The following is a 144,179-nucleotide window of genomic DNA, read 5'->3' as shown; positions in this document are numbered from 1 at the left end:
ATTTTCGTAAAAGTTATAGTGGATCTAAGAGGGGTGGAGGATGTAAAATAGCTTGTGAACACTTCTCCTCCTATATGGCTTATCTGATAGATTTTAAACTTTGTACAATGCTTCATTGTCATTTGTAGATGTGCATATTGTCGGGACAGGAGGATCCAATTATTTTCGTAAAAGTTAGAGTGGATCTAAGAGGGATGGAGGATGTAAAATAGCATGTGAACACTTCTCCTTTATGGCTTATCAGATAGACTTGAAATTTTGTACAATACTTCATTGTCATTTGCAGATGTGCATATTGTAGGGACAGGAGGATCCAATTGTTTTCCTTAAAGTTATAGTGGATCTGAGGGGTGGAGTTTGTAGAATAGTTTGTGAACACTTCTCCTATGTGGCTTATCGGAGTTCATTATGTTCATTATTAGGGAGGAGGTTTCATTTAGTGCACTTCCAATTTGGGGAGCTGGAGAGACATTTGTTTTTCATAAAAACAATCTCTAGTTTTTAGCTCACCTGAGCTGAAGCTCAAGTGAGCTTTTCTGATCAAAATTTGTCTGTTGTCGTTGGCGGCGTAAACTTTTCACATTTTCATCTTCTTCTCAAGAACCATTGGGCCAATGATAATCAAAGTTGACCAAAAGCATTCTTGGGTAAAGGGCTTTCAAGTTTGTTCAAATGAATGGCCATACTCCCTTCAAAGGGGAGATAATCACAAAAATGCAAAAATAAGGTGGGGTCATTTAAAAATCTTCTTCTCAAGAACCACTGGGCCAGAGGAGTTGAAATTTTCATGAAAGCTTCCTGACATAGTGCAGATTTAAGTTTGTTCAAATCATGGCCCCCGGGGGTAGGTTGGGGCCACAATAGGGGATCAGAGTTTTACATATATAAATATATAGGGAAAATCTTTAAAAATCTTCTTCTCAAGAACCAATTAGCCAGAAGAACTGAAATTTATATGAAAGCTTTCTGACATAGTGCGGATTCAAGTTTGTTCAAATCATGGCCCCCGGGGGATCAAAGTTTTACATAGAAACATATAGGGAAAATCTTTAAAAATCATCTTCTCAAGAGCCAATGAGCCAGAAGAGCTGACATTTACATGATAGCTTCCTGATATAGTGCAGATTCAAGTTTGTAAAAATCATGGCCTCCAGGGGTAGGTTGGGGCCACAATACTGACTAAGGTTTTACATGCAAATATATATGGAAAATCTTCAGATATGGGCCAAGGTAACTCAGGTGAGCAATGTGGCCCTTGGGCCTCTTGTTAATACAACTTGTCATTAGGTAAAATGCTGTGTGACATATTTCATACCAACTGAGGCTGTTCTTTATACACTAATTTTAACTACAGATTACCCCATTTTTCTAATTGAAAAATAGGGCTCACTATGGATGTGAACAGTCGTCAGGGGATTCGTACTCCTCCAAGGCACATGATCCCACCTCTGGTATGTCCAGGGGTCCATGTTTGCCCTACTCTTAATTTTGTATTCTTTATAGGAGTTATGAGATTGACCACTGTTCCTTACGTTCACTTTTTCATATCGCTGAAAATTAACAAGTTTTCAAGGATGGCATAATGATGTATAATTATCGAACTTATCTAATGTAATTTGCAGATGGTAAAGATCATTAGGAGACAGAGTTTGAAATTCTTGAATCAACAACTTCAAAATAACAACCTCTATAACATGTATAATGTGTTATTGTAACATCTTCATGAGGTAATTGATCAGTGTTCCTTTCCTGCAGGGAGTCAGGTTTTGTCAATGTTTCAGCACTGCAGGGAGTTAGGTTTTGTCAGTGTTTCAGCACTGCAGGGAGTCAGGTTTTGTCAGTGTTTCAGCACTGCAGGGAGTCAGGTTTTGTCAGTGTTTCAGCACTGCAGGGAGTTAGGTTTTGTCAGTGTTTCAGCACTGCAGGGAGTTAGGTTTTGTCAGTGTTTCAGCACTGCAGGGAGTCAGGTTTTGTCAGTGTTTCAGCACTGCAGGGAGTCAGGTTTTGTCAGTGTTTCAGCTCTGCAGGGAGTCAGGTTTTGTCAGTGTTTCAGCACTGCAGGGAGTTAGGTTTTGTCAGTGTTTCAGCACTGCAGGGAGTTAGGTTTTGTCAGTGTTTCAGCACTGCAGGGAGTTAGGTTTTATCAGTGTTTCAGCTCTGCAGGGAGTCAGGTTTTGTCAGTGTTTCAGCACTGCAGGGAGTCAGGTTTTGTCAGTGTTTCAGCACTGCAGGGAGTTAGGTTTTGTCAGTGTTTGAGCTCTGCAGGGAGTCTGGTTTTTCAGTGTTTTGTCAATGTTTCTTCACTGCAGGGAGTCAGGTTTTGTCAGTGTTCCTTCACTGCAGTAAGTTGGGTTTTGTCAACTTGTTTCTTCACTGCAATGAGTCAGATACTATTGAAGTTGGTATCTGATAGGAATGAGAAACAAGAAGCATTAGGGTCACAATGCTCACATGAACCACCATGCTTGTTTTTGATGATAAAAGTAATAAAAAAACATCTTGGAAGTTGTGCCTTAGGAGCCTTTAACAAACTTGATTCACATGAGATGAAGATGATTGTGCATTGTTGGTTAGGGCCATTAGTCAGATAGTAAAGCCTTGCCTTCCATTTAGGCTGAAGTTAATTTTGCAACAATCCGTTTATGACCATGCTTGCATGTTGCCCTGATTTGATGAAAATTTAAATCTTTTTATTCTGAGAATTCATTGGCAATCATTTTAAAGATTTTTCAGCCAAGACCTTTGACTCCGGTAATAAATAATCTTGGACAATGCCAAGTTTTTATAAGACTGCTGTAGCAGAAATAATTTTAAAGAAAATCTCCATCCTTCCTATGGTGGATGGTGGAAATGAAAAGGCTCATTGGCTTGATAAAAAGGTTGGTGGAAAATTACTTGGTATTCCAAAGTTAATATTGAAACCTTACAGGAATAGAAGTAATGATGAGCGATATCCACAGAGGTGCATGTCAACAAACCCAGCAGACATACATCTGACCCTATCACAACTACTGTACAGCAGAAATCTCACAACATTACCCAATGATGAATTCTGAAGATGGCAACATCTGTGTACTAAACCACAAGAGAGCAAACAAATAGATCAATGATCAACAGCCCAAAATTCTGCATTTTATTTAATGAAGATGCAGAACATTGGACTTCTCAAAAATAATTCCACAGAGTAACTGGAAATGCTATAAGGTCAATGATGTTGTGCAAGTTCATGGCAGTTCAACAAAGAAGATCAACTGAAGATTTAGCTGTTGTACAGAAAATGAAAGTAAAGATGGCCACATGAGATCTGTGATTGTTAGGCATAAATTGACTAATTGCTCGGATACATGTATCTACTGGAGTTAAGTTGGCTCACAACACCTTGAAAGAGTTTATCAAATCAGCATGAAATAATTTAATCATGAAAAATATGATGATATGTAATAAGTACATAAATGTCAAAAGGCAAATATCATGCTATTTTGAAGAGAGAAAAAAACCCATGATTTTCAAACATTTCAATAAATAACACAACAGACACTGGCGGTTTGAACTCGGGATCTTAAAGTCAGTAACCCGACGCCTTATCCACTGCGCTACGCAGATATATATATATATATATAAGCAAATAGATCGATACAAGTAATTTCACAAAACATTTGAATCACCAATCTTGTGACGTAGTGTCATAAAATGTTTAAGCCTAATTGAGCTAGCTATACCTTACATGAGAATGACATGACTCTTCATTGAAGTGAAAGCTTTCATCATTAAAGAAATATACAAAATAGAAGGATATGTATGTATTTATATATACTGAATATTTATAGATGTTCATTTGCTGTATTTTGCAGTCTGGTATGTTTTCCTTGCCTATGACATCACAATTATGGTGATGTCATAGTCACAATGACTTCATCATGATGTCACAATGACATTGATGCCTTCATGACGTCACAATCATTGTTATGATTAAGAGGATGTCTCAGTGAAAAACATGCAAAATGGTCCAGTAGCAAAATTCTCTGTTTGGATTCAAACTTTGCCAGTAATATCTAGTATTGAGTGACATATTAGATGAGCAGATGTATTTTTATTCACTTCAACTAACATTCACAACAAGTAAGTAAACAGGCATTTAGTCTGGTCCCCTTCATACTGTTGCATTTGTTGTGCACTCTCTACTCAATGTAAAGAGTAGGAGAATAGAATTATGGGAAGGAGACCAAACTAACAATCATTCAAATGCAAATTTGAGCTCTTGACCAAGTTCATATGTAATTTAGGAAAGACATGTCATTATCACAGAAACTTGCATCTGATTTTTTTGGTTTTTGGTTTCATACACTACCTTATCTAGATAACACTTCATATGATACATAAAAAATTAAAATGAAGTAGATATATAGATGTAAATATGAACACATGATTGAATATCATATTACAATAAATGTCTATGTGCATGTCTACATGCATCTCCATACTTCTGAAAAATTATGCAACCATAATTAAAAAATTTGTACTTGGTAGTAAAATTTTCTCAAGATGCTCTATTTCATAGTTTGTAAATCTAATTGTGCACATAACCTAGTTATCTAGTATATTGGCATCTGTTTGTTTAGATCTGCCTCCTCAGATCAGTATGCCAACACAGGCAGATGGAGTGTATTGTGTAACAATGTATCCTGATTGCTGATGCAATTGTGCAGACTTGCTGCGCAGATTATAATTTGGCTCTCTGTACAACAATAGTTTAGAATTCTGTCAAGACTTGATTAGTTACTAAACATCAGGGATGAAAACAGGCTGTTGTGATATTTTACTATATTTGCATTTTGTCACATATGTAAATAATTATCAACTCAAAATCTGCAGATCTAATCTGAATTGCATTTTAATTGATAAAGCAGTGGATCAGCATATAATAAATTGAAAAATAGGACTTTAATCTGCAAAATTTTGTCTATAAGATCTATTTATAGGCTTCCCCAGCAAGCAACGATTTATCAGTCAAAGATCACTATTTCATGACCTGTAAACATTTAGAGGATTTATCTACATGTATATGATATTTATTACTAAAATTTATTGAGCCCATAAGAAAGTCTTGGATTGTAATCTATGCCTGTGCAATCTAATTTGATTTTTTTTTTTAAATTTAGCACGGTTGGATTATTGAAGATGTTTTAGTTTTTGTGCTGTAAAGTATTTTTAAAATTTAGTTTTAATCTTGTTATTTCTTTGGATATATTTGACCCATCATAGTAAAAGAAGATGCTTCAGAACACATATATTGGGATATTTTACTTTTGAAGGGAATGTGTGTTAAAAAAGACATTCTTGAAGTTGAAAACTTTCAAAGAAAAAAATGGACATTTGATTTGACAGATCGATGAATGCATTGATTTTGTACCCCTCCTATTTTCTGATTTTGTTTCATATATTGCCTCTAGGTACCCAATATCTTTGGTTTGCTACATAATAAAAATTTTCTCTGATGTATTGAATCAAATTACAGAAAATTTATATTGTTTTAAACATGTTTCTGCAGTCAGCTGACAGATGTAAACATTGCCACGTGCATTAGCATAATATTAGGGACCTCGACCAATCAAAAGCTATCCGTAGTGGATTTCGTTCAATCAGACTACTTCAATTCATTCTCTGCCGATCAGAATACTCATTTCCGCATAAACATAAACATTTACGCATTACCAAAACACAAAGGAAGAAGGCTAGAAGCAGACATATTTAACTTTTATTGTCTTGACCTAAGGATGCCGTTTTTAAGTCGGGATTGGCGATCACCAGGGGACCAGTGGGTAAGGACGAACGAGGGATGGGAAAGACTTAAGCTGTGGCGAATCAAAATATTCGAGCGAATGAATGAAAATATATTGGCAAGGTAAATTTTTCAGCTATCTAGCAGTTGTCAGTTCAAATATTAATTAAAACTTTCATTCTTAGAATTTGGTAAGTGAAAATATATATATATTTGAGGAATTCTGTGTTTATTTTTCTTATTGTATGATTTCACGTCAGTTCATAAAGATATATAGATGCAGTCATGTAACATTGTGCAGTGTAATTTAATATTAAGCAGCTTCACAGTGAACTCGTATTACCGTATTATGACTTATTTTAGATTGTTGAGGCTAGCTGTCAGCGAATATGATGACACATGGCATAAACATCAACCACATATTCACTACATCAAAGGAATTTCAAAGGAGGTAATTAAATGATTTTAAAATATATGCATGTATAAAAGCATTTTAATTGCTGAGATCACTCGCCTTGCTTTGAATGGAAGATAGTGTAGTCAACTCAATCATTAGTGATGTAGTGATGTAAGTAACCAATCAACATATTTCAATTTGACTGAGGATTGTTTATGTAGAATTTTTTTTTTCACTGCTCATGTCGTGTGTGACTGGTTGACAGGGGATGCTTGTAAACTCCTCCTAGGCACCTAATCCCACCTCTGGTATATCCAGGGGTCCGTGTTTGCCCAACTCTCTATTTTGTATTGCTTATAGGAGTTATGAGATTGATCACTGTTCGTTATCGTCACCTTTCATTCACAGCAACATTGAACATTGATCAAGTAGGACAAAATATAAACCATAACAACCCCATACCTGTTCTTAGTAAATGGTCCATCAATGGGGGAAAACTTAATTTTCTACTAACTACAATAAATTCTGAAATTAGCATTTTCCTTGAAGGCTTTAAAAACAAAACATTTAAATGATTGAATAGACATAAGGTTCAGTATGTATTACAGAGAAAGGTGATGACAAGTCTGAGTGAGGCATTTATACATCTGGACATCGCAGGAGCTGCCAGGGACATCAGACGATTCAGTTACGTTAAAAAGGTTTGGAATTAAAAAATTGTTTAGTACAGTGTTTCCCGCTTTAGGCAATGTTTTATCATAAGCTACATGAATCATTGATTTGATCTGTGTTGTAAACTCTTCTCTTTCACTACAGCTAATGTTCCTGCTGCTAACTCGTAACTTTCGATACCTGAGTGGAACTTCACAGAAAAATATCATCAGTATTCTTGAGGAAATGACAAATCAAGGTAACTTCAGGAGCTTGATATTTGATAACAGTACAGGTGCTAAGAAGTATTTAATTGAAAATCAGATACTGAGATAATAAAGACAAAGTCATATTTATATACAATTGATATGGAGATATTAACATTAGAAAGTTGATAAATCTCTCATATCAAAATTTGAACCAATCACCTTTTTTTGCGTAAGTGCTTGGTAAAAAAAAATATTTAGAATGTCAATTCGAAAAAAAAAAATAACATGCTGTTCCTATTAGACGCAAGATATTGCATAACTGTTATTTTAACCTTATTATTGTTCTATTTGTTTGCTTAGTTACTGTTTCCTTCATGATATCACTTCAATGATTATAGTGAAATGGGCAGCAGTAAATCACCATTACGGTAACGATGATATCAGCATTTCAAATTTTGTTATAGCTTTGAAAACAGAGACTAATGTTCCTGCAATGAAGGAATTGTTGAACTGTGCTGTGAACACCCTAACAGACGGACAATACTCCCACATTGGCAGTGAGAGTCTGTGGAACAAACACAGTGTGGCAGCGTCCAGGATGATTGCCAAGCTAGACAAATACAGAGTCAAACAGGCAAGTCCCCTGGCAGTCAATGTCTAGGAGTTATCTCTCTTGTATCAAATCTCTCCACTGTTTCACGTTTGTATCTGCCAAAATTACAAATATTTGCACATGTAAGATGTCAGTGATAATGTTGGAACATTTTGTAACGTCTTACCACTACTTAATATATACAAATGAAGATATAAAAAACAGGATGTGTTTGGGTAGTTTACTTCGACTGATCATTACAGAGAAAGACGGATGGGAAGCCCATGTTTGATGAATTACCAGAGGACTGCTTGAGGTGCATCTTCAGAAAACTCTCAGATCACAATGACATCATACACACAGGTCAGGCATGTCAGACCAATCACAGGGTCTCTTCACAAATGTTGCTATGGAAACAGCTCTGTTTCTTCCACTTCACTGATCGCCAGCTTTTGGTCTTCTTGCCACGGGAACTTGGTCTCGACGAAGATAAGATTGACTGGAAGTACATCTACAGACGGTGCTACAAGTATGTGAACAGGAAAAATGGTTAATACTATGAACCTCAACAAATGAACCTCAACAAATGCCCCCTTCCCCTTATTTTTTTGCTAAGAGTAGCACATACTGTCTGCAGGGAAGTTTTCACCCATTTTATTTTCATTCATTCTAAATGGGCAAATTTAAATTTAATTTAAAATATATTTTTTCACAAAGTGTATGGGATCGGGCAGCAGGCATATCCTATTTTAGCCCTCTCCCTACATCAAGGTCTAGTGTGAAATGGAAATACAAGGCACACACATATATACAAATAAATAACATATACAGCAGAGAACACTCACATGAACGTGCACATATATATAAATAAATAAAAATACAAATAGATAGACTGAGAAAAGTTTCGATATATGCACACATATAGAATGAGTAATGAAATTTAAAGTGGGGAATTTAAAATGAAGTCATCATTTAAAATTTAAAAAAAGAAAGACAGATTTTGACAAATTTCATAGGGTGTTGTGGCTAAAATGAGAGAGAGAGAGAGAGAGAGAGAGAGAGAGAGAGAGAGAGAGGCACTTGTTGCTTAATCTGTTTGTTGACAGACAAAAACAAAAGCTTAAATTTTACTTGATATTCCTCAAACTTCCTATGCAGGTTAATTGTGATTTGTACTTGATCCCTGTTGATTTTCCAACCAATTAACACTGGGCTTTCCACTATGCAGACACCAATTGTTGTCTGTCTGATAACCAGAGAGTCCATTACCTGATAGCCATCATTCTTCATAGGCTGTTATCATGACAAAGTAAATGATCCCTATTGTTACCACACAATGGCATTTGCTACAAATGGGTTAAAGGGGCTAGCTAGCTTACATACTTTACAAACATTTATTGCTGCTTATAATTAGACAGTAAAAATAGTGAAGAGATTATGTTTTTAAAAGATAAAGATCAGTGGACATGCATGCCAAATCAGGCAATTCCTTTGAGATCAATGTCATGTGTTAGGTCCCAAAAATTGAACCTGCTACTTACTGCATGATTGCAAATTTTTGCAAGTGTTTTCAATTTGTCTGTTTCATTCTAGACATTTTGGGATGAGGGATATATTTGTGTGTTTGCTTCTAAATTTTTTCTGTTTGTTTCTAGGCGTTTCGGAATGAAGGATATATTTGCCGATCACTTGGCTATATGTTGTCACTGCGACACACTTTTCTGGCAGGTATGTCTGGGAAATTCTGCAGTCATTGCTCTCCTGAAATTCCAAAAATCAAAAACATTTTAATAGCAGAATCTTTCAATGTAAAATGAATGAATTAAAAAGAATTACATATTTAAACACAATTTGAAAAATATTTATGCCCAAATAATTCAAAAGATGAATATACATGTATTCTTATTAGTTCAATTTGTCTTATTTCAGTCCATTGGGCATCCTTGCTTCAGTGATTCTGAGGTTAAGTCAAGACCACTCTTGCCAGAAGCCTTCTTAGATCTGTTTTTGTTGTGAAATTATTTTTTTTACATTTTCTTTCCCAATGTATTTTGGAAAATTCTGATAATTGCCATGATAAATCAGAAGCACTTCAAAACAGATCTGATCTTTTGTCACTGCCGGAGTAAGATCTGCTTCAGTTAGATCAAAGTCGGGAAAGTACTGCCTTCTAATGAGAAAACAGTACAGAAGTACATCGCTATTGATAATGACTACCATGATGCAGTCATCACATTTGATATAATTTAAAATCGGATTATGATGTCATCAACGCAATTTATATCTGAAAACAAAAATACCATTTTCCTTCATTGTTTCTGCTGGTTGATGCCAGATTTTGATTTATGAATTAATGAATTCTCACATGACACACACAAGAAGGAAAACTACACAATGTGCAATGTAAATGGCTGTTTAGCTTGTATTCAAAGCTAGGTAAATCATATTGAGTTTTTATTATATATGTATGATGAGTATTGTAAATCTGTAAATATTATGTATATATGATGTATCCTAAGAATGATTTGTGTGTTAATTTATTGTTAATTTATTGTTAATGATATTTCAATGCATTTTAAGGTTATTGGTTATTGTTATTTGAAGCTTTTTACTGAGTGCTTTCATTTATTTGTTGTGTCGCCTGCGTTACGCAGTGGCAACATATAGGGATCACTATCCATCGTCTTGCGTCGTCCTGCATCGTCGTCTGGCGTCGTCACAAAAAATTTCTGTCACAGTTTTCTCAAGAACCACATGGGGCAACTCCCTGATATTTGGCACAGAGCATCAGTGTGGCCAACTGTATTGTGTAAGACATTTTCGAATCTGTTGCTTATCAACTTCCTGTTTAGTGACAAAAACCATTTCAATAATTTACTTTTTCAACATTATACGTGATATATTACATATAGAATGAACTAACAGGCGACACATGTCTTCCGGGGAAGACTTAATACTGCGTTTCCATTTCAAAGACTTGTTTCAGTGTATATCCAATGTTGCTTGTGTTTATTGATCCATGAAGCAATCCTCATGACACATTGTTTCTCATAGACTATAGTCTACAGGGTCATATCTCCTAGTATAAGAGGACAAACATGTTTCCACATTTCAGATGATGTAAAAGTGCATTAGTCTTTAATCAGGATCATTAGGAAAAAATATACATGTAAGCAGTAATAGTATAAGTAGCAAAGGTAGGAACTAACACCTGGTTATTTAATTCATTTTTTTTTTACCCAAAGTTTAAAAATCAGGACTTTTTTAATAGCTACTTTATGAAGTATGAAAACTTAAATTACTGCTTGATTGAAGATTTTACCTATTACCAGAAGAACTTTTTAAAGGCATAAATAAGAACATAGACCTGAGATCATGCAAAAATCTAGGAAAATGTACAGTCATGCTTATTTCATTAATTGTTGTGTTTTTGTGTGCTGTGAATTGCATAATCATGTAGAGAAGTATTTGTTGATAATTATCTAAGTGTTGTTGATATTTAATCAATGTATCAAAACTGGTTTTGTTGCTTACACTTTTCAATTCTGAAGTAGCTTTACATGACATTTTTAGATGCGATAAGGCCAGACTTTCACTTTATTACAACAGGTTGTTTATGTAATGGGTGGTTGTAATGTTGCATAGACTTGATCTGAATTTGGTGTCAAAAGTCAAGAGACTCTGCTTGATCAATTTCATTCATTTTGAGCATATTCTGTTGGAGAAATGAAGTTAATTTTTATCGAACAATAGGTCTTTCTTTCAATTTTAAGTTGAGGAAAATATATATTTAAAAAATTCACTTTAAATGTTTATATTGTTACAACAGGTCGTATTGTTGCAAATGAAATCTACAGCCCTCAAGCCTAGTCAACATTCAATGTGGTGGGTCTCTTATTTGCATAGCATTTGTGTAAATGAAAAAGCAATTTCATTGAAAGTAATGCAGAAAGAAAAAAAAATAGAATACATCAGTGACCAGATTGAGAAATTTCGATGCACAATCCACCCATTTAGTCATGATAATGCAAGATTAAGATACACCTGTCACTGACACTTAAACATGCAATGAGGCACAAAAGAGACGAGAGCTAGACATATAATATTCACTGTAATTGAAATTCTGGTTTATGTCATGGCCCAAGAAAATTTCATTGTGAAGTTTAGGAAGGTTGAGATATATTTTCTTTTGCTCTGACCTATTTTGGTCTCCAATATAGAGACTAAGTTTTTTTAGCAGAAAAATCTGTTGATTTAATAACTCGTAAATCTTTCTCCGCCTTTGATCTTTTGGATTCATTAGAAATTTGCAATGAATACTAATGGTGCATGATTATACCAATGAATGCTTTGAAAATGTGTAAAGAAATACACAAAAAGAAACCTGGCTTAGAAATCAATTTCTTTAATTGCTTGGTGGAAAATATGTGGAAATCTCAAGGTTAAATCCATAGGGAACAATGATTCAGGCTTCATGCGGATTAATTCAATAAAGCCAGACCTCAGCAGAGAAATGGGAAATATTTATCAGTGTTTATGATGAAATGGTTGTGATGAAAAAAAAGTGGATGTTATATGTTTTACTTTTGAAAATTAAATTGGTTAAACTGACTTCATTCTAATTGCATGGCATGAGAGCTGAAATAAGTTGAACATCACTGATAAGGACAATAGTTTTTATTGACCTGGGAAGGTGATGCATTTGACGAATGTCCATATTAGATAATCAGGAACACTCTTGTGAAGTATGGAGTGCTAAATTAACTCAAATAATTGAAGATATCATTAATTCGTTTGATGCACACAACAATTCAATTAAAGATCTCTTCAAATAATTAAAATCTTCAGTTCTTAATTATTGTGTGCATTAATTAAATTGGTGATGGCTTTGATTATTTTGCTGAATTGATGTGTGCTGTATCTGAATTGTTGCTCGCTTCAAATGAATTGGCGATGTCAACAATTTAATGGATGCTACAATTCAGTTGAAGAGAACAATAATTAAATTAATGCGCACATCAAAGCAATTAATGCATGCAAATAATTGAATTATTGCTCTCTTGAATTGAATTGTAATGCACGTCAATTCAATTAATGTGCATAATAATTGAATTAAATTATTGCTCTCTTCAATTGAATTAATGATATGGATGCACGCAATAATTCTTTTAGAAAAAGCAACTATCTAATTTGAGACATCTTCAATTGAACATATCCACAATTAAAAGATTTATAATTACAGAATCGTCATACAACTTGGTAAGACCGGGCTATTGAAAATTGTAAGCAGTATTCATGAGATGCATCAAAAAAAAAAAAAAAAAAAAAAGAAGTTCAAAACAGATGCAGCTGTGTCACTCGCCAGTTCCACGCCAAACATGCAGTTAATTTTGATGTCAGAAAATATGTACATGTATTGGAAAAAATCCAAACTGTTGAATTATTTTGTACTCTGTCCAAAATGGCATATCTGTCATAAAATCCTTGCTTTTTAAATTGATGATTATTTTTGGGTAAATGTTTCATTTTTCATGTCTCAGTAATGACAAAATGTATATTCATATCCACAACTATTTGACAGACATCACCAATATCCAATATTCATGTAGCAGTATTCCACTATCACCTGCATATTGGTTATATATCTCTCAACTGATTCGATACACAAAAGCTTGTTTTGCGTATGATCAGTTTTAAATCGATCGATTAGTTGTATCTTGTTGAACGTCCCTCTCGAAAATTTTTCACTCATGTGAACACTGGTGAAGGGCTTCAAATTTAGGCCTGTGCTCGGCGCTTACGGCCATTAAACAGTGAGGGTTCTTTAGCGTGTCACACCTACTGTGACACGAGACATCCGTTTTTAAGGTCATCTCCGAGGACCCGTCACATTCACACCTGATGCTGAGTGTTTGGCGATGGAACTCACTACCTGTCTTAACGACTCAGGTCTGTCGCGACCGGGATTCGAACCCGACCTTCCGCATGCGGGGCGAACGCTCTACCTCTAGACCACCGCGATGTTGACGGGTTATATCTTGGCTTGACACACTGATTTTGACTACGGATTACTCTGTTTAAGACATAGGGCTCACGGTGGTTGTGTCCGGTCGACAGGGGATGCTTACTCCTCCTAGGCACATGATCCCACCTCTGATGTGTCCAGGGGTCCGTGTTTGCTCAAGTCTTTATTTTGTATTCTTTGTGGGATTTATGAGATTGAACACTGTTCGTTATCTTTGCCTTTCACTTGAGTTATTCTGACAATGACACAGCTTGTTTTTGCATTTTTCCATCTGCAGATGAACTTGTAGACAACCGACTTTAACACAGCTTGTTTTTGCCCATCTATTGAACTTATAGACAACATGAAAGTATATGTATACATATAAACAATTTATAGTAAAATGATGAACAAGTTAATTAGTTTTCAGTCAATTCAATGCTTTGAAAAATATGACGTCGACGTCGTCTGGCAAGATATATCATGTCGCTACATCTGGGCTGAAGAATTGATAAGATTCAACAATTTAATTACTATGTATCATGGAATATTTGTCTATTCTAAAAACACCGATCACATAGTTTTGTAATTCATTGATGCGCGGGAGAACCACGGATTTATTTCATATCACATTGGTTTTAAGAATACTAGTACATCAGGGCACAGAATCTGATGCCCGGAACAAATGCTTATTCGTTATGCTGCAACAAAGACCAAACTGTATTCCAAACCAGTCATTGAATATATATTTTGAAAGCACTTTATGATATAATTATACTTAATCTTATAAGTTTCCTCCGAAAAATAAATGTATTTAGAATAAAAAGCAAATCGTCTCCATTTGAGTTGTTCGGCCATTAGTGAGTGAATTAAACGTCACTTTGGTTAATCCTCAACATCAATTTTGCCACCACATGAAGGGGTGCTCCCGCCGCGGAGGTCCCTAGAGGTAAGCCTGTGTAGGTCACTCACCTATCCTTTTGAATTTGTTTGATATTAAGCGAATTGCCCAAGCGAATTTACAGACATGAAAATAATCAAAGTTATGATAAATAAAAGTTGTTTATCTGTCTGTTTACCATGTGATATTCAGGTCATCGTGTTTATCCAAAGAGATAACTAGGTACATATATAATTGTCAAGTTTTACTGTCGTTTCCATCAGTTTTCATACTTTCTGAGACACAAAGTTGTAAGCGATTCACTTCCAAACTCAGACACATGTTTTTGTTTCAAGTAAATCCTCATAAAAATCAATTAGGAAGATGACCGATCTATGACGAAATGAAAATTTGAATTATCAAAATCGCTCGACTTTTTGTTCATTTCCGCATGTATAATTGTGTTATATTACACATATACTGCATTTGAAGTATTGTGTCATAAAACATTAGATATATACTATTGCTTGTTGTATGAAAAACGTATTCAAATGATCGAGTTAATCTTTTCTATTTAGATTTCACTTAAATATTAAAGACACACACCTTGGGGTAGGGGTGAGGGGTGGGGTGAAAATTTGTCTCTAGAGCTGAACCACAACATTTTTGCTGCTTTGCGCAAATAAAGATGAATCTTGCAGCATGAAATTGTTTATGTAATAATTTTCACTCGTAAACACGTTCGCATTTTCACTTGTGATAATTTCATTTCAGGACAATTACTTAGTATACTAGTATTTGAGGAAAGGAGACGGTAAGTTGTCAGAACTTGTTTCCAATCCATTTGATGTATATCGATAAAATATGTTCAAAACATAAGACAGTTCGTTACACATATATACATTTGTACCCCATTCGTCACATTCCACAGCCCAAATTGTATCAGTTTTGCTTCGGGTCGACAGCCCATTCTTCCATTTGTAAAATTCATGTTTAAGGACAGCCTGTTAGCAACTTGTATTTGTATATTATAACAGTGAACTGCATATTGTAATACTTTGTGTTTTAGGACAGTCCTTTGCCTAATTTCAGGATTGTCCTATGCCTAATGTATTAAATATATGATTTAGTGAAAGTTCTATGCCTATTATTTGTATTATAGGACAGTCCAATGCCTATTGTAATATTTGTATTTTAGGACAGCCCTATGCCTCTTGAGATATTTGTATTCTAGGACAACCCTATGCCTATTGTAATATTTATATTTTAGGACAGTCCTATGTCTATTGTAATATTTGTATTTTAGGACAGTCTTATGTCTATTGTAATATTTGTATTAAACGACAGTCCAATGTCTATTTTAATATTTGTATTTTAGGACAGTCTTATGCCTATTGTAATATTTATGTTTTAGGACAGCTCTATGCCTATTGTAAGATTTGTACTTTAAGACAGCCCTATGTCTAGTGTAATATTTATATTATAGGACAGCCCTATGACTATTGTAATATTGGTATTCTAGGACACCCCTATGCCTATTGCAATATTTATATTATAGGACAGTCCTATGCTTATTGTAATATTGGTATTCTAGGACAGCCCTATGTCTATTGTAATATTTGTATTTTAGGACAGCCCTATGCCTATTGTAATATTGGTATTTTAGGACAGTCTAATGCCTATTGTAATATTTGTGTTTTAGGACAACCCTATGACTATTGTAATATTTGTATTTTAGGACAGCCCTATGTCTAGTGTAATATTTATATTATAGGACAGCCCTATGACTATTGTAATATTGGTATTCTAGGACAACCCTATGCCTATTGCAATATTTATATTATAGGACAGCCCTATGCCTATTGTAATATTGGTATTCTAGGACAGCCCTATGTCTATTGTAATATGTGTATTTTAGGACAGTCCTATGCCTATTGTAATATTTGTATTTTAGGACAGCCTTATGTCTATCGTAAGATTTGTGTTTTAGGACAGTCCTATGTCTATTGTAATAATTGTATTTCAGGACAGCCCTATGCCTATTGTAATATTTGTATTTCAGGACAGCCCTATGCCTATTGTAAGATTTGTATTTTAGGACAGCCCTATGCCTATTATAATATTGTATTTTAGGACCGCCCTATGCCTATTGTAATATTTGTATTTTAAGACAGCTCTATGCCTATTGTAAGGTTGTATATTAAGACAGCCTTATGCCTATTGTAAGATTGTACTTTAGGACAGTCCTACGCCTATTGTAAGATTGTACTATAGGACAGTCCAATGCCTATTGTAATATTTGTATTTTAGGACATCCTAAGCCTAATGTAATGTATGTATTCTAGGACAGTCCTATGCCTATTGTAATATTTATATTTTAGGACAGTCTTATGCCTATTGTAATATTTGTATTTTAGGACAGTCCTATGCTTATTGTAAGATTTGTATTCTAAGACAGCCCTATGCCTATTGTAAGATTGTACTTTAAGACAGCCCTATGCCTATTATAAGATTGTATTTTAGGACAGTCCTATGCCTATTGTAATATTTGTATTTTAAGACAGCCCTATGCCTATTGTAAGGTTGTATATTAGGACAGCCTTATGCCTATTGTAATATTTGTATTTTAAGACAGCCCTATGCCTATTGTAAGGTTGTATATTAGGACAGCCTTATGCCTATTGTAAGATTGTACTTTAGGACAGTCCTATACCTATTGTATTATTTGTATTTTAAGACATTTTGTTGCAGCAACATCACAAGTACACACACATGTAGTGTTGTTTTTTGCCTTCTCAGATATTATTGATATTCAACCAAAAAAGTGCAAAAAGGCTATGTCAATAGGAAAATTAAATAAAATCATGACTTCACACCTCTTTTTAAAAACCAAGGAATATACAGCTGCTGCTATTTATGATGAAATCATTTAAGATAATGTGTTTTGTCAACATCGAAATATAATCAATGCCCAAATCTACTAGAACATTAATATTATTTTTGAAAGTCTTGCATGGAAACCAAGGCACTTTTCTTGTATCCAAGCAGATACTGCACTGTTAATAAACAGGTAAGAGTTTATAATCGCACAACCTTTATAACCGTTCGTGATGGCTCAGTGGTTTGTGCGTTCTCTTCGTGACCGGGAGGTCGGGGGTTCAAACCTTGTTTGTGTCTGGGCCGCGTCAAACCTTAGGCGTGAAAATCGGCAGTGACTCCTCCTTCGTCAAACATTGGGCGGTTAGAAGTGAGAGTCGCAGGTCTTTCGGATAATACTTTTAAAACCAAGTCCTCCTGTCACGGCGGACGTTACGACGATAAAGCACCCCCACTACTGTCTACTACAGTGTTGAGCACCATGCATAGACCTAAATTTGTGGCATTTCATCAACATTGTGTGACGCAAATTTTATTGCAAAAAAATACATTTTATAAACACGGTGCGTTATTTTGTAACATGTGTAAAACATCTTCCTACACAAAAATATGTTTATCGTTGTCCTCCTCCCCTAAAAGAAATTCCTGTAACAGTTTTCCTTGTCTCATCCTGTTTCTGTGTACTCCGCTGGATTACATGTATACAATCTCGTTAATTCAATTACCGGTACTGCGCAATAATTAGAACACCGTATACTCATAATTAATGTTTAGTTCCATATACTCCGACACATCAATATGAAATGAGTCAATATCATTGTTGAAAAAAATGTGTCAGTTGTCATACATTTTACATTAGTATGAAACAAACAGTCGATGACCACTCCGCCATGCATCACTCCGTGTGGGTGACCCTCACTCACCCTTCCCTGCACTGATGACAGCAAACAAATTACGGCCCCCAAACCAGTCAGTATTTAAAAGAAATAACAAGGTTCATTAAGATATAGAACTCATAAACATTAGCCATGACAAAAATGAAGGTAGGCCATCTTTACACAGAATTATTGTTTTAAATTGTAATGCATGTAGCAGGAAATTTCCATCCGAAAAAGTAGAACAGTGTAAAACCAAAAAATTCAACGAAGATTGCTTGTATTTGAATTCGCAGGTTTTTTTTCCCGTAAGTATGCATTTTTAACGAGAATGCTATTCCAACGCTGCATCGAAAATCATGAATTTCGTCAGACTGCGCTAGCGATGATAATGGTATAATCAGAAGCCGCGTCTTTATTATCATAGCATGATGTAATTATAAACAATGTAAACGTCATCGATATGAATATCGATGCAGAACTCATCAGAATGGTATCTTCTCTAAAACCAGAAAATGAACAGCATTAAAATTACGTATATATGATAATATTTAAAACATTTCAGTCTTGAAATTTTCGTTGTTTCGTGGTATTGTTCTTTTTTATGATAAGGAAGAAAAATTATAAGAGAAGATCAAAGATCGTGAAATGAATTATTCTGCTTGTCTTCTTTTACGCCTGTGTCGTGAGAGGGGACATATTTGATTAACCTCTGATCCTTTCTAAATAGTCACTGCCCAGAGGGTCTCATCATTGGATGCTTCAGTGGAAGACAAATTATCCACTCCACTTAGCAATTTGGAACGCTGTGAATTTTCTGTGAGCCCTGCCTAGTCATTTTGTTACGTTTTATAATTACTATGAGTTCATTACGCGCGAGAATCTTTTCATGATATTACATAACAAACAAAGGCTTTAAATGTGGATCATCAAATCGCAATGTGGACAATATTGGCCCAGCAGTCACACAACGTTGAAAATATATTCATTCGATCATGGTTGAAACGTTGAACAACAATTCACCGCTGATCCAAGGTTGATGTTTTAAACTAACGGTTAAACATCTTTTTCAACATTGAGCTTATCGTGATTTCTCCACGTTGAAAATCAGGACGAGTTTTCAACGTTGACACATCTTATAACTATCGAAAGTGTGATACAAGCTCTTGATATTTTATATAATTTTTGTTTTAGTTTTTTTCCCCAGAATAATGGAAATGGTATTTTGTTTGCAAATAAGAGATTTCGAACTCCAAATTTAGCTGTGATTTCGATATACATATCTAATAAAACACACCAAGAAGACTCGAGGAAAACGTTCTATTTTTCTAAATAGAAATTTGTCTGAAAATTCAACAACAACAACAAAAAAAAAATTCACATTTACTGTAATTTTTAAAAAAAGATTTATTAGACAAACACATTTTAAAAAGTTAATGACATGAAATGACAATATTTTAGAAATATTGCAATTCATTAATTTCAGCGTTGAACAAAACACCTTATTTTTATTCACATGAGATGCTTTAACTAACCATGAAATACAGTTTTGGTGTAGCGAATCAACAACATTAAAGTGTGATACAGTTTAAACGTTTGGTGTAATTATTGATATTTTAACTTTCATTTAACCTTCATTCCACGGTGAATCAAGAGTCGAATTTTGCGTCTTTCCTGTTTTAATCAATATGACATGTTCATAAGGACAATTATTCAAATTATTCTATATTTTATTGTAAAGTTAAATTTATATACTTGTATTTTTTATTACTAAAAGCACATTTTTAAAAAAATTTGTTTAGGTTGTATATGTTCAATTCTACGCTGCGCATTTCCCGTTCAGTGACCTTGACCTTTCTATTAAACATGAAAATGATACAATTTCATGCCTTGTTGCAGGGTAGCGTTCACCAAGTTTGTTTTAATTTGGATTAGATTTTGTACGCAAGGTTATGGAATTCCAATTTTTACTCTAGTGTGACGTAATGTGTCCTTTGATTTATATATTGAAAATAAATTGTAAGAACCAAAGTATTTGTGTGCAGTAGGATAAACACATATATTTCGAACACATACTATAGTTTCAAGCTTGCCCACAAAGAATTTCGGGATCTTCATTTCCATCTATTGGTCTTTCATTTATAATCTTGACAAATAGAGAGAAATGGGGTTGAAATCTTGTGCACATTGCAAATTACGCAAACGGATGAAAATCTAAAATATTTGTTGTAAAAATAAGTCATAACAAGAAGGTCAATGTCTCTCCAAGGCTTCCGTATGAATCTATATTCATTAGATAGATTGTATTAGTTAACTAGCTTGATTTCAATCCACTGCCAACATGTAAGAATCATATACAATACATGGAAATGCTTGTCTTGTTTCATTAGCATAGACTAAAACAGACTAACGCAGCTGTATCTTTTAAATAAAACAGAGACCCATGAGCCAAATCGCTCACCTGAGTCATCTAGGCTCTGCCGTTGTTTACATGTAGCTATTGTGATGTTTAAAAGATTTTTAAAATCAATCTTTATTCCTATAAAAATTTTTGACTAATAACCTAGCCCCAAAGGATCAGAACATAACTGAAAATGAATTCACATAACATAGAGATGCCTCAACACCAATATGACTAACATGATCTTGATGCTCTGGATAAGACCAAGGTCACAAGGTCATAGATCATGGTATGATATGACAGACCTTACCATGAAAAAATATATATACAAAATATGAAAGCTTTATATCAAATAGGTCATGAAATATTGAATGTCAGATTTTTATCAAAAGTAGGTCAAACTTTTAGGCCAGGATCACAAGGTCAAACACTAAAGTATAATAAGGTCTGGCCATAAAGAATATATATACAAAATATGAAAGCTCTACCTTAATTAGTCATTGAGATATTGAATAGGTCAGGATTTCGAAAAAGTAGGTCAAGGTTGTAAGATAAAAGACAATTGTATCAGAAAGTCCTGTCATAAAGAATACATGGACATAATATGAAAGTATTACCTTGAATATTTCCGAAGATATTCAACAGGTTGAGTTTTCTTAAAAGTAGGTCAAATTCCAAGGTCAAAGACCAGAATATGAAATGAAAGGTCATGCCAGAAGAAATCTATATACAACATATGAAATATCTACCTTAAACAGTTCAAGAGATAGTGAATAAGTTTGAGATTTAAAAAGTACGTCCAACTCCAAGGTAAAAAAGTCAATCTTTACGGAATAATGAGATCTTGCCATAGAGAATATATATACATACATGTAATATGACAACACAACCTAGTTCATGAGATATTGAATACGTAAGTTTTTTTTTTTTAAAGTATGTCTTACTCCAAGGTCAAACACCATTGTATCAAAAGGCCATAAAGAATCATATACAAAATATGAAATCCCTACCTCAAATAGTTCCGGATATACTTAATAGGTTATGTTTTCTTAAAAGTAGGTCAAACTCTGAGTTCAAGGTCATAAGGTCAAAGGTAATGATGTTAGATACAACGTCTTGCCATAAGAAATACACAAACAGGATATGAAAGATCTTCCTTAAATAGTTCAGCACATATTGGTGAGATTTTTCATCAAAAGTAAGTCAAACTTCCAGGTCAAGGTCACAAAATTACCCAACATTGCATCACATCAAAGGTCTTTCTGTAAAGAATGTATACATAAAATATGAAATCCTTAGCTTGCATAGTTCAAGAGATATCTTTAAAGATATTTCCCTATGTATTAGCATGTAAAATTTTGATACCCTATTGTTGCCACACACTACCCTCAGGGACCATGATTTGGACAAACTTGGATCCATTTTATATCAGGAAGCTTTCATGTAAATTTCCACTTTTCTGGACCAATAGTTCTGAGAAGATTTTCTCCATATATTCGCATGTAAAACTTTGGATCCCCTATTGTGGCCCTACCCTACTCTACACCCGGGGCCATGATTTTAACAAACTTGAATATGCACTATCAGGAAGCTTTACCGTAAACTTTTCTGACCTTATAGTTCTTGAGAAGAAAACTTTTAAAGATTTTCCCTATACATGTACATTCGCATGTAAAACTTTGATCCCACATCAAGATGTTTAAAAGCTTAAATTTGCACCATATCAGGAAGCTTTCATGTAAATTTCAACTTTTCTGCACCAGAGGTTCTTGAGACGAATATTTTTAAATGACCCGCCCTATTTTTGTGTTTTCGTGATTATCTCCCGTTTGAAAGGGATACGACCCTTCTTTTGAGCAAACTTTAATCCTCTTCACCCAAGGATGCTTTGTGGCAAGTTATTTCTGTACTAATGAAAATGATTGTTGCAAATTCAGATGCTGTGCATGCTTAACTAAAAATATTCCCTCAAAGTAATCATAGATCATAGTATTGAATGTGCATTTTTTGAAAAGTATGTGACTCTCTCTCTCTCTCTCTCTCTCTCTCTCTCTAATGAGGCAAATACTGGATTTAGGTAGCTCAGGAAATGTATCTAGAATGTATGAATTATTGCGTCCATCATGCATCTGAAGTAAAGATGAATTATGCTTTGAAACCGGTAGTTTGTTACATATACTAAACCAACCAATAAGTTTCAATACATTGTATATTCATTTACGTTAACATTGATCTAGATCTTTCAGATGCCATTTGACCATATCTTTAAAAAAAAACCCACCGGTATTTTATTAAGACCTTAATGAATAACCCATGAAACTGTAGAAAACGAGTGAGATACATTCACGTGTCTTGGTTGAAATAAACAGAGTGTATCGTTTCAGTTTAGATCACCAAGTATGGTGTTGAAACAAAAGTTGAAATGCTCCAATTCCTAGCTTACTGAAGTGAGCTAATCCCCTGGATAGTTGAAGTGCACCAATCTCCCCCATGGAAGATGAATTACGCTAAATTCCTGGTGAAGTACGTTGACCCCTTGTCGAGTTGAATCGCACCAATCCCTTGTCTACTTCCAGTGCTTCAGTCTCCTACACAGTCAAAGTGCGCCGTTCTCCTGGCTGGGAGAAGTGTGTCAATGCCCAGTCAAATTAAATTGGGTCAATCTTTAGTTAGGCCAATGGAAATACGCCAAACTTCAATCTAATTGAATAACGTCAATTGTCTGCCCAACTGCAGTGCGGTTCTTGTGGTTTGTGGAAGTGAGCCAAACTCCAGTTTAGGTCAATTCTGCCTATTCCCTGTATAGTCGAATAGCACCAATCTCCTGTTTAGTTCAAGTGCATCAGTTCCCTGTTTAGTTCAAGCGCACCAGTTCCTTTGCTAATTGAAGTGAACAAATCTCTAAAATAGCGGAGGTACACCAATCCCCTGTCTAGTCAAAGTGCACCAACCACTATGGCTGAATCAGTCTGCTGACTACTAGTACCCGTTCACACAGTTCAACCATTTTCCTGCTTTCTTCATTTCAGCCCGCTTTTGTCGTTATATATCATACTTGTAACAATTATATTTCATATGTATTTATATCATCTTACAGACCTTACTGCATCTGTTAGTTTGTATGTACTTGATACTGGTGGAAGGAAGCGGCGGAAGCTCACCATTTACGAACGCTAACAAGGAGTGCCGAACGATGCTTCCCTCTAAGCTACGGTCACCCCCGAGGGAAGACAAAAACCTTTTTAGAGTCGGTGTCAGTGACACAATATATCACGAAGCAATGCATCATATTCTAGGTAATTTTGGAAATGGTCCTTCAGTGTTTTTGTTAATTGGGAAATGGGACAGTGGTTCCAATTCATAGATCTCTCTCATTCTCTCTGTACGGAGCTAACAAATAATGTTTGTTTTGCAGTAAGTGTGGAGAACATTACAGACCGACCGGTCATTGGTGTGCTGCTGCAGCCCCGACTGGTAGGATGTGAAGGCCCGGATGTAAATCACAATGTGGGGGAGTTCGAAATGATTCCAACAAATAACTACTTCGAATTTTTAAACTGCAGAGGAACTCCGAAGGTAACCTTTAACACGAAATATCAATAATTATCTCTTCTTTTTTTTTTTTTAACCATTATCATTACGAAAGTAAAGAATTTATGTAATTCGATGGTAAATAATTTCCTCTGTTTTCTAGGGGACAGTTGTGACCAAACGTTGGACTGGCAAGCCATACAAAGGAAAAATAGAAGTCAATTTTATCATAGCTAAAACAAAAAGAAAAATAAAATTTAGGTATGTATCACACTAATGGAAACACGCACGCACATACACACAAATATATCCACGTTGAATATATTACATAAGTATGTAGGTAGAAAGATGCAGAAATATGTCATAAATTTCACGGATCTTTTTGATACATGGTGATGCTCTTGATGTGATCCACCAGTCTCATCAAGTTGTTGTTCTTTACCAGATTACGTTAGATACAGTATGGACATTTGAAAAGAGTCTAGTTAAAATGGCCGTTAAAGCACCTTTGTAGTTTGTATCTGGAACAGATGTAAATTACACAAAAAGTTTCAAAACACTTTTCGATCTGCTTTAAGCTTACAGTTCTTCAAAGTTGCTTTTACTTTTAACAGTCTTGATTTATTCCTGAACGACTAATTTAACGTCAGTAAAAAATGTGTTTCTTCCTCTTAAGATTCTCAGGATTGGAAGTTTTTTTTTTATTCTATTGTGGTCTTAAAGTACGATAATAACCATAAACCAATCAAATTAAAAGGTGTGTTGTTGTGGAAATTGTGTTAATTGAGTATTTTGCCGTGGTCACCCTCCATTTAACAGGCATGGGAACATGACAATCTACCCTGAAAATCTGATCGTACATATGCAATAAAATTCATTTCACAGAATATATTTAGAAAATCCTAAAATTCAGGAATGTGGTATCAGGAACCTTGCAGCAATTTCAATTGCAGGTTTACATTGATTCAATGCATTGCTTACAGACTGGTTGGTATTAGTTCCAGTGATTAAACAATATCTAGAAATACGCATCACAGTTGATATTGTCACCCATTTAATTTTGATCCATGATCTATTTATGTTATAGAATAGAACAGACAGAGAAAATATTTTAAGGTGTAAAAGCTTGTCATTTATTTTAAAAATGTAGTCATAAAAATAAACAACAAAAAGTTGGCTGGGAGACATAACAGCATCAAGGGAAGTTTGTTGACAAATGAACTGTTTCTTAACACAACTGCAGTCTTCCAGCCACGACACAAATGCGATATATTTAGCATGGCTAGTAAATGCATTTTTTTGTATAGTCTGCAAATCGTATAAACTAGATTCTTGAAATTTTATGAATAACATTTAAAATGCTTATATATCCCCCAATTTATGATACTAGTATTTTAGGGAATTCAAGGATTTAATGAATTTATGTTATATTTATTTTACAGGGCTACTATAATAAGCAGTAGTGGTCGTATCTATGTTAACAATGACAGCGAGGAAATTCGGTACTTGTCATTGAACGCTAACGACCGTGATGATTCAAAGGAATGTCCGAAGATGGAAGCACAGCCCCTGATCTCTAATAACGAAGCTGCATCTGATCACAGCAACAAGCTCGCTATCTCTTTAGTCCTTGTCGTGTCTCATTTATTTCGATACATTCTAAAATGATTAGGATGTCGTTCTCGCATGGCATACGTGGTTCTCAAGGAAGACATTTCTTTCAGGAGAATTTCCAAACCTATCCTATACTAGATGCCTAAAAGCTCACACATTATTTACTGCGCATGATCAGCTCACCGACATCAGTGTGGTCATGGAGGATGAACAAGGCCCAATTCGCAATAGTTAATGATTACCCGTATTCTATATTATTGAAGTGTAAACGCTGAAAACGTCCCCACCACCTACTTACTGTGGTCGTCAACAATAGTAGAGTTGTGAAATGATAACTTATATGTCATACAGTCGTATTTCACATTGTACATGTACATATTTAATATTTCTTTTTAAAAAGTAATCATGTTGTCATTTATCATAGATTTACAAAGTTAAATGCATTTTTCTCAAATTAAACGAGTTAAACGATTTCTTGGTATTAGTTTTGAATGATGGTGAATAATGACGCTTTTTGTGCTTTGATACCCCTAACCAGTCATAAAAAGGATGTAATTATGTTAAAGTATGTAAAAAATGTTTCCAACGTATCTTTAAACTTTACTTTCTTCTTTTATTTCATAAAATGTGAACTGTGTACACTTATTGGAATACGATGCTTGTAAAAGTTGATAGAATCACGAAAATCCTCATGGATACTGTCCGTGGAATTCAATGCATGAAAAAATCAAATTGTGCTATGAAAGGCGAAGATAACGAACAGTGATCAATCTCATAACTCCTATAAACAATACAAAATAGGGAGTTGGGCAAACAATGACCCCTAGACACACCAGAGGTGGGATCAGGTGCCTAGGAGGAGTAAACATCCCCTGTCGACTGGTCACACACACCATGAACCCTTTATCTTTAACAGGTAAACAGAGTTATCCGTAGTCAAAATCACTATGCCAAGAACGTGATAATAATAGGCATGAAACACGTCAGACAGCATTTGACCCAATGATAGGTTGTATTAGCAAACTAGATCGTTATAACGGCCATAGAATTTGGGAAATGCTGACTTTAAACGAGATTGTTGAAACTCCTGCACCATCAACTTGTTTGTCAGTGGGCTGCCTCGATTTAAAAACTCATCATACGCAGATCAAGCTCTTGCGTATCGAATTATTTGACATATATACACACCATATGCAGGTGATAATGGAATATTGCCACATAGATATGGAATCATCCCGTTTGTCATAAATTTGAGTTGTTAGTTTGCCGTTAATATCTACTTTGAATAAGATATCTAAATATGAAGCAGAAGTGGACGACTCTGTGGTGTCTTTTATTTTGAGTTCACAGGGATATATTGAATTGACATATGAATGAAAATTGATATTGTTAATAGATAAAACGTTGATATATCTAAATGTCGAATTGAAGGCCACATCAAGATGCTTTCTCTTCCCGCGTAGAAGTTTTTGAATAAATTCTGCTTCATAAGAATATAAAAACAGGCTTGGTAACAAAGGAGCACAATTCGTGCCCATGGGAATTCCAACGGATTGTTGGAAGACCTGACCACCAAAGACTACGAATATATTGTCAATGAATAACTCCAGCATAATTTTTTTAAATTTCAACTTCATAGTACTTGTGTGTGGAATCAGAATGGTGGTTAACAAAGTGGTTTAGAATAACTGATCACTATATGAACATTTCCGTTTTCCATTTTTGTTAAAGAAGCAACACTACATGCATGGTCATTATAACGATCTAGTTTGCCAATACAACTTATCATTGGGTCAAAAGCTGCCCAATGTTTTTCATACCGATTGTTAGGCCGTTCTTGGCATACTGATTCTGAGTACGGACAACTCTTTTTTTCCTGATAAAGATATAGGGCTCACGACGGCTGTGACCGGTCGACAGGGGATGTTTACTCCCCATAGGCACCTAATCCCACTTCTGGTGTGTCCAGGGGTCCGTGTTTGCCCAGCTCTGTATTTTGTATTGCTTATAGGAGTTATGAGATTGATCACTGTTCGTTATATTCGCTATGCACTCTAGCTATATATAGAAACATCAGATACCAGAGAAGTTTAGACCTAGGGATGGAGAAACTTTAAAGACTAGAAGCCTCTAACTATAAATAGAAACGTCAAAGACATGAAAGACCAGAAAAGTTGCTTTAATATATTACTACAGTAACTTGATCCGAATAGTCGGATCTGAACAGAAACATCAACTGAAAGGAAACCCTTATCATACATAAAAAAGTCAAGGCCCCCAATCCCTAACTGTATATCGAAAAATGAAAGCCTTAACAATCCTAACTATACATAGAAATTCCCCCCCCCCCAAAAAAAAAACCCCACCCTGACTAGAAACGCCAAAGAACGGAACAGAGAACGCCAAAGACGAGAGAACATGGGGAAATTTTAGCATGCTGAGCACCTGTGTAAAGCAACGCCACACTAATGTACATTTATGTTGTAAATTGTATCATAATATTCAATCTTGTATACACCGAATATAAACGCCAGACTTGAAAAAAAAACCTCCTAACTATACAGAGACACATTAAAGACCAAACAGCTTCTAAAATGAACAGAAACGTCAAAGAAAAGTTTCATTGAAAGGAAATGTTCATTAAAGACTGGAAAAGGCTAAATGAGCACAGAAAAGTGTACATAGAAAGATCAAAGACTAAAAACACCTGAACATATACAAGGAAACGGCAAAAGTCAGAAAAGAGAAACTTGAAAGACCAGAAAAGGTTTGCACTATATAGAAACGCACAATACAGTGGTAGAAATATATTTACATGTATATAGTCAAAAAACCAAAAACGTCTTAACATTACACACCGGTCGCGGTAGCTCTGTGGTAGAGCGTTCGCTTTGTAACCGGGAGGGAGGTCATGAGTGCCATAGCCGCGTCAAACCTAAAATGTTAACGTAGGTAGTGATTGCTCCTTCGGCATCTAGAAGTGAGAATCATGGGTCTTTCGGATATGACCTTAAAAACGGAGCTCCCGCAGGCGTTGGCACGCTAAAGAACCCTTACTGCTACGGCTCTGAGCGCTAAGCATTGGTCTAAATTTCTGGTACTTCACTTACAGCTGGTGACGTTTCAATATAAGTGAAAAATGTTCGACGGGACTTTAAACAAACAATCAATCAAACATCCATCCGCCCTTTTTTGGTATCAGGTGTCCTTATGATACGATATTTAAGAACCTTTAATCAATTGAAAGAACATCAAGGTATTTTTTTCTTTGCATTATTCGTTCACCTATTCGCCGTATGTGCGAATTAATTCTTTATTAAAAGATAACATTCTTCTCATGGATGTCTTGTGCTGAATGACTGAATTAGGAACGTGAATTTTTTTGTCAACAAATACACGTGGAGTACAACAACATTCTTCCTTTTGACATAAAAAGATAACTAAACTTGTGTGAATAGTTTCTTTATCACTGTTGTAATTTGAGAACTTTGCCTAATTGTTTGGTTGCAATGTACAGTGCCAGATTAGTTTTAAATAACGAATTATGTTGATTTGTACTCTAAAGTAAATTGTAAATCAATTTTGTAGGCATGGCTGATTATTGCTGTCTGCCCAGAAATTAGAATTAAAAGTGTGAAAAATTGTACACAATTTTACCATAGATCAGAATGCCAAACACCTATCTTTGTTTCGAAACTACAGGAAAAATTCATCTTCTAAATATCCAAAAAAAAAAAAGGGGGGGGTCATTTGAAATCCTTGATAAGCTTTATCATTGAAATTTAGGAATATTGCAGAGGAATATCACCACTATTCACACTTACATGTCTTCCTGAATAAAATATAATAATTTATTTACACCCAAACTTTGTAGATAATTCTGGCAAGAGAGACAGTTGTTAAAGATGTGGTGGAGACAATTTCTATCGGAAAAAAAACATGATTGAGATTGCTGCATGTTGCCATAAGGAACATTCCAAGATTCATCGAACATGATTTGCTCAGGAATGAAAGGATTTTCTGTCATTCAAAAAACTGATCTGGAAGAAGTTCTCTTGGGAAAGATTCTTTTCAGTGTAGAGATTCTCACTCAAGATTTTTTTTGCCTTCACACTATACAGACTGAGACAGCAGGATGAAGATTTTATACTAAGTATTAGTAATTGTGCTCCTCTGTTAGCAGACCTGTTTTATATTCCCATGAAGCAGAATTTATTAAAAAAAAAACTTCTACGTGAGAAGAAAAAAATCTCTTGCTCTGCCTTTTAGATATATCAACGACGTATTATCTATTAACAATGATAATTTTGATTCATTTGTCGATTCGATATATTCCAGTGAACTCGAAATAAAGACACCACAAAGTCGTCCTCTTCTGCTTTATACTTAGATATTTTATTGAAAGTAGACATTAACGGCAAACTGACAACTCAACTGTATGACAAACGGGATGATTTCAGCTTTTCCATCGTCAACTTCCCATATTTATGTAGCAATATTCCGTTATCACCTGCATATGGTGTTTATCTCTCTCAACTGATTTGATACGCAAGAGCTTGTTCTGCTTATGGTCAGTTTTTAAATCGAAACAGGCTGCTGACAAACAAGTTGATGGTGCAGGGGTTCTAAAAGTCTTGTTTAAAGTTAGCATTTCGCAAATTCTATGGTCGTTATAACGATCTAGTTTGCCTATACAGCCTATCATTGGGTCAAATGCTTTCTGACGTGTTTCATACCGGTTGTTAAGCCGTTCTTGGCATACTGATTATAACTACGGATAACTCCATTTACCTGATCACGATATGGGGCTCACGGCGGGTGTGACCGGTCGACAGGGTATGCTTACTCCTCCTAGGCACCTGATCCCACCTCTGGTATATCCAGGGGTCCGTGTTTGCTCAACTCTCTAATTTGTATTGCTTACAGGAGTTATGAGATTGATTACTGTGTGTCATCTTCATCTTTCATTGATATTGTACTACATGATAGTCATATGGCCACTGACATCCAGTATTAATGCTTAAGCACTGGTATCTTGTTGCATATTGTGTGTGTATGTAAAATCTCTTTTTGTTAATGATTTTTGGGAAGTCTTGGGAATTGATTTTATCAACTCCTCTATGCAATCACTCGGTGATACGACATTTTGAAAAGCGGTTTCTATGCGAGATTTGTGTATTCCATTTAAATAAAAACACTCTAAAGTTTAATATTTTATAAGAAATACACCCGAAATACCATTCAAAAATACAAGGAGGGGGAGAGGACCTGTAGTCCTGTACACAAGTACCTGTGCATTTACTTGATCAAGGCTCACGGTGGGTGTGACCGGTCGACAGAGGATGCGTCCTCCTCCTAGGCGCCTGATTCATCCTCCGACATGTACAGGGGTCCGTGTTTGCCCCACTCTTAATTTTTTATTCTATATAGGAGTTATGAGATTGATCACTGTTCGTTATCTTCGCCTTCTCACATGTGCAAAATTAAGACCATATGCCTATTTCTGTAGAATGAATGAATCAATTGTAGATATTTTACTGTCAATTGTTGATGCTTACGAAGTTATGTTCGTGGAGATTTTCCTAGATGATTTGCATGGAGCTTTAGGAAATTAATTTCAAATTTTAAGATCATAGACAATTTTAAAGATAAAGGATAAGTAAATATCTGAGGTTTAAGTACAAGTTCTTGCACTTTAAGCAACGTGGAATTGTTTAGTTGTGTAAGTCATGTCAATCCTTTCCCCTATTTTTTTTTTTTAAATAGGAGCTGTGGAATTTTTTCATTACCATAAATCGAAGAGTTGTGTGTGGAGTTTTTCAAATATGTTTTTGTGTTAGAATATTGATGTAGTGGCACATTTTGACAAAAATGAGCAATTTAAGAGTAAATATATATGATATGTTGGAATAATAAAATGTAATCCAGACAAAGTGTTAACTTACCAGTGTGTTTATGCATGTAGACATAAATGATTGCGCTTTGATTGTTATAGAGACACAAAATACATTTATGCACAAGTTTATGACTTTTGAGGATACTTCTCAATTTTTAACTTTCATTTCTTAATAATTTTCAATCCTAGAAGCATCTAGTGCAAATCTATAAAATCAACTCCCATCAGTACTTTCAGTACTTTGATTAACTTTGTAGCCTGTGCTCTGCATTTATCGGTAGATATGGTATCTGTACATTTGTAGTAAAATATTTAAACTGGATAAACTGTATGAAAATGTATATTACACTGTGTGTTTGTTTTCACTGTTGATGTGTAGCATTTGTTGTATATATTTATTGGCATGCTCAACATGTTCATTTTACTGACTAACTCTCTCTATACTTATATTTCCAATGTTTTTGCTTGTAATATCTTTACCTCATGAATATAGTTCAGATGTGAACAATGTGCGTATGAAAAATGATAAAATATAGCAAGTCTGTTTTAGCAGCTACATGTAGGAATCCCGAAAGAAGAAAGAATGTGTTTGTTGCTCGTCGATTCCACAAGGATCAAACTAGTGATCCTGAGGTCGGGGTCGGTGGGTCAGCAAATGACTTACCAGGTGAATCCGCGCTCGAAACATCTTCTAGCAGTGTGGAAAGGCAATGGTGGCCGTTACAGGTGACCTAATGACTCTGTTCTTCCTCGCTGTCCATAGAAAGAAAATAACCCACATTGATTATCAGGTCAACTTCTACAATATCGAATAATATTGTCTGCTCAATATCTTGAGAAATAGTTGACAGTTAACATAATTGAAAAATGGTTACTCTTAAAGATTATACGACCCTTATTGATTTTCGGGTCACAAGATCAAAGGTCAGGTTAAAGTATAATTTTGCTGTAACAAACATGGTTCCGCCTATTAGTACTCCCAGTACTTTTATTTCTAGTATGTGTGATGTCACTCATAGCTCTTTGCGTAGCTCGTACTTCGTACATGACTTCGTAGTGATTGGATTGACCTCATATTGATCATCAAAACAAAATAGTTCTCAAAATGGATAGCATGGGAACAATTGAAAGTATTTAAAACAAAGAACAAAAAATACATAAGAAAAGACCATCTTCACAAGTCAAGGGTTATTGATTTGTTACCTCGCACTAACCCTTGCCATCAGTGAGTATCAAAAACTTGGGCTCATTCTGATTGGTTCCCACAAAAGAGTGGGAACCAATGAGAATCCGGTTCTTTTTCTAACACCGCGAAGCGAGAGATTTAAATAAAAACACGTGTATTGATACCTACAGTTATGGCTATTTCAATCATATAACCAATATTGTCTTAAACAAAAAGGTTTCCAAACTTGATCTACTATCAATAAACGTAATTAGTGGTGTAAATATTACAATTGCGCATGTTTATCAATACAGCAGTATGAGATCGCGTCATTTGTATCCATGTACACCATAACAAGATGCAGTGATTTCATTGGATGTTTTATTTATAGTGGATTGCGTAATGATGCAAGGTGAAGATAACGAACAGTGATCAATCTCATAACTCGTATAAGCAATACAAAATAGATAGTTGGACAAACACGGACCCCTGGACACACCAGAGGTGGGATCAGGTGCCTAGGAGGAGTAAGCATCCCCTGTTGGCCGGTCACACCCGCCGTGAGCCCTATATCCTGATCAGGTAAACGGAGTTATCCGCAGTCAAAATCAGTGTGCCAAGAACGGCTTAACAATCGGTATGAAACACGTCAGACAGCATTTGACCCAATGCCCAACTTTTATATAGCGACTGATGTCAATGGTTAGTGCAAGATAACGAATCAATAACCCTTGACTTGTGAAGATCAAGAAAAGACATAAATTAATATTAAATTAATATATTAGTGTAATAAGTTTAATAAAAATGTATAAAAGGTAATAATTGTAAACTGCAGTACAGTTGATAAGTCTGTTGACAATTTAAAACTTTAAACGTATGGAGCACCAGTCTCATTATTTCCCCAGACGCGTCTGCAAAATGTTCGAAGAAACTCTACAAGTCTGTTTACAAAGACAAATAATAAACTTTCAACTAAAAGACATGAGTAACAAATCAATTGAATGAATGATATCATTCGTCTAGAAAGAGAAATGAATTAATAAGAGACATATCCATAATTGAATTAATGGTGTCTTTAATTGAATTAATTGTTGGTCTCTTTAAAAGAATTGATGCGCGCATTAATGTTTTCTAAAAAATGTTGTAAATAATTCAAGATATCTTCAAGTGAATTAAAGAGATCATCAAATCATTTATACCTAGCTTTGCAAGCAACAATTTTACCACATTGATGTGCGCATCAATTTAATTGATGAGAGCAATAAATGAATTGATGCGTGCATGAATTCAATTGATGAGAATAATAATTGATTTGATGCGCGCATCAATTCAGTTATTGCGCGCAATCATTGAATTAATGATACCTTCAAATAATTGATGATATCTTTAGTTACTTGCGTTATGTTAATTTAGTGCTTCATATAAACGCGGAGTGGAAAAATAGTAAACAGGTAGTTCCGGCGAAGAAATATACCATATGTAACAATTCTTACACCAATCATATCCGAGGTTTGCGTGAAACATAGCGGAATCATCTAAGGATTTCCGATTGGAGATGTCTATATTATGTCATCTAACAAAATGACTGTTTAAAAATATCGGAGTACCTTTACATTTTTCATACTGTTCATTGGCATTTGGGTTACCTCGAATTTTCCTAAACCGGAAAACCATATTTTCTGTTCACGTGATACCTTTCAAGATCAGTTTCGGGCAGGTTGAGACGGTTGACAGAAAAAGCTGTCAAAATTAAAATTACATGTTTATTTGCAGCATGCAGGGATTTTAGTCAGTGAGTTACCTATATTGTGAGACGCACCTTACAGGGAAAGAGATAGTAAGCTTTATTTCTTGCAGAACTTACACTTCTAAATAAGCGAGTTAAATCGCCGCCGTTTTTAAGTTTCCGACCTTATTAGTTATGTATAGGTTATGTAATAAGCATACAAGCACCTGTCATGCATATATATATATATATACATACATATATATATACACTGTAGTGTGTGTTACTAATGTGAAAGAGATAAAGAAAATAGAAAGAGAAAAGATTTCCAATGAGTTACATATAGAGCCGAAATACAAGTTAATAAATTTCATGCAAAGTTTGTTGGCGTAAAGCGTACGTCGCAGTTTATGACTACATGCATTTTCAAAAATGAAATTTATTTTTGATATTTACATTCTACTTTCATTTCTGTCGGACTGTCGGAAATATTTATGAATATATATCACAACATGAGGAGATGGTTTTGCCTATTGTTTCAATTTGTAAAGATATCGAAGGCATGTAAATATAGCATAAAAATGCAAAGTGTATATTTCTATAAAAATACATTACTCAACATTGTCGTCTGCAATATTGTAATATTTAAAATGGCAACAGAAATCAAACGACGATAAAGGGTTAGATGAAAATCTTAACAACGTCAGTAACCGAATTTAAGCAATTCACCTTTATCAATGCGTTTTAACAAGGTTCAGAACAATGCATTGTAGTTTTAGAGATATAGACACATTTGTGACAAGTTACACAGCAGTAAATCAGATTTCCATTCAATGAAATAGTTAATAGCAAAGTTACTGAAAAACATCAAACACTTAAAGTCATGTTCTATGTTTCTGAAATATACATTTATGAATATTTAATGTTCCTTCAAAGAAATTAGGTTCTCGTTTAGTAACAGATTTAGTATATTTTACAAATCAAACGTGTTAAAACGATTTCACGGGGCTTGGGTAGGTGAATGTTTTTTGTAATGACACTTTTTGTGCTTCAGTAACCGTAACCAATAAAAGGAAGGGAACTATGATAAAATTGTATCCCAACAGACGAGTACATGTAAGGATTATCATGTGTCTTTAATGTGTAGATTTATTAAAATGTAATTCTTGTAAAAGTCGTAGAGAAACTGTACAAAGTTATAAGAATATTGTACTTGTAAAAGTTGTACAGAAACTGTATAGTTTTATGAGAACAATATTTGTAAAAGTTGTAGAAAAAACAATAGTTTTGTCACAAGAAACGTTGTAGAAAAAATTGTATAGATTATCAGAATAATACTTGTAAAAGTTGTAACGAAACTTAAAAAAGTTACTTACTGCCAATTTCGCCAAATGGCATGTAGGGTAACAACAAAGGTTCGTCACTTCTGCCTGTCTTTGTCCAGCTTTCGTAGGCTTCGCCATGAGCTTTAAGTTGGCTCATTTCCGACTTAATGGTACGTCGTCCCGTCATCTTAAGTCTACCTCTGTGCCGCTTTGTCGTCACGTCATCTAAGTCTACCTCTGTGCCGCTTTCCTGCCAGTGTCCAAAAAAAGAGTTGTCTTAGTGTGGTCTTGGTGATCTTTTTTCAAACGTGCCCAATCCATCTCCACCTTCTTCTGATGATGTTGTTCATATCTTCCTGATTGTATCTCTATAGGAGGTCCTGGTTAGAGATCTTATTTGACCAAAGCATTCGTAGGATTCTTCTAAGGATCTTTATATGGAAGATGCAGAGTTTTTGTTGGTCAGCCTCAGTCATTCTCCAGCATTTTGAACCATACAACAGGGTAGGTATTACACACATGTTGTACACTTTCAATTTGATGTGTGTGGTGCACTGGCAAGATTTCTATAGCTAGACATTCTGCAAGTCTTGCTTTTGACAGTCGTTTTTAATGCCAGTAGCGACACCACGATCTACATTACTGTACTGTCAAGGTATGTAAATGTATCTGTTTGAGACAGGACTTGTCTATCTAGAAGTACTGACTGTGAGTTGGAGTTGTTGGAAATCATGATTTCATATTTCCTGATGTTGAATCGTGGAGCTATTTGGTTGGAATATGTTTGCAATTTTGTGGTTTTCTCTTGGATGCTCTGATGAGTGTGCGATAGTAAGGCAAGATCATCAGCAAAGTCGAGATCTTCTAGGGTTGAAAGGGTTCCCCATCTGATGCCTCTTGGAGTGTCTGACGTTGTTTGTCGTAACAACCAATCAATGGCGATGATAAATAAAGTTGAAGACATGACAAATCCTTGCCTGTTTTCCTGTTTTCACTTGAACAGCTACCTCTGAATTCTCGACGATCAATTGATAGTTATTTTAAACAGGTTTATGAGATGCTAAGGAATACCGTATGATTTCGATATTTTACGCAGGCTGTCTCTTTGGATGTTGGCGAAGGCTTTTTCATAGTCAAGGAAGTTGATGTAGAGTTCTCTTTTTCCATTCAGTACATCGTTCAATAATATTTCTTAGCACGAAAACCTGGTCAGTACAGCCCTTTCCCTTCCGGAATCCAGTTTATTCTTTCCTAAAAGTGACGTCCATGGCTTCTGAAATTCTCTTGATTATGATTTTAGCCATGACTTTGCTTAGTATAGATAGACGTGTGAATCCTATCCAATTGTTGCAATCATATAATGCTCCCCTCTTTGGTATCCTGATGACGGTACCTCTCTTGGGTATCCTAATAATGATACCTTTATTCCAAGCTTTAGGTATAAAAGCGTCCAGATGTCTTTGAAAATTGGATATAAAACACTTGCAGTCAATTTCATATCATGTTTGAAAAGTTCAGCATTCAAGTTGCCATTGCCTGGTGGTTTTCTAATCTTTAAACTTTTTATAGCAGATTTTATTTCTAGAATTTCTGGTGTTTCAATGTTGATGCTGATTTCATGCTCGGTTTAGAGATGTTTGGTTCTTCAAAAGGAGGTGGTCGGTTCAAAACGTCACTGGAGTGTTGTATCCAGCGTCTTTCTTGGTCACTCTCCGACATTAATAAATTTCCAAGTTCACCCTTGATAGGGATGTTAGGTGCTGCTTTGCTTTTTCTGCGAATCAGTTTTGTTATTTTGAACATTCTATTTCCAGCTTCCACTGCTTCCTATGTAAGCCTGTCGATACAGTTCCTCTTGTCATTTCGCATGAGTTTTTTTTTTTTTTTTTTTTTTTTTTTTTTTTTACATACCAAGAGTTATTCTTGTGAAAGTTGTAGAAGACAGTAGAGAACTATTAAAAATTACCAGTGAAAAGTAGTAAAGAAAAATATGTGAATTTTGGAAATCATGACACATTCTTTCCCAAATGATTGCTTCGGGTTTTCATATGTTTTGTTTTAAATCATCATTTTCTAGAATGTGTAGAATTAGCAGAACAGTTTTCTGGTAAATATTGCTGAGAAAAATACTATGTGAATTTGGAAACTTCGAAACTGTACATATTTGAAAGCAGTGTTGTATGCTTTCACATCCAGTAGTCTGTAGATTTATATAGCGTGACTTGATATTAAATTATAATTCCGTTATAGAATTGCTTTGATTAAAAAAAAAAGACAGAAATATCAAAATACCGTGACGGTAAGAGAATTTTTTCTCTCTACATTATAATGTTTTCTTTCGTTTCACTTTACAGTTTTTGTTGATATTTTGATACGTCGGTCGTATATCAATTTTAAGCAGACTTTTTATTAAAAAAAATACTCTCAGGTAGAAACTACAAACATGCTAACAAAAAACCCATCTATTACCATAATCACTGAGTGTGGCCTGCTTGCTTTCTGTATATAAGTTCGGTGGAGTTTGGTTCCGGTTGACTAAAAGCAATACAGCATCGAGGTAGTAGACCGGAATTGAGGTGCATTATTTAGGAAAATATAACAATTATATTGTCATTAAGACCACAAGTTACTACAGAACTAGGATTATGTATCTCATTGAAAATGATGAAAATTATTGCTATATAAGAACTAAAATGTTAAGCAAACAGGATACCCTTGTCAGTTAATCATGAAAAATGAAGGTAAGTCATTCCTTCTTTCTTTAAGACATTTCTGAAAGTAATTTAGTAATTCAATTCATATTTTATAAATTTCATGAATTTCTTTCATAGTAAATCGCGATCTCCTTGTTCGTCAAGGTTCTACCACTAGAATTTACGGTCTGCTAAAGTTCCTTGGTGACCTTTAAGAAATACTTTCAATTATAATGGAGATAGCATCAGTTTTATTATGGGACTTCACGATAACCCTTTTCACGTTTTTTTCTCTGATGAATAAGATGCACACTAGGAATATCCACGAACTGAAAAGAGACAGTGTATTGATGGTGAAGATGTGTCTCGCCTCCATTCTTCGCATCCTTGTATCTTTTTGTAATCCGAGAGTCAATTCGGATCATCTCCTTAAAGAATAATGCTTGTGGTTAAAACTTGGGATTGATAACAATCTGCAACCTCAAATTTACATTTTTCTGAATTTCCTATTTGAAATATTTGATGAACAGAGCAGAGTGTGGCACGTATATATAAGTGTGCACGTATCATTTGTCAAATTCATTGTGATCTGACCATTCCGTGGAAAGACCCATCCACACTAAGCACAAGCACAAAACAGAGCTGAAGTAAAGTCAGCGGAATTCTTTCTTAGTTAGCATGGAAATATATATAACAATCAATGTTGGTAAGTCATGCGTTAATTACATGTATTTTCACGATTCTTTTTGATAGCTATGAAGAATTTTTTTATCGTTTTTCTTATCATCAGATTTCTTATTACATTTTGAAATTGAATAATCTATATATCTGGCATACGAATAATAAAAAAATAAATTTTCTAAAAATATATTTTTTACAAAAAATTCTGTATCAGATATTAGACCCCCCCCCCCCCTCTCCTCGACACTGTGAAGGACACAATTTCCAAACAACATAATACGAAATTTAGTCATTGTCTACTTTCATTTAAAGATTATTTCATATCATATATATATATATATATATATATATATATATATATATATATATATATAAACCCCGAAAATTTATTGTGTTAAGAACTTGTATAACTAAAACTAATAATCGTATTCTTGATTTTTAATGACAAACAGTGATATAAAATATGGATAGATGGGGACTGGACACCAATGCAACAATTTCACATTTCCTTTGAAGAGTTTAAAAATTAAATACCATGCCAAAAACTCCAGAGAACAATTTTTAATTACTAAGTTTTTCATAAAGCTATAACTTTAAGTTTATATGATACAGCACGAGAATGTCTAAAGAAAAAATACGTTATAAATTGTACATGGATGATAATTGTTACTATATCACGGAAAGAAAATTTCAACTCTTTAAATTTGTTTGTTTTGGGGCAAAAGTAGGACCTTTATTACTCCTAGTTCTTTCAGATATTTAAGTTGTGGGTGAGGCATGAAAACAACGGACGTATTCACACAAATTGCCCCACATTTCCAAACATCCATAAAATAACCCAAACATTTACGCCATAAAATCATGTTTTGAAATTCAACTTGTTTCTTCTTTAAAAGTATTTATTTGAAGTTTTGAAGTCAGGGTATTCAAGAATTATAACAATAAACAGTTTATTATTGACAAACACTGTTAAATGTATATATTAACAAGTCAATACATTTCAGCCATACTGAAATAGGCCATTAACAAATTTGAATTTCACAGAAAGAGCCCGAATGACTTTGAAATTGACAACAGCATAATAATGTTACCATATCACGTGCTTTGTTACCAAACATCGACTAATGTTTGCAGAAAAATTGCCGCTGATAAAAATCTAAAATTTATACTTATACAAACGCGCATTGAGCAATAAATAGATATTTTGCAATGATCTATAATTTTCCTTTTTCAGGGAATGAGAATGTATAGAGTGGCAAAGCCAGATAGCATGGTGATGATATCAGCATGGATCCTAGTTTGGTCAAGCGTATGTGTAATGAAATACATATCAGATTCAAGAGCAAAATAGGAACAAACTATTGATAAGAATGCCTTTAAAATCCCATATCCATTATCATCATATAAATACGAATATCTGTTTTTATCATATCCATTGTATTGACTGCTGTCTAAATTATATATATACACTGTATGTATATATATATATATATATATATATATATATATATATATATATATATATATTAAAAGAAATAGAATAAACAGTTAACTTTGTGTACTGTTTATTATATTTCTTTTAATATTTTATACCGGACACTGATTTTTTTAAAAACACAATTTGGATATATATATATATATATATATTCAATAAATTCTTTTTTTTTTGGTATCGGGGTAGAATAAAGTCAAAAAATAAAATCCAATACTCAAACTTTTTTTTGTTTGAGTATTGGATTTTATTTTTTGACTTTATATATATATATATATATATATATATATATATATATATATATATATGAGCATATCTGATCACTAATTAATTTCAAGTAAATATGAATATAAAATCTAGAACAGCGTTATAAGTATGTATCATCATTTTATCCAGCGCTGTATCGTATGCCAATGCTTCATTCATACATCTATGGCGGCTATATCTGTACGAGTGTTTATTGTTACGTAATTTGTGGGTATCTGTAATTAAAACAAGTCTTACGAAATACGATAAAATCAGATGAGATGAAACCCAGTAGTTGAACATAATCGGAAAATATTATTCCTTATATTCATCTAATTCAACTTGTTTATAGCAAATAGAAAGATGAGCGCTTTATCAAGAATTACAATTTATACATGCAATGCATTGACGTACCACATGATTATCACTAAGGACATACTAGTACATGTCAATGGTTTTTTTTTCTTTTTTAAAAATATGGAACGCTTCACGAATTTGCGTGTCATGTAAATGTTAACATGACTATAAATAGCCGTCTCTGAGATAACTACCCATCTATATATTTATAATTACTGTAACTATACTCACATGATAAGTACCCTTCTGTGTATAATTACTAATTTACTGAGATATATGTTATAACTACCTTTATGTAATCTATAATCACTATACAGATAACTATGAAAAGTTCATTTCATTATGTTTATAAATACTATAGTTATACATATATATATATATATATAAAACTTCATCTGATTGTTTCTCTAAATAAGTAAATTTAATTATGTTTATAATTACTATAGCTATACATATATTTATAAATTCATCTAATTGTTTCTATAAATAAGTACATTTAATTGTGTTTATAAATATTATTGCTATATATACATGTTTATATTTATAACTTCATCTAATTGTTTCTATAAATAAGTCATTTAATTATGTTTATAAATACTATAGCTATATATACATGTTTATATTTATAACTTCATCTAATTGTTTCTATAAATGCTTATCCAGGTGTCTCTGATTCTACAATGACGAAAAAAACGAACACCGACATTTCAAATACAGAGTTATAAATAATGATTTATTGAAAACATATAGATTATACTCGTTTCCTGAATGAGGCATGGGTGTAACAATTGGTAAATTGCCAGCAGGGTGTATATCAAATACTCAGAGCCCTGTTAGAGTGAATTGCATAATACAAACTAATCTATCTTATGTTTCTTACTTTAAAGTCTTGCATATTTTTCAGGTTATTTGCAACGTGCGATCTGAAAAAGGTAGGAGCATTTTTATAGTTATTCAACGTCCTTTGATTTCAGTTCCATGGTCTCGGGTGAAAAAGTGGACCACAAATAAAGGCCTCGTAGTGAATAGTATTTCCGAGTTATTGATATTTGATCATAACTACCTCCACTGGTCTTTGAAAAGAAAATATATCTATGATATTGAAAGCTACTTACATCTTTCATATTGTGAAAATGACGAGTTCTACTGCCAGCTGATTGGAATGAGGAACATTTTCCCATGGTACAATAATTTGAATTGAGGAGTCATTATACACCGGTCAAAATTGTCATTGATAGAAATATAGGATGTTTGTAAAAAAAAAAAAAAAATAATAATAAAAAAAAAAAAAAAAAAAAAGCTGTGGTGTTGGAAATTTAAATTTTTTGTCTCGTGTAGTATAAAATTTGCAATGCTTGTGACAAATCATGAAAAAAATTTCTTGGCGGACTCTAATGTTAGATATATACCATTCCCAAACCCTAATCCACGAAGCTAACCGATTTCAAAAGGAAAAAGACTATTTTCTGGATTTTATTTTTGCATCAATAGCGTGCTATCGTTTAAAAAACTGTGTTTATCATCCTTAAAGATACATAGTGTTATTTAATCTAATGGTCTCCTTATTTACTTCCATTACTTACTTCCATTATCACCTGCATATGGTGTCTATATCTCTCACCTGATTCGATACGCAAAAGCTTGTTCTGCGTATGGTCATCTTTTAAATCGAGGCAGGCTACTAATAAACAAATTGATGGTGTAGGGGTTTCAACAGTCTCATTTAAAGTCAGCATTTCGCAAATTCTATGGTCTTTCTCAAATAATTCGATACGCAAGAGCTTGTTCTGCGTATGATAAGTTTTTAAATCGAGGCAGCTTACTGACAAACAAGTTGATGCTGCAGGGGTTTAAACAATCTCGTTTAAAGTCAGCATTTCCCTAATTATATGGCCGTTATAACGATCTAGTTTGCCATTACAACCTATCATTGGGTCAAATGCTGTCTGACCTGTGTTCATACCGATTGTTAGGCCGTTCTTGGCACACTGATTTTGATCGCGGATAACCCCGTTTACCTGGTCAAGATATGGGACTCACGGCGGGTGTGACCGGTCGACAGGGGATGCTTACTCCTCCTAGGCACCTGATCCCACCTCTGGTATATACAGGGATCCGTGTTTGTCGAATTCTCTATTTTGTATTGCTTATAGGAGTTATGAGATTGGTCACTGTTCGTTATCTTCGCCTTTACTTCATTATAAAATCCCATTACTATGTTTGTAATGAATCCATCACATATGTATATGTGACAAAGTTAATTCGAGGGAAAAGACACACACACAACAATGTTTATGATACAATCTAATATCTATAAATATGATTTAGATTATTTAAATATTTTTATCTTACATTACAGGAAAGAAAAATGTCATCAACATTACATATTCAATATCAACAATCAATATATCGATATCATGGATATGTGAATTTATTGTTTGTAAATAAAAGAGAACCCAATTTCTTTAAAGAGTAGTGTCCCTCTACTTTGACTCAGAGAAATTGTATTCTTTACTATTAACACTATTTCAGCGACTGTGACATGTTCCTTAAGCGGTACCAACAATCAAAATTTGAAAATGTCGCTCAGGATATTGAAGGAGAACGATACCATATCAGATGTTTCTGTGTTCACGGCGCTAGAGAACGACCCGATGTCGAGTAGCCCGGTAAATGACGAAAACTGCCGAGTAACGGGGAACGGAGAAGTAGACACGCCCTTTTCTATGACAGTGACGTTTGATGCCACCTTGTTATCTTATCCTTGTGGAATTGCAGTAGTGAGTATTTGATTTTTATTCCCAATTTTTATCACATAGACTTTTGCTGTACTTGAAACATACTTATTAAGTGTACATTTAATCATACCTTTTAAATTCAGATGAGAGTTAGCATCATTACTGCTCAATGTTTACGTACGTTTTAATTTTAAACTTTAAACTTTAGAAAAATATATACAAAATAAGACCCCCGAGCGCCAACATCCGTGCAAGTCGGTAAAAAGCTAGTATATCGCTAATGTGGTTGTTTGTATTTCCGACTTTAAAAATAAATATTTATTGTAATTCTAATAACAGCCTGATATGTTAGTGAAATTTCATAGAATAAACGTATGAAAATACGTATCAAGCATTAATGTCGGCTGAAATTTGGCTTGGCTGGATATTTGGACAGATGCCTTCACCGAATCTCTGAGCAGTCCTTTATAATCCTATCTGGAAATTTACATTAATTCAGCTTCTGTCGGTTCTAGCAATTAATGTGCGCTTATATGACGCTGCTGTTCGCTTGAAATAAGTGATTTGACTGTTAAACTAACACTATCACTATTAATTCAGCATTGCTTACCATCTAGGTATGAAAATCCCAAGGTAAAAAACAGTGATCACTGTCATTAAATTTCTCGTTCAAATGAGGATTCCCGTGAAGTAATTTTCTAACTCCTGATATTGAAAAGTTCCTATAGTCTGTTTTTATTAATGATATGTAGTAACTGCTCATACCTTCCCATACCTCACTAATAAAGCAAAGAGACTATAAGAACTCTTCAATATTAGGAGATAAACTATTCCTTCATGGGAGTCCTCATTTGATCGGAAAATTAAGTGACTGTTTTCATTTTTGGTTGGTTAGTTGGTTGGTTGTATATTGTCAATTGTTCACTCATATAAATACATGTACGTCACCATTGCCGGTGAAGGACTGAAAAATTTAGGCCTATGCTCGGTGCTTACTGCCTTAGAGAAGAGAGGGATCTTTATCGTGCCACACTTACTGTGACACTTCGCCTCGGTTTTGTCGGTCTCATTCGAAGGACTGTCTCAATTAGTCGCTTCTTACGACAAGCAAAGGACACTTATTCTAGCCTGGATCCCCATGGGAGTTTTATTTAGGAATTTTCACACCTAGACGATGAACAATGCAGCATCAATAATGATAGACTCGAGTTAGTATAACACTCAAATCACTTATTTGAAGCGATCGGCAGTATCACCCAAGTGCCTATTAATTGCTAGAACCGACCGAAGCTGAATGTGGGACTGCTCCGAGATCTCAGCCGAGATTAGTTGAGCATATGCTGGACCAGGTCTTATGTAACAGTAGATTTAATGCGTTTTGTTGAGTATTGTGTACAGGTAATTACCGTTTTGTTTCATTCAAGTTTACATGTCGAACGCCCCTTGTATACATGTACATTGCTTCCATATCCCGCTCATACTTGCAGAATTGATGCATATCTTTAAAAAAGGTACTAGTGGTATTTTTAGAATACATGTTATAAATGGAATGAGATTATGACAGGAGGGCGTATGTTTATGCAAGTAATTCTTTTCTCTAGGCTTTTCAAATCGTTATTCCATCTAACATCTAAACGAAATGTGCATTTAATGTGATTATAATGGTCATACAGACTCATCAATGTAAATCCGCACTGTGATGTGGAATTATTAACATAAATACTATCAATTCAGAAGATATTTGATCGTATTCTGTAAACAACTTTAAACGACGCATTAACTTCATTAAAACATGTGCAGATACCTTTTCTAATGGGTCGAGGAATTGAATCTCAAAAGTACACCCATATTTGCTTTAAAGTGGTGTACTTTGTCTGCCCTATTTAGACGCTCAAAGTTGACTGCTTAACATGCCCTCTCTAATACATACATATATATATATATATATATATATATATATATATTACAACGACCCCTTCCCCCAAATTTACGAAGCATTTTAAAATATTCGTAGAACTTGTTTGTTGATCGTTATAGAATAGATGAAATGTGAATTCAAACTTAATATTTGATAGGACTAAAATTAGAATCAACCAATCATACATCATGCAGAGTGTAGCGGAAGTATATCATAATATGTTGGTTTAGTTGTTTTTTTAAAAATAGAATTTTCGTTTCTAGATCAACATTAACGAATATAGACTTCGAGTACGATCATTCGAATATTATGGAGTGAAATCTTCAAGTGACGCATTCTTTGATGCAGTATGTGACAGATCGGCTGGAAGTCAAACCGTAGTCATTCTGCCCCAGTAAGTTTGGAGCAAATACTAGAATTCACAGTACGCTATAAACTATATGTACTCATCTCTCCATCGTGAACTCACCTGAGCCAAATACTCACGTGAACTTCTCTGATCGTTTTGAGTATTGAGTCTCCTGTAATATTTCTCGTGTTTTGGAGTAGATAACTTTCCAAAGGTTTTGATCTTATAATCAAATATAATTATTTCCTTATTGTAAAACAAATAAAAGTTGCCCGTAATACTACAGGTTTACAATGCTTTTTCAGGCCTGCGTTTTTGCCTGTAGAAAAGAATTTGTTAAGATTTGAACTGTTCAATAGCCAGAATCAGCCAGCTGCCGCAGTAAACCTGGGAGACAAGGTGCACTTCAAGGCGGAGTATTACTACCACAACGATTTTCGTAAGTACTCTGTCAACTGACTTTCCAAAACAAATTCAGTGTTAATATCAAGACGATACAAGAATTGTTGTCATTTCTTTTAGGAGTGGGGAACTGTGGTTACGACTTCTGGGTGGCTCTGCCCCAGGACTCCGACTCCACCAGTTCTTTTAGGAACTATCTGATATTTTCTCATCGTCAATCACAACCGGTAAATGTCACTATCACTGACTCAAATGGCAGCGAGACTTTAGTAAAATTCGTTTTGAACTTCAGTTCCGTAACGCTTACTATAGAACCGCATATTGGCACAGAAAGAGTGACTGATAAGTCCATCCACATCATTTCCACTCATCAGATTTGCATCCACTCTTTTAACTATCAATCAACTCTAAGTTCAACAATATTCACCGTGTATCCAACAAACACACTTGGAAGAGACCACGTCATCAACAGACTCCTAAAGGACAACACCATTGTGATTCTTGCTACTGAAAATGATACAGACATATCAATTGAAGGTGACACACCTAAACTTGACATTCCAGCCTCTCTTACCGGGTTGAATTCATATGAATCTCTGCAGGTGGTTGCAAAGGAACTAATCACAAAATTACGAATCGTAGCCACAAAACCCGTGGCCGTCTTTATGGGGTCCAAACAAACCACCGAAAGCCCTGATGGGTACGCAGAACAGATAACAGACACAACCAAGATGGGAAACAGCTTTGTATTCTATCCCAGTTATGGGGAGATCGTCTGCACATCATTTACAGTCAATACGGTGATAAGTTATATCTGTAACGATGGTTCATTGGAACAAAGAGTGGCACAACAGTATCAAAGCACGACATTTACAGCATCCAATAATCATCACTGCATGATTGAATCTAGTGCACCACTTACTTGTGGCCAATATTTTAAGACTGCACTGTCAGATACAGTGAAGGGACACGCATCTATCATACCTCGTTCTCTGTGGTCTACCCAGTATACCTTTGGAGCTTTCGTGAATGTTAAATACGAAATTTTACTAGTGATTGAAGACGGTTTTCAAAATGACCTCAAAATAAGTGGAACATTGGCTGGAGTTGTAAATGGGTCCACTTTACAGTGGTCAAGCATTCTTCGGCGTTCAGGTAAGAGAGAGAGAGAGGGGGGAAGTCTTTAATGATCTACAAAAACATCACATTTGCATTACATTATGCAGAAATTCCATGGTGTCTATACACATGGAGCCGTTACAACTCGATTCAAATCAATTACTTTCAAAATTTATTCAAATGACTTATAATCTATGCTATCATTAAATCATTTATATTTTACCGAGGTGATAGTGCTCTTGATAGTGTCGATAAAGCAGTGAGACGAGGGCACAACCGTTTAATATACAATGTCAAAATGGCGCCAGAACAATGTCACTTTAGGGTAGTTTAGTACTGCCAGAATTATACAAAGGACAAGCGGGTGTCCTGTCTGTTAGGGTGATGGGAAAATCAAGACAACAATGAAAGACCAAGGTTACACAGTGCTCTCACTGAATATACCCCTTAGAATCTGAATGAAATCAAAGGATATTCCCATCTTCTCATGAACTAAAGTTCAGTCAAAAACACAGAAGCACCAACATTTTGAAGTCATCAAGATCCTTACAATTTGATTGAAATCTCACTTGTATAGAGTGCAAATGACTTAGGGAATCTTCATCTCTAATAAATCAATGTCAAAGTGAAAGTAGTATTATCTATTTGTCTGTCCATCTGTCACATTTTCTTCGGTAAAACCTCCGCTTCTCAATGATTAGGTACATCTCGAAGATGTACAGTAATGATTTAGAATTTCGATTGCACTCATGGAATGGGGACCAAAAAACGTATTTTAAATAAATGCTTGTCATTGGAATTCCTATAGTCTAGGAGATAGGATTTTTGTGATGTAATTGTTGATGAGTTACATGAAATGACATTTTCGGAGGCAAATTGAGTTATGAAACTTACCAAAGATGCTACTTGTTAGTCCCCCCTCCCACAACATTAAACTTGTTTGAGAAGCTGCAAATTATCTATATTTTCTATATTTTCCAAATGATTGCCCAAGTTTTGGTTACTTGGGATTGATCTTGCCCTCATACATTCATCTGTTACCTTATTGCGCATGATTTACAGGCTAAAGCTAAAATTCTAAGCCCTAATATGTTTATATGACGTGGGTTCAAAATAATCGGTCCTGTTCAGAAAAACACCCTAGCACAAGCCAATGTCAAGAATGACAACATTTCTGAATTCATCATAGAAAGTATGGGTTTAATAAAATATATCACGTTCTATATGTTTTCGTCTAAATTTCTTTTCAATGTAACGACAACTTTTCTAGGACTTACCTTTGTCGGGGTCACATTTCCAATAGGGTTGGTGTTTGGACCAATAATACAAGTCTACCACCCAAGAAAACCTTTCCTGACACTTCTGAGAGACAATCGTGAGTTATCTGTGACGGTGCCCTCCAAGTCATATCTGGATAATGTCTGGGTAATATCATTTATAAAATGTATCAAACTTAATATGCATCTTAGTTTTAAAGTTGTTTAATCACTCGGTATTGATGATAAAGTAAAGATGATTTTTAATCTTTCACCTGCATTGTAACCAATTTCTAAACAAAGTTGGTATGTTTTTTACTTTTGTGAATATGATCGTGTTGAAATTTCCTACTACAAAATATGTTATTTCAGTAATGCAAAATCGAGTGAAAATGATTTGTTTTGTCCTTCAGAAATGTAGCAAGACGCTAGGTTTTAGTGGAGACCTGGTAGACAGCGACTGTGATGAAAGCGTGGATGAAGACATTGACATATTTTCAGGTAAACAATGTGTTGTGCATCGATCCCTTCTTACGTGAAAAGCATGAATACAAACTAAATTATGATAAATGAAACTTCTCAGTTCTTATATAAAATATGATTACAATAAATGACTGAATTGTTGTCTGATTTGTAGGCTCAAGTCCGTATGATTTGAAGGGTTATCCTAAAGGTATCATGTGTGCATATTTTAGCAAATTCATACCATCTGAAATCGTTTCTTTATACTTTGGCAAGGAAATATGTATGTTTAAAGCTCCACAATTTTTTTCAAGGTACACAAGCTGCCGGGGAAATCCAATTTACAAACTGTATAGCGAAATCAAACAATGTATGGGGTGATGGTGGAACTACTATTACCTTCATTGATCAAAATGGGTATGGTTAATTATATGTTATGAGATTGATCACTGTTCGTTATCTTCACCTTTCATGGTTTACAAACCTTCCTTTCACAAATTGTGATGATAATTGTGCCCATTCAATAATTTTCATGACTAAAATTTTCTCTTGTTAGGTGCATGATGGGAGCAGAGAACGATATTTTCACCATAGATTCGACATTTTCTGAGTTGACAAGTAATCAGGATTACCCAAAAATTTTCTCATCCGGGTACCTACAGAGTGCCAGGTTTTCTGGGAGTACAAATGTATACTTCCGGTGCCAGGTTCTTCTCTGTTACGATTACTCTGGGGAGTGTTTCAAGGTATGCAGAATATTGTCATGATGCTCCCTGGTTTCATATTGTTACACTAATTCATCGTTGCTATTCACAACACTCCATAGTCACAGCATTCCACGTTAAAAATTTTGATTCGTCTTTCGGTAGGATGCCTGTCAAGTTGGATCTGGATATGATGGAGACAAATATGACAGGATGTATGTGGATGTAAATTTCACAGTCCTGTATAGTAGTGAAAAACCACTCCACAGCAGACGAGAGGGTAAGTTACAAAGTCCATAAGAGATTGCCGAGTATGAACGAAGAAGTTACCAAGATCAATCTGAGTGATATTGTGACACATGAATTTGGTGACTATCGAAGTTTGTTAACAATGTGAAGAAGTAGTATATCATGAAGGATTAATTCAGATAATTTAGTAGATACATCTTTTGCCATATCATTTTTATAATTTGGCAGAAAAAATACTATTCTCATTAATTTTGCTTTCACTAATTAAGCGCGAAAGAATTTCACTGAATTGAAATATTTTGAAGTGGAAGGTCCCTTTAGTTACAGAGAGCAGCAGTTCTACGTCAGAGACAGACACGGACACCTTTGTTCTTATTTGTGTCGCCTCATTTGTTCCATTGCTATTGTCCTTGGTTGTCACATTGATGCTCTACAAGAAACTCGTATACTTGATTGAGGACACCATGAATAAGTCCAATGACGTATTTATACAGGAGTCCAACAATCTCAACAGGCTGTGAAAAGGACATGGAAACTTTCATCTCTAGAACAACCTCAACAGGCTGTGAAAAAAGGACATGGAAACTTTCATCTCAAGAACAACCTCAACAGGCTGTGAAAAAAGGACATGGAAACTTTCATCTCAAGAAAGGAATTTCAGACTGGAGACTGAGCTGCTGTCAGAAAAATATGGAGTGTTGATCCGATCAGACACAAACTGAAAATGATTGAAGTGATCGACTTAACTGGATAATGATTTCTTTACGACTGTCCAATGGAAAGTGATTCAGTGATCGTGAACGGGGTTTTCCTGTCCATGCTTGTATATAAATATAGAAGGTTGTGGTTTGATATCATATTTGACAAACGTTGCGCCTATTTAGAGCTTCAAGTTTAAAGTAATTTGATATGTATATACTGATATTCGCTGACTGTTACATTGATGGCAACTAATAATTTATTTTTTTGTATATATTTGTTTTTCCTTTTGTTGCTGTTGAAAATAAAAATAACACCATTTCTTTTAATGTTAAAGGTTTAAATGTTGGTGAAATGATAGGTGGTCTCATTGAACATTTTTTCAAAGTACTTGTATTAATGAATCATGATTTAATACGCGCGTCATATCTTTATTAGCGCTTCATGGATTTATACTAATCAACGAAAGAAGCTTAAGACTTTGAATGGATTACTCAATAAAACACCACTGCTCACTTAGTCGGTATCTGTAATCCAGATTTGCAAAAACATTATGGAACTGGTTGGTATATAACGTGCTACGTCAAACGTTTTACATACACATGCATTTCGGTTTGAAAGTTCAGAATTTTAGATATAAGCCCCAACTTGCCTCAACAGGTGTTCAAATTTTTATGTATACACGGGTAAGACATTAAGACAAAATTACATGCACTTAGAGTGTATGAGAAATGGACAGTTACAAGTATCGAAAGTGTATGAGAAACGCACAAATACATGTACCCAAATAGTGCAATATATAAACGGATATTTACTTGCTCCTGTAAAGGACAATGAAATGCACACGAACTGCACGAAAAATGAGTAATTAACAAACATTTACATGCACCCAAAGAGTACCAGAAACGGATGAGTATATGCATGCACTTAAAATCTTCAAAATTACATATAATAAAAATATATTCAATGGGGAAATACCCATGACACTTTATATATATTAATTAAAAGCGTTTAATGAAAGTAGACAATTATACACCCATGAACTTTCAACTATATCGAAATGATTACTATGAAGTCAAATAATAAAAATAACAGTTTATTTCTCAGATTTATTTCTAGATTTCTAACAACATTTTAAAAACACACCTCTCAGGTGTGTGTGTTTGGGGGGGGGGGGGGTCCCTCCCCTCCTTTCAAATATTCAATCACTTCTATTCAGACATCAATCTAATGTTAAAATTGGACCTCGTCCAAATTAATTTTCTATTCCCCTTAAGAAAACGAAGTTTAAATACCAGTTTCATTTCATGGACAAATAGTTATTCAAGCTAGCAGGTAATCATTCAGAGCAAGATATCGGATCAAAATCCCCCCTCTTGATCTCAAAAGTATGAATGCTCTCGTGTATAACCGTAATCTGTTATTTATACATTTACATGTACAGTATATACAATGTATAATACATATACCTCTTGAGATAAGGCGAGGGATAGGTCTTTATAAAATATGTAATCTTAATGAATGTGTGCCATAATTTTGCATTAGAATATGTAATTTCAATATCAGACTATCAAGGCAATTCTAGCTCATCATCATCGTCCTTCTCGAATTTTTCCTGTTCATAAAGGATCTCATCTAAAGTATATACCCTTATAATATTTCTATCACTTCCAGTGAAGTTATGGGAAACAATCAACGTCTTATCAAGAGGTTGGGTACAAATATGGAAGGGAAGCTTTCCTTCGTCAGAGACCAGAGTTCCCACCTCCATGCCGTCCTTAGTGATCATGTGAATCTTAGCATAACCTATACTGACCACAAACAGAAGATTGTCACACTCGGCGATTCCCCCGACAGACGCGGGGACGGGGCACTCCCACACCAGATCCCCTGTGAAGGACACACTCAGAAGTTTGGTCCCGTTGACATAGTCCCTGTCTGAAATGTAGAAACGGTCTAGATCTGAGTCCAGGAGAAGTGTAAAGCCTGGAGTAATGGCTCTGTTGGTTATTGTATGCAAGTCAATAGATTGCATCTCGTCACACGAGATGTGAAATATCTGAACTTGATGGTCAGAGCTCATCAGAACTCCTATGTATTTGCCATTAGAATGTACAGCAAACCCGGTGTGGCTAATTTCCACTTCTTCCTCCTTCTTAGGAATAGCTATGCCATCTTCGTTGGTCTCAACATCCCAGTATTGAAGCTTTTTCCCAGCAATGGTGGCGAAGGATTGCTCAGAGACCACAGTGACGCCAACACAATCCCGGGTCACGGGAACTGTCCATTTCAATTCTAGATTATTGTCAAACAGTTTCAGCATTCTGTTTTCGACATCTGCCACCAAAGTACTGACGTCATTCTGGAAAGCAGACAAGCCGGAAACTTTGCAGTCTTTTTCGTCCGGAAGCTTCACCGAAATTTCCTTCAGCAGAAGTTTGGACATCTTTATGGCGTCCTTATCGCTTTTATTCGAGTTTTCGTCGTCACTATCCTCGTAATAATAATCACTTTCGTCCTCTTTTGTTGATTCCTCCTGCTTTACAAGACTTGAAAAATTGTGGCGAATGAACTTTCCTTTATGGTGTTCTGAGCAAGCATCGCACATAGGTATACGACAGTCATTGCACATAGAACTGGCTGTCTGTCTGACGCGTCTCGTCCAACAGGACTCACAGTTATGTGTAATGATATACGAAGACATTATGAAGGATGAGGATTACACAAAGCACTTTCAATATCTTGTGAGATTAGGTTTCTATTTGATTGGCCTCGTTGAATTTAAACATCATTTATTTCTTTTCTACCTGTGGAAAGATAGGTAGACGTATGTCAGCCCAGTTTTGTGTTGTAAAGAAATTCCGATATCCCTTATCTGAAATTGAATTTAAATCCACGTTGATTTTTAAACTTTTGTTAGGTAAACTAGAAACAAAATAATTTCAACAATTTGACACGATCTTTATAGGTAGATCATTATGTAGTTCATGTTACAGATATTTTTAAATAGACGCCAGATACCTACATTGTGAGGAAGGGGTATTTAAAAAACTTACCATATTAAAAGTTATCTCCTCTGGAATTGTTTTAACCAATTCTTTTGTCATCCATTGTCCATTTGTTCTAGGCTGTCATCCTTCATTGTTCTGTTTATGAAGTAAAACACACCACCTGCTGTCGAAATGAAAGTGGTTATAAATCAATGTGGATGCATGATCTTCTAACGGGGTGTATTAATGCTCTTGGGAGGATTAAGCGTGACCTTCGTGTGCGTTTAAACAATTTAAATGGAAACAAAAGAAGATTATTAAATACAAGTGCTTGTCCACAAGCTTGGGTAAACCCTTCTAAACCTTTTGCTTCATCTAGTTTATTAACTTTTTTAGGGAATGACTTTGTCATAATATACAATGTATGAACGAGAGTTCAATTACAGATTTCGTTGTCAACCTCCGATTCAGTATTTTTTTTTTTTACCTGTTCTCGTTTGATTGTCACTAATCAAAGTGATATCGTTCATTCTAAATATGATTAATGTGAGAAGACAAGATATGAAAACGAGAAAAATAAATACGGAATATTGTTAAGAAATTTTATGTAAACGTTATATATTTTCAGGAAAATGCCATTTTGAGGAAGTCTACCGATGGAATGTTTTTCATATTTTGTAATAATATTATATGTGTCTTTAATAAAATTACAAAAGAAGTTGAATGAAATCCGCTTATAAACACCTTTTCATAATTTGAAAATCCGGACTAACTGAATAACTTAAAGTGCACGTTTCCGGAGAAGCTGTCGCCCAAGATGCATTAACCGGTCTCGGAAACTTGTCAGATCCTCGTTAATATGGATTGAGGTGGTGGCTGTATTGTTTTTGTGTGAGTTTTTCACCAGATGGAACTTAACATCAGCTGATTTTAGGCTGACAATTATTTGCCGTGGACGTGAGTTGTGTCTGCTAGGTTTCCCTACTCGATGTGAGGTAATGACATCTTTGTCAAGAGGGATACCGGCTTGATAGATTGCTTCCAGGATCTTTTCCGTCGTGTTCTCTTGGGTCGACTCCTCAATTCCAGTTACCCTGATCAAAGGTCTTCTCCCGTAAAGCTTTAATTCGTCTACTTTTAGAAACAGATTTTTGTTCTCCTCCTCTAATTTTTCTATTTTAAAGGTGTTAATTTATTGCTTGCTGTTCTTATTCTTGGACGACTTTATCTATTTCGTCACTCATAGCTGATTTTACTGCCTAGAATGTTTTATATATATATTGTTTCAATACGTAGGACCTTGCAGAATTAAGGAATGCAGCTCAATTCTAGACTACGTTTATTAAGATGTTCAAATAAGCATGGCGAACTACAAACGTTAAAAACATAACAATATATAGAATAACGAACCCGATCAAATCATATTGTTACATCCCCTTTTCTTTAGTTGAACTGTTATGGACGTTGAACACATTTATATTATGTTTGAAGTGACTAGGGCCAAAGTAATACTGCTTTATAGACTTATATGACTAGCACTGACATAAATTAAATGACTAGAAATTCAGTGTCTCTGAGTATTCAATTCAATTTCAAATTAATAAGATCAGCACAATATAAGAAGAACTTTTCTAGCTACAATACCTAACAACTAATTAGTTCTCTACTAACAATAATAGTCTATGATTTCACAAAGTCATTGTATTTTGCTGGTGGCCTGACTTCGCGTCCCGATCGAGTGATAGTGTTTTTAGATTCTTTTATTGGATTTGGCTCGGGGACAGCTTCGATTTCACCTGGGATATCCTCTAGATTGTCACATGACACAGGGATCTCGCTTGATTTTCTTAGGTGTTTCCTGTTCCTAATATAACTACCTCCTGCTTCTGTTTTGACTTCATATGATCTTATATCTGGTTTAGTCCCAGTTATGGTTCCTTTTTCCCATGGTCTATGAGGAGTTTTTACGCGGACTGTCTCGCCGACTGATAATGGTGGCAATGGATGCGCAGCTCTGTTGTAGTATTCTGCTTGTTTTTGCTTGGCCATGTCTATCTTCTCCTTCTCAAATGAGGCATCCTTTGGTTGTAGTAGCTTTCCTTTGGTAGGGAGGAGTGTTTTTGTTCTCCTACCCATAAGCCGCATGACTGGACTAGTTCCCACATGTTGGGTTGACGTGTTTCGGTAATCCAACAATGCTAGGTAAGGATAAGATTTTGCATGTTTTGCCTTCCTTAAAATCTGTTTGGCCACATTAACAGCTTGTTCGGCTTTCCCATTGCTTTGTGGGCAATGAGGCGAAGATGTTGCGTGTTCAAATTCCCACATTCGTGCAAAATTTGCAAATTCCTCAGAGGCAAACTGTGGACCGTTGTCTGACATGCATAGGTCTGGTATGCCATGTCTTGCAAACTGAGCTCGAAGCCTTTTGATGACCTCCCGAGATGTCATATGATCCAAGGGATCCATCTCAAAGTAGTTAGAGAAATAATCAGTCGCAATCAGATAATTACGTTGGTCAAATGTAAAGATGTCTAAACCAAGTTTTGCCCAGGGACGTGGTGGTACTTCTTAATGTTTTAGAGGTTCTTTTGTTTGATTGTTGTCAAAAGCGCGACATGTTTCACACTTTTGTATGAAGTCTTTGACCTCAGTGTTCATTTGTGGCCAGTATACTGATTCTCTGGCTCGTCGCAGGCATCCCTCAACTCCAAGGTGTGATGAATGAATCCTCCTCAGCATATCCTTGCGGAGTGTTTGTGGAATGACAGCTTTGTCTCCTTTGAAAATGATCCCATTTTGAATAGACAGCTCATCTCTTATATCGAAGTAAGAGCCTATGAGCGCTGGAATGGAGTTTCTGTTGTTTGGCCAGCCATTGCTGATAGTTGAGCCTAACTCTTGTAGAGCAGCATCTTTTGCAGTTTGATTCTGAATGTCTTCTAGACGGTCTGGTGCAATGGGTAAGAACTGGAGCATATTGATTGCTTCTACTGTTGATTCGAACTTTGACGGTTGTTCGTTAGGCAGATATGCGCGGCTCAAAGTATCTGCAATCTCCGTGTTCTTTCCAGGACGGTACTTCAAGCGCACCTCATACTTCTGCATTCTGAGTAGCATGCTCTGGAGACGCTTTGGAGCTTTGTAAAGAGGCTTGTTTACGATTATCTCTAGAGGTTTGTGGTCTGATTGTCCAATACTGGTCTGCCAAACGTGCAGACATTGAAGCGTTCAAGTCCAAATACCACTGCTAGAAGCTCTTTTTCAATTTGCGCATATCGAGTTTCAGTTGTAGTTAACGCTCGGCTGGCGAAGGCAAGTGGTCTGTCATCCTGTAACAAAGCTGCTCCGAGTCCTTTTTCTGAGGCATCACATTGCAATGTTAGTTCTTTTTCTGGATTAAAGTACTACAATACCGGATCTGTTGTGACTAAATTTTTTCACTTGCCTCACCGCGTTGTCATGCTCTGATGTCCAGTGCCATTCAATGTCTTTCTGGGTGAGATTACGTAGTGGTTCACAGATGTCACTGAGTTTTGGGAGAAATTTTGCCAAGTAGGTCACAAACCCAATGAACCTACGTACTCCAGCAACATCAGTTGGATTCGGCATATCCAGGACTGCCTTTACCTTTTCAGGGTCTGCTTTCAGTCCTTCGGCTGTTATTGTATGGCCAATGAATTTCACTTGTGATTGGCGAAACTTCATTTTGTCCTTGTTTAACTTTAGCTGCTTTTCTCTGCATCGTTCCATGAGCCGCATGAAGTTTCTGTCATGGTCTTCTTGTGCTTCTGCTACTGTCTTTCCTTCCCCGATCACAAGTATGTCGTCGTGTATGCTTTTTACTCCAGGCAGCCCTTCGAGTGCCTGGTGCTGGCGGCGCTGGAATTCCTCCGGTGCTGTGTTGATTCCAAATGGCATGCGGAGCCAGCGGAACCTTCCAAATGGACTGTTGAATGTAGTCATGAGGGAGCTCTCATAATCAAGACGAACATGCCAAAATCCGTCTTTGGCATCAAGGACACTGAAACATTTTGCATCGGACAAATCAGGCAAGATGTCATCAATAGTTGGCATTGGGTAATGTGCTCGCTGAAGTCCCTTGTTCAGATCCTGAGGGTCTATGCACACTCTAAGTTTCCCACTTGGTTTTCGTGCTACAACCAAGCTTGAGACCCATGGTGTTGGTTCAGTCACTTTAGCTAAGATTCTAAGTTTCACAAGTCTTTCTAATTCATTTTCTAGGTCTTTCTTGATAGCAAGTGGGACTTTGCGTGGTGCATGAATGACTGGTTTTGCATTTGGATCTAGCTGCAAGTGGTAATCTCCCTCAAGCAGTCCTAATCCTGTGAACACGTCTTGAAATTTGCTACAGACTTTTTCTCTTGTAAGTGCTTCTGTCTTTTTCATGCTGAGTTCAAGAATAATTTCGTTTTAACTGTGATCAATTTCAAGGCTTGTGATGTTTTAGAACCAAGTATTGGTTGACATGGTCCATCAAGTACTACAAAGTCTGCTTTGTACTTTCCTCCGTTCTTCGGATTTGTGAATTTAAGGTGACATTTGCCCAGTGGCTTGATAGTTGTGTTGTTGTACATAGAAAGTATCTGGTCAGTCTTTGTGATGATATTTTTGTCACTCAGGTACTTGTGTGGGAGGATATTGCACGTGGTACCACTGTCTACTTGAAATTTCACTTACTGTCCATTCACAGACAAAGTGGCAAATACTTTGTTTTCGGTGGCTTGGTTAATGGCGTTGATTGATTCGCTGAGGTTTCTGAGGTCTACACTGTAGATAGAATAGTAGTCATCAGAGTCCGATTCAACACTCTCTTGGATTTGGTGTACACTTGATTTGGTAGAGTTGCATACCTTTTCAAAATGAGGTAATTTGCCACACTTCCCACACTGATGACCATATGCTTTGCAGTTTCGTTTTCCCTTTACATGGCGACTTCCACAGTACTTGCACTGACTGGAATCCTGTCTGTTTTGTTGTTGCTGCTGATGTCTTTGTGGTTTTTGTGGATGCTTCTTGAAGTTCTTCTTGTGTGAGTTCACTGTATGCACAGATGCTCCTGCTGCCTGTGGTTCAATTTCTTTGTTTTGCTCTTTAGAAACTTCAGTTGCCCTGCAGACCTGAATACATTTATCCAAATCCAAGTCTGCCACACGCAGAAGCCGTTCTCGCAGTCCAGAATCGCTTACACCACAAATGATTCTGTCTCTTATCATAGAGTCTTTAAGTGTTCCGAAGTTGCATGTGTCAGCCAAGATTCTAATTTCTGCTAAAAATTTGTCAAAAGTGTCACCTACTTGTTGACTTCGACTGTAGAATTTATATCGCTCCACTGTCTCATTTTTCTTAGGGTCACAGTGTTTGTCAAATTCGTCTAGAACCATCTTCACAGTGATGTTTTTCTCCTCAATGTCGACTTTGTTTCCATGCTCATCTGTTGTTTGGAATTGTATTGTGCTATGGATTTCCCTCCCCTTGCGTCCGAGAAGATATAACAAAAGTTTTACCTTTTGTGCTTCTGGCTTTTTATCCATGCTTATGTCAATATATAAACAAACTTCCTCTTTCCATTTTTTTCCAAGTCTGGGACAGGCTTTTGGCATTGAAATCCATAGTTTCGGGCGGGTGGAGTACGTTTTCCATTGTCGAATTTTGGCGCGTTCTCGAACAATATCAAAGGGGGAAAATGTCAGGTTTTTCTGTTTATTGTGGCTGGTACACAATATCCGTACTCACAGTTTACAGTTCAGGACTTCTGACACCATGTTTCAATACGTAGGACCTTGCAGAATTAAGGAATGCAGCTCAATTCCAGACTACGTTTCTTAAGATGTTCAAATAAGCATGGCGAACTACAAACGTTAAAAACATAACAATATATAGAATAACGAACCCGATCAAATCATATTGTTACATATATCATCACTAGTTATGCTTACTGAACCCGTAACAATGAATTGTTGTGATGGGCAGAGGGCTTGTTCATGCTCTGCAATATGGGTGGGGTCATGATTTGCTGTGAGGAGGGTGTTTGGAGTTTAACTTTTAACTGGACACTTGATATTTCTTCATCTGAATTTGACTTATGATGGGTTTTCTTTGCAGAGTGAACGACCTCACTACCAGTAAATGAACGAGACCTGTCTTACGAAAGTTCACTTAATAGATGTAGTTCGTTTGTTTGAGTCCTTTTCGACGGCCATTTTTGTTGTTTTGGGGGAGCAAAGACAATATCAAATATTAAAGAAAATTCTTATTCGAACACCACTCACGATAAGTTAGTTCAACAACAACCAAAAAAAAAAAAAAAAGGGGGGGGGGGGACTTGCATCCCTGTATGCCAATTTTCCACTTCTTTCATATATCTTTCTACCTTCCATTGATATCATTTCCCCCTCGTTTATCTATCATTATTACAAACTTATACCAAAAACCCGATATGAATTGGTTTCATATCAACAGACAAGGAAATCAAGAAATCAAAATTATATTTTCATTTCAGTTCTTCTATTAATGATAATGCAGGCACGTATTTTTTTTTTCATAAGGAGGAGAGGGAGCCGGAAGAAAAATTGAGGGAAGGCTACTCTTGACGAGCCAAAAAAAAAAATAATAATGATAACCATGATGTTTTTACCGATGTTCAAAATCGTAATTCTTGGGGGGAAGGGGAGGGGGGTAACTTCAAAATGATTTTTCTCTACCTTCCTCGAAACGTTAGACATTTCAGCCCAAAGACACTTTGGTCCAAAGACACTTCGGTCCAAACGTTCTAAAATCGTAAGGGGTGTGTGTCTTTTATATATACAATTTTCAAGCTTACTTAATACTTACCACTGTTAAGAATAAGGGGGGGGGGGCGGAGTCATCCAATCTATTTTTCATTAGTATTACCAAATAAGAAATTATGATCAATGGCAGCCTCCCTTCCCCAATTTTATGTGCCTGAAATGGGAAATATCACATCAAGATTGAGGATGCTATGAAGAATAGAAAAACGATTAGGAAGCATTGGAAATTTTGTTGCAATAATGCAAATGAAGCTTTACGAATACCACGCACGCTTCAGAGGTTTGCCCAACAATTTGCACAGGTTTTCTGGATTGTATTGTACCTACCAGAATTCGTTTTCAGATCATAGATAAAATCTGTACTTCTTCCTGCATGATTTTCAATTTAATTTTTTTTATGTAATACATTTAATTCAATGGCCTAATCTAAACAATTTCTTCTTCACCCCTTATAAAAAAAAAACCCTGCAATTTACAGCGCAGAAAAAAATGCGCACTGTTGAGGCTTTATATCACTGTATTCTTGCACCACTGTCTCAAAAATTTGATGTCAGAAAATTCGTAATATATTTCCCACTATACTTGTGTCCAAACATACCTTAAAAATATTCATTAATACTTCCAGTCATACTTTAAACAAAACTTTAAATTGAGGAACATGGCGTTCGAAAAAGATTGCATGAAAGTTACCTCATCTGGAATAAAAAATAACACCCAACAAAAAGGTTTAAAGGTTTTGGGGTTGTATTGCCGAAAAGCAATTTTGTTGAATAGATTCGGTGCAAACATTACAAAGAAAGAGCACGAGAACACAGGCGGAAAGATTACCCCCCCCCCCCCCCCCGTTTCGGTTTTTTTTTTTGAAATCCTCATACAATGCGATTGATTCTTCTACTGTATCCGGAATACTAGAGGAGCCTATTGTTCTGGCCAGGTTATCTAACAAAGGGCTAAAAAAAACACACCATAATTTGCCTAATAGGGGCAATAACTGCCGTTGTATACAACATAAATCCTGTGATGGTCAGGAAGGATGGTAGAATGAAAAATCAAGAAGTGTTTTTGTTCACTACGAATGTACACGATAAATAAACAGTCGAGTTCTTGGTACAAAATAATTTTGGTTTTTTCCCCCTCATTAACAAGGTAACAGTTGTAATTATGTTTTATATTTTCAAATAATTTAAGAGAGGAAGAATCATTTTCGTTTTGGGGTCAAAGGGTGTAAGGTGAAGGTCACCAGGGGATTTTAATAAGAAAGGTTGTAGTTACGGGAGGGGGCGCGTAATTTTACTGTAACAAACTTGTTATGGGGGCATTATGAAAAAGTGAAGACACCGAACACTGATCAATCTCATAACTCCTATAGGGAATACAAAATTAACAAGTTTGACAAACACGGACCCTTGGATATACCATTGGTGAGATCAGATGCCTAGGAGGAGTAAGCATCCCCTGTCCGTCGGTCACCTTCTCCGTGAGTCCTATATCTTGATCAGGTAAATAAATTCCACATCATTCTGTTTTCCTTAGCATTACTTACATGTACATCCATTCATTGTTACTTAATTGTCCAAGACCATACCATTCTGGTGAGCCATAACACTGTAGTGCATTTGATAAATGTGCAGTTAAATATGCAGTGACAAAATATGTTGCTTGAAACGAATAAAACGTTTGGTGAATTTTATTTACTTCCATCCTTTCATTACGAGTCACTCATATAATTATATATAATGATTTTCATGAATATCTCTCCAAGTTAAATCAAATTAACTAGACGTATTTTACTTGACATTGTCAAATAAAAAAAAAGAAAGAAATTCTATCGTATGCTGAAACTGGGGGTCAGGGTAGCTTAGTGTCTCGGGCGCTTTCTTGTCACTGGGAGCTCCCGGGTTCGATTCTCGTCGATTATTAAGTAGACCTGTGACATCACAGACTGTGTTTTAAATGTGTCAAAACTAAACATCCAACAGGCAGTACGTGCATGGCCTACTTCTTACAGCTGATATATGTATATGAGTCGTGAAAGTTCTCGAATGGAGCGTAAAACAACAAAACCCTTTTACTTAGCCTTTCGATGATTTTTCTGAGAGGCTGTTTAAATTTATTCTGTGAGGTTATCAGCTTCTGGTTAGTAGCCTCTAATTTCAGTCTGGCGCCAAATTCATTCTCAGGATCTTTGGACAAAACAAAAAATCTGTTCCGTTAAGAACAATGAAAGAACACCGTATGGTATTCAGGGATTTAGCGAAATGTGGTTCTTGAACAACTTGATTCAATTGCAGGATAATTATCACACGCATTTATAAATGCTTTACAAAAAGTAAAATGTTTCCAAATTTGTAAAATATGGACTACGTTCCAAACAAGTTACATTGTGAAAAAAAATTAAAAGAGAGTTTTCAAGTCTTCAACGAATCGAGCTTTTGTCCTCGTGTATCATACGGTAATGGAATAATCATTAAACTTTTTCCTCTGGGGAGTTTTTTTCTCTCAAGGAAATCTTGGCCCAATAAAAGATACATCTATCTTTTACAGTATTTTGACTTTATAAAATTTATTTCAGTTGTAGAGATAAACACTTCACAAGATACCCTTAAGGCATTTCTTTCTTTCTTTCTTATACATGTACAGAGAAATTACATGTAAACGATGGAAAGTGCAGAGTTTACGGAAAAATCAACATCGATGATAGTTTCAGCAATGGATCCAGAATCACAAACACCCACACTTATCCTGAAGTGTGTGCATACGGTAGGTAGCATTTTTGATGATGGAGCATTGAGTCAGGCGCTTCTAGGGCCGAGATTATCTGATGGATGGTGTCTAAGTTTGTCAGGAAAAACAAGCTTCAAAAGACGACACATTATTGCCGTCCCGGGGCAAGACTCAGCCATTGCAGCGTGTGCATATACAACAGACGAAGATTTTATCTAAATATCAAGGTATATTTTTGTATTAATATTTTGTGGTTATACTACATGATAATGTCTTTTTGATAATAGTAATGTAGTCGATCTTATTTTGAAATGTCTAGCTTAAATTATATATTTTTTAGTGGAGCCTATGCGAATGGCTAAATTCGGGTCGCTTTTTCTCATCGAAATTTTGAATGAAAATTAATGGCATATTATGCTTCATATTTACGAGAATCATCTCCCCTAAAATGCACGGTGCGCAGAATATTTTTCTTTTGCGTAGTATTTTATGGAATTCGATACACAACAGCTACCTTTCATTGCTTCCTGCCACTGTTTTCTGCTTCCTGCCACTGTTTTCTGCTTCCTGCCACTGCCTACTGCTTCCTGTCACTGCCTACTGCTTCCTGTCATTGCCTACTGCTTCCTGTCACTGCCTACTGCTTCCTGTAACTGCTCACTGCTTCCTGTCATTTCCTACTGCTTCCTGTCATTGTCTACTGCTTTCTGTCACTGCCTACTGCCACAACGGCGTAATAAACGGGGGGCACAAATACTTTTTTGAAGTATAGAATATCGATTCAATGACACGTATTTGATGCGTATTAATTTAGTATCATTCCAAACATAATACTTGCATTGCAATACCGAACTAATGAAGTAAATTGTACAAAACAGGCAGAAGAAATCAATTTCATCTTCACATTCAATTGTGTATGTGAAAATCCTGATACATGTATATTCAAAAGTCAGTTTAAAATAAACTTAATCCGTAGTTTGAATTGCGAAATAAGAAGTAAAGGAATAAGATGAAGGGGAGAAATTAATAAACTTCAAGAAAAGCAACAATAATGATAACAAAACGGACATTAATCGTGAAGTTCAGTGTTAACGATAAAGGGGGAGCTTAAACATGTTGTGAACATCGTTGACTGAAACAACGGTACCAACTGAAAGTGAATATGCAGATGTTTTTTAAAGAGGGGGAATATAGCAAAGTTTTATGAAAGAATTACATGGGATGCTCTATTTTTGAAAATTAATGTATCGCATCTCTTTTTCTTCAATATTTTACCATCTTCAGTGACTGACAATGTTTAAAAAGAATTTTAAAAAATCTTGCCTTTTTAAAAGTTTAAAAATCTTTCAAATCTATCTTTTGATTTTGTATCACATCTTTCCACTTTCTAGTAAATACAAAACATACATATATCTAATATTCATGCTACATTTGTACGAGTATTTGAAAGAAGACATATGTATGGAAGCCTGATGCTTACTATGGAATTCCATACAAATGGCAGTGACAACTAACAGTAGATAGTGACAGTTAGCAATAATCAGTGGCAGTAAGTAATAGACAATAACAATAGACAGTGACAGTAGGCAGTGACAATAGACAATGACAGTAGACAATGACAGTAGGCAGTGACAGTAGAAAATGACAGTAGACAATGATAATAGACAATGATAGTAGGCAGTGACAATAGACAATGACAGTAGACAATGATAGTAGACGGTGACTGTAGACAGTGATAGTAGACAATGATAGTAGACAGTGACAATAGACAGTGACAGTAGGCAGTGACAGTAGACAATGATAGTAGACAGTGATAGTAGACAATGATAGTAGACAGTGACAGTAGACAGTGATAGTAGACAGTGACAGTAGACAATGATAGTAGACAATGATAATAGACAATGATAGTAGGCAGTGACAATAGACAGTGACAGTAGACAGTGACAATAGACAATGATAGTAGACGGTGACTGTAGACAGTGATAATAGACAATGATAGTAGACAGTGACAGTAGACAATGATAGTAGACAATGATAGTAGGCAGTGACAATAGACAATGATAGTAGGCAGTGACAATAGACAGTGACAGTAGACAGTGACAGTAGACAATGATAGTAGACGGTGACTGTAGACAGTGATAGTAGACAATGATAGTAGACAATGACAGTAGACAATGATAGTAGACAATGATAGTAGACAGTGACAATAGACAATGATAGTAGACAGTGACAGTAGACAATGATAGTAGACAATGATAGTAGGCAGTGACAATAGACAATGATAGTAGGCAGTGACAATAGACAGTGACAGTAGACAGTGACAGTAGACAATGATAGTAGACGGTGACTGTAGACAGTGATAGTAGACAATGATAGTAGACAGTGACAGTAGACAATGATAGTAGACAATGATAGTAGACAATGATAGTAGACAATGATAGTAGACAGTGATAATATACAATGATAGTAGGCAGTGACAGTAGACAATGATAGTAGACAGTGATAGTAGACAATGATAGTAGACAGTGACAGTAGACAGTGATAGTAGACAATGATAGTAGACAGTGACAGTAGACAATGATAGTAGACAATGATAATAGACAATGATAGTAGGCAGTGACAATAGACAATGACAGTAGGCAGTGACAGTAGACAATGATAGTAGACGGTGACTGTAGACAGTGATAGTAGACAATGATAGTAGACAGTGACAGTAGACAATGATAGTAGACAATGATAGTAGACAATGATAGTAGACAATGATAGTAGACAGTGATAATAGACAATGATAGTAGACAGTGATAGTAGACAATGATAGTAGACAGTGACAGTAGACAGTGATAGTAGACAATGATAGTAGACAATGATAGTAGACAATGATAATAGACAATGATAGTAGACAATGATAGTAGACAGTGACAGTAGACAATGATAGTAGACGGTGACTGTAGACAGTGACAGTAGACAATGATAGTAGGCAGTGACAATAGACAGTGACAGTAGGCAGTGACAGTAGACAATGATAGTAGACAATGATAGTAGACAGTGACAGTAGACAATGATAGTAGACGGTGACTGTAGACAGTGACAGTAGACAATGATAGTAGGCAGTGACAATAGACAGTGACAATAGACAGTGACAGTAGACAGTGACAATAGACAATGACAGTAGACAATGATAGTAGACAATGATAGTAGACAGTGACAGTAGACAGTGATAGTAGACAGTGACAGTAGACAATGATAGTAGACAATGATAATAGACAATGACAGTAGACAATGATAGTAGGCAGTGACAATAGACAATGATAGTAGACAGTGACAGTAGACAATGATAGTAGACAATGATAGTAGGCAGTGACAATAGACAATGATAGTAGACAGTGACAGTAGACAATGATAGTAGACAATGATAGTAGGCAGTGACAATAGACAGTGACAGTAGACAGTGACAATAGACAATGATAGTAGACGGTGACTGTAGACAGTGATAGTAGACAATGATAGTAGACAGTGACAGTAGACAATGATAGTAGACAATGATAGTAGGCAGTGACAATAGACAATGATAGTAGACAGTGACAGTAGACAATGATAGTAGACAATGATAGTAGGCAGTGACAATAGACAGTGACAGTAGACAGTGACAGTAGACAATGATAGTAGACGGTGACTGTAGACAGTGATAGTAGACAATGATAGTAGACAGTGACAGTAGACAATGATAGTAGACAATGATAGTAGACAATGATAGTAGACAATGATAGTAGACAGTGATAATATACAATGATAGTAGGCAGTGACAGTAGACAATGATAGTAGACAGTGATAGTAGACAATGATAGTAGACAGTGACAGTAGACAGTGATAGTAGACAATGATAGTAGACAGTGACAGTAGACAATGATAGTAGACAATGATAATAGACAATGATAGTAGACAGTGACAGTAGACAATGATAGTAGACAATGATAGTAGACAATGATAGTAGACAGTGACAATAGACAGTGACAGTAGACAGTGACAATAGACAGTGACAGTAGACAATGATAGTAGACAATGATAATAGACAATGATAGTAGACAGTGACAGTAGACAATGATAGTAGACAATGATAGTAGACAATGATAGTAGACAATGATAGTAGGCAGTGACAATAGACAGTGACAGTAGACAGTGACAATAGACAATGATAGTAGACGGTGACTGTAGACAGTGATAGTAGACAATGATAGTAGGCAGTGACAATAGACAATGATAGTAGACAGTGACAGTAGACAATGATAGTAGACAATGATAGTAGGCAGTGACAATAGACAATGATAGTAGGCAGTGACAATAGACAGTGACAGTAGACAGTGACAGTAGACAATGATAGTAGACAGTGACAGTAGACAATGATAGTAGACAATGATAATAGACAATGATAGTAGGCAGTGACAATAGACAATGACAGTAGGCAGTGACAGTAGACAATGATAGTAGACGGTGACTGTAGACAGTGATAGTAGACAATGATAGTAGACAGTGACAGTAGACAATGATAGTAGACAATGATAGTAGACAATGATAGTAGACAATGATAGTAGACAGTGATAATAGACAATGATAGTAGACAGTGATAGTAGACAATGATAGTAGACAGTGACAGTAGACAATGACAGTAGACAGTGACAGTAGGCAGTGACAATAGACAATGATAGTAGGCAGTGACAATAGACAGTGACAGTAGGCAGTGACAGTAGACAATGATAGTAGACAGTGATAGTAGACAATGATAGTAGACAGTGACAGTAGACAGTGATAGTAGACAGTGACAGTAGACAATGATAGTAGACAATGATAATAGACAATGACAGTAGACAATGATAGTAGGCAGTGACAATAGACAATGATAGTAGACAGTGACAGTAGACAATGATAGTAGACAATGATAGTAGGCAGTGACAATAGACAATGATAGTAGACAGTGACAGTAGACAATGATAGTAGACAATGATAGTAGGCAGTGACAATAGACAGTGACAGTAGACAGTGACAATAGACAATGATAGTAGACGGTGACTGTAGACAGTGATAGTAGACAATGATAGTAGACAGTGACAGTAGACAATGATAGTAGACAATGATAGTAGGCAGTGACAATAGACAATGATAGTAGACAGTGACAGTAGACAATGATAGTAGACAATGATAGTAGGCAGTGACAATAGACAATGATAGTAGGCAGTGACAATAGACAGTGACAGTAGACAGTGACAGTAGACAATGATAGTAGACGGTGATAGTAGACAATGATAGTAGACAGTGACAGTAGACAGTGATAGTAGACAATGATAGTAGACAGTGACAGTAGACAGTGATAGTAGACAGTGATAATATACAATGATAGTAGACAGTGACAGTAGACGGTGATAGTAGACAATGATAGTAGACGGTGACTGTAGACAGTGATAGTAGACAATGATAGTAGACAGTGACAGTAGACAGTGATAGTAGACAATGATAGTAGACAGTGACAGTAGACAATGATAGTAGACAATGATAGTAGACAATGATAGTAGACAATGATAGTAGACAGTGATAATATACAATGATAGTAGGCAGTGACAGTAGACAATGATAGTAGACAGTGATAGTAGACAATGATAGTAGACAGTGACAGTAGACAGTGATAGTAGACAATGATAGTAGACAGTGACAGTAGACAATGATAGTAGACAATGATAATAGACAATGATAGTAGGCAGTGACAATAGACAATGACAGTAGGCAGTGACAGTAGACAATGATAGTAGACGGTGACTGTAGACAGTGATAGTAGACAATGATAGTAGACAGTGACAGTAGACAATGATAGTAGACAATGATAGTAGACAATGATAGTAGACAATGATAGTAGACAGTGATAATAGACAATGATAGTAGACAGTGATAGTAGACAATGATAGTAGACAGTGACAGTAGACAGTGATAGTAGACAATGATAGTAGACAGTGACAGTAGACAATGATAGTAGACAATGATAATAGACAATGATAGTAGGCAGTGACAATAGACAGTGACAGTAGACAGTGACAATAGACAATGACAGTAGACAGTGATAATATACAATGATAGTAGACAGTGATAATAGACAATGATAGTAGACAGTGATAGTAGACAATGATAGTAGACAATGATAGTAGACGGTGACTGTAGACAGTGATAGTAGACAATGATAGTAGACAGTGACAGTAGACAATGATAGTAGACAATGATAGTAGGCAGTGACAATAGACAATGATAGTAGACAGTGACAGTAGACAATGATAGTAGACAATGATAGTAGGCAGTGACAATAGACAATGATAGTAGACAGTGACAATAGACAATGATAGTAGGCAGTGACAGTAGACAATGATAGTAGACAGTGACAATAGACAATGATAGTAGACAATGATAGTAGACAGTGACAGTAGACAATGATAATAGACAATGATAGTAGACAATGATAGTAGGCAGTGACAATAGACAATGATAGTAGACAGTGATAATAGACAATGACAGTAGGCAGTGACAGTAGACAATGATAGTAGACGGTGACTGTAGACAGTGATAGTAGACAATGATAGTAGACAGTGACAGTAGACAATGATAATAGACAATGATAGTAGGCAGTGACAATAGACAGTGACAGTAGACAGTGACAATAGACAATGACAGTAGACAATGACAGTAGGCAGTGACAATAGACAATGACAGTAGACAGTGACAATAGACAATGACAGTAGACAGTGACAATAGACAATGATAGTAGACAGTGACAGTAGACAATGATAGTAGACAGTGACACTAGACAGTGACAATAGACAATGACAATAGACAATGACAGTAGACAGTGACAGTAGACAATGATAGTAGACAATGATAGTAGACAGTGACAATAGACAGTGACAGTAGACAGTGACAGTAAACGATGATAGTAGACAGTGACAGTAGACAATGATAGTAGACAGTGACAATAGACAATGATAGTAGACAGTGATAATATACAATGATAGTAGGCAGTGACAATAGACAGTGACAGTAGACAGTGACAATAGACAATGACAGTAGACAATGATAGTAGACAATGATAGTAGGCAGTGACAATAGACAATGACAGTAGACAGTGACAGTAGACAATGATAGTAGACAGTGACAATAGACAGTGACAGTAGACAGTGACAGTAGACAGTGACAGTAGACAATGACAGTAGACAGTGACAGTAGACAGTGACAGTAGACAATGATAGTAGACAATGATAGTAGACAATGATAGTAGACAATGATAGTAGGCAGTGACAATAGACAATGATAGTAGGCAGTGACAATAGACAGTGACAGTAGACAGTGACAATAGACAATGACAGTAGGCAGTGACAGTAGACAATGATAGTAGACGGTGACTGTAGACAGTGATAGTAGACAATGATAGTAGACAGTGACAGTAGACAATGATAATAGACAATGATAGTAGGCAGTGACAATAGACAGTGACAGTAGACAGTGACAATAGACAATGACAGTAGACAATGACAGTAGGCAGTGACAATAGACAATGACAGTAGACAGTGACAATAGACAATGACAGTAGACAGTGACAATAGACAATGATAGTAGACAGTGACAGTAGACAATGATAGTAGACAGTGACACTAGACAGTGACAATAGACAATGACAATAGACAATGACAGTAGACAGTGACAGTAGACAATGATAGTAGACAATGATAGTAGACAGTGACAATAGACAGTGACAGTAGACAGTGACACTAGACAGTGATAGTAGACAGTGACAATAGACAGTGACAATAGACAATAATAGTAGGAAGTGACAATAGACAATGACAGTAGACAGTGACAATAGACAATGACAGTAGACAATGACAGTAGACAATGATAGTAGACAATGATAGTAGACAATGATAATAGACAATGATAGTAGGCAGTGACAATAGACAGTGACAGTAGACAGTGACACTAGACAGTGATAGTAGACAGTGACAATAGACAGTGACAATAGACAATAATAGTAGGAAGTGACAATAGACAATGACAGTAGACAGTGACAATAGACAATGACAGTAGACAATGACAGTAGACAATGATAGTAGACAATGATAGTAGGCAGTGACAATAGACAATGACAGTAGACAGTGACAGTAGACAATGATAGTAGACAGTGACAATAGACAGTGATAGTAGACAGTGACACTAGACAGTGACAATAGACAATGACAATAGACAATGACAGTAGACAGTGACAGTAGACAATGATAGTAGACAGTGACAATAGACAGTGACAATAGACAATAATAGTAGGAAGTGACAATAGACAATGACAGTAGACAGTGACAATAGACAATGACAGTAGAAAGTGACAGTAGACAATGATAGTAGACAGTGACAATAGACAATGACAGTAGACAGTGACAGTAGACAATGATAGTAGACAATGATAGTAGGCAGTGACAATAGACAATGATAGTAGGCAGTGACAATAGACAGTGACAGTAGACAGTGACAGTAGACAATGATAGTAGACGGTGATAGTAGACAATGATAGTAGACAGTGACAGTAGACAGTGATAGTAGACAATGATAGTAGACAGTGACAGTAGACAGTGATAGTAGACAGTGATAATATACAATGATAGTAGACAGTGACAGTAGACGGTGATAGTAGACAATGATAGTAGACGGTGACTGTAGACAGTGATAGTAGACAATGATAGTAGACAGTGACAGTAGACAGTGATAGTAGACAATGATAGTAGACAGTGACAGTAGACAATGATAGTAGACAATGATAGTAGACAATGATAGTAGACAATGATAGTAGACAGTGATAATATACAATGATAGTAGGCAGTGACAGTAGACAATGATAGTAGACAGTGATAGTAGACAATGATAGTAGACAGTGACAGTAGACAGTGATAGTAGACAATGATAGTAGACAGTGACAGTAGACAATGATAGTAGACAATGATAATAGACAATGATAGTAGGCAGTGACAATAGACAATGACAGTAGGCAGTGACAGTAGACAATGATAGTAGACGGTGACTGTAGACAGTGATAGTAGACAATGATAGTAGACAGTGACAGTAGACAATGATAGTAGACAATGATAGTAGACAATGATAGTAGACAATGATAGTAGACAGTGATAATAGACAATGATAGTAGACAGTGATAGTAGACAATGATAGTAGACAGTGACAGTAGACAGTGATAGTAGACAATGATAGTAGACAGTGACAGTAGACAATGATAGTAGACAATGATAATAGACAATGATAGTAGGCAGTGACAATAGACAGTGACAGTAGACAGTGACAATAGACAATGACAGTAGACAGTGATAATATACAATGATAGTAGACAGTGATAATAGACAATGATAGTAGACAGTGATAGTAGACAATGATAGTAGACAATGATAGTAGACGGTGACTGTAGACAGTGATAGTAGACAATGATAGTAGACAGTGACAGTAGACAATGATAGTAGACAATGATAGTAGGCAGTGACAATAGACAATGATAGTAGACAGTGACAGTAGACAATGATAGTAGACAATGATAGTAGGCAGTGACAATAGACAATGATAGTAGACAGTGACAATAGACAATGACAGTAGACAGTGACAGTAGACAATGATAGTAGACAGTGACAATAGACAATGATAGTAGACAGTGATAATATACAATGATAGTAGGCAGTGACAATAGACAGTGACAGTAGACAGTGACAATAGACAATGACAGTAGACAATGATAGTAGACAATGATAGTAGGCAGTGACAATAGACAATGACAGTAGACAGTGACAGTAGACAATGATAGTAGACAGTGACAATAGACAGTGATAGTAGACAGTGACACTAGACAGTGACAATAGACAATGACAATAGACAATGACAGTAGACAGTGACAGTAGACAATGATAGTAGACAATGATAGTAGACAATGATAGTAGACAATGATAGTAGGCAGTGACAATAGACAGTGACAGTAGACAGTGACAATAGACAATGACAGTAGGCAGTGACAGTAGACAATGATAGTAGACGGTGACTGTAGACAGTGATAGTAGACAATGATAGTAGACAGTGACAGTAGACAATGATAATAGACAATGATAGTAGGCAGTGACAATAGACAGTGACAGTAGACAGTGACAATAGACAATGACAGTAGACAATGACAGTAGGCAGTGACAATAGACAATGACAGTAGACAGTGACAATAGACAATGACAGTAGACAGTGACAATAGACAATGATAGTAGACAGTGACAGTAGACAATGATAGTAGACAGTGACACTAGACAGTGACAATAGACAATGACAATAGACAATGACAGTAGACAGTGACAGTAGACAATGATAGTAGACAATGATAGTAGACAGTGACAATAGACAGTGACAGTAGACAGTGACAGTAAACGATGATAGTAGACAGTGACAGTAGACAATGATAGTAGACAGTGACAATAGACAATGATAGTAGACAATGATAATATACAATGATAGTAGGCAGTGACAATAGACAATGATAGTAGACAGTGATAATATACAATGATAGTAGGCAGTGACAATAGACAGTGACAGTAGACAGTGACAATAGACAATGACAGTAGACAATGATAGTAGACAATGATAGTAGGCAGTGACAATAGACAATGACAGTAGACAGTGACAATAGACAATGATAGTAGACAGTGATAATATACAATGATAGTAGACAGTGACAGTAGACAGTGACACTAGACAGTGACAATAGACAATGACAATAGACAATGACAGTAGACAGTGACAGTAGACAATGATAGTAGACAGTGACAATAGACAGTGACAATAGACAATAATAGTAGGAAGTGACAATAGACAATGACAGTAGACAGTGACAATAGACAATGACAGTAGAAAGTGACAGTAGACAATGATAGTAGACAGTGACAATAGACAGTAAGTAGTGACAGTAAGCAATAGACATTGACATCAAACAGTGGACAGGGGCATTAAACATTAGACAATGGCAATAGACAGTGACAGTAAGAAATATTACCTACTCTTTTTCTGTTTCCGACTTTAATTGACAGAGAAAGGTACACAAAATGAGCAGCGGTGAAGCAGTTCATCACGTGATTTACTTTTAACCGATCACGTGACGAACTGTTTCCCAGTAACGTGGCGAACTGTTTCCCAATAACGTCAGAAACTATTACCCGATCAGCAGATTAGGTAATAAAACAATAATAATTATTATTCATGCCTACTAGGGAAACAGTAAAAAAAACAACCAATTGCCTTTAGGTAGCGACGAAAACAGTAAACAGAGGCAATAGACATTGGCAGTAGGCAGTAGGCAGTAGACAGTGGCAATAGAAAGTGGCAGTAAATAATAGACAGTGGTAGTAAGACACAGCAATTGACTGTTGTTTATAAAATGCCGTAGTATTTATGCCTTTGTTTGTTGACTGTACATTGACTATGAGCGACCCCTTTACAGATGGATTTCTGGTTGTTATGCTGTGCCTCGTCACTTCTACTTTCTCTCCCCTTTGTACATTCTTTGAAGCCTGTGGATAAGCACCCATTCTATTTGAACACACGCGAGTGCATGGACATGTTCCCAGAAACCTTGGCCGAGGATTCTACTAATGCCCAGATGTTGAAGTCTCAGGAACCATTCGACATCCATATCAGTAACAATGAATATAATGAAGATTCCATCATAAAAGGTAAACAAGGCTTTTATTACAATTTATACCTTATATGTTGGGCCTCTGAAACATTGGAGTAACGCAAGGGAGATTGTAGACTACACAGGACACATGGCAGTCCTAAGTCCTAGGATAAATTACCATTTTATGTCAGAAACGACAGCTCGTTAGGAGCCTGGAGAACGGACTACAGAAAAATAACAGCGAGAGGACGAAATAAATGAAACTCGACCCCGTTAGTAAAATACGCCTGTTTCAGTCTATGTATCTTGGTATTAGCACGAGGATTTGTGTTTGCTGATTTAATCATGTATTAAAACATATTTCAGTTAAGATATTTACCAAGAAGCCGTTCCAGTCTGACTACTCAATCAAAGGCGCTCTGTTGCAGGCAAGGATAGCAAATTGTCAGGACAAAGACCACCAGACAGCGATAGGGATATTTCAGCAAAAACCCAAAGGCTCATTCCTGCAAACAGTCCATTGCGAAAATTCTCTAGCAAATGTGAGTTGTTTAAACACGGGGAAAAATCTTTAAATCTACGTACACTTGGCTTTTAAAATGAGAATTTTTATGATTTCAAAGGATATAAAAGACTTTAGACGTTTCGCACTGTATCCTACCTTGTAGCATTTCTACAAATTCCGCTAAAATCAAGGTCTTTCATAGCTTTAAGGTGGCTCACTACACCTTGACAGAGTTTATAAAATCAGCAAGAAATGATTTAATCATGAAAGATATGTAAAAAGTACATATATGTCAAAATGGCAAAAATATGCAATTTTGGAAAAAAAAGCATGATTAAAAAAAAATATTTCAATAAATAACACAAAAGACACTGGCGGTTTGAACTCGGGATATACAGGCCAGTAACCCGATACCTTATCCACTGAGCTACATAGATAGAAAGCAATCAATGCAAGTAATTTCACAAAACATTTTGAATCGCCATCTTGTGACGTAAAGTCATAAAATGTGCAAGTCTTGATGTAGTAAGCGACTTTAAATTAAATTTATAATAGAAATACAATACATTTAAAAATATGATTTACAGGGAGTTGCTATTGGCGTCTTAACAGAAGATAAACCCAATCCGTTGTTAGAAACTACCATAGACTGGTCACCGTCCTCTGGAAAGGATAACAGGACGCTTTACTTCGTGTAAGTATATCAAAACAAAGGATAACAGGACGCTTTACTTCGTGTAAGTATATCAAAACAAAGGATAACAGGACGCTTTACTTCGTGTAAGTATATCAAAACAAAGGAAAACGAAACCATTGACTTCACGTAAGTATGTCAAAACAAAGGAAAACGAAACGATTGACTTCACGTACAAGTATGTCAAAACAAAGGAAAACGAAACGATTGACTTTACGTAAGTGTATCAAAACAAAGGAAAACGAAACGATTGACTTCACGTAAGTATGTCATAACAAGAGAAAACGAAACAACTGACTTTACGTAAGTATATCAAAACAAAGGAAATCAAAACGATTGACTTCACGTAAGTATGTCAAAACAAAAGAAAACGAAACGATTGACTTCACGTAAGTATGTCAAAACAAAGGAAAACGAAACGATTAACCTCACGTAAGTATGTCAAAACAAGGGAAAACGAAACGATTGACTTCACGTAAGTATGTCAAAACAAGAGAAAACAAAACGATTGGCTTTACGTAAGTGTATCAAAACAAAGGAAAACGAAACGATTAACTTCACGTAAGTATGTCAAAACAAGAGAAAACAAAACGATTGACTTTATGTAAGTATGTCAAAACAAGAGAAAACAAAACGATTGACTTCACGTAAGTATGTCAAAACAAGAGAAAACAAAACGATTGACTTTACGTAAGTATGTCAAAACAAGAGAAAACAAAACGATTGACTTCACGTAAGTATGTCAAAACAAGAGAAAACAAAACGATTGGCTTTACGTAAGTGTATCAAAACAAAGGAAAACAAAGCGATTGACTTTACGTAAGTATGTCAAAACAAAAGAAAACAAAACGATTGGCTTTACGTAAGTGTATCAAAACAAAGGAAATCAAAACGATTGACTTCACGTAAGTATGTCAAAAGAAGAGAAAACAAAATGATTGACTTCACGTAAGTATGTCAAAACAAGAGAAAACAAAACGATTGATTTCACGTAAGTATATCAAAACAAGGGAAAACAAAACGATTGGCTTTACGTAAGTATGTCAATACAAAGGAAAACAAAACGATTGACTTTACGTAAGTATATCAAAACAAGAGAAAACAAAACGATTGACTTTACGTAAGTATATCAAAACAAGGGAAAACAAAACGATTGACTTTACGTAAGTATGTCAAAACAAGGGAAAGCAAAACGACTGGCTCTACGTAAGTATGTCAAAACAAGGGAAAACAAAACGATTGACTTTACGTAAGTATGTCAAAACAAGGGAAAGCAAAACGACTGGCTCTACGTAAGTATGTCAAAACAAGGGAAAACAAAACGATTGACTTTACGTAAGTATGTCAAAACAAGGGAAAACAAAACGATTGGCTTCACGTAAGTATGTCAAAACAAGGGAAAACAAAACGATTGGCTTTACGTAAGTATATCAAAACAAGGGAAAACAAATAGATTTACTATATGTAAGCATGTCAAAACAAAAAGGGGAAAGGGATGCTTTTTTCCCAAAGTATATCAAGATCAATGAATTGTAATTGATGAAGATGTATGCAAATTGTATGATTGCTATTGAAGAACCATCGAGATGATTAGTATTCTTATCATTCGATTATCTTAATTGTTGTTTGTTTTTCATGGGTTTTGCAGAGCCACAGTTTTGAGTACTAATGACACGTTCTTCACCGACATTACCAGCAAATTTCTGTACCACCATTCTCAGCGGGATAATCCGCCCCCAGCCGAGTACTGCCAGCTGAGGAAACTTCTACAGACTGGATCCGCCTCCGGTCTCAGGGGACCTGCAATCCTAGTCCTCACCCTCGTCTCCATTTTAATATTTTCATTTCAAAATTGTGATTGATTGTATATACTAGTACTGAAATATATAAGTCACCTCATGCAATTTGATCATAATCTTATATCAATCTTCTGAAGTTTCATTTCATAGTGGCACAATGATAACCAAAAGCTATAAAATGGGAGTTTGTAGTTATAAATAATTTTTCATATCTGCATGTTTCAATCGAGAATCGTCAACATATTTGATATGCACAATGTGTTTGACAAAGAGCTTCGCAAGTATGTATAATATCAGCAAACTTTGAATAAAATGATACACGATAACATGTTTCATGTTTTCTTCTAAATAACCTTGAGCTATTACATAAAATAATTTAGCTACTTGTTTTTGAGTATACACCGTATAGAGGGTTTTTGGTTGGTGTAAAATTTGGCGAATTTTAATTGATAAGGAATGTCAATAATTTTGACAGTAGTGAATTATGCAATTTAAATGTTAAGTATGTTTTAGTTTATTCCAACTAATCGAACAAACATCAACTAAATACAAACACGGTGTTCAGTTTGTGAAGCGCTCTGAAAGTGAAATGCACTTTTTATCTATACACAGTATTTACATTTTCAATGTTTTTCGCCTTTGATATTTTTACAAATTGTAATGTTGGCCATTTCCTCATGAATGCGCAGCAGTTGTGAACAGTGCGCGAACGAATCTTGATAAATATAGTACGTCTATTTTAACGGATGAAAATTCCAACAAAAAATGAAAGCAGAATGTAAATAAAAGGCATAAATTTCATCTTCAAAAGTATATTTAAGAAATAAATTTCAATTTTGAAATATACATGAGGGTATTAACTGCGATGCTTTACACCTGCAGACTTCATGAAGCGCTTCTAAAAAGTATACCGGTCGGCGTGAAGCGTTGCTGTTCAAACCCTCATGTATTTTCTAAAATGAAATTCAATTTTTATATTTGCATTCTATTTTCATTTCTGTCGGGAAATTCCCAGCTTTTATGTACTATACTTATCAAAATGCATTCGCACATCCTTCACATTTATGAGGAAATGGCTATCATTTCAATTGGTAAAGATATCGAAGGCAAAAACATTGGAAATGTAACTATATAAGTGTATGAACAGGTTGGCATACTTTTCATCTCCATGACGTATGCTGGCGAGGGGTGTCACGGTTTTCTTAATAGGTAATCAGTCTTTTTAAAAACATATCTACAGTAATCGTCCATTCTATAAAGTGAAACAGAATTCAAATACAAGTCTAGATAATACAAATAAAGGGTGGGGGGGGGGTTGAATTTACTGCATTATAAAACAAAAAAACACCACCACCACCCCCAAACAACTTTGAATGACTGTTACGATACTATCTACTGACTGTTGCAATACTATTTCCTAAACTTACATCGATCATTAAGAATCCGTGCAATGGATATCTAAATTCCGCCTGACTAAGTGTCAAGCGTTTTGAAAATATATGAACAGGTGTAAATAATCTCAAACCGTACAGACTAGTACTCCTCATAAAACATTTATCTACTACATTTGTATAACAGTCCAAACAAATTAGTACCTCATAAAACATTTATCTTCCACATTTATTTATGAATATAAAATGGCTTAGATTTGGTGATTACCATTTTGGCAATTTGGAAACTAGCGCCAAAATAGGTCGAAATTTGTGTGAATTTTTGGCCAATGTTGAACCTCGTCACTATTCATCGTTCTGAATTTTTGGAAGTTCCATATCTTCAGACATTTTTCGGTATCCGATACTTCCAAGGGGCCTACTGAAGCCATCAACGACAATAAGGACATATAAACAAACGCCGAGGAGAGCTAGAATTGCAGAATAAGGAAAACTCCCCAAGGAATTTGCTTTATCATAGTTCATGATGTACGTCACGACGAAATCTGCCACAATGGACAGCATCAACAGTCCTGCAAAGAAAGATAATCCTTTAACTCAGTCGTGCAGTGTGTGGATCCATAAGTTTAACTGACAGTTAACATCTAGTTATAACTGTATAAATGTAAGAGTTAATGACAAGTTATTATCTGTTATTTGAAGTTAACTTATCTTCGTGCAACTGGGTTCAGAACGAGAAAAGTTTATTATTAATGCGCTGATATTTTTAAAAATAATTATCAACTAATCATTCCCAAAATAATTAAACGATTAGGAAATACACATCTGAGCCCTGGGATTTAGCTCGGATGCTTATTTGGACTGACGTCTCGGAACAGTCCTTCATCATTCATGTCTGGAAATTCACATTCAACTTCGGTCGATTTTAGCGACACTGTCGTTCGCTTTGAACAATTAACTATATATATATATATATATATATATATATATATATATATATATATATATATATTCCCTTGTGGGATATATTTGGACTCTAGAATCTCTTATTTGCAAACAAAGTACCTTTATTATCATTTCGGGATAAATCACCAAATAAAAAAAATCATATAAAATATTTGAGAACTTGTATCACTCTTTCGATGGTGAAATCATACTTCACAAGAGGTGTTTTAACGACCCATGAAATAAAAATTTAGTGTAATGAGCTACCTTAACTTAATTTTTTGTAAAAGTTTTATGATATTAGGATCTTTCATTGATTGGAGGAATGTTTGAGATTTGAAGTGACCAAATACACATGTATAGACTTTCCAAAATAAAATTTTATATAACACAGGAAACACAAACATGGCTATCTTAAAAATGCATCTACACAAGGTGTGGGTCTCTTTTGAATAGACGTATTAATAACCGATATTTATAAATATAACTGGTAAAAAGTAAAAGATAATTACTAGAAATGTTTGTACCTGAAAAAGACAAAAGAAGAAGGACCCAGATGAGACGACGTCCATCCTGCTTACAGACTGCATTGACTGTCAGTACAATGGCACCAAGACTTAGGAGGAAAGACGTGATACATTTCCCTTGTGTCACTGCTAGTATTGGAATGAGGCTGTCTTACAGAATAAAAACACAATTTTTTTTTAAAAACACCTTCGCCTATCCCCCCCCCCCAAAAAAAAACAACAATAAAAAAAAAAAAAAAAAAAAAACAACAACAACAAAAAAAACCCCACCAAAACACAACAACAAACAAACAATCTTTGTCCTCAATAACGTAATGTGAAATCGAAAGGGGAAGTGTCTGCCAGAAATTACAAGGCTGAGATTGACGTGTTACTTGGGTATTCAAATAAAAAGGTACCTTTCGTATCACCGAAATACTGTTCTTGTAGAATCGGGTCGTAGAAAGTTTTATACCAGCATCCCATGCTGCTCGTGCAATTTTTGACGTAAAATAATGATGTTAATATTTCACTTGTACACGTGCTGTGCAGACACGGCTTCTGGGAGTGACTCCAGTACGGTAAGACAGCTCCGACAAAACTACAAGCAAATCCAAGGATGCTTAGAAGAGACCGAAACCTGTCATTCAGGAGAACCATCTTTGTCTTTCATAAGTATGCTGATTATACAATCAGCTCATTGTTTTACACAGCTGATAACAAAAAAATTACATTACCCCGTAATCTGTTTAGATAATGATAAGCTCCCGTAATCATCATTACTTTTTATGATTCATGGGCAAAGATTAAAAATAACAACAACAAAAATATAAATAAATAAAAAATCCAGAGTAGTTCCAGAATTGTAACTTCAGGGACAAAAATTCATTAAATTTTGTTATGAATCTATTATGATAAACACACTGAAAGACAGACGACGGAACAAATGACTTTCAAGCTCATGTGAGATGAAAGGAAGGTACGGGATGGGATATCTAGGAATGGGAAAACTAGCTATGAGAGAAATTCCATGTAATGAAAGGTAATCTAAGTAAAATTTCTCCCAAGCTGATGGGAAAATCCTATTCTGTAAACATTTTTCCTGAGAGTAATTTCGAGTCTGTTCTACTAGGATATGGGAAGATCCGACTCAATGCTACGGACATCGAACATGATAATTGATCAATCCCGAGAAACTACAATACCATTACTGCTTACTTTCTGTTCAAGATATATTACTCCATGGATTCGGGTCCGAGTCACACGAAATGACATGCTGGAAAAAGCAGGTGTTATAACATGGCTGGATTATCGATGAATATATATGGTGTAAAAGCAATCATATTGAAGGTAAAATGAATTTTTAAAAACTTATCCTTTTCTTAAAAACATTTTTAAAAAAAATTATATTCCTTAGCGTGCTCAGGGCTGCCTCCTCAGTCTATATATTATCATTAGGTCGTTCTACGATTGACATCATAAAGGAATAACTATTTTTGTTCTGTATGTAGGTCAAGCTAAAAGCCACATGTGTGTGCATGAAATGATATTGGTCAAGCGAAATGATCAGAATGAAATATAATTTTGCTACATGTGCATATATAAAGAAAAAATATATACTACACACCAAATGATAAAATCATTTGAACGAGTAATTTTGGCTTTAATCTAAATGAAAAGTTGAAAAGTTGAAGATAACGAACAGTGATTAATCTCGTAACTCCTATAAGCAATACAAAATTAAGAGTTGGGCAAACACGTACCACTGGATATACCTCGGGTGAGGAGTAAGCATCCCCTGTCGACCAGTCACGCCCACCAAGAGCCCTATATCTTGACCAGGAAAACGGAGTGATCCTTGTATAAAGAGTAGCCTAATAATTGGTACATGTATGAAACACTTCGGACAGCATTTGACCCAATGACAGGTTGTATTGTCAAACTAGATCGTTTTAACGACCGTAGAATTTGCGAAATGTTGATTTTAAACGAGACTGTTGAAACCCCTGTACCATCAACTTGTTTGTCAGTAGCCTGTCTCGATTTAAAAACTGATCATACGCAGAACAAGCTCTTACGTATCGAATCAGTAAAGAGACATAAACACCATGTGCAGATGATAATGGAATATTGCTATATAATTATGGGAAGTTGACGATGAAGAAGTTGAACTCATCCCGTTTGTCGTAAAGTCGAGTTGTTAGTTTATTCAATAAGATATCTAAGTACAAAGCAGATGTGGAAGACTCTGTGATGTCTTTTATTTCGAGTTCACCGGGATATATCGAATCGACATGTATTCTGAATGTTGAGTTGAAGGCCAAAGCAGGATATTTTTTCCTCTCATGAAGAAGCTTTTGAATATATTCTGCCTCAAAAGAATATAAAAACAGGTCAACTAACAAAGGAATACAATTCATGCCCATGCAAATACCATCAGACTGTTAGAAGACCTAATCACTAAAGACTAGGAAAATATTGTCAATGAGGAACTCCAGCATCTTATTAATATCAACTTCAGAGTACGTGTGCGTAGAATCAGAGTGGTGTTTAACAAAGTCATTTTTTAAATGACTGATCTTTTTCCTTTTTTATTGAAGAATCAAAGTTCTGCCTATGATGTCAAAAAATCTAGTCTTTGAATTATCGTGAGGAATGGTCGTGTAATATATATAAAATTGCATACATTTAATTTTTTTCATTATAATGAAAATCAATTTCACCAGATTTCTACGCGTTAGTTTCCCCGCAAAATCTTAAACCTATCGAAGAATTTCATTACTACACATACACACTCTTCATCTGACTGGCTTCTATATCGGAACATATATAATAGAAATATAAGTATTATCATTTTTCAAAGGATAAAAACATTTGAATGAATATATTTGACTTTAATTTGAATTAGATTTTAACCATTAAAATTCATGTTTTCGTTACTATGAGACATTAACGGCAAACTGACAACTCAGCTGTATGACAAACGGGATGATTTCAGCTTCTCCATCGTCAATTTCCCATATTTATGTAGCAATATTCCATTATCACCTGCATATGGTGTTTATATATCTCAACTGATTCGATATGCAAGAGCTTGTTCTGCGTATAGTCAGTAAGCTACTGACAAACAAGTTGATGGTACATGGGTTTCAACAGTCTCGATTGAAGTCAACATTTCGCAAATTCTATGGTCGTTATAACGATCTAGTTCGTCAATACAATCTAGCATTGGGTCAAATGCTGTCTGACGTGTTTCATACCGATTGTTAAGCCGTTCTTGGCTCACTGATTTTGACTGCGGATAAGGTCTCACGGCGGGTGTGACCGGTCAACAGGGGATTTTTACTCCTCTTAGGCACCTGATCCCACCTCTGGTGTATCCAGGGGTCCGTGTTTGCCCAACTATCTATTTTGTATTGCTTATAAAAGTTATGAGATTGATCACTGTTCGTTATCTTCACCTTGTATTCAACAAATTCCTACACGTTATTTCCCACGAAGTGCTTAATAAAAAAGACAGTGATAGGCCTATCGAGGAGACGCAACTACATGTAAGGTAATTATTCTTTTGTTGTGTTGTATGCCATTTATTAATTCATACTTTATTTCCCTCATGTGAGTATTATGCAATTATATTCAAATATACATAAAATGCATAGTAATGAATAATATATTGAAATATACACAACAGACATATAAATGACAAAGTGAAGAACAAAAATAAGGAAGGGAAATATTTACGAAGATATGAAGTTATGAATGAAGTTTATAACGGGTATGACTGACACTCTCTAGCAGATTTGAGTATCCAATTGTAGCATGTAATTGTGTTTCTTATATATAGCGAAAGTAAAACTGTTGAAGAAATCTCATGTTTGGTTCTAGAATCCATGTCACAGGCAATTATATCACTTGGGTTCGAATTTACTATCAAAAAGTACTCTATAATAGTAAATTCGAACCCAAGCGATATAACTTCCGGAGATCCGTGTAAAAGAATTGCGCCCTAAGAGAAAAAAAAATCATTATCAGTCATAGCACAGAGAGGAGTACATCGAGTTTGTTTGAGATTTCATCCGACCAGGTCATTCAAGGTCAGTTAGCAGGAACATGTAATGTTTGAAAATATCTAGAAAGATGGCATCACAGAATCAGCTGATATCTGGCGTTTGTTCAGGGGGATTAGCTATGAGTTAACAAATATTACTCAAGGTGATTTCATATGAATTTGGCGGAATAGTCCAAACGAAGCAGTGGTTCTGATGTTGGACGATAGACTGTAAGCGGTGAAATTCACCGTCGTTTATCATTCCGAGGTTCCGTTGTGTCGTATGTTGTGTAGACACTGCAGTTCTTACAATCTTCTACCATGCATGTTTCGATGGAAATAAACTGTTCATCAGCCAGGTTTGTAAGTAATCAGTAAGGTTGAATTGATGACATCAGGAATAAACCCTCATTGTTTATTAGAAATGTCCTCCAAGAATGAATGTCTAAGACGCGTCAAAAAGATCTTTGGAAGAAAACGAGGATCGATATCTCAAAGTCTTCAGAGAAACGTCTATTTCGATAAGAATCAAATTGAAGATACTTTAAATATCCGATCTTGTCGTTGTAGGAAGGGTTTGTGCATTTTTTACAAATACAATGTTGAAAAAACTTAAACCGTTGGCAGTCCATTGTAGTAAGGTTATTCCACAACTCACAACTGTAGAGAACGGTGGATAATACAACTGATTTATAATTTAAGGTGTGATCAAGTTAGTGGGTTAAGATAATTCGATCCTATATCGTTACATGTAATTGTGTAGTATGATTTTTGTCCCTTCCGGCATGCCGATAAAAGTATATCTGTGAGTGTAAGTTTATTATTGATAATGATTACCAGATGATTATAGGTGTCAGATCAAGAAATCGTGGTATCACCTAATTTTTTTTATATACACAATCCTTGTTAAATTTGTAACCTTTAACACAGAATTTTAGTTTGCACGATTTTTGGGAATTGAATGAAAAACGCCACTTCCTAGAGTATACACATGAAACATCAAGCATTTGTTGCAATACAACAGGTGTGATCCCGATACATGCGATACCGTCCGCTAGTGATGGACAGTTGCTGGTTATACTAAATATGCCAGTATTTATGCAAGAGTTTTCAAGGTTAACGATAAGTTCATTGATATGTATATACAAGACATAAAAACATGACAAGACCCTGTTTGTAAAACAATTGACCAAAGATTGCTTGTAATACCCATTTCATATCATTTCATAAAAAGACCAAAAAGTGTAGTTTTTAATCTATCGTGAGGAATGGTAATATAAATGAAATATGAATAAAATTGCAAGGATTATTTTTTTTTCGTCATTATAATGAAAATTAATTTCAGATTCTTACGCTTTATTTTCCTGCAAAATGTTTAACTTATCGAAGAGGTATTTCATTAATACACATACACACCCTTCATCTGGCAGGCTTCTATATCGGAATGAAATATAAACCCCCACATATAATAGAAATATAAGTAATATCATTTTTCAAAGGACAAGAACATTTGAATGAATATATTTGACTTTAATTCCAATTAAATTGCAACCATTAAGATTCATATTTTTGTTATTATGAAAATTAGATTCAACAGATTCCTACGCGTTACTTCCCACGAAGGTTTTAATAAAAAAAAGAAGACAGTGATAGGTCTATCAAGGAGACGCAACTAAGATTATCATTCTTTTGAAGTTTTGTATACCAGTATTCTAGATTAATTTTCTTAGAACAGAAAATATAATTCTGAATATAAACATATTCAAAAATATTCTAGAATATCGTAAACAATCTACATGTTCGCTTCTTCATCTCCATGGGCTCATTAGTTCAGTTTCTTTCTTAAGATTATTTCTCATGGCCTCAATTGAGAAAGGTAGCCTACCTAATCAATGGTATGATTAATTAATCAAAATATCGGCGTAAAGCTACACACTATCAAATTTCATGAAATTCTAAATCGAATATTATGGACAGGGGATTACCCTTATTGTTATTCATGTTTTGGTGTGAGCATAGACGTAAAGCAGAAGATCCCTTTCCTTTACGTCTATGGTGTGAGCCCTAGTCACTACTCGTCATTCTGAATTGTCCTATCGGTTCTGTCCGGGTCAGACATCCTGTGGTATCCTATATTTCCAGAGATACTTCTGAAGCCATCGATGACAACAAGGAAATGGGTAAAAAGACCTAAGAGAACCAATCCGGCGGAATAAGGACAGTTTCCCAAATAATTTTTATTATAGTTCATGATATACGTCACGACAAAATCTGCCACAATAGACAACATCAAAATCCCTGAAAAAAAAACCACCCAATTATCATTGGTATTCTTGTATCATTTAAATTACATGTACTTGTACTCATTCTTTCTTTTTTTTAAAGCATGCCTAAATTATTTGTGTAAAAATGAAATGACTCCATAATGGGAAGTTTGAAAAGTACAGTGGCGGATCTAGCGGGGGTTGAAAGTTCCCTTTTGGTAGAACAGTTAACAATGAAAAGTTTAGGGTTCTACTGTTCCATGTTGGGGACTACAAACCCATTCCTAGCCAGCAAAAGTATCATCTTAGGTCACACTTCCCCTCCCATGTTTGAATTTTTCTGGGGTACAATCTTTTCCAAAACAGAATTTCATTCTTCACAAAAAAGCATCATGATCTCAAATATAGTGCACATCCAACCCACGTGCATCGTCGGACCCATTAGTAGAAGAGGAGATAAGCCGTGGGTATCCGGAGATGACCCACGTGTGGTGTTCATATATTCACATAAATGTAAAACAGCAAAACCTACTAGAAATTGTATACCTGAAAAAGACAAGAGAAGGAAGACCCAGATGAGACGAGTCCTGTCCTGCTTACATACTGCATTGACTGTCATTACAGTGGCAACGAGACTTAGAAGTAGCGACATCAGACATTTCCCCTGTGTCACCGCCATCAATGGGAATAGACTGTCTGTAAGATAAACTAAGCAGAGTAAAAACAATTCTGTCATGGGTATTATCAGTATTCACGTCATCTACATTTTTGTTAAAGTTTATATCTATGATGGAAATGTGCTCGAATCACGAATAAACTAAACTAAACTAAAAAGAAAGCATCATTACGTACACAGCTAATAGTGAATGTATGCAAAATAAGGAAGGTGTGATAACTTCTTTACCTTTCGCACTACCGAAATACTGCTCTTGCTGAACTGGGTCGTAGAAGGTTTTATACCAGCATCCCATATTGACGGTGCAATTCTTGATGTATATCAGTGACGCAGATATTTGACTCGATGGTTCCTTGAATTGTCTCCAGTACGGAAGAAAAGTTCCAACAATGTAAAAAACAAACCCGGCGAAGGTTAGAAAGGATTGCAGAAAGAGGTTTAGGAGACCCATCTCTGTTTATCACGCAGCTATCGGAGTATAACTGTTTTATATTGTTGATAACAAACCTGCATATTTGCCAAATAATCTATCTTGATATAGATAATGACAAAAAAGCTACATCGTATGCATAAATGTATAAACTTCCTATTGTCGTCACGAACGGTTCTCTGCGAGGATTTGAGCTTTTGTAGAGGGACTGTAGGCTACATAATTATGTAGCTCGCAACGCTACGAATTTTCAGCAAACTCCATACATTTATCATCAGCAATGTTATCAATAGTCATCAGCAATGTTATCAATAGTCATCAGCAATGTTATCAATAGTCATCAGCAATGTTATCAATAGTCATCAGCAATGTTATCAATAGTCATCAGCAATGTTATCAATAGTCATCAGCAATGTTATCAATAGTCATCAGCAACGTACATGTAAATTTAACTATAAAAATCAAAATTTTCGTACACGGCTTCAAATGTTTCCTTGAAATACGTTATTTAAACGAAGTTTTATACGTTATGAGCGAAGTTTTAAATAAAAATATACAAATGAAATGGCGCCAAAACGTCTCCATAGTAGAATGATACACTCTCGATTTTACCCGGATCGCTGTATATGTGAGTGTAAGGAACGTTAACTCTGGGTAGAGATTGATTTTAACCAAAACTTCAAAATTTAACTTACATTTGTCAATACAATGTACATTGTATTTTAATAAGTGCACATGCAAGGTGATGGGTGATATTTGCGTGTGTTAAACGAAATACTTCGATTAATCAGAAAAAGGGCCTTTCATCAATCCCTGTGCATATAAAATCTGACATTTCCGGACAAAATTCCGCATCACACACATATAGCTAAGATTATATGATATGCCCGACAAATCATAAATTCAGTTGTGTGTTACCTTTTGTGTAGTACAAATAAGAGATAATGAAGTATATTTTTATTGACTCATGTGATCATTATAATTCGGATTTTTAAAGTTCATTTGATGTTTTTATCTAAAACAATAGTGACATGTACATAGTCGACTGTAAAATAAAACAATAGTGACATGTACATAGTCGACTGTAAAATAAAACAATAGTGACGTGTATATAGTCGCTTGGTACATGAGCCACAGTCATGTGAAATTGTTTGCAATACGACAAGGATGATAATTCTCGAACCAAAAAAAAAAAAAAGAAATTATATTTATATTAATAGCATGTAAAAGGTCTAGATAAGTATAACTAGGTGGGCGAACAGTCCCTCTGTACAGCGTGTCGAATGACAGTTCAATCGTTTGCGGTCCTGGTCAGACTGGGACGAACCGGGTAAAGGACTGAATTGGATCCAATAGAAATCGATCATATTTCCAAAAATCATCTTAAAATGAAGTTTGATAAATACCATGAACAGCAATGTTTTGGTGTATTCCCATATTAATGTTTACATATCCCACATAAACGTTTACATGTACATATGTGTAGCCTTTACGTTACGAAAGGGGATAGGCCTATCTCTATCTTTCCTACTTATAGACATCTCAAAATATTGGAAATTGTAATATAGCATACATGTACATTAGTCTACATAATTAAAATAATTAAATTAATACTTTCTAATTAAGATTCAACAAATACGTATTTATAAATGATTGCTTTTCGATATGATTTATATTTACATATAGGAAAAATGCAATCATTATTTTGTATTCAAATCAATTGTATCTTATCTTATTTAAAAGTTTTACTAATAAGGGGATTTACTACTTTATCAAACCTAATAGAAACAAATAGTCGCAAGATGGGAACTAAATCAAAGTGACGTCACAAATCTGGCTAGACTGTGCTCATACTACCCATAATTCTCTGCGTCTCCGCACACAGAGATTTGGTTAGTCTAGATCATCCAGACTAAGATTTGGTTTGCGTGCAAACGAACTCTGGCGGAAGTTTGGACTGTGATTTGAATCGCTGCTAAGTTGCAAACTCCCCGTCGAGGCCTCATTACGTCACCTAATACGCAACTTCCGAGAAATCAGCTCTTCTGTGATAGAGGTACGTTCAGTGTTCTGTTGGACGCCAATCTCTACCCAGAGTTGTCGTTCCTTAACATTGCTCTCACTTACACCTCTGTTAACGTCTCAAAATAAGCAATGTTATTCCATAAGTAAATCCACTCTTTTTTTTACGGCTAATAAAATGAAGTACTATTTTATAAAATATCGGGAAAATATAGGACAAGCAACTATTTGTAGATTTATTTCCATTACTATATATTCTTCATGTACCTATGTATAGGCTTGGTGCAATAGAACTACCCAATATCCACGTTTCAACCCAAATCAATGCTTCTTGTGTCGCACAAAGACTTGACATCTGCTTAATATTTATTTATTTACGTATATTTTTGTAACTGAAGTCAAAACCATACTTTCTTGAGACGTTGACAGAGGTGTAAGTGAGTGTAAAGAACGATAACTCTGGGTAGAAATTGGTTGAACGCTTGGGTGGGTACAAGATGTATACATATACTATATACTAGCTATGTTAATACGGATAAAAGTAATGAAAGTGTAAATTTTGTTTATATCAGCCGTTTGTATACATTAAACTGACCGTATCAAGAATAATATTTGATTGAATTAGGCCATTAAATTAAATACGAATTTATTTTTTGTTCCTATTCTGCACGAGTGATATTTTAATCAAAGAAAAATGGTGATTATCGATTTTTGTTTGAGCTATTTTATTATCAAATACTAATAAACTTACTAATATTGCGTGTCCCTGCAGTTTGGGTGGTTGCATCATGTCTGACAATCGGCCTTTAGGCAATATATCAAGGCAGCGATAAGCATTTGTACCCATCGCGTGTGGACAATAGTATGTTTTGTGTCTCACTGTGCGTAAGAGTTCCACAAAGGGAAATAACTATTGAGCAACTCGGAAATGGTGTATTCAACATACATGTGTACATCATAAAACCAGAAACTGTCAAAACACGGACAGAAATCAATTTCGTCATAGCTCTTAATAATTAGAAAAGTCAATTTAAAAAAACCTGTAGAAAGGATAAAAGAATAAACCAATTTCAGGAAAAGAAACTATAATGACAACAACTTAGTGAAGTTTAGTCCAATTTCAATGACAATTTCATAACTGATATTATACAAGAGGATGACAGGTCCGGTTAACCCGTCGCATAGGAAATCAAAAATAATAATTCATTAATAATCAAGAGGAAAAAAAGGGGTTTTAACTATTCGAAACCTTCATCTTAAAGCTTTTAAGGTAGGGAGAAATATTTTTACATGCTATACCACTGTTGTCCGGATTTACACGATGCTTGTCCAGAATCCTCCGACTTTGAGCTTGCCTTTTATTTCGCAGAGCATTGCGAATTTCAGCGTTATCAACCATAACAAAGCCATATTTTAGTCTCGAAAAACCTTTTCTTTCAAAAAATGTCAGTCAAATTTCTTGTCAGAGGGCTCCCTATAGGTAACAAGTATAGACATGTTTAAAAGGAAAATATAGAAAACTAATGAAAAATTGAACTTGAAAATTTTGGTCCCAATGGCGTCGATTCGAATATGCATTTCTCCATTTTGAATCTCGTCTACCCTAGTTCACGTCGTTCTGAGATGTTACATAAAATCTGTAAAAGTATGTACATCTTATTTTTTTTTAATCATATATAATCACTCCTCGATTAACGACATCTTGTGCCATGTCTCCTATTTTTGTAAATTTGCTATATACCGACGTTGAATATGACGTCATAATGCACAGTTTACATCAATTGCGTTATATTTCCCGCGTTCAATATATAGGCGGATCCAAAATTAGGATGCTTTGATAAAGCTCTGTCCTCGTGCTAACTTCGGGTTGTTTTTTGTCCTGTTTTGGATATAGATACTAATGCCAATACTTTTTGCTTCGCTCTCAAACACGGTCACGCCGTAAGACATATTAGAATCCTTCATTAGTACGAGTGTGGGATAGGGAAATTCCACCGAGGGGACAAGATTCGCAGTCTTAGACGAGGCTTTGCTGAGTCCTAGTCAGCGAATTTTGTTCCAGTGGTGGAATTTCCCTATCCCATACGAGTAAATAATGAAGGATTGTTTTTCTCACATTTTACCTACAGTTTAGTGCATAAATTTAGGAGCTTTGAGAAAATTTTAAATTATCAAAATCCTCATTTGAACTTCAATGCAAAAACTAATTAGATAGGCAGAAAGAGCATACCCGAAAATGGTTTACACTATTTGTGTAAACTAAAAAACACAAGGTTGTTCACCAGAAAGCTATACTAATGCAAAATATTTCACTTCACCGTGTAACGTAAATCACAAACTTCCGCCAGAGTTCGTTTGCTCACACGTAGGTGACGTAATGAGGCCTCGACGGGGAGTCTGACGTAAATCATAGAAAATATATGACGTCACAGCAGTGTGAGACATTTCACATGGCTGTCTCACATGGGTAAAGTCAATCTGACACTGGTGATAATGTGAGAGAGAAAAATCTCACATGGCCAAAGTCGATCTCACACTGGAGATAATGTGAGAAAATTCGATCCTATATCGTTAAGTGTGTAATATGATTTTTGTCCCTTCCGGCATGCTGATAAAATTCCATCTGTGAGTGTAAATTTATTGTTGATAATGATTCCCAGATGATTTTAGGTGTCAGAGTCAGTACTGGGATCAATTACATAGCAATGTAATGCATTACATTACCATTACTTAGAAAAAGTCGACATTACCATTACCCCTAGTTTGAAATATAATGCATTGCATTACACATTATCTAAAAGTGCATTACATTATACAACACCAAACATTGATCACTGTTCGTTATCTTCACCTTTCATAACATACTGATATTAAAGAAAGGGCAGAAAAAATATTTCTTTATAATGATTTATAAATTTTAAATATACAGTAACATAAGTACACAAAATATTCATCAATGTTAGGAAACACATCAAAGTTATTCAATGCGTTTGATTATCATCAATGCTTCAAAAGTACGTATATACAATGAATTAATCCAAACCTCCAAAATTTCATCATATATTTGAAGTAAATAAAGAAAAATGTAATGAAATGTAATCTGCATTACAATATATTTTCTACAAGTAATGCATTACATTACCATTACTTGTAATGCAAAAATAGCCCATTACACCTTATACCCACATTACACTGAAATTGGCTGTTATGTTAATTAAGTGTTATGTAATGTAATACACACTGAAATTGGCTGTCATTACATTAGCATTACCATTAAACATTACCTTTACGCCAGGCCTGGTCAGAGCAAGGAATCGTGGTATCGCCTAATTTCCATATACAATCCTTGTTAAGTTTGTAAGCTTTAGCACGGAATTTTAGTACGAAAGGTGCAGATAACGAACAGTGATTATTCTCATAACTCCTATAAGCAATACAAAATAGAGAGTTGTGCAAACACGGACCCCTGGATATACCAGTGGTGAGATCATGTGCCTAGGAGGAGTAAGCACCCCCTGTCAACCAGTCACACACGCCGCGAGTCCTCTATCTTGATCAGGTAAACGGAGTTATCCGCAGTCAAAGTCAGTGTGCCAGGAACGGCCTAACAAGCGGTATGAAACACGCCAGACAGCATTTGACCCAATGGTAGGATGTATTAGTAAACTAGATCGTTATAGCGACCATAGAATTAGCGAAATGCTGACTTTAAACGAAACTATTGAAACCCCTGCACCATCAACTTGTTTGTCAGTAGCCTGCCTCGATTTAAAAACTGACCATATGCAGAACAAGCTTTTGTATATCGAATTAATTCAGAGATATAAACTCCATATGCAGGTGATAATGGAACATTATTACATAAATATGGGAAGTTGACGATGGAGAAGCTGAAATCATCCCGTTTGTCTTAAAGTTGAGTTGTTAGTTTGCCGTTAATATCTACTTTCAATAAAATATCTAAGTATGAAGCAGAAGTGGATGACTCTATGGTGTCTTTTATTTCGAGTTGACAGGGGTATATCGAATCGACATATGAATGAAAATTATCATTGTTAATAGATAATACGTCGTCGATATATCTAAATGTGGAATTGAAGGCCATAACAAGAGATTTTTTCCTCTCACGTACAAGTTTTGAATACATTCTGATTCATAAGAATAAAAAAACAGGTCAGCTACATGTAACAAAGGAGCACAATCCGTGCCCATGGGAATTCCAACAGACTGTTAGAGGACCTGATCACTAAAGACTACGAAGATATTGTCAATGAGGAACTCCAGCATATTACTAATACTTATGCGTGGAATCAGAATGGTGTAATTTTTAGAATGACTGATCACTAGATATGGATATTTTCGTTTTCCATTTTTGTTGAAGAAGCAACTGTCTATGATGTCAAAAAGTCTATTCTTTAATATATCGTCAGGAATGGTCGTGTAAAGTGTTGAAAAGTCATCCGTTTTGATGCATTAATTGACCAAAGATTGTTTGTAATACCCACTTCATATCATTTCATAAAAAGACCAAAAAATTCTATAGTCTTTAATTTATCGCGAGAAATTGTTGTGTAATATAAATAAGATATGAATAAAATTGATTGCATTAATTTTTTTTCCTTTATTATGAAAATTAATTTCAGATTCTTACGCTTTATTTTCTTGCAAAATGTTTAACTTATCGAAGAGTACTTTCATTAAAACACCTACGCACCCTTCATCTGACAGGCTTCTATATCGGAATGAAATATAAACCCCCATATATAATAGAAATATAAGTAATATCATTTTTCAAAGGACAAGAACATTTGAATGAGTATATTTGACTTTAATTCCAATTAAATTGCAACCATTAAAATTCATATTTTTGTTATTGTGAAAATTTGATTCAACAGATTCCTACGCGTTACTTCTCACGAAGGTTTTAATAAAAAAAAAAGAAGAAGACAGTGATAGACCAGTATTCTAGATTAATTTTCTTAGAACAGAAAATATACTTCTAAATATAAACATGTTAAAAAATATTCTAAAATATCTTAAACAATCAACATTCTCCCTTCCTAATTTCCATGGGATCATTAGTGTTAAATATTTCTCATGACCTCAAATGAACAAGATAGTTTACCTAATTAATGACATGAATATCTAATCAAAATATTGGTGTAAAGCTACACGCTATCTAATTTCATGTGAATTCTAAATCGAATATCATGGATACGGGGTTACCCATTTCCTCTCTTGTTATTGATGTTTTGGTGTGAGCCCTAGTCACTACTCGTCATTCTGAATTGTCCTAGTGGCTATCTCCGAGTCCGACATCCTGTGGTATCCTATATTTTCAGAGAGACTTCTGAAGCCATCGATGACAACAAAGAAATGGATAGAAAGACCTAAGAGAACCAATCCGGAGGAATAAGGACAGTTTCCTAAATGATTTTTATTATAGTTCATGATGTACGTCAGGATAAAATCTGCCACAATAGACAACATCAGCATCCCTGAAAAAAAAACAACCCAATTATCATTGGTATTCTTGTATCATTTAAATTACATGTACTTGTACTCATTCTTTCTTCTTTTTTTAAAGCATGCCTAAATTATTTGTGTAAAAATGAAATGACTCCATAATGGGATGTTTGAAAAGTATCTACATTATCATTACTATTCTGGAATTATCAATTATTTGTACATTGTACTTGTATTCAAACTTTTTTCTTTTGATAGTACAGTTAACAATGAAAGGTTAGGGTTCTACTGTTCCCTTCCTAGCCAGCAAAAGTACCATCTAAGGTTCTTCCGCTATTTGATTTCTTCTGGATGCATACATTATACAGCTATGAACATTGCAAATATGCCGCACAGGGTACAACCTTTTCTGCATCAAATGACAAAACAGAATTTCATTCTCCACAAAAGAAAAAATGAAGCTTCATGAACTCAAATATAGTGCACATTCAACCCACGTGCATCGTCACTAGCCTGGAGCTAGCAGCCACTAACCAGCAGCCAATAAGGCCATAGAAACTAGCAGCCAATAAGGTCATAGAAGCTAGCAGCCAATAAGGTCATAAAAGCTAGCAGCCAATAAGGCCATAGAAGCTAGCAGCCAATAAGAAAGTTCATCAAAGCACTGCGAGTACTCAGAAGGAATACTAGACAGTACCACGTAATAAATCAAAATTCATAATTTTTCAAACAAATTTTTAATTAAGATAAATAAGATAATTAAGCTCACCTGTAAGTTCCTCACGTGACATCACATAGGGGGATAATGAAATGTGAAGATAACGAACAGTAATCAATCTCATAACTCCTACAAGCAATACAAAATAGATAGTTGGGTAAACACGGACTCCTGAACACACCAGAGGTGGGATCAGGTGCCTAGGATGAGTAAGCATCCTCTGTTGACCGGTCACACCCGCCGTGAGCCCTATATCCTGATCAGGTAAACGGAGTTATCCGCAGTCAAAATCAGTGTGCCAAGAACGGCTTAACAATCGGTATGAAACACGTCAGACAGCATTTGACCCAATGATAGGTTGTATTGACGAACTAGATCGTAATAACGACCATAGAAATAGCGAAATGCTGACTTCAATCGAGACTGTTGAAACCCCTGTACCATCAACTTGTTTGTCAGTAGTTTACCTAGATTTAAAACCTGACTATACGCAGAACAAGCTCTTGCATATCGAATCAGTTGAGATATATAAATACCATATGCAGGTGATAATGGAATATTCTACATCAATATGGGAAGTTGACGATGGAGAAGCTGAAATCATCCCGTTTATCATACAGTTGAGTTGTCAACAAATTAATCTTTGAAGAGTCCACAAAAGGAGTATGCAGACAAGGACGTGGACCCCTAGGACTATCATTTTCCGCCCTCAGTTTGGGGTTGTAGGGATTCCACCTGGTGGTTTTACTTTTCAGACCTCTCTAATAAATAACTATATGTATAGGGTGTTGAAATAAAACAAAACTAATAAAGGACTACAGAACAATGAAGTCAAACATAGAGAACCTTTAAAAGGGGTCACACATGCCTTTAAGGGCAATTTAGCTCACCTGAAAGTTCCTAATTTTACATCATGGAAGGTCTTGATAATGGGTAATAACAACTTCATCATTGAATAGTCGACAAAAAGAGTATGCAGGCAAGGAAGGGGACCCCTAGGACTATCATTTTCCATCCTCAGTTTGGGGCTGTAGGGATACCACTTGCGGCCTCCCAAGGATGGGGTCCCTATTTAGACCTCCCTAATAATTGAATATTGGGTGATGAAAGAAAACAAAGCTGATAGACGGGTAGAAAACAAGGTCAGAGATATAGAACGCTTAATAACGTCATAGGGCATAAAGTACAATTGAGCTCATCTGAAAGTCCCTGGTTTTACATCATGTAGGGTCATAATGAAGGCTTAATCTTAATCTTTGAAGAGTCTGCTAAAAGAGTATGCTGGCAAGAAAAAGGACTCCTAAGACTAACAAGGTCCGGCCTAGTCAAGGGCTGTCTAAGTCGCACCATGTGCGTTCCGAGTCTCGGTCCATTTTCAGACTTCTTTAATCATTGAATGTGGTGTACTGTATCTGCTCCCAACTCCAGGCCATTGACGTATATGTATGGGTGATTGCCAAGTTGTTTCCCTGTAGTGCGCTGGTCTGCCGCTATTTTGTCGTGGTCTTTCAAGTTAGTTAATGTTTTTGAATTTGAATTAAACTGAGGTTTAGTAATTATTTTTAGATAGATAGAATCCACTATTTATACAGTTTGTAATCACAACTTAGTAGCTTTGTATTTTTTGTGTACAAATGTGATGGATTTCTCAGTGGATTAGGTGATCTCTGTGTTTGGCTTGAGCCCCTCCCGGGATACTCCAGCGATCGCGTGGCATAACACCGCGTCCCCGAATTTACACATGAGTGGGTTGGTAGGTAATGTAAGCTTTATATTGGACAACCAACGGAGTGGGAGTGCCCACGGCAGTATGAAAGGCCCTACGTTAGAATTGTTTTCTCACGGAACATTCATGGGTGATGATTATTTCACTCCGCCCTTGCCTTCTTGTTGGAAGGAGGAATTGGACGGTTCAGGGGTGCCAATGGTAGGAGTGAGGTTTACTGATTCCCAGTTCAGTTCTTAAGAGAGATTGACTGTTCAGATTTTAGATGTGGTATCCATATTGTAGGTGCGACTCCCTGGAAAACTTTTTTAGTCTCGCTTTGCCCAAGAAAAGTTATAGGGATGTTTAGGGATTTAGATAGGTTGGCTCACAACTACTTGTTTCACATGGGGGTCAGTTATGCCCGATGTCCCAGTGAGGCCTACTACGACTATACAGTCGAGAGTTACATATCCAGTTCTGGGAATCTCCAAGAATATTATACCCCGTCACTGCATCCCTTTACTCCAGTGTCGTGGAGATCAGCCCAATCCCCTCACCGATAAGTTGATGACCAGACCCTAGGTCAGTTCAGTCAGGGTTTGTATCAGGGGTTCTAATCAGCGCCAACATATCCCCACACCAGTATCGTTTCCCCTAGTTGCCTTATTGTTGGAACCGGGGTTACCCCCGGGACTCATCGGGTCCCGTAGTCCCTCCATTGTCCCGATCTCCTCTGGCCCTTTACCATGCAGTACAGCTTTGCAAAACCTACTCATTCCATTTCCTTGACTCTATGTCTGGGAGAGTGCCCAGTACGCCTAATCCTTGGTATCCCCCATGGTTGATAGCTATGCGAGCACACATAAATTATGCACCACATTGTTGCCATGACCGTCCCCTTATCAGCAGCAGGGACCTTCTGCTCATTTTCAGGCACAGCTTGGCACCAGTTTGTAGGGGGAGAGGGGGTAGAGTAGCCAATGTTAAGCCCCAGTTAGGTAAACCAGAATCACATACGCCATTCTTTCAACGTTCCGCCTAGGGGATAGTCCCAGTGCCCCACACACCTTTCCCGATCCCCCAGTACTCTTGTACAGGGGAATATGCGATTGGCACGGGTAGAAACGCGCCTAGGTAGGCGGATCTGCGGTATGATGGTAATTCTACTTGGATATCTTTATTGCACAAGATTGCTCAGCTAGCTTGCAGTCAACAATGGGCAGAGATGGAGCATCACAACCAATTCTACTTCTCCTTAGATGACGCTTCGAACGACTATATTACATCTTGTTACAACCAATTCTACTTCTCCTTAGATAACACTATTACATCTTGTTGTTGGAGATGGACGATAACCTCTCACTGGCTTAGACCTTGAGGCGTTTCGAGAAGCGCTTCGGATCGTCAGTGCACACACCTGATCAATTTCCAGTCAGTTTCTCAGAATGAGGGAGAACCGCTGCACCAGTAGGCGAACAGTGTCCTCAGCTTAGCGATAGATGCTTTCCCATCTGTAATCTCGGTTGAGATTCGGCTCGGCTGAATCTTTGGTCTGACGCCTTCACCGAATCTCGGAGCAGTACTTCATAATTCATGTCTGGAAATTTACTGTCAGCTTCGGACGGTTCTAGCAATTAATGTGCACGTAGGTGACACTGCTGTTCGCTTCATGTAAGTTAGTTGACTATTTAACCAACTCTACATCACTATTAATGCTGCATTACTTACCGTTTAAGTATGTAAATTCCATAAAATAAACTGTCACTAAATTTTCCGTTCAAATGATCACTTTCATGGCGCAATATTCTATCTTCCGAAATTGAGGAGTTTCTCAGCCAGAGGAGAAAAGTAAGTTGGAGGTGGTTTTTGGCCAAGCAGAGGAGGAGATGGATGCCATGCCCTGCAAGCATGTCTCTGGGCCCTAAAGAGATTTGTTTGCACCCATTGGGCAATTACGTCCGACCACATGATTCATGGCAGAAATTACAATCCAGGGAGTGCAGTGTCCACCATGATCTATGAGGAGCTTGACCCCAAGTGGCCCATAAATCAACATATGTCACCATTGTACAGGCTGGAAAGAACGCAATGATGAGAGGGTTTGTCATCGGTCTTGTGGGTATACGTCTAGGAAATGTGGAATACAGTTCTTATTTCTATGTGGCTCGCTTAGGATCAGATTATGCGGAAATGGAGCAGAAAGCTCGCCTGGATTTGGAGCATAATACTCATGGAAGGGGAGACAGTCCCATGATGTCCGGGATTTCTGGGGGATCAACAGGAGGCCCAAGTCTCTGTGGCCAAGACAGTCCAGTTTTCAAATGCTAAGTTATTTCCCTTCGCTATGACCCTACATTATATAAAATTAGGAACTTTCAGGTGAGCTCAATTGCCCATAAAGGCCTATGCTATCCCTTTCAAGGGTTCTGTGTGTTTGTATTCGTTGCTCTCTATCCGTATATCAGTTTCGTTTCGTTAGATCACCCAATATTCAATTATTATAGAGGTAGGAGAAGTGGACCCACCCTCGCGAGCCCACAATTGGTACCAATACAGCCCCAAACTGAGGATAGAAAATGATGGCTTTAGGGGTCTCCTTTCTCACCAGCATAATCTTTAGTGAACTCTTTAAAGATTAAGTTGGTATTAACCTTCATTATGACCCTACATGATGTTAAATTAGGGACTTTCGGGTGAGCTCAATTGCACTTTATGCCCTATGACGTTATTAAGCGTTCTATATCTCTGACCTTGTTTTCTACCCGTCTATCAGCTTTGTTTTCTTTCATCACCCAATATTCAATTACCAGGGAGGTCTAAAAAAGGGACCCCATCTTTGGGAGGCCGCAAGTGGTATCCCTACAGCCCCCAAACTGAGGGTGGAAAATGATAGTCCTAGGGGTCCCCTTCCTTGTCTGCATACTCTTTTTGTGGACTCTTCAATGATGAAGTTGTTATTACCCATTATCAAGACCCTTCATGATGTAAAATTAGGAACTTTCAGGTGAGCTAAATTGCCCTTAAAGCCTATGTTACCCCTTTTAAAGGTTCTATATATTTGACTTCATTGTTCTCTAGTCCTTTATTAGTTTCGTTTTATTTCAACACCCTATAGTAATTTATTAGAGAGGTCTGAAAAGTTCCCTACCGTTTGGTGGCCCCAGGTGGAACCCCTACAGCCCCAAACTGAGAGCGGAAAATGATAGTCCTAGGGGTCCACTTCCTTGCCCGCATACTCCTTTGGTGGACTCTTCAAAGATTAATTTGTTATTAACATTCAGTATCCCCCTATGTGATGCAACGTCAGGAACTTTCAGATGAGCTCAACTACCTTCAAGTATGAAACTTGGTACATGTAATCAAAAATTTATTGATTAAATGTTTGAAATTTTTTGATTTTTTTAGTATTCCGTCTGAATACTCGCAGTACTTTAATGAACTTTCTTATTGGTTGCTAGCTTATGTGGTCTTATTGGCTGCTGGTTAGTAGCTGCTAGTTTCAGCCTAGTTGCATCGTCGGATAGCCAAGGTGGTGAGTAGAAGACGAGATCAACCGTGAGTATCCAGCGATGACCCACGTGTGGTGTAATCACATAAATATAAAGACAATAAAACCTACTAGAAATTGTATACCTGAAAATGACAAAAGAAGGAAGACCCAGATGAGACGAGTCCTGTCCTGCTTACATACTGCATTGACTGCCATTACAGTGGCAACGAGACTTAGAAGTAGCGACATAAGGCATTTCCCCTGTGTCACCGCCATCAATGGGAATAGACTGTCTGTAAGATAAACTAAGCAGAGTAAAAACAATTCTGTCATGGGTATTATCAGTATTCACGTCATCTACATTTTTGTTAAAGTTTACATCTATGATGGAAATGTGCTCGAATCCCGAATAAACTAAACTAAACTAAAAAGAAAGCATAGCTACACAGCTAATAGTGAATGTGTGCAAAATAAGAAAGTATGAAAACTTCTTTACCTTTCGCACTACCGAAATACTGCTCTTGCTGAACTGGGTCGTAGAAGGTTTTATACCAGCATCCCATGTTGACGGTGCAATTCTTGATGTATATCAGTGACGCAGATATTTGACTCGAACACATGGGCTCGGTTTGGTTCAGACATGGTTCCTTGAATTGTCTCCAGTACGGAAGAAAAGTTCCAACAATGTAAAAAACAAACCCACCGAAGGTTAGAAAGGATAGCAGAAAGAGGTTTAGGAGACCCATCTCTGTTTATCACGCAGCTATCGGAGTATTACTGTTTTAAATTGTTGATAACAAACCTGCATATTTGCCATATGATCTATACTTAAGTTTGATATAGATAATGATATGACTAAAAATGCTTTATCGTATGCCTTCAAATACCATGATAAGACAAAGTGTCACGTGTCATTTGTGATTACCTCTGACCTTGGCCTTTTATGTAAAGGTCAAATAATAGAATATTTTGGCCAGGCCATTGATATTTGGTATATTGGTATACCATAAGACAGTGCGTCTGTAAAGGTCAAATAATATAATTTTTGGGCATTTTTGTTGCCCAGACCATAACTTTCTTGTGTTTTGATATAGGCCTTGGATATTTCGTATGTGAGTATATCATAAGACAGTGTGTCATGTGCCATTTTTGTTGACCTTTGACTATCACCTTTTATGTAAAGGTCAAATAATAGAATTTTTGGAGCAAGTTTTTTTTATCCAGACCATAACTTTTTGTCTTTTGATATAGGCCTTTGATATTTGGTAATTGGCAACTTTCATTTACTTTCTTATGTTCACAACACTGTTCCGTCTTTGAAGCACATATACATATAGGTGTCTGTTATGTACTGTAACTCTTAATTTTCCACTTTAAAGATGATCCCTAAAAATATTTTTCAAAAACTATGAAAAATGGAAAGGGAGACATTAGTTTTAGTGTGCTAAAACAATTCTTCCTAGTTGATATTGGAATTGAATGAGTGGGAATTATACAGTATGGCGTTATAACACAGCTGATCCAGCTATCCGGTATACAGTATTGACAGAGCAAATCACATTCCAAATCATCGATACAGAGAAACTTAAAGCCAGGCGTAATAAGTAATTACCACAATGACTACAATAACCGCAAGGACTGAGGTCTTCATATATTTTTTTCAGAGAATATTTCACTTATATTGAGTTGGTGCACAAAGAGGTCATTTGGTTGTTTGTTAATTTTTCACTCATACTGAGACGTCACCAGTTGTAGGTGAAGTACCACAGTTTCACAATTTAGACCTAAGCTTAGCGCTTACGGTCGTAGCAGGGAGGGTTCTTTAACGTGCCAACAAATGTCGCGATACGGGATCACCGGTTTTAAGGTCATATCCGAAAGACCCGTGGTTCTCACATCTAATTACCGAGCGTTTGGCGATGGAGCAATCACTACCACTGTTTCCATCCTAAGTTTGACGCGGCCATGGCATGCCGATCTTTGGCTCGTGTGGGCACTGGCAAACCACATGAAATACACTAATGTAACATAGACAAATTTAACAATCAGCAAATTTTCATCAGTTCCAATACTTGTTCATCATCATCAAACTCTCAATTCCATTAGGGACCAAACCTCAGGGATATGAGACCTAGGTTTTTCAACCATTAGGGTAGAAATGTATGATAATTTCTTTCCTTGAACAGCGCCCAAACAAACAAGTTGATGCTGAATTAGACACGGTCTAAAAAATGTTTTTCCACTGTTGTGTGAGGGTCCTTGTACTGGGTTCATTGCAAACAAACATTTGTCAACCAAGACGCACTAGGTGAAGATAAGTAGCAAGATACAGGAAGAAGTTTCGGCATCAAAATTACCCATCAGCAACTTGTACATCTCCCTTACAAGTCTAGCTCCCAAAGCAGACGGAAGATAGAGAATGATAATTCTTACATTAATCCAACAAACGCATTTTTATCAGATAGTTGAAATTGTTAGTCCAGTTGAAAATGTAACCCTACCGGGTAAATTGATTGCCAAAAATGCTTTTCGTTTGCTATGGATTTTCATTTATACTAGATACATGTATCCACTTTCAGGATAGGTATTACATGTAGGTGTGCAATATCAATGGAAAATTTTCCATATTTTCAGAGAGCATCGTCAGGTTGGAGATAGGGTTTCTACTTTTTAGCTCACCTGAGCCGAAGGCTCAAGTGAGCTTTTCTGATCAAAATATGTCCGTTGTTTGTCGTCGTCGTAAACTTTTCACAATCTTATCTTCTTCTCCAGAACCACAGTGCCAATTTCAACCAAACTTGGCATAAAGCATCCTTGGGTGAAGGACTTTCAAGTTTGTTCAAATAAAGGGTCATGTCCTCTTCAAAGGGGAGATAATCACAAAAATGCAAAAGTAGGGTGGGGTCATTTAAAAATCTTCTCAAGAACCACTGAGCTAGAAGAGCTGAATTTACATAAAAGCTAGTGCAAATTGAACTTTGTAAAAACCATGGCCACAGAGGGTAGGATGGGGCCACAATAGGGGATCAAAGTTTTATATACAAATCTATCCGGAAAATCATTAAAAATCTTATTCTGAATAATCACAGGGCCAAAAAGTTTACATTTTCATGAAAGCTTCCTGACATAGTGCAGATTCAAGTTTGTACAAGTCATGGCTCCAGGGGTTAGGTTGGTGCCACAATAGGGATCAAAGTTTTACATGCAAAAACATAGAGGAAATTTTCAAATATGGGCCAAGGTGACTCAGGTAAGCGATGTGGCCCAAGGGGCTCTTGTTACTCTTACCTTGATGATTTTATTTTCATTTAGCTGCACTAATTATTTTGAGAGGTTGATGCATACTTTTAAACAAATGTGCGCTGAATTTGGCATCCCTTTTCATGAAAAAGATTTAGAATCTCCACACTTCCTTCGCCTGGTTTTTGATAAAGTTAGAATTCTCTGAAACAAGCTAGCTGACGTTTGAGTCATCCTTACAAATATTGCTACGAGTGAAAAAAAAACCATCCTACGAGAGATGCAACTTCCTTGCCAATAAGTATGGTGTCCGGATAGGGCCATTTGCAAAAGCGTGATTGCGCGTTAGTCACAGCACGCCGTCACGCCAACAAGTAACGCGCCTTGGTGCCGACAAGGAACTCGCCTTCGCGCCAATAAGCAACGCGCCTTTACGCTAACACAACTTTACCCAACTCACCTTCACGTCGACAAGCAACGCGAAGGCGAGTTGTGTTAGCGTGACTGCGCGTTGCTTGTCGGCGCGAAGGCGAGTTGTGTGAAGTTGTGTTAGCGTGACGGCGCGACGGCGAGTTGTACAAAGTTGTGTTAGCGTGACGGCGCGTTGCTTGTTAGCGTGACGGCGTGTTGTGACTAATGAGCTGTCACGCTTTTGCAAATGGCCCTATCAGGACGCCATAAATAAGAGGAATTAATCCCTATTATAATAGATATTACGATGCAAGTTTTGGATATCATATATGAATAACATCACCCCTTAGACAAGATAATTAACTTTGGTTACAATTCCTAGAGCATTTTAATGGTGTTACAAACTTTGAAGTACCTAGTGGTATTTTGATGTACACTGACAGTGCGGGTCGGGTAGTGTAAGCTTTGGTTACGGGGTTGTTTTTGAAAACCGATGGGCGTTCCTTCAGTGAACAACATCGTCAACATCGATATCACGTTTTCTGAACTTGTACATGTAACCACAGTGCTGGAGAAAACAACTGTAGTATAGAAAGAAATCTTACTTTATATTGACAACACGGCCCCTGTCAGAACCACCAATCACCTACAGCCAACCGGGTACTGTTGCTGTGCATAATCAGGGGGTCTTACTCAATCTAATTAAAATCAAATCCTAAGATACGCTCACAATCGCAGAATACACGGCACGGATCTATGAAGTCTGATTTTAATTAGATTGGGGTCTTACTTTAATGCTGCCAAAGCTTCATCACCTGTACAGTGATACCGATTTCATCCGGAAACGCCAAGTGACGAAGACACCTACCTTCCTACCTATCCTCTTCGTGCCCGGTGGCACATAAGGCTGATACCAAACCCCTCCATTTGTTTCTGTCCATAGCCATCTTTTCTACTTCCTTCCAGGTTTTTCCCATCTTCTTTATATCACTTTCTATAGTCCTTCTCCATGTCTCTCTAGGTCTTCCTCTGCTTCTCTTTCCTTCTGCTGGAGTCCATTTAAGTGCTGTTTTTGTAATGGATTCGTTTCCTTTTCTGATGACATGACCAAGCCATCTAAACTGTCTTTGTTTAATCATTGTGATTAGATCTTTCTGCCCTGTTCTTTTATATAGATCTTTGTTTGATATTTTCCTGGGCCAGTAAATCTTGCATATTTTCCTTAGACATTTTGTGTGGAATCCGGACAGCCTTTGATTATCTTTTTGCGTTATTCTCCAACATTCTGCACCATATAGCAAGACTGATAGGACATTGCTCTGGTATAGTCTGATTTTTGTCTTTTCGCTGATGCTACTAGTCCTCCATATTTTATTAAGTTGGTGAAAGGAAGCTTTTGCCTTCTGTAATCTGTTGGTGATGTCTTTTTCTGTTGCGTTGTTTTTGCTAATTGTGCTTCCAAGGTATGTAAACTCATTTACTTCTTCCAAGTTCTCATTTTCTAATTTTATTTGTGGTGGTGCAGGAACAAACTGCATGGTCTTTGTTTTCTTCTTGTTTATTTTAAGGCCGATCTTGTTAGCATTTATATTCAGTTCGTTTGTTTTCTTTTGAAGATGGTCAGCAGTATCTATATCTTCTAGTATAGATGTCAGTGTCCATATTATTCCTCTGCGTTTGTTCCCAACAGTTCTTCTCATAACCCAATCGATTGCAATTAAGAAAAGCATAGGTGACATACTTCATCCCTGGCGTATTCCACTTGTTATGTTAAACCAGTTTGTCAGTGTGTTGTTATGTATGACACTGCATGAGAAGTTGTTGTAAAAACTTTTGATGATGTTAATGAATTTTTTTGGTAATCCATACGTTTTGAGTATCTTCCAAAGGCTCTCTCTGTGCATGCTGTCAAAAGCCTTTTCAAAGTCAATGAAATTTATGTGTATTTTGCTGTTCCACTCAATACACTGTTCTATGATATTTCTTAATGTAAATATATGGTCGATACAGCCTACACCTGGTCGAAATCCAGCCTGTTCTTTCCTGATGATATCATTTATGGCATCACTGAGTCTCCTACAGATGATTTTGCAGAATATTTTGCTTGGCACAGACAACAGGGTAACACCACGCCAGTTTGTACATTCTGTTTTATCCCCTTTCTTTGGAAGCTTTACAATAAGACCCTTTAACCAGTCCGCAGGTAGTACTTCGTTGGCCCATATCTTATTAAACGAAGACACCACAAGCGTATAATCCCCCAAGTGAGATAGACCACCTTCTAAGGTCGCCAACATGGGCCAAACATGTACAATAAGGTTGCAATCTTTCCAGACTTAATATGAAATTCATGAGACTAAGGATAAGCAAGTTTTTGGGATACTGGTATTTGTCGCCAAGGCACTCTACCACTACTTCACGCGCCTACACAGAATGGAAATCTAGATTTGACACGAGTCCTATACCTAAACATTTGTTATAGAGTTTCCGAGGCACATTAACACTTCCAATATCATAGACCAATCACATCATATATGCTAGAAAAAAGTATCGTTACCAATAGTTTGCAACAACACCTAGACACAGGCATCTTGGGGGTGGGGTGGGGTGGGGTGGGGGGTAGTCATATCCATACTTCCGGTGCCTGTGCGCCTAGACGAGTCTTACATGTTTTCTGTTTTCAGCAGCCTTTCTCAACCATTTAATAATTCTAAAGTGAAAAGTTTACTCATTCCTTATAGTGAGAGGATTTCCGAAAAGGGGGGGGGGGGACACATGTGAAAGTCAAGTATTTTGGGTACCAAATGTGGAGTTTTCATTTATATATGCCAGTAATGCATTGTAAATCTGTGGCAAAAATAGGACGACGGGTCGGTCCCCCTTGAAATCCGTCAATGTTAACTATATTAGGGGTTTAATTTTTGTGGATTCAATTTTTTTGACTTGTAGCATCAACAGACACTACTCGTCCTACTTTTAATTATTTTTTTTTTTTTTTATCAAAAACGTTTGAAGCAATTCTAATCGTAGACGTTCACTATGTGTACTTCTATCAACATATAATAAATGGTAATAAAACTATTAAAGAAGGCCAATCATAAATAAAACCAGACTATTTGGACATTTGATGATGACGGACATATTCCTATTTTTATGCTATTCTTCACCCCCTTCCCCTTTCGAATATACGACACTGGCTCGACAATCGGGATCGGCATACCAAGAAAGCAAATTTCGTCATTGCCGCCAAATGTTGAATGCATTTAAGAGGGAAAAGCTGTGATAATACTGGCAAGACCAGGGTAAGTTAGTTGTGTTCTTCGTGGTATGCTTAATAAATCACATGTTGTGAATATTAATAGAGTGAGCTTGAGTCGTATTATTTTGCGACTTTCACAAATATACTTGTAACATTGAAACTCAGTCGTGTTGCATGTTGAAAGTTTAGGAAAAACAGCGACACAGCCGCAGACGCTTTATTACGGTAAGTATGTAATTGTAAATTTTATTTAGAGTCGACACTGTACAACACAAACAAAAAACATGAGCTATACAGAGCTCTTAAACTGATTATCACAGAAAACTAAAATACTAATATAGGTAAGTGAGGCTGAGCAAAACACGAGGTAATCTCAGCGAGATTCGTCGAGGCTGGATATTTGGACTGACGCCTCTTCCGAATCTCCGACCAGTGTCACATAAAGTGATTCGGGAAATCTTGCCTGAACTTCGGCCGCTTGTTGCGATTAAAATGGGTTAAATTGAATTTCTTGTCCACTTCAACTTTTCGTCTTAGACATCTTATTAACTCCCTATCACAATGAAACATGCATTTCTTACCTTTAAAAGGTGTAAATCCCACAGTAATTCAAGTTGACTATTTTCGAAGTCATTGCAAACGGCCACCATTTCATATTTTACCTTCTCAACACTGAAGAGTTCCGATAGTTTAGGACACCTTCAAATAAATTGATTAAATATTACACTGTTTTCTTTTTATTGCTTTTAATTTTTATGCTTAAATGCTTTGTGCAAAGTAATTGTCAACCAGTAAGTTCTGTATTTTCAATCATAGTACAAATTGTCATGAAGTAGTATATCGGAACTCTCCAGTGTAATCGAAAATAATCGAACCGTGCTGTTCTGAATCGAAACCGAACCGAATCGAGCTAACCCTGAATCATCCCAGCCCTAATTAGTAGATTATCATCCAGGGTCAGCAAAAAGTATGGGGGGGATTTTATTTTTTTTATTTTTATTTTCTGAGAAAAATATTAAAGACAAATGATTTTTTTTTTCAACAGATGCGCATCATTTAATGCCAGGTGGATATCAATCTATGCTATCTTCACAGACGAATTCTAGGTTAAGCTTTAATTTCAAACAGAAATATACCTAACTTCTTCAAGATTTACGCCTGTAAGAATGCGAGAAATTAAGAAAACCATATCTATTTTCTTCAGGTGGCTTTTCACGTTGCTATACTGGAAATGTAAACAAGAAGTGTAAATACCGGAGTCGGACATGAAAATATTCCTGAAATCGCAAGTTTTGCAAAATAAAAAAATTCGGGGCGGGTCAATTTTTGATGGGCAGACGAGGATGATAATCTATCAATTAAGTTGAATTGGCCTAACAAATATTTTTTAAAAATTTAAAGAGAAAAAAGGGCATGGTGTGGCGCCATGCTAATTTGCTTTAGATTTAACACTAATAATAATTTGATTCAAATGCTGTTTGATATTGAATAGGGTTGTTGTGATGATAGAAGATTCAGGGAAGTAATTCTGTTGTCGTGGACAATTAGTTGACCGAGGCCAAGTCGCGAATGATTTAAAATAAATCTTAAAATTGATGTGTTTTGTACTGCTTCCATTTTAATTGTTTTATGTAAAAAAAGACTCATTAAATATGCATGAGACTCGTCAAATTTTCATGGGATTCAAGCTGCTTATAAACCATGAGTTCGAGACTCATCTTCAATAATTTCTAGTGACAACCCTGCAATATTGATATCCAAAGATGATCAGATCATGTCGTCATGACAGTGATTAGATGACTGTTGTGCTAAAATATATTTTACATGATTTTGTGTTTTGGCATGTTTTGTTAGATCATTTTTATGCCCCCGAAATCGAAGATCGGAAGGCATATTGTTTTTGTCCTGTCTGTCATTCCTTAATTCTGTCATCCTGTGACAAGACCTGTATGTTGGTACCAACATTTTTTAACCTTTGACCTTGGAGTTTGATCTACTTTTTGAAAACTTTAACCTTGCTAATAACTTTTGAACAGTAAGTACCAGAGCTTTGATATTTCACATGACTATTCCTTGTGAAAAGACCATTCGATGGGTACTAAACCTTTTGACCTACTTTTAAAAAAATTGTCATTGGTCATAACTTCTAAATTATAAATATTAGAGCTTTCATATTGCACATGAGCATTTCTTGTGACAAGATCTTTCGACTGGTACCAAGATTTTTGTCTTTGTGATCTTGGTCATCTTTGGAATTTACCATTATCGGGGGCATTTGTGTTTCACAAACACATCTTGTTAGCTCTAGACACAATAGTGAAAGTTACACAATGGACAATAAGCTTCATGCTATCCTCAATAGCTTTTTTTTTTTTACCCATAAAAAGTCATTTTAAAGTAACACAATGGACAATAAGCTTCATGCTATCCTCAATAGCTTTTTTTTTTTTACCCTCAAAAAGTCATTTTCTCAAATTTGTTAGTAGATTCACAAGTATCGTTTTCTTTTTATTGGCATGTCTGTTGGTCCTGATAAGGATCTTTTCTTGGTGGAAGCCATTTTACATGACTTCGATCCCTAATTTGATGTTGATGTCGACACCTGCTTTAATTACTTATCTGTAACGTACAGGACCATCGGCATTGTTTATGTAGATCCAAGCTTGTGTTGCAAACTGGAAATTACACACGTGAACTAATTTAAAAAAACAAATCGGGTGAGTATGAATGACCCGCCAGGTCATAAAAAATAATCGGGTAACAGATCAAAAAATCAGGTGTAATCTGACAAAATCGGGTGAGTTGTCAACTATGAATGCTGTAGTTAGTGGCCCTTCACTTTATAGGAAGAAGACGTATAATTATTTACACACAATATTTTCAAAACTTAAGAATTAGATACAAATCAGCAGAAGCGCTTACCTATAAAATTTAAGCACTAAATGTACATACCAAAACCGTAAAATTGTTAAGAAGTAGAACATAAAATGACTGAAATTAACAAGAAAGGGGTCGAGATCACCTCAGTATATGTTTGTCTAAATGTCTTAGTCACATCATGGAATTTTATGAAGCTTGGTTATGATTTTAAATAGAGAATTGGAGTTTTACATCAAATTTTCAAGGTACTCAAGCTGTTCATATAAAACCACTCGTCTTCAAATTAAAAAATTCCTAGTGACAACCCTGGCTCACAACTGTTATGTGATGGTTATGGATTTATATATATATATATATATATAGGAAAAAATTATTTTTTATGTAAACCAGAAAATTGTTTGCTCAACTTGTTAATATTCTTTCAGGGTAGTCGCACCAGTTCAGTACATGTTGTCTAAACTTTACACTTGTGAACAGTATGGATACCAAAACTAGAACACTACGAAAGAGGAAATCAGCTGATCAGGAAAACAACAAAAATCCGTAAGATTTGCTTTGTGTCTATTTATATGTAAGATGTCATGGTTTACTGAATCTTTATCAATGTTTTATACTGTATTTTCCATCTGTAAGAAATATTCATGTCAGAGATTCAGAAGCACTACTTCCTGTGGAATATTTAAGGATTAGGGCTAAAACGATATGTCCCCTTCACGATATGATACATATCGCAATACTTATGCCACGATTGAATACTTTCAATATGATACAATTTACCGAAGAAACCAATAACATTTGATGATTGCAGAAAAATTTTATTAACAAGATTCACATTCATAATTTTAAAAAGAAAATGTCTCCAAATTGCCAAACGGTAAGATGCATGTTGGATATGTAGGTTAAACTGATAAAAGTTCATTATTATTTTTGTAAGACTCAAGGCAGACAACAGTCTGAACGTTATTTGACACTACTTTGTCCCTCATGCAGGTAAAAATAATCATTACAAGGGAGGATTTTTATTTTGTGAGAAAAATATTAATGACAAACGAGTAGTGCATCATTTAATGCCATATGGATCTATGCTTATTTCAATGTTATTCATTTATGGTCAAATATCAAGCGTACCGGACATCAAAGTAGCAATATGGTTTCCAGGTTCTAAAGCGTTATTCTTTCCACCTACAGTCACCATATCATACATATGGACTTCGCATGGGACGAAGATGTTCCCTATCGAATTTGGGGTTAAAGGTCAAGCGCACTGGCCATTGAAGTAGCAATAGGTTTTCAGGGCTATAAAGCAGGGTTGTCACTAATGCAAGGATCTGTGTCCTAAACGCAGAAAGTTCATTTGGGACGCAAGTTTGTCAGATATGACGAGTGCCGAGTTCCATGGGCGTGTCACAGACTCCGAGTAAAAATCATAATTTTATTTAGAAGCCTGATATTGTGTATTAATTAAAACTTGTAGTAGGAAAAAATCTAGGTAAAACGTTTATATTCGAGGTCCAGATATTTTACTGTATATGGGAAATAAAGCCTTCATTTCAATAATCGGGTCGAAATTAACTTTTTCTACCACAGGCTAATTTTAGCCTGTGGGTAAAAAATCCACAGGCTAAAATGAAAACCTACAAGCTAAAATAAAAATATAGAAGCAGTGCTCTTTTTTCATGTTTTTTTTTTTAAATCAATGATTTCTCCATCATTACTGAGCCTAGTGGGTCAACAGGCATCGTTTGGACAAGACACTGAATTACGTAGGTTATATGGTGCAATGTTTAGTTCTCTTGATTATCGCACCTCTAATCCACAACCTGTTTACCACAGGTCTAAATCCAGTCTTCCAATTTTATGCCACATCAGAGTTGTCACTAGTGATTTTTCAAAGCGAATTCCGGACTCATGGTTTTATAAGCAGCACGATCACGAGTCCCATGAACTTTTTTGATAATCGTTTACGCTGTGAGCAGTGCACTCGTTTCCTCACTACAACCCGACCTCAATATGACAATAAATTAATTTAGATAGGACATTCTCATGATTCTAATAAAAATGACTACCGGAAGACTTGGTAAAACATAAACTCCGATTTTTTTTTTAAATAAATGAATAACAAAAACATCATACTTCGAATCCAATTTAATAACCCCTATAGGTGAACAGGATTGTGACACATGTCTATATTTTTCATCATATTCGATGTCTGACCTCTAAAGCATTTTTTTGACTCTGAGCTTCTTAAATAAACAAAAAAGAAAAATCTGGATAGAAACGGTTGTTGGAATCGGTCGTTCATATAAGCGTTTGTATGATTCAGAGTGCAAGTTTAAGAAAAGCGAATAGCACATCACCGTATAAAACGGATACGATCATAGTTTGTAAATCACCACTCACTAAGATTTTCGAGTGTCCACCATTTTTACTCGCTATTTTTCAAATGTACTCGCATTTTGCGAGTATTTCTCGCTAATTTCGAGCCCTGAATAATACTCCAACAGTTATTGATCATTGTGCAAGTCATTCATCATATGAAGCAGTTAGGGGAACATCCATTAGTTTTACTGATACTCTTGATGGATTGGAGAATGGGTCTGGTAACCAGACCCCAAAATATGCCAAGAAAATTGGAGATGACAATATACTACCTCAGATAAAAAAAAAGAAAGATAATAATTAAATATGTAAGAACTGTACACTAAACAATTAGAGCACTAGTTTTAATCTTCAAACTGCTCTGCTGCTTTAACATTGTTCTTGAGAGTAGAAGAGAAACTCTGATTAATAGAGATTGTTTCCTTTATGATAATAGTGTTAAATCAAGGATCTAGAGAGGGCACACATATCAAATGTTCAAAAGGGCACTTTTCGTCTCAGCAAGACAATTCCGGGGCACTTTCATTGTATTATTCTATGATAGTAATAAAAATAATCATTTAGCCTCTTTAAAAGTTAATACCAGCTGCCTTGATTTTAAACTTTTCAATCAACCTTGTGAAACAAAGAACAATTGTTTATATTAACAAATATTTTTTAAAAATTGTAGAGAAAAAAGGGCATGGCGCGGCACCATGCTAGTTTGCTTTAGATTTAACACTAGATAAATAGAGACTAACGGACAAGAAATCCATGTCTTAAAATAAATTGTGGGGATTCTAAGGGAAAATGTTGTACAATGGCCTTCACACTTATCAGGATTATTCACTTTTTTAAAAATTTGGCGTAGACATTTCGGGAAATCTTATCTGCACATGGCATGACCTGATCTAATTGGTTTACCAAATACTCAGACTGCAACAGGAATGACGCTTTTCAACAACTCAGAGTTGTCACTTATACAAGAATCTGTCCTAGATGCAGAAAAATTGTTTGTGATACAAGTTTGTCTGATATGGCGAGTCTCTTATCTTCTCAGATATAATCTTCGTGTTAAACTAGTGAAATTTGTTCAAATTTTCTTCTTCTTTTTTTTTAACAGGTTCGATTTTGATGAGGTTGAAAATACTCCGCCCAAGATGAAATCAGTTGAGAATAAGCAGTCCCAGAGCAACACCAAAGGAAGTCCCATTACTTCTCAATCTGACGCAGATGAGACCATAGCCATTAAATCATTTTATGGAAACAGGGAGAAAAAGTCCTTTCCTCATTCTCCGAAAAGACGACGAGCTGTGAAGAAAGTGTTGGAAAAACTCTCAGATGAAGAGAACATATCACAAGAAGAAAACCGATCCTGTGAGAGTGAAGTGGAGGCTGAGAGAAGTCATCAGACAGTCCGGACTACTAGGTGAGATTTGTTTAGTTATATATATGAAAGTTACTTAAGCATATCTTATACTTGTATTGAAGGGACTTCACATTTTTCAGTTTTGATGTAAAAGTTAACAACCAAACTCTGGACCTTCTTTATGTTAATGCTAGGAAAATAGCAATGTTTTGGCCTCAACTATATCTTATGTAAACAAAACTCGAACAAACATACCAGTGAAATGTTAATTTGATAATTTAAAGCATCCTAAATTTGCAAAGACACAAATTTAACTTTTGAATGGCACATTTTCACTTGAGAATAATTGAAATGTGATGTATATCTTAAACTTTGATCAATAATCATACATTTTCAAAACTTTGTGAACAATAACATGTACCACAAAGTCATGTAATGTATAACTTTAATTATTTTTTATGAAACACATTTGACAGTACATTTTGATAATTAAAAGTGAAAAAAAAAAAACTTTTGGAAAAATCGTGAATCAGTTTCTTTAATTTGTTTACTCTGTAGATCTATAAAAATGTGTAATAGATGAATCATGATAAACTGATATATATCTAATGATTGAATAACAGGCATCACAAACCTTGTGAAAAACTCAACAAATAGTTGTATAATTTCTTGATTGTTGTTTATAATGTATTCCTTTCTTTTCCAGAGCAAAGAAAGATGTTAAAGCTGTACTGTCGACTGGGAAGAAGAGAGACACATCAAAGACTAATTCACCACAGATGTCCAAGGTCCAAGCAAAGGCTGAATCTCCAGTGACACCAGGTTCTGGGGAAAGACGTTTCTTTAAACACAGAATCCCAGGATCTGCTGAGAAATTCATACCTGGTGTTGTCACCCGTAAGGGGTTTGACATTAAATTTACCCCAAACAGGAAGGATATTGTTTTGGGAAAACACAAAAAGGTTAGAGAAAAGATGAAGGCCAAAAAATCACCATTGCCTCTTACACCATTTCCCAAGGGAAAAATTCAAAACATCAGGAAATCTGGATTCCCTGTAAAGAAAAATGTCAGACATTCTTATTCATTAGGGGCCAAACAGAAATTTTCTTCACAAAAAACAGAGAGTCCTGAGCTACAAGAAGAGATTTTAAAGCAGGGATCAGATGAAAGCTGTTCCCCAAACTCTGTAACCTCTGAGCTGTCTGTGACAGCTTCCATCCACTCGGGTCCCTCAGTCCGGGCCAGACCTGGGTCACAATCAACAGAGCCAACTTGTCAGTCTCTTGTATCGGCATCAGATATTGACACCAACTCAAGTGTTACCACAGAAGACAAAGTATCACTCATGACAGAGGATACCTCATCAGTAGGAGACTCAAGCTCGGAGATAATGGAAGGCATTCAACCTTTAGAAGAGATTGAAGTAATTCATGAAGGCTCACCAAACGGAGAAGAAAATGATGAGGATGCTTCACAGAGAAACTCTCAATCTAGTGAATCTAAATCATCTCCCCAACAGAAGTACTTCCCAATATTCAACAAGGATACACCCAGTCCCAGATCCAGACTGAGATTACTCCGAGACACGAAGACCAGGTACAATAACATGTATTTTATGATGACTAGGCAAGTCAACTTTTCTTGAGCACCAAGAGATTTGGTGCCAAGCGAAGCTAGGGACCAAATGGAGTTGGGAGAGAAAAGTTTAACAACATACATAGTACATGTTTCACACGAGAAATGAAAACTCTTTGTGGTCTCTATTTAATCTTTTATAACCCTATGTTTTATCCTTTAATCAAGATCATCAACATTTATCTTGATTGATAAAATGTTGTATTGGCTGGGTTTGATAATTAGTGCCCTCAAGGGGAGTTTACCTGTATTCAACAGCCAGGTGAGGGTGCATAGTGAGTAGTTTTCAAGTATTATGAGTTGTTTTTTACACATTCAATATAACTTCATCCATGTTTCAAGTGTGTCTGTCATGGCTTTTGAAATGGATTTAAGGTAAGAGCTTACTGAAACTATTATTTTGGATGTTTTCGGGCATGATAGAAAATACTTCCATGCGTTTCCTAGATGTCATTTCTGAAACTGATCTTGAAAACAGACTACATGTATTTTGATGACCAACAAAAATGAATCAGATATGCTAATAGAGTGATATAAAAATGTCCCTTTGTCTTTTTAAATTTGTTTCAAATGATACACCGTATTGCTGGATGTATCACTTTATGACCGAACACAAGATGGTGAGTACACATCTTATACTATTTTTATGAAGTGTTTACAATGGGGCATAACAGATACCTAAGAGAGAGAGAGCCAGTAAAATGTGTAAGGTGAGGACAAATTTTAACCAATGGACAGAAGTTGTGAGGACAGAACTGCACTATAAGGACAAAAATAACCTACAGCATGTGAAAGATGTAGATACAAAATATTAGCTTAGTGAGGACAAGTGGTGTGAGGACATGTCCTTACTAATATTCTCTCTCAAAACCCCTTTTTTTTCATAATTTGAAAGAGAGTTTTAGATAAATTTTTATAGGCATCCCTATAGCTATACCTAGCAGTACTTTTTAGCTCACCTGAGCCTTCTGATCAAAATTTGTCAGTCGGCGTCGATATAAACTGTTCACATTTTCATCTTCTCCAGAACTACTGGGTTAATTTCAACCAAACTTGGCACAAAGCATCCTTGGGTGAAGGGCTTTCAAGTTTGTTCAAATGAAGGGCCATGCCCCCATCAAAGGGGAGATAATCACAAAAATGCAATATTAGGGTAGCGTCTTTTAAAAATCTTAAGAACCACTGGGCCAGAGGAGCTGACATATACATGAAAGCTTCCTGACATAGTCCAGATTCAAGATTGTCAAATCATGGCCCCCAGAGGTAGGTTGGGGCCACAACAGGGGATCAAAGTTTTACATAGAATTATATAGGGAAAATCTTTAAAAATCTTCCCAAGAACCAATGAGCCAGGAAGAGCTGAGATTTACCTGAAAGCTTCCTGATATAGTGCAGATTCAAGTTTGTTCAAATCATGGCCCCCGGGGTAGGGTTGGGGCCACAATAGGGGATCAAAGTTTAACGTGGGAATGAATAGAGAAAATCTTTTTTTAAAATTCTTCTCAAGAATCAGTAGACCAGAAGAGCTAAGATTTATATGAAAGCTTCCTAACATATTGCAGATTAAAGTTTGTTCAAATCATGGCCCCCGGAGGTAGATTGGGGCCACAATAGGGGATCAAACTTGGAAATAGATAGAGAAAATCTTCTTATCAAGAATCAATGTGCCAGAAGAGCTGACATTTACATAAAAGCTTCCTGACATAGTGCAGATTCAAGTATGTTCAAATCATGGCCTCAGGGGTAGGTTGGGGCCGCAATAGGGGATCAAAGTTTTGCATAGAAATATCCAGGGAAAATCTTTAAAAATCTTCTTCTCAAGAACCATTGGGCCAAAGAAGTTGACATTTACATGAAAACTTTCTGACATAGTGCAGATTCAAGTTTGTTCAAATTATGGCCTCCAAGGGTAGGTTAGGGCCACAATAGGGACTAAGGGTTTTACATGCAAATATATTTATGGAAAGTCTTCAGATATGGGCCAAGGTGACCAATGTGGCCCATGGGCCACTTGTTTGCCTTTAGAATAATATATGTGTGTATTCTCTTCTACACATTGTGAGGATGTCCTCACTTAGGAGGTTTGGTCGGCTAGAGAGAGAGAGAGTAAATATCTTGAATAGATTTATATCGCTCTATCAGCATGTCCGATCTCTTGTTTCTGTTGGTTGCCCAAGCCGCCCAAATTTTTATTTTGGTTTTACGTGTAATATTCAATTCCGGTAACTGAAACACTGTTTTCAGAAAGCGTGATGCCCCTCCTTGATTGTTATGAATCATTGATAATTATTGGTTTATTAATTATAAATACAATGGTGGTACATGCAAAAATCTTTTGTTCGAAGTGTGAAACATGTACTAAGAAGCCTTAGCAATTGTATGAAGTTTATAGGCACATGTAATTCATTCAAAAGAGGGTGCTAATATAATGTTCATCACCTTGTCAAACTGTGTGGTAAACCATATATATTTACTGCTGTTGATTTACAGGTCTTCTCGAAGGTCACAGAATTTGAAGTTTATCGAGGACAAGGATGATCAAATGACTCTGGTGAGTATTTCCGAATTCATTGAATATTGATTGTTGATTCTGCAGATTGCTGATTTATACCATGATTTTCTCACACTGTATCTGTGAATGATGTTGGTGTCTCTTGCTTTGGCAGGATGCTGGTCAGAAGAAATTTGGAGCCACACAATGTGACACTTGTGGGATGGTTTACTCCCATGCTGAGCCGACGGATGAAACAACACATGCCAAATTTCATCAGAGCATCATTAATGTCCTCAAATTTCCAGTGAGTGCTTTATATGTAATGATGTATGTGGTAAATTTTAATTCCCAGTGAGTTCTTTATATGTAATGATGTATGTGGTAAATTTTAATTCCCAGTGAGTGCTTTATATGTAATGATGTATGTGGTAAATTTTAATTCAGTAAGTGTCCATACATTGACCTCTTAAAGGGAAAGGCGTTCCAAAAGATTTTTACGTGATAAATGATAGGATTAATTGTATGATAAAGATTTGTCATACAATTCTGTTGATATACAGCCTAGATAAGCTTCAGTACTAAATTGGAAACGTCAAAATTGAAATTCCCGCGATCTATAGAGGCTGCCATGATGTGTAACTGTTTTGTATTCAAGACCACAAAAATCAATAATTTTGACGTCACACCGTCTGCTCCAGTTTTGATGAGATTCTAAGATCTCTTTGATGAAGAAGCGTTTACCGTCTGCCTGCTCTGCGACTTGACTGAATGTCTTCTTTTCTCAATTTGTTCTTGTGAAAGAACGGGCTCAAATCTATATGGCTCAAAACTTAACTGTTCGTGACTTGTCATGTTTACAGTGCTACTGAGGGCTATTCCAGCAAAAAACGTATGGGGGGGGAGGGACGGCAGCCGATATTTTTTTGGATGGGTGGGGGTGATTTGGGAAAATATATTTGTATGGGTGGTTGTCTTCCAGGTTAAATAAAAAACATGGGTGCCTGTGAATTATGATAAAAATGAAAACGTATCACGTTATGTTTCTTTTATTACAAAAGAAGAAGAAAAGCGGAGCCATTCTACATTAACTTAAGTATGGAAAAAAGATTGATAAATGGGCAGATAACTCAATGTTACCGTAAAACTTTCCCCTCCAAGGCGTTACCCAACCTATTGTACCTGTCCTAAATGATCACCTGTCTAACGCAACCAATGATCATGAGTTTTACAACCTTTTCGTGTAATTTCACCTTCATAAAACGACTGTACATTTTTTCGATTACAACGCGATTCCTACTTTCGATTTCAGTCGAGCATGACTATTCTGGGAATTATCGCCCCTAACACTTTCGTTTTAAAATGCACAGGTAATAGTTCGGCGGTGATCTTGTTTAATCGGCACTCTGAATCAATTAGTATACCCAAGCTATCAATTGGTTAATGTGTAATTTAAAACATGCAGCGTCGTGTGAGGTTAATTACCAAAACCCGAGTTGTTGTTTATTTAACAAAATCAAGGATCAGGGAATCACGACCGTTGTTTCCGAAGGTGTGAATTTCGACAGACTTTGAGATGTGTGGGGGTAATTCGGATATGAAATCTCCCACCTGGAATACCATTACGTTTAACAGAGTGGAAAATTTGCCTGATTGCGATATAAATCGGGTAAATATTATGCTTGGGACTAAAATTTTAAATGGAATATTCGCAAGTTTCCTGTAGGTCTACGAGAGATTGTAGGGGGGAAAGTCAAAGGAAAAAAGTCACAATCTATATGCATACACTTTGTAATTTAGGGAAATATCTATGTTAGGCACTTAAGTTGCGAGAAAACCTAACTCGTTGAAGAGTTCTTCTCCGTTGCTTGCTTGAATTTGTACACCACTATACAATGCCATTTTATGTATACATATTGTAACTGATGTAATAAGACACTTGTCTTTTAAAAGCAATAAAGAGAGTAACAATATATATGAATTTAAATTTAAAGTGGTATAATATATTCATATTTTATTTAGTTTTATATCATTAAAAAAAAAAACCCAACTTCTTGTTATTTCAACTGTGCAATTAACAAGCACCCAGATCATGACATGAGTAAAAAGGACATGCACATCTAGTCCAGAAATGATATGACAATATCCCACATCATTAGTGAAACTGTTCGTTTATAATAAGCAAACAGAGCTTAGGTTTCTACAACTCGCATGTTTCTAGAGTATACAAAAAAAATTGCATTTTTTCTTTCATTTTATATGCTGAGATCATCCTTTTTTCTCCCTACCAAAATTGCATTGGAAACCAAAATATGTAAATTTTTTCTGCAATGATTGCTACCTTCATCTCCCGATGAAACAACAAAGAAAGACATTTTATTGTTTATATTTTTTGCATTTTTAAAAATATAAACTAGAATTAAGTTCTAAAATATCATATGGTTGATCCATTTGTTACGTTAAATGAAAGTATTGAATTGTGTGGGTGGTGGTGGCAGGGGAGAATCTAATTGTATGGGTGGTGGTAGCAGAGGAAAATTTAATTGTATGGGTGGCTGTCTTAAAAATAAAGTGCCTTCCCTCCCCCCCCATATTTTTTTTGCTGGAATAGCCCTGATGAAATCAATGGAACAGACGGTGTGACGTCATAAATCAAACTTCAATGGCCGCTCTCTTAGCGCTGGGTAATTTAGAATACATGATAGATTAATATTGATTTAATTGTTAAGCAAGGATTTTTGTACTTAAAGACTGTCAATTACGATATCAGTAAGTGATAGTTTATTCTTAAAAGCAACTATGTGGTTAGGGTTGCCTTTCCCTTTAATTCACTTCGTCTCTATTGTTCCAGACTTTTGTTCTATGCACTTCGTCTCTATTGTTCCAGACTTTTGTTCTATGCACTTCGTCTCTATTGTTCCAGACTTTTGTTCTATGCACTTCGTCTCTATTGTTCCAGACTTTTGTTCTATGCACTTCGTCTCTATTGTTCCAGACTTTTGTTCTATGCACTTCGTCTCTATTGTTCCAGACTTTTCTATGCACTTTGTTGACTTGAGTTACAGTATATACTTGAACTCAGGGTATTTTGGGGAGTAAAATTTTGACTCTGACATCTATGTCCAACATATACTCACATGCTATTGTCGGAAATGTTTTCTAGACACACAACTTGCAACATATGAAGGTATTTTTAATGTGTTGTGTTAGTTTAATCAGTAACTAATCAACAAGGGTGATAGTTTAAATAGCAAAAGGACACTTAACACTGCTTGTGATTTCATTGATAAAAATATATTTAATTCATCGCTATATGTTTATTAGATTCAATATACTTCATTTTTGATGCGAACATTTCACAAAGAATGATTCCCTATTTGTAATGTACATCATATTCAGTATTTTGTAATTTCAGAATCAATGTACAGAAACAGTGCTCTAGATAGTCAGTACATATTAAAACTTCAAACTTACAATAAGCTATTGAAAGTTGTGACATCACATTGTGATTTATCTTTACAAATATTGGGCACCATTGCAATGAATGTCGCATTACAAATCCAGTAATGAATATATCTGTACTTCCGAGGCTTGCATATAGAATCAGGGAGGGGGAGGGAATGGTCCCCCTTTTAACAACCATCATTTTCTGTTATTTATAAATATACAAATAAAGATATATTTCGTGACACAACTCTCCCCTGGCTTTTTATAGCAGAAGTGAATGGTACGAATGCAAGGTCGAAGTTTTGAAGTGAATCCGTGTATTCTCCCCGCGATTTCTGAGTCAGGAGGAAATTTTGTTTGAGGCAATATATATATGATACACTACTACCACCCTCCCTTGAATTTTAAAAGGTGTAGATATATATATATATATATATTATACCTTAGTATGAGAATTCTATGCAATGCGTAATCTAATTGGTCTAGACAGTCACGTGCCAGGGATGACAAAACTTCATATCTCCCTCTCAAACATCATACATGTATCTCTATCCTATCATATTTTGCCCCATGGGCAGCCTCATACATTTTCCATAAATTTAACGTCAAAGTAGACGAAGTGTATTATGACGTCACAATAAGTCGGAGTCATTCTACTTTCATAGTTGGTAAGGCACAAAATATGCGGGTCTCTCTGATATACAGTTTTAAAATCGTCTGATTTTGGTTGATAGAAAAACAAGCAAGTAAATCAGCATTCAAAGAGAATGGAAATACAAAAACTGGTTACCATATCACTATATTTCGTTGTTTTTACCTTCTAATACGTTGATGGCACAGTGTTACCGTTAGGGCGATCTCAGCTACAGACAATGTATAGATGAGCGAACTCCAATTTCAAATGCATTTTTGTAGTCTTGCTTTGTTTCGGTATAATAAACAATTTATTGCATGAATGTTCGGGAGATGTGAATATTTATTCACCCAAGAAAAATCATGTTGCTCTCAGGGAATATGATTTTTCTTGGTGAATAAATCTTCATATCTCCCTCACTATCATGCAATAAATGTATAATATTGAGGTATAATGTGTCGTATGTCACTACTTAACCTTCCTCCATGAATTTGGAATTTTGAAAGAACATATTACATATGTGTTAGGTTTTGTTTGATTTATTCTTGTCGTTTTGTAAAGACATCTTTTCTGGCTCTCTCTCTCTCTCTCTCTCTCTCTCTCTCTCCCCCCCCCCCCCCCCCCCCCCCCCAATTATGCTCAGTATGGGCCTGTTTACCCCTCTTCCATAAATCTTTATTGCCATGCACCAATAACACTGGTTCTTAATTTCGGTAAGTAAAATGAATGATTGTTAGTGAAACCGGAAGTAAGCATGCCTAAAGAAATCACCAAATCATGTGACTTAAGTAGATCTTAGAACAAAAAATACCACAGAACGGAAGAACTTGAAAATCCTCATTTGTAACTTTTCTTTCCTTTGTCAAAACAAAGATATATGAATGCAATGATGAATTCGTAATGGTCATCTAAAAAAAAGCTGTTGCCACTTTAATAATTAATGGAGCTAATAATCAGCTATAAATGTGGGTTTCTTTATATCTTTAGATTATCAAATCATTTTGAAACTAACAGAAGTTGTGTGAAATTGTTAACATGTGATACCTCTGTAATCATATCCCTGTATCTTGTATTTGTTCCTTTATTCATTGTTCTGTATTTGCAGGGCTGGAAAAAAGAGAGAGTTTTAAGGGAGTTCGATGATGGAGGTCGAGTTATAATGGTGACTCATGATGATCCAAAGTATGCCATTAAAAAGGTGAGATTATGATAGGTTGTATTTTTTATGAGTTATGTTAAATTATGAACATTATTATCTATTATCTTCCCTGGCAATTAAACTTTAAGGGGTTTTTCTTTTTATACACAAATGGAGTTATTGCATGTATTTTCCTGACAATTTGTACCTTCTATTACACCATAATTAGTGATGAATATTGAGGTCGAAGGAATTTAGTGTATCCTGTGACTTTCAGATGAAAAATGATGAAACTGGTGTATTTCTGGTCTTCAGCTATACAGTATTTCAAATGTGTCCCTCTATCGATGAACTCTGCAGAGAAATATAAGTCCCATTACTTAGGACAGTTTTAGTTGGAGGAATAAGCTATAAAAAATACAAATGGGTAGGGTTTAGCTAGCTGGCACTAAGTTCATTCGATGTGTTATTAATACACCATGGACTATGTATAAAAAATAAATCAAATAACCCGAGAAATGAATAGTGTTAATTATGGTATTTGTGGATATAAGGAACTGTTGGGCACAAGTAAATTGCACACAGTAGATAAATTGATAAAGCTTTATTCATAGTCAGCAAATATTTTAGAACATGGGGAAAACATTAACTGTTAATTTGTAGAGCTTTTGACAGAGAAAGTTCATGGAAACAAATGCAAGAAGTAGGATTCTTAATGGCCGTTGTGGCAAAAATGTCTACCTGTGTAATGTATTAATCTTTTTCATTACTTGACAACTTTTAGGTTGAAGAAATCAATAAAATAATGGGAAATGAGCTTGGATTTCCAGAAACATCTTTCATCTTCGGGACTGAGTATAAGGTAAACAACTGAGATACAAATTGATACCTTAAATCAAATCAAAATGTGCCATTACACATCAGCTTGTGGGTTGAAATATTGCCCCCAAAAAATTGATAACTTTGTTTCTTAGCCCAGTTTTGTAAAAATGGATGAGGGTCGAACGCGAGCTACTCCTTGGCATCGGGTCCATCTTGTGGATTCGCCACTTCACTACACCACAGCTCATACGCAACTGAAGATAGTTTGACTGGCAGTGTATGTTTTGTGAAATAAAATTATTAATAATGTCAATGGAACGCACCCATTGTGAAAGAATGTGAAAATATTTTAGAATCTGGCATCCACCTAGCAGGTTTTTTAACTGAATACAGTTGGGAGAAGATGAGACTATGGATATGAAAGCAGACACTGCATATCTTTCATTGAATTTAAAATTTGTCAACATGGTTAATAAAGTTGTGTATGATATATTAAAATTTAGCCCAGCAATAATGGTGAAATATTTATGACCGCTATCGAAATAACATTTTTAATCACGCATGAGTGTAAGGAGGGGGAGGGTTAGAACTCTGGTTATATGAATAAGGACTTTGATATATTGCATTTAACTTTCCGTGAAAATAAATGATATGACAATTCTTAAACTATTATTCTAACAGAATGCTGAATAAGATATATCTCAGGGATTGAAATTAACTTTTTTCACTCCTAGTAAATTTTAGCTAGTGGATTATTTTCCAACTAGCAAAATCTAGCTTTTACTAGCATTTTTCAACCGGTTGATTTTTGACGGGAATTTAAGAAAACAAGCAAGTCTCAATATCAAAATATAGGGAAAATCTTTTTAAAATGCAATAATAAAAATAGGAATTAAAGAGTTTTTTAGCCGAGTTGCATAGCAAATCTCGGCTTTTAAATTGCGAAGGATAGGCGGGCGGGCAGCATCCACAATTAGCTTGTCCAGTCTCTATCTTTCATACTTTTTGGTGCATCTTTGTGAAACTTACATAACATGATCACATCCAAAAGAGGAAGGTTCCTATTGATTTTGAGGTCCAAAAGTCAAGGTCTCCTTTTGACTATATACTGTAAATTTAAGCTTGCCTCTAACTTTATACATGTACTTGCTGGTGCATGTTTATCAGACTTCAAATCCTGATGACATTCAAGATTCATGTTGCTTTTGAAATCCAAAGGTCAAGGTCATTATCACACTAAATACGTATTGCGGCCATTCAAAGCTTCATACTTATAAACTATATTAAATGCGTCCATAATTTTCCAAACTGCAACTCGGCCATACGCATCTTTGATGCGTTTTAGCGATTTTTTATTTACAATTTAATGAATTATCGAACAATTAACATACATGTATCATTGGTGCATGGTAAGGGTCATAGGGTACACTTGTGCGGTGTATGATCTACCACCTATTCACAACATCACATGGTTTGAAATCTTGAAGACTGTTAGCGTCAATTCAAACTATATATTTAAAACTTTTGGAAATTTCATCTAAAAAATTCTAGTTGGGAAAAAAAGAAGAAGCACAAACTCGGTGTTTGACTATAGACTACAGCAGGATAATACTTATGCATGTACATTTTGCTTTGCCATGCCTTAAAGATTTTAGAATTCAAGCTTATAAGGCGTTGCTGTATATACACCCTCCTCCTCTCCCCCACCACCACCACCACACACACACCACTCCTTGTTGGAAATAGTGGTCGAGTTGACTCTGAGGCCCTTGAGACATTTGATTTTATTTTATCTAATATAAAAGAACCAAGTTTTTTCCTTTAAATTCAAAACTTTTAAACAGTTCCAGCATATAGGAAGCATCAGAAAAACCTCCCACAATGTGCGCTGGCAGAATAACCCTTCTGTACAGATATTAAAGCTCTAGTGATGATACTGGATTCTGTACAGATATTAAAGCTCTAGTGATGATACTGGATTCTGTACAGATATTAAAGCTCTAGTGATGAGACTGGATTCTGTACAGATATTAAAGCTCTAGTGATGATACTGGATTCTGTACAGATATTAAAGCTCTAGTGATGATACTGCATTCTGTACAGATATTAAAGCTCTAGTGATGATACTGGATTCTGTACAGATATTAAAGCTCTAGTGATGATACTGGATTCTGTACAGATATTAAAGCTCTAGTGATGAGACTGGATTCTGTACAGATATTAAAGCTCTAGTGATGAGACTGGATTCTGTACAGATATTAAAGCTCTAGTGATGATACTGGATTCTGTACCGATATTAAAGCTCTAGTGATGATACTGGATTCTGTACCGATATTAAAGCTCTAGTGATGATACTGGATTCTGTACAGATATTAAAGCTCTAGTGATGATACTTGGAACTGTATAACCTCATCAGCCATTTGCAAACTTTACGCAAATGTAAGACTCTAAAGTGCGATGGTCGCTCCAAAGTGCGATGGTTTGTTAACGTTACGGATACCAAAGTCCGATGGTGTGGGGTTTAGCAACTTTTCTGATGTCATTCTTAACGTCTTTCAAAATAAAACCGTAGAAATGCAACATGGACGACAGCAACAGCAAGGTTTACACTGTTGAGGATAATGAGAATGGCAAAGTACATTTGTTGTCAAACTATCTACTTCGCCCAAACATTCTTTAATTCATTATCATTTATTACTTTGACGTAAAATTCCTGGGGGTATGCTATAATACAAAACATTCTATAAGATTTCGCATTGGTTAATTTTGTGTTTAATAACACGACAACTAAATGGTAATGAAATAAGTTCCTTTTTTGTGCATGGATTTTGCATTGATATTTTAGTGAAACAACACACGGTTGGTTCAGTCTGTGCCAAAACACTGTCGTTTATAATCCAATGGATTTCAACATGTCACACCATCACACTTTGGCGTGTGTCACACCATCGGGGTTTGACGCAGACCATCGCACTTTGGAGTCCTACTTATATAACCCAGACTTATTCAAATGTTTAACTGACAGAAGTATCAAAATATGGTCAGGGATTCTGGATTTATTTTTTGGCACCAGAAGAGCACATGAAAGAAATTTTATTTTGTTTTATTCATTTAAGGATAAAAATGGATAATGCACATTATTTAAACCATGTTGGCAGGCCTTAGAACAAAATGATCAATTTTTTTAGGCCTTCCATGAAAACACATGAATACTTCTGCTGTAGTATCGGATATTTTTGTAGGTATTTCTGATGATTTCGGATGACAAGAAAATAACTGGATGCTGCGTTGCTGAAAACATCACTCGGGTAAATTAGCCTTAAGGACAATAATAATTGTAATGCGTTATGTAGAGAAGGTAGCCCGATTAGTACAGACAGGACACTGATTACATGATTGAAATACATAATGCCAGAAATGCAATCTAATTAAAATTAGATCTTCCATCCGCTCCCCAGTTTTTGATACATGATTAAACTTTTATTTGATCGAGTGAAACTATATTGTGTCAAGAAATAACCGTAAAGTAAATTCTATAAGATTTCTTAAAAATTATGAAAGATGTAATGCGGACAATATTAGAAGAATGTATCATCGTAACAGCCGCCGCCTGGATATTATGGCCCGATTGAAATAAAACTGGAAATTTGTAAAAATGTTTATTTATTTTTTAAAGTTATTTTATTGATGCTTCCTTTGATTTGATTCAGATTAAAAGCTTATAAATAAGAAAATTCTTAACAAGTAAGTTCGATGGAAGACTTTTAGTGTCCAGTGTTACATCTTTGTATATGGTTGTGCAAACGTAACCCCAAAAAAATGCATTCCTTTTCAATATTGGTGGTAATTTTCTTATATTTGTGTTGAAGTCTGTCCTGTTACATCTGGAACAGAAGGTGTTGAATTCATATAACAGTATTCAGATTTTACAGTAAATAAGAATTATAAACAAAAAAAATTTAATAAAGGAAGTAAAATGAAAGTGACAATAAAGATATTTATATGATCTCTTATTTATAAATTTGATTTCAACTTTCAGTGTCCCAGTTACATCACTCTGTGTTAATGAATTTCATTTTTTGTGTTTCAAGTGACACTTTCTCACCTGCCTAGGTAACATGATCCTGGTACCAATCTTCAATTTGCAACAACTTTTAGAGTGTTATATATTTAATTTGAAAAATTGGACACAAAGCTTAGAGTGATGTATCACAAATTCCTTGACAGTGAATTTTGGATCATATTATTTGTGTTTTGAATCATGGTACAATTACACACTGTACATTATTGTTTTTTATACCCCCCCGCAACAAGTTGTTGGGGGGGGGGGGGGGTATACTGGAATCGGGTTGTCCGTCCGTCTGTAGACGCAATGGTTTCCGGACTCTAAAGCATTATCCTTTCCACCTACAGTCACCATATCGTACATATGGACTACCCATGGGATGAAGATGTTCCCTATCGATTTTGAGGTCAAAGGTCATGCGCACTGGACATCAAAGTAGCAATATGGTTTCCGGGCTCTAAAGCGTTATCCTTTCCACCTACAGTCACCATATCATACATATGGACTACTCATGGGATGAAGATGTTCCCTATCGATTTTGGGGTCCAAAGGTCAAGTGCACTGGACATCAAAGTAGCAATATGGTTTCCGGGCTCTAAAGTGTTATCCTTTCCACCTACAGTCACCATATCAGACATATGGACTACTCATGAGATGAAGATGTTCCCTATCGATTTTGGGGTCAAAAGGTCAAAGGTCACACGCACTGGACATCGAAGTAGCAATATGGTTTCCGGACTCTAAAGCGTTATCCTTTCCACCTACAGTCACCATATCATACATATGGACTACTCATGGGATGAAGATGTTCCCTATTGATTTTGGGGTCCAAAGGTCAAGTGCACTGGACATCAAAGTAGCAATATGGTTTCCGGGCTCTAAAGCGTTATCCTTTCCACCTACAGTCACCATATCATACATATGGACTACTCATGGGATGAAGATGTTCCCTATCGATTTTGGGGTCAAAAGGTCAAAGGTCAAGCGCACTGGACATCAAAGTAGCAATATGGTTTCCGGGCTCTAAAGCGTTATCCTTTCCACCTACAGTCACCATATCATACATATGGACTACCCATGGGATGAAGATGTTCCCTATCGATTTTGGGGTCAAAAGGTCACGCGCACTGGACATCGAAGTAGCAATATAGTTCGGTTTGTCATGCCATTTGTTTTATACACTCAGAAAAGAGGTAGTTTATACCTATTACCAACACCCTTTGGGAGATTGTGGTAAGCGGGGGGTATTCTTAGTGAGCATTGCTCACAGTACCTCTTGTTTTATAGCAGATTTTATGATTTGTTGTAACATATACAGGTAGACATATTGTGATGTTCTTTGTCATCAAAAGCAAATGTCGGTAGTTTTTATCTGTTTTATCCCTTGGAAATTATAGGGCTACTCGGTGCTGACAGATTCTCAGTCCAGTCCAGAATCTGGTTCCCGGCCCTGGTACTGTGACTCAGAACCCAAACCAGCTTCTGTAGGAATCAGCAAAATCTGGGTTCACAAGCTAAGTCGGAAAACCAGAGTGGCAAGCAAGCTTCTGGACTGTGTCAGGTAGGAGCTTTTCACTTTAATCTATAGTATCTGGTCACAGTTTCCAAATGGTTTAAAGTGTTATTTAAAAGATGAACAGCAGAATTACTTAGGAAATAAATGTGTGTGTTAGGGAGGTATCAATGGAAGCATGGGGTATTATGCACAATTGAAATACCCAGCATCCTCCTTTATTACATTCCATATCCATTACATTTACTCCTTATATTTTATCATTTATCTGTTTCTTTTGTAAATTTAAGTTGACTTGCATGTCAAATTTATTAGTCCAGAAGCAACATGTCACATACTTACTAAGTGTTTTTATTTCAATTGTAAACAATGAAACATAATATTTACATGTTGACTGGTCTTGCATCACAAAAACTTGAAGTGTATAGTTAATTTCACATTATAGATTTTTATACTGGTTATTAATATGATTATAGGTGTGGTCTATTGTACAGGTTAATAATATTTAATCTCAAGTTTTGAGAAATATTGGAGTACCATACCAGTATTATAGGAAGTTAACTCGAGCCACACTGGTTGGGGGGGGGGGGGGGGGGGGGTAGATTTAAAATACAATTTTGTGAATATTATTTGTCTTTGGTAGCCTGTTCACTTTGTAACCGGGTGATCGTGAATTCGAGACCTGCTCACGCCATGGCCGCATCAAACCCAAGATGTATACATTGATAGTGATTGCTCCATTGTCAAATGCTTGGCGTTAGAGCGAGAATCGCGTGTCTTTCAGATGACATTAAAATTGGAGGACGCAGCAGGTGTTGGCAAGTTAAAGAACTCTCACTGCTATGGTCCTGAACTCTTAAGCATAGGTCTGAATTTGTAGTACTTTACCTACAGCTGGTGGCATCTTAATACGAGTGGAAAATTATCAACAGGACATCAACTAACCAATCATGTTTGATGAGCAGTTTGAAAAGTTACAACAGTATCACAAAACTGCCACTGTCCTTAGTTTTCACTACCAACAGAGTAATTTACTAATACATGTATACACAATTCGGTCATGCGACTACCATGGGATATAAGTTTTTAAAAATTAGATACAATTTATTTAAAACTGTTTCGTCACAAAAATGTCATATTAATGGTGTTTTGACATCCTTTTCAGACAACACTTTCACTTTGGTATGTACATTTCAAAGAAACGAATGGCTTTCTCGGACCCAACCCCAGATGGGAAAAAATTGGCAACCAAATATCTTGGAACAAGCTCATTCCTGGTGTATAAATTTGCCTGAAGATGGATTTTTTTCAAGAGATCATGTGTCAAAACTGTTGGATTTGTATTGTATTATTGAGAGGGCATGATGGTCAGATGATGCATGTGCTAGTCAGTAATTTTAAATTTCAAGTATTTTTGAATTTTTTCTTATGTTTTATGTAATTCAACATTAATGCAAATATCATGTATCTTAATTTTAAGTAACTATAAACAAGTTATATTCTCATGAACTGAATTCAAGATATAAATTTACCTTGTAGTGGAGTTTGCCAATAGGTTAATTTTCTGTAAGAATATTGACAAAACAAAAACAGAGTTATGTCTATGATTTTATGTATGTATCAAGATTCGTGCATTTAGATTACTGATATTCAACATGGATTTGTGGATTTTGCAATTTTGAAGAGGTCTTGTTTTTTTTGGTAATATTCAAAAGTATATTGGCATGTGAGCAACTCTCTTTATAATCATTTACATTTTTTCTCATCATTCACCCATTTGTTAAATGACTGATGCACACCATGATAATAAGATATTTATTATTGCTTTATTGATAAAAGTTTGATCCTAGCGAGTGTCCATAAGAAAACAGAAAACTTTCCTGAGATTCCTTAATGGAATGCATGTAGTTGGAAGTTTTATTATACCTGGTTAAACAAATTCCTTATACTACATGTACCATGGAATTTTACAAATTTGTTTCATAATAAATACTCAATGGGAAAATATGAAGTACATACAAAATTAAGGGCGATATGGAAGTACATAGATTTTATGGAACTGTGGATGCAAAGCATGTGGTTAAAAGCAACAAAAACAAAAAACAAAAACAAAAAATCCCCCCAAAAAACAAAAAACCATGTGTTTAATTTTTAAAGTTATTTTGTGATGCTAAGTACATAATACTTGCACAACAAACTACAAAAGTGTTATGTTTGAGGAACAAAAGTTAAACCTGTATTTGATCTGCTCTAGGCATTACAGGTTTTGAATATGCAAATATGCTCCGAGGTAATTGGTTGGGAAGAAAATGCTGAAAATCACTGAAGCAGTTCAAAAGAAAATAAAGTAATCTTGTAGAGGGAAACTGCTTTGCTCCTTAGGGAGTTGTCTCAAAGTTTCCACGGAACAGATCTTCTAATGCATTAATGCCATACCGCTGTGGGGCCCGCGTCTTGTTGACGTCCTTACCCGACAGTTTGGATTCTATGATGTACTCTTTGTTCAGTTTGCCCTGGCACCACGTGATCACTTCGTCCAAATAAGGTGTGGAGACTCCCGCTAACTCAGCGATCCCCTTCATAGGAACAATGCCCTCTGGGACATCTTCTGCCATGTAGCGATAGGTAAAGTCTGGGACATATTTCCCGGGCTCTACCTCCTTCATTGGGTGAACCAAACCATCGTAGGCTTTGTTGGTTCTCATGGCCATCATCAGATTGCTTTTATCAGTGATCTGATCGCTGTAGTAATTTTTATACCAATCAAAGACGTGGATAACATCGGACATATCTAGACCCTTTATCTTTTTTTCTATTGCTTTAGAGGTCTCTACACATTCGTCACTTATTCCTGACAATAGCTCCGCTTGTCTTTCATCGATTCCTTGATAAAACAGTGGTTTCTCCGAAAGAGGTTTCCCGTCCCATGCTGCCCATCGACCATACATTATTGGCGGGTGTACTATAGACTTCGCCATCAAAGTTACAGCTATGTAGTTTTGAACGCGTCGAACTTTCGGCTTTTCTCCAAGAATATATTGGTTTGTTTCTATGATAGGTCTTGTCAGGTTGCATTGTTTACCTTTCAAGACGGAAGCGCCAAGTGTATCTTTGAAGCCTAAAATTTCAACATTTTTGCCGAATTCAATAAGCCTGCATGCCCAAGGAAGGGATTCAAATGTAACCATTGTACATGCTTTACCCTTGTCGCCAAGAAAGTGCATGCATTCAAATTCAAACCCTGCCTGACCCGGCAGCCCGACGATGACCGTGTTGTTGCCAATATATGGCGCCATTGCTTCGAAATATTGCGCATGAGCAAAGGCGGGAACAACGAGGAAAATGTAGTCCGCTCCGGGAACAACTTGTTTTGGGTCTTTGGTCACAATTGATGGTTTGGTTTCAATCTGTTTCGTACCTCCGTCGTCACCGTGCACTGTGATGAGCATGTTGGAACCCATTTTTCCCGACCATCGCTCGGCCTCATCAGAGTACAGCGTTAGAACCCTGCTCTCAATGTCGGGTCTCGTGGCCGCCAGTCCTGCCAAACAGTGAGCGCCATTTCCACCCCCACAGGTTAACACGACTAGTTTCTCGGACATTTCTATAAAACAAGAAATTTAGAAATATTTGTAATTTCGTTCAAGCGGTTTCTTCAGAGGTCAAATTTTTATTTAATTCTCCTTGTTGGATTTGTTCGTATTATGAATCCTGCAGAGGGAAACAATGACAAAGGCAAGCTTTGTAAGTTACTTCCGATATAATGTACAAACCTTGATTTACCGCAGCCTCAACTTCCGTATAAATTGTTAGATAATAATATGATTGTTGTTTTAAATATATCGTACATAGGTTACAGTACGGTCACAGAATGTCCGAGATCACAGCTCTTGACAAAATGTACGTTCGTCTCCAACGTTCACGCGGCACGAGTTGAACGATTTAAAACTACACTTGACGGACTCGTTTATAACGTACAGTGATTTTATTGTATAGAGCTCCAAATCTAGATTTATTGATCAATGTATTGTCAGCCTCCAAGGTCAGAAGGTGAGGATGTGTATTCCCCGACGAAATGCATAACTGTGCCAACCATGAATATACCTCCAAGGTCATTCGCGCCGTATTTATTATTTAGCTGGGGGAAAATTTAAATTGTATATTTATTACGGCTTGTAATTAATAATACGTTAGAAATATGAAATTATTTTGGGTTTTTAAAAAAAAAAAAAAAAACTGCTTTTTGGGGGTTGTTCGTACTCTTGCCTTAAATACTTCTGATTGTCAGGAAACTAACAGTCAGTTTTGTAGGTAACTTCCGATATAATGCACTAACCTTAAGCTGACCACTCGCGTACCTAAATGGCATGTCATAAAAATAGATCGATTTATGTATTGCTCTTTTACTGCAGCTTCGATTTTCGCGGATGGATGATAATGCGATTGCTGTTTTGAATAAAATCGTACTTGCGGATACAAGTACGTGTATAGGCTGAAGCGGGGTTATAGGTCACTACTCTTACGTTCTTCTCCAACGGGGGTCATTTAAAACTTCACTTGTCAGTAACCTTCAAGAATTTCACTATCTGGGTTCTACGTTTAGAGCTACCAATCTAGATTTATCGATCGATGCATTGTCAGCTGCCAAGGTCAGGAGTTTAGGATGTGTATTCCACAACGAAATGCATAGCAGTGCCAAACCTAATACACCTCCACAGTTCGCGCAGTGTTCGGTGAGGTAAACGTACCGAGTTACTGGTTAGCCGGAAAAAAACACACCGGGTGTACGTGACATTTAAATAGCATATACATTCCGGCGTGTAATTAATGTTACGTTATACAAGACTATGAAAACAGATTACAAAGGATATATAAGTACCTATTTATGAATTATCCAATGTATCCCAGACGCACTAGCAATCCAAACTTTGAAAGATTTGTGACGCCGACAGACACCACACAAACGTGATGCGACATAAAATGTCTAAGTGTATTTAGAGTTGTCGCGCTTAGAAAATCTTGAATTAAGGGAATGTATCAAAAAATATATTTTTTTGGAGACGTTACTAAGACTAGTTTTACAGTTGAAGTGTTGGATTTTTCGGTCTGTGTTGATGGCAAGGAATCGGCCCACTTGGCATTTTGGAACTGAATTAAAATTAATTTCGACAACGAGCCTTCGTCCATACTATCGTGCATCAAGTCCTCCATCTCCTAGCGTTACATACTACGGGTTTCAGTCCCCACACGGACATGTTTTGTGTGCGGTTTCGGTTAAAAAGTCATTTCCCATAGACCTCAGTACAAACCTATAAACTGATTAGCAATATTGGTGAATTTAGACAAATGCCCGCCCACATTTAAAAGTTAATTCCAAGCGCCAGAATAAAACGCACACACAAGTTAAATTGAGACGCAACACCTATAAATATGAACACCTGTCTTGGAGTAGGCAGCGTTCGGGTTACACATTTCGGAGGTTTGGTACTCTCATTCCATTAACACATTAAAATCACCTGAGAAAGTATGTTACACCTAGTAATACGTTTACGCTGGTAAATTATCTCAGATTTTAGGAAGATTCCTCGTATGCAATTTCAGAGATGCATGGCCCACTATTTGTGTAAAGTATCAAATTTGATTAGTACATATATTTTACAATTATTATACCCATTATCAGGCCATATGACTTCCAGAATATTTTCGTGTTTAAAAAAAGACATCACATTTGATGAATTAAGGAAAAACAAGTGCATGTAGAAGAAAACAACAAAAAAATGTAGAACTTTAAAATTGAAACGTATTAACACAATAAGGAGATAAATTGTAAACTATGTTTATTTGTCAACAGTTAAAGGAAGCGCTGATATTGTATTTAACATCATGAATGAAAATAAATGATTTTTATTAACGATCTGCAATATATTACACGATCTACATGTTACATTCTTATCAATATGTGAGAATACAATTAAGACTGGTGTACTAGTATACCACTTAGTCTTGATCGAGATAAACTAGAGCTTCTGTGGAACAGGACTAACACTGATATTTAACAAAGTATTACATACCCATATTACTAACTATGTTATGAAATGTCTGCTTATTTAAACGTCGAACAACTGCTGCAGAGTTTTAAATCCAAATCTCTGCGGAGCCCTGGTCTTTGGCAAATCTTTTCCAGACAATTCTGATCCTACAAGGTACTCCTGGTTGAGTTTGCCCTGAGCCCAGGTGATGATTTCGTCCATCACAGGTGTGTCCACTCCAGCCAGCTGACCGATCCCTTTCAGAACGACGAGCCCGAACGGTACGTCCTCAGCCGTGTACCTGTAGCTAAAGTCCGGTACAAACTGACCACCGTCCACCTGTTTCATGGGGTGGAGCAAACCGTCGTACGCTTTGTTTGTTTGCATGGTTGTCATCAGATTTGACTTGTCAGTAATCTGGTCCGCATAGTAAGTGAGGAACCAGTCTAATATATGAATAACTTCCGACATGTCAATTCCAGGAATTTGTTTTTCAATTGCCTTTCCAATGGCGATACATTCATTACTCACGCTAGACAGCAGACTTGCCTGCTTTTCGTCTACCCCTTGGTAAAACAGCGGCTTCTCTTTCAAAGGAGCAGCTTCATTAAATGCCGACCATTTTCCATACATCAGCGGTGGGTGGATGATTGATTTTGCCATCAGATTTACAGCAATGTAGTTTTGAATTTCTCTCAAAACTGGTTTGGGACCTAAAACTTTCTGAACGCTCTCAAATGGAGATTGCTTCAGATTCGATATGCTTCCTTGAAGTTTAGAAGCACCAAGTGTTTCTTTGAAGCCCAGAATTTGAACAAGACGACCAAATTCCAGAATCCTGCATGCCCACGGAAGGGATTCCGTCGACATTATAGTGCAGTGTTTAGCCTTTTCTCCAAGCATGTGCAAGCACTGAAATTCAAATCCTGCCTGGCCTGGAAGACCAACAATTAAGGTATTGTCACCAATAAAAGGTGAAATCTCTCTAAAATACTGTTCGTGTGCAAACGCAGGAACAATCAAAAATATGATTTCAGCACCTGTGACCGCTTCTTTTGGGTTCTTTGTAATCAAAGTTGGTTTGGATTTTATTTCCTCAGACCCTCCGTCATTTTTCACTATGGTAACTGTCAAATCGTTGGATTGGAGTACTTTGGTCCACCGCTCTGCCTCATCGGCGAATAAAGTAAGAACACGTGTTTCATTTTCAGGATTACTTGCTGATAATCCCGCCAAACAGTGGGCACCGTTTCCTCCACCGCAAATCAAAACTTTGGTCCTATCCTCAGTTCCCATCGTAGGAGTATCGCACCTAAAGAGTAAAATTATGTTTGAACATACGTAACTAAATCATAAAAGAAAAGGCTTTGGGCCACCTTTTCCTTTGTTGCATAAAATGCAGATGTGAATACTGAATATCTAGTGTGCATATTTTTCGTCAGTCCCAAGATATGTAATGGAGACACCTTTATCATGTATGTCTAACTCTTACAGCATATTATTTAGGAATCTGGTCCTTAAAAGTACAATGTAGATACGCGTGTCTTCAAATAATGGTTCCCAGGGCCACGATGGACCTGCAGCTAGTCTATTGACTACATATAGTAGAATATAACAATAGAGAAAAAGTACAAAAATATGGTGTATGTGGTATTAAGCTCTCTATACATGAAGCTGCCCAAAGTTACTTTGAGAATGCCCCCCCCCCCCCCCCCCCCCCCTCTGCTTTCGGCAAAACCAAGATTTGAAATTTGGGACTTTCAGATCGAAATTTATACTAAATAAACTCATTATAATACAATGTATATAAATCCGAGTTACGATCGGCAAGGAATTAACATAAAATTTCATAGGACAATAATCAATACCAGTATTCTATTTGAAAACGGTCACTTTGGTCTTTTGAAATTTCAAGCACAAAACATTACATACCTTGCAGAAACTCTATAGGTACAAGTAAGAAACCTGTGGATATTACAATGCAATCTGCAGAGTATGCGATGCCTTCTTGGTGTTTTGGCCGAGGGACGGTGGTTTCTGCCGCTTACAATTAATTGTCTTGGCGGAATCTGCAGAATCGCGCGTTTAGCGAAGGTCGTGTCCTCTCGAGAATATGTACAATGTAATCAATAGTAAGGCATACATGCTGATATTCACTCTACAAAGTACCACTTCTGGGGCTCAGAAGATGCATATGAGTCTTGGAAGAAAAATTAGATGTTTATCATTTATGATCATATTAGACTTAATTTGAAATATTTCACGCTGAAACTATCAACATTGATATTCAATGTGCAGTGTAGCGTCATTATTTTTATTTCTATTATTTGGTAAAACGACTTGTTATATAACATTATTACAAACGTTGTTTACTTTTAAGATGGATTCATTTGAATGTGACAGAAAGGTAGTGACAATGCTTATCGAATATTAAACAATACCTATGGATTAAATATGATATATCGCTATAGATATATTAATTGTTTCTGATTTTTACAATCGAATACTCAGTACAAGAGTAATATAGTAATTTCATTTAACAGGTCGTTTTATCCAAAGTTTTCGTATGAAAGAAGTTGTCTGGGTTTTTTTTTTATGGCGCTTCGAGAATATTTCATTTATATGACGACGTCACCTACTTCAGATGAGCAACAAATTCAGACCTATTCTAGGCGCTCATGACCATTTAGCAGGGATAGTTCTTTATCGTACCAAAACCTACTGTGACTAAGACCTTGGTTCTAATGTATTATCAGAAAGACCCGATTTTTTATTATCCCACGCGCTTGGCGTTTGAACAAATGCTAACACTACATCGACACAGGTCTGTCGCGACCTGAAATTGAACCCAGGCCTGTATGGAGCGCCAAATTAACATAAACTCAAATAATTGAAGATATCTTCAATTATTTGAAAATATCATCAATTCAATTGATGAGAGCAATAATTGAATTAATGCGCGCATTAACTCAATTATTGCTCTCATCAAATAAATTAATGCGCACTTCAATTCAATTATTGCTCTCATCAATTGAATTAATGCGCGCATCAATGACAGCAATATTTGATCTAATGCGCGCATTAATTCAATTATTGGTCTCTTCAATTCAACTGACGAGAGCATCAATTTCGTAGAAATATTGCTCGCAATAATAAATTTTGAGCTCGGTATAAATAATGTGATGATCTCTTTAATTCAATTGAAGATATCTTTAATTATTTACAATACTTTTGTACAAGGAATTAATGCGCGCATCAATTCTTTTAAAGAGAGCAACACTTCAATTAAAGAGATCATTAATTCAATTGTAGATATGTTGAATTGAAGGTATCTTTAATTATATACTTGTTCTCTCTAAAAGAATTATTGCTCTCTTCAAATGAATTAAAAATATCGTTAATTCAATTGAAAAGAGCAATAATTGAATAAATGCGCGTATTAAATAAAGCGAAAAGGACTATTAGCGAACAACTACAGAGTTGTAACAACAACAACAACACCCCACTTATTAACGAGAAAAGACTGTTAGAAAGCAACTGCAGTGTTGGGAAAACTGACACTATCATAAAAATGTTTCTATGTTATTTTACGTCTCATTCAGGAATTGTTCACAGATATAGAGATGTCACCAGCTTTAGGTGAAGTGCAGTAAATTTTGACCTATGTTTAGCGCTTAGGACCGTAGCAGTGAGGGTTCTTAACGTACCAACGCCTGCCGCGGCACACTCAGGGTCGTAGCATAGGTTGTTCTATAATGTATTAACGCTAACCGTGACACGGAACCTTCGTTTTTAACTGACCGTGTACGTCTACGTGTACGTGTAACTAGGGGAATCCATAACATAACAATAAATATTAACTATTTATTCAATTAGATCATGATGTTTTCTGCCACACTCAACAATTTTTCAGTTATCTGGTGGCGCCCTGTTTTTATTGGTGGAAGAGAGTTATAAACGAGATACAAGTAAACTGGGAAACTTTTTCACTTACCGGCGCGAGCAGAATTCGAACCTACGCCGACCAGATGCTCTAACCACTCACGGAGGCCCCATTAGATCATAGAATATTTTAAAAGTATATTATCAAATGTAATATATTTAGGTGGGTATTTTTGCGACACCAGTCACTTAATTTACAATGCAACTAAATTCCCATTAACGGGAATGGATGTCGGACAACGATTTCAAATCCTTCTTATGAGGACATCACTACTCGTAAATTAGAAAAACACCTTTCTATTTGTCCTGAATATCGATGTTGGGTAATAATTTATTAATCAGAACAGCAGTTGATGTCAAATGATGATGGGCGATTATTTACTGGTCAATCAAGATGGCTCTCCTTCAGTCTCTTTAATTCGTCCCTTAGTCTTCTATTTTCTCCCCCCTACTGGCTCACAGTCCTCTTCTCTTCTTTCCTTATTGCCTCAAGCTGTTGTTTTGCCAATTCCCTTGACCTACAGGCGGCGTCTATACCGTTGCACGGGAAAACCAAGTCCATCTCTAACTCTCGTTCTTCTTCTGGAACAGTAGAAATCTCGATCGGGGGTACTCCAAATAGATGGAAGGTTATGCAGTAAAAAATCATACAGCTCAAACAGTTGTGGACATCGTGGTCACTGAGTTACCATACAGGACACATACTGATCCAGGGGAGGAGCTGAGCTGTTCGCTGAAATGTGTTCTGATGAATTGGAAGTCCGGTTTACAGGTAAATGTACCTCCTTTTATACGGAGTTTACAAAGCATCCTGTTTTGTGAATGGGTTGCATCTTCTGAATTTTCATGCGACTGAACAGGGTGACTTGCTGGATCCAGCACGGAAATGATATAGACAAACCACTGACTTCGGTTTGAGAATAGGATGTTCCCCTTGAAAGTTTTTGAACAGTCCTTACAGGGTTCTCTAATGCCTTCTGAATTACTTGGGAATGCGCACTTGTTAATTGCGGGTCTCTCTTTTTTAAAGCTGTATTTCAAACAGCGATGATTTCATTTTTCCCACACTGGGTCAGTGTCTATCAATATCCCTTGTTGAGCAAGAAATTAAGTCCAAGTATACCATCTGAAAATCCTCCTGATTCTGCCACCATTACCAAGTGTGCGAATGTGCAAGGAATAGTCCCCATAGCATTTTATTCTGGCTGAAGTTCAGAATTAAAGAATTGTTTGTCGATGTACTCGAATAAGGAATATAATAATGTCCTGTCTGTTCCATAAATTCGTTATCGCGATAGGTACCCACAGGTGTGTATATTCTGATTTCCTCCTAGCTTTTGGAATCGCTCAGTATTTCTAGAAAAATGCGGAGTCCCATTTTGTTCCGAATACGTATTTTCGGCATTGACCGAACCTCTACCACGATTTCTATTTGATTCAGAGTTTACAACGGTAGGAAATTATGATTCACAAGTTGCTTATGAGACGGGTGTCTATTTTCATTCGGATTTGCATTATACTACTCATAAGGACGCATGTGCGAATGAGGACTTTGCGAATTGTAACAAATAGAATAATTTGGATCGCAATGAGCAAAACTTGGACCTCACACTCGGGATATGCATCTAAAGAGGCACAGGAAACGGAACTACCGCAAGACGAGTGTGCATCTACCTCTGAATGAATTACGAGATTAAAGAAAACATCTGTGTACTTGTGAACCCATTTTTTTTAATTCCCTGAAATTGTGAAATTAACAAGTTCATCCTGCGTCTTGCATTGAAATTTAAATCCATTTTGGACTAAAGCGTCCGTACGGAAGTTTATTTCGTTCATAATATAAGAATCTACTTCTTTTCGTTTCATTTTCAAACTTTAAAGCAATACAAGCTGTAACTGACGGCATTTTTTCAACTATCTAATTATGCATCAATTAACTTCTATCGGTATAACTGATATAATCCCCAAGATCTGAAGAAAAATTCAGCAAAAGAAACAAGAGAATATAGTTTGAGAGCATGCCTACATTGAGCGTTTCGTATAAACCGAACATTGCCGAACATAATCGGGTTGCTGAGACCGACGTCATATACAAAGATGGAAACTGACGTGAATAACTACACGTTCCGTTTGTTTAAAATATTACATCGTTTCATGAATGACAAGAAGTAATATATTAGTTTTAGAAAGTAATAATTACTGTACGCAAATGTGCAACTCAAATGTAATTTTGATGGTGAATTTTCTATAAAATTGGCTTGTTAAATTGTTTACAAATCTGACATGTGTTCAATGCCTCTCTTTCGCTTTTTTCCGAACTGGTGACCTCCGAGGTCAATGCACATCGGAAATTAGGAACAGGAATTGCTGACAGGATGACAATGATTCATGAATCGACATTTTCTGCTGATTTGACGGGTTTATTGCTTCAGATTCACTCTGATTCTATTAAGTTGGATGTATTTAATCACAAATATGTTCAATATTTGTTCTTTTATTTTTCAATACATGTATATTTACCGTCAGTTACAGCTTGTATTCCTTTAAAGAAGAAGGACCCTCCCCGTTATTTTGAAAGCATTTCGTTTCACTGACGCAGTGAGTTTCACTGATCTAGCTGCAGAACTGTAGCGATCTAAAAAAAAAATATTGGGATCCACCCCCAAATTCTGTAAAATGAATGGTTGTCTGACAAGAATTTCAAATCATTCTTATGAGAACATTAGTGCCGAATATCAATGTTGGAT

The 144,179-nt window shown here is 36.0% G+C and overlaps 11 protein-coding genes and 1 long non-coding RNA gene across 17 annotated transcripts; 5 read left to right on the top strand and 7 right to left on the bottom strand.

The window, feature by feature from the left end:
- The first annotated feature begins 5,582 nt into the window (after positions 1-5,582).
- LOC125671668 (F-box only protein 25-like) lies at positions 5,583-12,240 on the top strand. Of its 2 annotated transcripts, XM_048907516.2 has the most exons (8): positions 5,591-5,902; positions 6,143-6,230; positions 6,785-6,877; positions 6,993-7,086; positions 7,501-7,670; positions 7,892-8,157; positions 9,284-9,356; positions 9,558-12,240. In XM_048907516.2, the coding sequence occupies exons 1-8, from the start codon at positions 5,775-5,777 to the stop codon at positions 9,642-9,644; spliced, it is 999 nt and encodes a 332-aa protein (XP_048763473.1). In that variant the 5' UTR covers positions 5,591-5,774; the 3' UTR covers positions 9,645-12,240. The 2 variants fall into 2 exon arrangements, with proteins under 2 accessions (XP_056017909.1, XP_048763473.1); XM_056161934.1 differs by lacking the exon at positions 6,785-6,877 and having other exon boundaries at positions 5,583-5,902.
- Positions 12,241-23,741: 11,501 nt separating this feature from the next.
- On the top strand, positions 23,742-26,282 carry LOC125668027 (uncharacterized). Its single transcript, XM_048901764.2, has 4 exons — positions 23,742-23,961; positions 24,081-24,241; positions 24,360-24,457; positions 25,639-26,282. The coding sequence occupies exons 1-4, from the start codon at positions 23,787-23,789 to the stop codon at positions 25,862-25,864; spliced, it is 660 nt and encodes a 219-aa protein (XP_048757721.2). The 5' UTR covers positions 23,742-23,786; the 3' UTR covers positions 25,865-26,282.
- An 8,311-nt stretch (positions 26,283-34,593) lies between these two features.
- Positions 34,594-51,610, top strand: LOC125671662 (uncharacterized). Of its 4 annotated transcripts, none has more exons than XM_056161933.1 (14): positions 34,594-34,708; positions 40,531-40,605; positions 42,296-42,323; positions 43,924-44,171; positions 46,311-46,441; positions 46,702-46,835; positions 46,919-47,953; positions 49,188-49,342; positions 49,587-49,674; positions 49,811-49,846; positions 49,950-50,052; positions 50,192-50,381; positions 50,505-50,619; positions 50,910-51,610. In XM_056161933.1, exons 2-14 carry the CDS (start codon positions 40,534-40,536, stop codon positions 51,107-51,109), a joined length of 2,535 nt encoding a protein of 844 aa, XP_056017908.1. In that variant the 5' UTR covers positions 34,594-34,708; positions 40,531-40,533; the 3' UTR covers positions 51,110-51,610. The 4 variants fall into 4 exon arrangements, with proteins under 4 accessions (XP_056017908.1, XP_048763462.2, XP_056017907.1 ...); XM_048907505.2 differs by lacking the exon at positions 34,594-34,708 and adding an exon at positions 38,437-38,663 and having other exon boundaries at positions 50,916-51,610; XM_056161932.1 differs by lacking the exon at positions 34,594-34,708 and adding an exon at positions 38,440-38,663.
- A 757-nt stretch (positions 51,611-52,367) lies between these two features.
- LOC125671667 (uncharacterized) lies at positions 52,368-54,522 on the bottom strand. Its single transcript, XM_048907515.2, has 2 exons — positions 54,344-54,522; positions 52,368-54,162 (listed from the first exon to the last, which is right to left on the bottom strand). Exon 2 carries the CDS (start codon positions 53,989-53,991, stop codon positions 52,858-52,860), a length of 1,134 nt encoding a protein of 377 aa, XP_048763472.1. The 5' UTR covers positions 53,992-54,162; positions 54,344-54,522; the 3' UTR covers positions 52,368-52,857.
- A 4,452-nt stretch (positions 54,523-58,974) lies between these two features.
- Positions 58,975-59,832, bottom strand: LOC130053718 (uncharacterized). The gene has a single exon (XM_056161137.1). The coding sequence runs from the start codon at positions 59,830-59,832 to the stop codon at positions 58,975-58,977; it is 858 nt and encodes a 285-aa protein (XP_056017112.1).
- Positions 59,833-63,864: 4,032 nt separating this feature from the next.
- On the top strand, positions 63,865-78,860 carry LOC125671670 (uncharacterized). The gene is made up of 5 exons (XM_048907517.2): positions 63,865-64,040; positions 75,359-75,590; positions 75,902-76,077; positions 76,628-76,734; positions 78,383-78,860. Exons 1-5 carry the CDS (start codon positions 63,915-63,917, stop codon positions 78,594-78,596), a joined length of 855 nt encoding a protein of 284 aa, XP_048763474.1. The 5' UTR covers positions 63,865-63,914; the 3' UTR covers positions 78,597-78,860.
- A 1,214-nt stretch (positions 78,861-80,074) lies between these two features.
- On the bottom strand, positions 80,075-88,864 carry LOC125671674 (uncharacterized). Its single transcript, XR_008802213.1, has 5 exons — positions 88,592-88,864; positions 88,234-88,383; positions 81,795-87,721; positions 81,397-81,546; positions 80,075-80,496 (listed from the first exon to the last, which is right to left on the bottom strand). It is a non-coding gene; the product is annotated as an uncharacterized LOC125671674 (long non-coding RNA).
- A 4,844-nt stretch (positions 88,865-93,708) lies between these two features.
- LOC125671672 (uncharacterized) lies at positions 93,709-103,074 on the bottom strand. Its single transcript, XM_048907520.2, has 3 exons — positions 102,694-103,074; positions 102,341-102,490; positions 93,709-96,313 (listed from the first exon to the last, which is right to left on the bottom strand). The coding sequence occupies exons 1-3, from the start codon at positions 102,941-102,943 to the stop codon at positions 96,087-96,089; spliced, it is 627 nt and encodes a 208-aa protein (XP_048763477.2). The 5' UTR covers positions 102,944-103,074; the 3' UTR covers positions 93,709-96,086.
- A 3,646-nt stretch (positions 103,075-106,720) lies between these two features.
- Positions 106,721-107,548, bottom strand: LOC125668029 (uncharacterized). Its single transcript, XM_048901765.2, has one exon. The coding sequence runs from the start codon at positions 107,546-107,548 to the stop codon at positions 106,721-106,723; it is 828 nt and encodes a 275-aa protein (XP_048757722.2).
- Positions 107,549-109,050: 1,502 nt separating this feature from the next.
- On the top strand, positions 109,051-133,280 carry LOC125670398 (N-acetyltransferase ESCO2-like). The gene is made up of 11 exons (XM_048905528.2): positions 109,051-109,150; positions 112,413-112,530; positions 115,469-115,774; positions 116,421-117,311; positions 119,841-119,901; positions 120,017-120,148; positions 125,028-125,120; positions 125,845-125,922; positions 129,125-129,190; positions 131,346-131,509; positions 132,627-133,280. Exons 2-11 carry the CDS (start codon positions 112,466-112,468, stop codon positions 132,754-132,756), a joined length of 1,986 nt encoding a protein of 661 aa, XP_048761485.2. The 5' UTR covers positions 109,051-109,150; positions 112,413-112,465; the 3' UTR covers positions 132,757-133,280.
- Positions 133,281-133,604: 324 nt separating this feature from the next.
- LOC125670414 (opine dehydrogenase-like) lies at positions 133,605-136,479 on the bottom strand. Of its 2 annotated transcripts, none has more exons than XM_048905555.2 (2): positions 136,341-136,479; positions 133,605-135,065 (listed from the first exon to the last, which is right to left on the bottom strand). In XM_048905555.2, the coding sequence occupies exon 2, from the start codon at positions 135,061-135,063 to the stop codon at positions 133,840-133,842; it is 1,224 nt and encodes a 407-aa protein (XP_048761512.2). In that variant the 5' UTR covers positions 135,064-135,065; positions 136,341-136,479; the 3' UTR covers positions 133,605-133,839. The 2 variants fall into 2 exon arrangements, with proteins under 2 accessions (XP_048761512.2, XP_056017906.1); XM_056161931.1 differs by having other exon boundaries at positions 135,235-136,450.
- An 802-nt stretch (positions 136,480-137,281) lies between these two features.
- Positions 137,282-139,561, bottom strand: LOC125670567 (opine dehydrogenase-like). Its single transcript, XM_048905793.2, has 2 exons — positions 139,423-139,561; positions 137,282-138,802 (listed from the first exon to the last, which is right to left on the bottom strand). Exon 2 carries the CDS (start codon positions 138,784-138,786, stop codon positions 137,569-137,571), a length of 1,218 nt encoding a protein of 405 aa, XP_048761750.2. The 5' UTR covers positions 138,787-138,802; positions 139,423-139,561; the 3' UTR covers positions 137,282-137,568.
- Between the last annotated feature and the right edge of the window lie 4,618 nt (positions 139,562-144,179).

The sequence above is a fragment of the Ostrea edulis genome, chromosome 4 (assembly GCF_947568905.1).
Source record: "Ostrea edulis chromosome 4, xbOstEdul1.1, whole genome shotgun sequence".
NCBI lineage: Eukaryota > Metazoa > Mollusca > Bivalvia > Ostreida > Ostreidae > Ostrea > Ostrea edulis.
Note: the sequence above shows the minus strand (reverse complement) of the source record. Positions and strands in the feature narration are given on the sequence as shown.

Excerpts from the sequence above, each read along its gene's own strand:
- LOC125671668 (XM_048907516.2), top strand. The coding sequence starts at position 5,775 with ATGCCGTTTTTAAGTCGGGATTGGCGATCACCAGGGGACCAGTGGGTA. Across the intron at positions 6,231-6,784 it reads TCAAAGGAATTTCAAAGGAG|AGAAAGGTGATGACAAGTCT; the intron begins GTAATTAAATGA and ends TATGTATTACAG. Across the intron at positions 6,878-6,992 it reads GATTCAGTTACGTTAAAAAG|CTAATGTTCCTGCTGCTAAC; the intron begins GTTTGGAATTAA and ends CTTTCACTACAG.
- LOC125668027 (XM_048901764.2), top strand. The coding sequence starts at position 23,787 with ATGTACTTGATACTGGTGGAAGGAAGCGGCGGAAGCTCACCATTTACG. Across the intron at positions 24,242-24,359 it reads ACTGCAGAGGAACTCCGAAG|GGGACAGTTGTGACCAAACG; the intron begins GTAACCTTTAAC and ends TCTGTTTTCTAG. Across the intron at positions 24,458-25,638 it reads AAAAGAAAAATAAAATTTAG|GGCTACTATAATAAGCAGTA; the intron begins GTATGTATCACA and ends TTTATTTTACAG.
- LOC125671662 (XM_048907504.2), top strand. The coding sequence starts at position 42,167 with ATGGGTGTAACAATTGGTAAATTGCCAGCAGGGTGTATATCAAATACT. Across the intron at positions 50,053-50,191 it reads ACCTTCATTGATCAAAATGG|GTGCATGATGGGAGCAGAGA; the intron begins GTATGGTTAATT and ends TTCTCTTGTTAG. Across the intron at positions 50,620-50,909 it reads ACTCCACAGCAGACGAGAGG|TTACAGAGAGCAGCAGTTCT; the intron begins GTAAGTTACAAA and ends AGGTCCCTTTAG.
- LOC125671667 (XM_048907515.2), bottom strand. The coding sequence starts at position 53,991 with ATGTCTTCGTATATCATTACACATAACTGTGAGTCCTGTTGGACGAGA.
- LOC130053718 (XM_056161137.1), bottom strand. The coding sequence starts at position 59,832 with ATGGATAAAAAGCCAGAAGCACAAAAGGTAAAACTTTTGTTATATCTT.
- LOC125671670 (XM_048907517.2), top strand. The coding sequence starts at position 63,915 with ATGGTGTCTAAGTTTGTCAGGAAAAACAAGCTTCAAAAGACGACACAT. Across the intron at positions 76,078-76,627 it reads GCGAAAATTCTCTAGCAAAT|GGAGTTGCTATTGGCGTCTT; the intron begins GTGAGTTGTTTA and ends TATGATTTACAG. Across the intron at positions 76,735-78,382 it reads AACAGGACGCTTTACTTCGT|AGCCACAGTTTTGAGTACTA; the intron begins GTAAGTATATCA and ends TGGGTTTTGCAG.
- LOC125671672 (XM_048907520.2), bottom strand. The coding sequence starts at position 102,943 with ATGGGTCTCCTAAACCTCTTTCTGCTATCCTTTCTAACCTTCGGTGGG. Across the intron at positions 102,491-102,693 it reads GTATTTCGGTAGTGCGAAAG|ACAGTCTATTCCCATTGATG; the intron begins GTAAAGAAGTTT and ends TTTATCTTACAG. Across the intron at positions 96,314-102,340 it reads CCTTCTTTTGTCATTTTCAG|GGATGCTGATGTTGTCTATT; the intron begins GTATACAATTTC and ends TTTTTTTTTCAG.
- LOC125668029 (XM_048901765.2), bottom strand. The coding sequence starts at position 107,548 with ATGAGAAGAACTGTTGGGAACAAACGCAGAGGAATAATATGGACACTG.
- LOC125670398 (XM_048905528.2), top strand. The coding sequence starts at position 112,466 with ATGGATACCAAAACTAGAACACTACGAAAGAGGAAATCAGCTGATCAG. Across the intron at positions 115,775-116,420 it reads CAGACAGTCCGGACTACTAG|AGCAAAGAAAGATGTTAAAG; the intron begins GTGAGATTTGTT and ends TTTCTTTTCCAG. Across the intron at positions 125,923-129,124 it reads TCTTCGGGACTGAGTATAAG|GTATTTCTGATGATTTCGGA; the intron begins GTAAACAACTGA and ends ATATTTTTGTAG.
- LOC125670414 (XM_048905555.2), bottom strand. The coding sequence starts at position 135,063 with ATGTCCGAGAAACTAGTCGTGTTAACCTGTGGGGGTGGAAATGGCGCT.
- LOC125670567 (XM_048905793.2), bottom strand. The coding sequence starts at position 138,786 with ATGGGAACTGAGGATAGGACCAAAGTTTTGATTTGCGGTGGAGGAAAC.